This window comes from Sinohyriopsis cumingii, chromosome 6 (genome assembly GCF_028554795.1).
Source record: "Sinohyriopsis cumingii isolate HCF-2022 chromosome 6, ASM2855479v2, whole genome shotgun sequence".
In the NCBI taxonomy this organism is placed as follows: Eukaryota; Metazoa; Mollusca; class Bivalvia; order Unionida; family Unionidae; genus Sinohyriopsis; species Sinohyriopsis cumingii.
The window spans coordinates 80,560,600-80,698,842 of NC_142966.1; the positions used below are offsets into that span (position 1 = coordinate 80,560,600).

General features: G+C 36.2%; 2 protein-coding genes across 4 annotated transcripts; one reads left to right on the plus strand and one right to left on the minus strand.

Annotated features, from left to right (window-relative positions):
- The first annotated feature begins 647 nt into the window (after positions 1 to 647).
- Positions 648 to 13,712, plus strand: LOC149797313 (BLOC-1-related complex subunit 5-like). Its single transcript, XM_089962037.1, has 4 exons — positions 648 to 726; positions 5,362 to 5,515; positions 5,892 to 6,241; positions 11,118 to 13,712. The coding sequence occupies exons 2-4, from the start codon at positions 5,398 to 5,400 to the stop codon at positions 11,340 to 11,342; spliced, it is 693 nt and encodes a 230-aa protein (XP_089818163.1). The 5' UTR covers positions 648 to 726; positions 5,362 to 5,397; the 3' UTR covers positions 11,343 to 13,712.
- Positions 13,713 to 14,092: 380 nt separating this feature from the next.
- LOC149797314 (cryptochrome-1-like) lies at positions 14,093 to 96,474 on the minus strand. Of its 3 annotated transcripts, none has more exons than XM_089962036.1 (12): positions 96,393 to 96,474; positions 90,721 to 90,890; positions 82,835 to 82,974; positions 79,977 to 80,119; positions 69,787 to 69,962; positions 69,183 to 69,289; positions 57,484 to 57,624; positions 51,929 to 52,099; positions 50,399 to 50,539; positions 42,194 to 42,351; positions 27,615 to 27,814; positions 14,093 to 23,173 (listed from the first exon to the last, which is right to left on the minus strand). In XM_089962036.1, exons 2-12 carry the CDS (start codon positions 90,878 to 90,880, stop codon positions 23,052 to 23,054), a joined length of 1,659 nt encoding a protein of 552 aa, XP_089818162.1. In that variant the 5' UTR covers positions 90,881 to 90,890; positions 96,393 to 96,474; the 3' UTR covers positions 14,093 to 23,051. The 3 variants fall into 3 exon arrangements, with proteins under 3 accessions (XP_089818162.1, XP_089818161.1, XP_089818160.1); XM_089962035.1 differs by lacking the exon at positions 96,393 to 96,474 and adding an exon at positions 95,836 to 96,211; XM_089962034.1 differs by lacking the exon at positions 96,393 to 96,474 and adding an exon at positions 93,950 to 95,182.
- Positions 96,475 to 138,243: the final 41,769 nt, after the last annotated feature.

The window sequence follows — 138,243 nt, forward strand, 5'->3', positions numbered from 1 at the left end:
TGTATATGTTTGTATGTATGTGTGTGTGTGTGTGTGTGCATACATGCATGCATGTGTACGTGCATGTGTGTGTATGTATGTATGTATGCATCATATAGGTTATATATATATATATATATATATATATATATATATATATATATATATATATATATATATATATATATATATATATATATATATATATATATCATACATGTCTGATAAGTTTTGAATTTCACCCCTTCTGAGAATTAAGAACTGAACCCAGTTCCATGGGTTATGTCACACAAAATCATCTTTCCTGCAAATACCATTACATCTCTTTGCAGGTGTGACATTAAACTTTAATCAGAAACATGTATAGCATGTACTATAGATGCACATTTTTTAATACTACATTCATACGCTTAAGAACTAACGTTTTTTGCTATAAGGGAAGGGAATTCCCAACAAGTATTTAACTCTGGTGTCAAATATGAATATCTGATTCCAAATATACTTTTACAATATCTCCTCATGATCACAATGATGATGGTAGTGGTTAATAATAACGATGATAATAATAATAATAATAATGATAATGCAATGTATTTGTTCCCGCTTTTTTTCTAAACCGTGAAACAATGGGGATATGCTGTACATTTGTTTTCATTTGTCATACCTATAAAATCGGCGTAATTAAGACGCTTATTAGTTTATGGAAGCTGTATTTAGGAAATAACCTGCATAATTTTAACGTATCTGGTAAATTTTGCTTCAGTTTTAAATAGTAGTAACCGTTATTATCATGAGAATATGTATAAAACAAACAAACAAAACGAAATGCTAACATGAGTAAGGAGAAAAGTAATAACGTGTTTAATATTATGTGTGACATCCCAGGAACTGTACTTTACATTTTCGACAGTCTGTGGAAACCTGTTGTCGAATGTTTTACAGAAAACCTGCAGTAGTGCGTAATGGATAATTCATTAACCGATTTGTTGTTGTCGTTGTTCTGCTTAGTTTTTGTTAATGTTTTGGGATCGTCTGGCGCGAACGCAAATCTTTTAGAGTGCAGGGCACCCTAGATGCAAAATACGGACATCTTTAATTAGTTTAGTGGATCAGTGGTGGTCATCAGGCCTTCTAATCTTGGGCAGGGGAAGAAGTTCCATCCCAGTATGATTGTATTCTTTTAACTAAAGTATCAAAATAATTTTGTTAGTTTGCTAATATCATGTAACCACTCACTTTATGTGCCTTCGTTACAACAGTCCATTGATAGGATTGCAAATTTATGGTTTATTTATTTGTCTATGTACTTGTAGTAATTTTAGGCATTGGTTAAATAGTATCTGCTTCACTGCTTTTTTCCATATTTTCACAAAATCGAGTCAAGTCAGAAACAACATTTGACTTTACAATGCTTCTCACGAATTCCACAACATAGCATTGGCCCATATGTTTCTAACCTACATAGTTACATTTTAAATTTAACTGTCAAATAACATAATACCTCGGCTTTGCTTTCTATGAATTGTATATAATTCTGCTTATACTTGCCCAAAGATTTATGAAAACAGACAATCTAATAAACTGGTGCTTCCCAGACACAGAGATGTCCGCCATTAATATCATATTATTTCACCATTACTGGTTCATTTACAGTTACAAGCTAAGAGGCAGTTGAAGTATCCAGATCACCAATTCTGTTCTTAAAACACAAATTGCTATTTACTTATTAAAGTTTCAAGACACAAGTTTGTATGATTTTATCATCAAAGGATTACATGCAGAAATCTGGCCATGATAGTTGCTAACTTACTTGGGAAACGGTCAGTGGTCAGTCAGCTATCATAACACATGCCTGTGAATGTGCAAGAGTTTGTTTGTCAGTGTAGTTGATATTAAAAAAACTAGGCCTAGCTACTGATGGCTTGATGAATACATTTTGCTACAACACAACACTAGAACCCAGCTAAGGCGAGGGGGCACCTCAGAAAGTTTGGTTGTCCAGTGTAGCTCTAAAACAATCACACGGTAAAGTCGTTCTCACCTTCCTAACAGAAGAAGGTGAGGTTTACATTTTTTAGGTGACTTAGTCACCCACTTCGCCTGGTAGTGTGACCCCTGCCCACTATAGCATGCACCATTATAACATGAAATTGGATATAGCATGGTTGTGGCGTGGTTCCTTCAATATCATATGCATGTATTTTTCTTGTAAAGGAAACAGTATTATTCCTTTTTAAAAGTACAAAATATAACCTGTAGAAAGTTTAATGTCATTGTGAGGAATAGATCAAATACGATTCTAATATAAGATGACAATGTCATGGCTACTGAAATTTTGTATGCATGTATTTTTCTCATACACGAACAAATATTTTTGTCTTCTTAAAAGTATGAAAAATAATGTGTAAAAAGTTTATTCATGGATCATGCTGTGGTCATCAGTGATGAAAGGACAAGATAACCCTGGTCAGTTAAGTAATCTGTTTCTTTATATCTGACCACTGTTCTCTTTTAATGGCATCTATAATAATTAGCTGTAAATTAAAGCACCATGGTTAAAGTTTTCCATGATCATTAAACAGGCCTGTTTGATGGTCATACAGGTTACAGGCATAGATGGCGTATCATGTTGTCAAGAAAAGTCACTATTTCTCTCTCTTGTTTTTGTTTATAAAATTCAGAGGGACTCTGCTTTTAGTATGACATGTAATTTTTAGTAGGTATGTGCTTCATACTTGTTCATGCCTATTTTTACATGTCATAAATGTGTGCCTATCTAAAATGTAGAAATAGTATATTCTCAGCCTCATCAGGTACAGTTATGAGTAGTACTGTTCTGTTTTTGTTGCTTTTAATAGCATTTTTATTCTTGGCTATGGGTAGTACTGTTTTTGTTGCTTTTAATGGCATTATTATTATTGCTATAGGTAGTACTGTTTTTGTTTTTGTAGCTTTTAACATTTTTATTATTGGCTGTGGGAAGTACTATTTTTGTTTTTTGGTTGCATTTCGCAGCATTATGATTTTGTTGCTTTTAACAACATTTTTATTATTGGCTATGGGTAGTACTATTTTTGGTTTTGTTGCATTTAGCAGCATTTTTATTATTGGCTGTGGGGGTACTGGTTTTTTAATTGCTTTTAATGGCATTTTTATTATTGGCTATGGGTAGTACTGTTTTTGTTTTTGTTGCTTTTAATGGCATTTTTATTATTGGCTGTGGGTTATACAGGGTGCTTTCAGAGAAGAAATGTTTTGTAATATTTGAGGATAATAAAGTAAAACATTAAAATATAGTCTGAAAATGATTATGAAGATAAATATGATGTAAAAAACATGAAGGCTATCCAGGTCTGAGGTCTGGGACCAGGTCATTTTATCTGCTGAGTCTGTAGCCAGTTGTAACAATTTCAGTAAACACTGCATATATCCAGTGTATTTTAAACATGACATTCTAATGGCTTAGACCTGCAAAGTTCTGATAATTTGGTGGCAGTTGGGCAGCTTGTACACTCACAGGTTGAATGAATGTGCACTATTAGAAGAGTTTCCAAGTAGAGTACTTGACTCTATCAGTGACAGTTTCCAAGTAGAGTACTTGACTCTATATGCGGTAGTTTACACATAGAGTACTTGATTCTATCTGCAGTAGATCAGTAGAATCTACAGTTTGAGGACCAACCACAATAAGTCCAGGACTTGTCACTAACCAGGGACCCACTGGTCAAGGACAAGTGAGTCCTATCCCTTTTATGAATCACTGGTTATGATGAGAATTGGCACTTATCTACATATAAAAATGGCAGTGCACAATAATAAATATTGGATTGGCTAAATTTATTTTAATGCCACTTTTACACTGATAAAGTTTAACAGTGCTTCACACATTACACACACAGCTAATACTGACTTTTTAAAGTTCATTTTTATATGTATTTTTACATTATTATGGATATGGAAATGGTCAATTCAGTGTACTTTTCCTTTAAGATAAATTTATTTGCAACAATTCCATTTGTTAATAAAAGACATATTAATATTTACCAGCAGTTCAGTAGTTGGATCTGCAGGCAGTCCAAGAGTAATACCATACCATAATCTCACCCTGCCTCACATTAACAGAATGTCCTAGACTGAATATTTATTTTATGTGACTAAAACCATACAGAACAAGTATAAGCAACTTGAGTTATTAAGAAATATTTATGGACATAAAGCCCTTTCTTGAAATGGGTTGTACTATTCTCAGCTGTCTACTGGAGTTACTCATTTTGAGTAAAGGCAAAATACTTGTTAGCAGTATTCCTTCATTAGAATGCTGTCCAGTATACAGTATCCAACCTTATAGTGAGACTACCTTATTTTGAAGTACACGATATACTACCCTCATTATAATGTTTTCCATGGGAATCATAGTACATTATACAACCTTATTGTGAGACAACCTTATGGTGAAGTACATGATTCAGTACCCTTATAATGTTTTCCATGGGAATCATAGTACATTATACAACCTTATTGTGAGACAACCTAATGGTGAAGTACATGATTCAGTACCCTCATAATGTTTTCCATGAGAACAATACTACAGTATACAACCTTACAGTGAGACTACCTAATAATGAAGTACATGATACACTACCCTCATTATGATGTTGTCCATTGGAACCATACTACATTATACAACCTTACTGTGAGACAACCGTATGGTGAAGTACATGATACACTACACTCATTATAATGTTTTCCATGGGAACCATACTACAGTATACAACCTTACAGTGAGACTACCTAATAATGAAGTACATGATACATTACCCTCATTATAATGATGACCATGGGAATCATAGTACAGTATACAACCTTACAGTGAGACTACCTAATAATGAAGTACATGGTACATTACCCTCATTATAATGATGACCATGGGGATCATAGTACAGTATACAACCTTACAGTGAGACTACCTAATAATGAAGTATGTGATACATTACCCTCATTATGATGATGACCATGGGAATCATAGTACAGTATACAACCTTACACTGAGACTACCTAATAATGAAGTACATGGCACAGTACCCTCATTATAATGGTGACTATTGGGAACCATACAGTATTCTATCTTATATGATCATATATGCCTAATAACAGGAACTGTGTTGTAGTGCTATATAAACTTAATACAATCAAACAGTTATATATATATATATATATATATATATATATATATATATATATATATATATATATATATATATGATTGTTCAGATAAATTATAAAGGAACACATTTTAGATGATATTCCATTAATAATTACTGCATTAAAGGCTCAAAGACGTTTTATTTATTGCGACTGTTGCAGTTCATTTTTTTTCTTCAGGTTACTCCTATTATGATGATGAGGCAAGGTAAATAAATGGGGTCTGACCAGAGCACCCCACTCCCAGCTGGGGCTCCAGGAAGCAGTATCCGTTCTCAGAGAGATGAGGATATCCCCTATACATCATTTTCCATTAGTAAACCCATAAATGGAGGTAAGAATAGAATCCAGTAATGTTGTATGTCATATAAATTCATAGGCATAATATTTTATATATTGGCAAATTAACTCACTTTTTCATTCACTTCAGTACTTAATGGCTTCAGCTTTAGATGTAGCTGTTCAGTTTTTGTTTTAAGTTTTGGATACTCATGTAATGTACATGAGAGTATCGGTTGTATGTGAAACTTGATATTTTGAACCCTAATTGTACAGCGTGACTTGGATTGAGTTAGTAAATGTGATGATTAGTTGATTAAAACCATGTTGTTCACATTTGCTTAAATATGGTTTTGAACATTTTAGCCATACAGTACAAGTTTAAATTTTGTAAAAATTTATGCTTTTCTTTGTTGCTTTTATTTGTACAGATTCCCCTCGTTTATCTCCACGCAGTCTGCCAAACAAACAGCAGGCAAGCCTTAGGGATGGATCTACTAAGGAGGTCACACCAAAACACAACATTGTCATTGTGGCAGATGGACAGACAGGCATTAAGGACCCAGATCCAGAGCTAACAAAACTTAATACCATCCCTGTCTTCTACCCAGTTCTGAGAGGATCACTAAATGTTCCTTTAAGCTCTCGTGATCTGGAGTCACTGGACAAGCTCAACCATCAACAGGTCCTTCAGCTATGTCTGCGATATCAAGAACACCTTAGACAGTTAGCAGAAGCTGTGACGTTTGACCAGAATGCTCTCTGTATTCGTCTGAAGGAGGTAATTTCAAGCATGAACTGTTTGTCACAGAGTACAGGTGACACTCGGACAAGTTTGTCATGATATGAATATTAAGATACAAGTTTAAATTTCAAACTATGTAAAAGATGTTGTTGTTGTTGTGGGGTTTAACGCCATTTTTCAGCACATGATAGGCTATACATGGCGGCCAGTATTAATGGTGGAGGAAGAACCCAGTAAAACCCTGGAAAGAACCACCGACCCATGAGAATGTAAAAGATAATCAAGTTTGGATCTGGCCCATTCTGAATCATACAGTTTCCTTCAATATCAGACATTAATGTTAGGAAGATGCTCTGCTAACTCTTGAATCCAGCAGTTGCAGAAAGAACAAAATTTGTCTTACCCATCTATATTCCATATAGATTAAGGGAAGAAACTTTCCCAACCCCATCCCTTATCTCCACTTGGAACCACTACTTGCCTGTGGTTGTTTACCCTTGTTTTTTTTATAATTTTGTTGAAATACATCATATCAAGTATCTTACACAGAATCTAAGCTAATGTTGTGGATTTTTACACAGTTCATTGCCAGAGTAAAATATTGGGTGTAAAGGTAGTTAATATATGTTACAACCATTATTTTGGGAAAGTTGTTGACAGTTATTTGAAATTCTCTGTTTTAGGTATTTTTCTTCTGGTTTTGTGTCCCAACAGAGTATTTTTTTATGATCATTGTTGGTTATTTTCATTCAAACTGCTGATATTCATTCATTTATTTATTAATTAGCCTTGCCATCTATGCAGGTGAATGCTTTCCATTTGTTATTTACCAAACATTTTGTGTCACTTTTGTCATTAAGATGTGTAAAAGGTTTAAGGAAAAGAGGACATGTGTCTGACATGTCCTGTGAGTACAAAATGATCACCTAAAAATACATGCAATACAGTCAGAGAGTGCCTTGTCCATGATACCTTGATAGGGGCTGTAGAGGAAAGAAATACAGCAAGTCCAGGGAGTAAGACTAAAATACTAGGTGTTACAATTCTATGGTCTTATACAAGGTAACAAAAAGAAATGAAATCAACACGTTTATTAAGATCATCAAATAAATTTATTTCTCCAAGTTACACATTGAAAATTTAAGAGGAACTTTCAGTTTTGTGAACTTAATCCCAAATAATCCAAAATGTTTTATCACAAGTCCAAAAGTATAGTGTTCCTAGTGAATTCCAATTTTTAATGTGCTTATGTGCCAACAGTCTTGATGTATGACAAAGATATTATCCAGAATGTCTTTGAATGAATACACAATAATCCCAAAATAGTGATTTTGTCCAAAATGTCAGTGAGCACTTTGTAATTCCAATGAATAATTTAAATAAATGATTCCTCACAAATTATGTCTGAACACAACAGTAAATAATTTCACAGACCGAACTTAAAGGAGGAATGAAATAATTTTATTTAGCTCAACCTTATATAAAAGCCGAAGACATAATAAAATGACCAGGAAGTAAGTCAAAATTTGCTTCCAGAATTTTCTAAGGTTGTGAATAAGGCTAGACCTTGAACTCAACTTTAACAAATAATATATTCAGATAAGCCATAACTAGTTTACCCTCAAGCACGGACAAATGTCAAGCACACAAATTATATTCAATATACATAACACAAGTTTACATCCAAAGTTGTCGTCACTGGCCATTGATGTAGAGAACACTTTGATTGTCCCTCCATCATCCTAAGTGATATGAACAATGCACACAATGGCCCTTACATTGAGTTAGCTACAGATGGAAGCAAAAGAGGTTGATGAGTTGCCACCCTCACTTTTTTCACAGAATTGTTGGGGTTGCATTGTGGCTAGTACAAGAGGCGATGACAGTTGCTGGCCTAAGGTGAACTAAGGTGAATTTGTTGTCCTCCATCCCACTTATTTCTCCATTGACAAATTGGAGCTGAATGTATTCACTACCTTCTCATGGGGTGATGGTTCTTTCCGGATTTTCCTGGTTTCTTCCCCTCCCCATTAATACTGGCCACCATGTATAGCCCATTGTGTGCTGAAAAATGGCGTTAAACCACACAACAACAATCATTCACTACCTCTGACATGTATATCCACTGCATACATGTACCTTGCCCCAGCAGTGATTGATAAATATTCTTGCAAACAAACTCTGCTCTGTGCCATAGAAGATATATCTGCATGCCTTTTAAGTGCTTGAGACCTCTTGGATGGATACATTCACTCTGTATGATCATGTTACAGATGATATAATTCATCAACAGTGAACGGTAAAAGAAGATTCAGCCAATCAAAATAGAGCTTACAACTGATGCAATTGTTGGCAGTGATAAAAATGGCTTTTGCTATTGATTCAGAATCATAATTTTCAGAGGATGAGATTGATAATATTTATGTAGAAAGTGTTGGCAGTGACATTGAATTGTCATCTTTGTTCAGTCTGTCAGAACTGAGATAGAAGCAGATGATGAAAACAGGGCAATGTGGATAAGAGAGCCATGTGCTCTGCGTATCACAGAGTTCACTGAAAGCATTTTTCCTTCTTTCATTTTGGATAAGAATAAAAAGAGATACGATTCTTATTTAAATATTTTTCCCTGGTATTAAATGAATGATTTTGCTGAGATTGACAGTTATGGAGAAAACAGAATGAAAGAGAAGGAGAAGAAGAAAAGAGGCATCATGAGGCATCCATAAAGTGCAGGCAGTGATATGTTCGTCTTTTTGTAAAGCAAAACTGCTTTTACAAATATTACCAAAGCATCATTAGAACTAGTAGAACATAATGACCAATTAAACATTTGTAATAATTATGTACACAAATCAGACATGTAACGTTTTGTATAAAATAATGACAAATTATTGTGTTTCATATCACGTGTTCTATGTTCAATTCATGGAGGTTTTTTGTCAGTCTAGTGGAAGTCAGTGGGATAAATGAAACACACAGACTAAAAGTAGTTATAGCATTTAAATATGCATAATTTTAGTATATATGAGGAAATAACATAAAACAACTGGCCCATATCCCTTAATCTTCTACTAAAAGTTATTATATGGCTGTAACAACATCAGGCGCTGGTAGTTAGCCCCCAAATCAGCTGCAGTAGTGACTACAGATAGGGAGAGCAGTGAGTCACTACATCAGCACTAGTAGTTAAAGAATTAAAGAGAATTAAAGCACTCGGAGTTAAGCTGTAATGTATACCGACCAGCTACATCTCTTGGTATGCACACCCATGTTGTGATTTAGCTAGCCAATCCACCAGTTTCACATGGACAAACTAGGCTGTTGCCGAACCAGCTGTACAGCAAAGACCAATGCAAGCCATCCAGCCAAGAGCTGAGTCGACTGACAAGCAAACAGCTGATCCATCCATCCAGGTGATATCGGAACAGTCTGGTCTACACAGTTACCAGATTTTCATAGTGACATGACAAACTGTGGCACTTGCTCATTTGCCAATGCAACCACCATCTCAAATCTGTATGGCTTATCATTTGGGGAGATATCTAATAATACATAGGGATGATAGCAGGGCCTCACCCCTGCCCCCAAGATGTTGACAGAATGCCCAACATGGAGATAACATTGACAACCCACTGTAAACCAATCCTACAGTGGAACATACAGTCTGAAAGCAGCTATGTAGGAAATGTAGAATTCTATCAATTTCTGAATGCCCAGGCCTGTTGGCTGCAAGATCTCTATTTTCAGAAAGTTGAATGATAGTGATGCTAGATCCAGCATTGACAATGTTGTGACTGTGTTCCAAATGAGCTTTGAGGTGGCATGAAAAATATTGGTATCGACAATGTATAACATATTAATCATAGCAGTATTCTTTACTAATGTCGGAAGCTCATTGGTAACCACATTTGAATGGGTCCTGTACCAGTGTGTGCTGGAAGTTGACTTTCTGAAAAGAATGCTTTTGCATTCTTCAGGTTGCACATTTTTTTCTAACTGATGATTGGAAAAATTTCCTTTATTTTCAACAAATGTGGAGGTAGATGGAAGAAGTGAATTATCTTATCTTCCAATCTACCAATACCTTTAATTTATATGCCTGGCTCGCAGTGTGAAAAAAATGATTATTTAATTATTACTTTTTATTTTATACTTAAGTGTGAAATATAGACTTATTGGCAAAATAATTTTCATATCTTATTCATTCATATGTTTTCACATGCGAAAAATATACCCCGTTATTTTCACGTGAAAATATAGGATTTCCCATCATGCCATGCAACACTTCATTGTTTGTGCCTATAAAAGTTGTACCTGCAACAACAAAAATGAGTACTTTGTGAGCTAGAACAAAAATAATAGAAACTCCCTTACATTTTAGATATGGAAATTAATCCTTGAGAAAGTAATCAGACCAGATGCCTTACGCGTATCTCTGAAGTTATTTCCCCTTGCTTCCTTGACAGCAAAAGCAAACCCACAGTGTTGCATTGCTGAATCAAACTTGCAATGTTTTCAAATGAGTAAAATATTATACAAAATGACAAAAATGTAAATTACTGTGACAGATTAGGTCAACTCAATCCTACCGCTTTCTTAAGTCACATATATTAATATGATCATGCTATGAAAGTGAGGTGAATTTACTAAAAGGGGGTTACCATATTGTGCCAAAGAGTGTGTTTACTCTTCTAAACTTCAATTCTGGAGCAAGTTTAGTATATTATAAAAAGACAATTTACTTTTTCCATGTTAATACCGGATATATTTCATCTTGCAGTACCAAAAACTCATGGCTTTCCACTTTTTCAAATGTTTTTGGTACCACACGATGAAATATATCCAATATTACCATAGTTAAAGGAAATATTCTCTATATATTCAGTTGTTCATTATTCGTTACCTTTTGCAGATTGATTGTGCAATACATATGCTGATGAACTTGATGACAGACAGACAGAAGAAGTATGCCAAGTATGCTGAACAATTTCAGCGAGCTTCGGAAACGGTTTCTGTCTTAAACAGAGTCAAGGACACTATTGATGACATTATTCCTAAAATGGACAGATTGAATCACATGCTGCCACCAGAAGAACAGCTAGAACCATTTCTAATAAAGGAGGGATCTAACAGATAGACGTTTATATATATGTTTATATATATATATATATATATATATATATATATATTTTTTTTTTTCTTTCTTCTTCATATAATGGGCTTATATTTGTTTGATGAATGATTTCAGTGGCTATCAGATACATTTCAGTTTTCCTTGTGTAAATTCTGTATATGTGACACGTTATATTGTATTTTCATTTTTATTTTGTATTTTAATGCATGGTACTCATAATGATGTTGAACTTAATTATTGAATTTCAGTGAATGTAAACATGGCAGGGAAAAGAAAACTCAATGTAATGTACAACTCAATCCAAAAAATGTACAGTGCAGAAATGTTCTTTTTCCCCAAAAGGACAGAATAGTAATGACAGAGAACAATAATTTAACATATGGTAAAAATATAATCTTCATCCAACTAGAGAGGTTTCAGATCTTCATTGACAAAAAATGTACAGTGCAAAAACGTTTTATTTCTTCGAAAGGACAGAATAGTAATGACAGAAAAATCTTCATCCAACTAGAGAAGTTTCAAATCTTTATTGAAGGATACATGTGGTAAGTGCATTAAAACAAAAGTGAAAGTCCTTGATCAGGTTTTTTAAAAATATATTAATGTTAACATTAAATTATTAGTTAATTGTACGTTGTTTATTGGTACCATTCACTTCTTATATACTGTTTTCAGGGGCTATAGGTTTTAAAAAAATATCCAAAAATGAGTTTGAGATTTCTTCAGTTCCTGTTAAATTATGTTCGAAGACTTGGTTATGCAGCAGTCAGTTTCACTTCTGATACAATAGGATATTCCATCATAATTATTACAAAGAGTTTGAAGACCTTTTTAGACTAAATATGGGTGGCAGTGAGGGTAATCGAGGATATTTCAAGTGTGCTCAGCTGACCAATGCTATTAAAAAAATTTGATGGGTGCTGAAATGTTTGGGCCTTTTCATCCTTTCATCCACACACCTGCCTGCCTCTCATTCATTCCTAGAATAGCTGTAAGATTGCACAGATATTTTCCAGTTATTACACAGCATGAAGATATATTCCAATTATTAGAAAGCATGAAGATATATTTCTTTATTACACAGCAGGAAGATATATTCCAATTACTACGCAGCCTAACAGTATATTGCGATTATTACTCAACAGGAAGATTTATTCCAGTTATCTCACAGCATGAAGATATCTCCAAAATATTTTCACAGCAGGAAGAAATATTCCATTATTTTACAACATGATGTATTCAAATTATTACACAGCATGTTTCCTTACTATATCAATAATGAGCCTAGATTTGCACTTAAAATCAGTTTCTTCTAGCAGTGAAAACAGTTTCTATAAATGTTACTCATGACTGACCTATCCTTCTATTAGGCAGTGAATGAGTTAGGTATAAAATGTTAATCATGATTGACCTATCCCATCATTTATTTAGGTAGTGAATGAATTTGTTATATTACTGTTTTACCTGTGGTCATGAAGATATATGAAGAGCAAGGGTTATTGTTGATATTTTTGTTTACATCGTGGAATTCTATTTTTCAGTACATCTTGGAAATACTTTTGCATTTCTGTGGATCTGAATCTGCATCTACTGGATTCAAAGCTAACTACATTAGACTTGTACTTTGAACCACTTTATCAAAGATATTTGCATGTTGAAGGACAGACATTATGGACATGTTCTCTCCTATCTGCATCAATATACTGTCCTTGGAAATGTATAAGTGTACAAGATTCCACTGAGGTTTTATTTATAAGCCAGAGTATAAAAAGGTCATGGTCAAAGTTAGCAGGAAAGGACATCATTTATTACAGAATGTACCAAATTTGTTCAGCTAGTGGTAATCCGACCTTGAAGACTTTTTATTAGAAAAGTAACCAAATAAAGGTATCAGAGAGCTGCAAGGTTTTAAGTTGACCGATTCAGTTATAAAGACCTCTTGAGAGACCATCCTATCTGACAACAAATAATTGCAGCTAAATTCAGGTGGTTTTTAACAGAGATTGTGTTGCCATGTAACAGTCATACTGGTGCATTATAAGTCTAGTCCTAAATGGCAGGTTGTTGTCCATAGCTGTGGTCTCTCAAACCAATTTTTACTGCATTGATTGACATTGTGTATAGCTGGACTTTCATCCAGATGAATAGATGGTCCATTGACTTGTAAAGTATACAGAAGAAAAACATCTCAACTTGGTGTAGTACTTTTCCCTTGCTATTTTATTTTTGATGGTTCTAAAATGTAATGAATGTTCTAATTTGATGTTTTACTTTTTACTTTTCAGCTATTATTTATAAATCTCAATTATTTATTATTTTAAATTGTTGACTCCCGATTAACGTTTCAGTGCTAATAAAATCCATCAGATTATAGTTATCATGTTTGTATTTTATATGGATTTCATAGGAGGTTGACTTTGCATTTACAACTCTAAATATCAAATTTTGCTGTACTATATCACAAGTCTGCTAAACAAGTTTTATACAGAAAGCGGCATATCACCTTCAGACTGAGTTATGATATACTAACACTGAATACAGCTTGCAAAACCTGTATGTTAATATATACTACACTATCTAACAAATCCTCAACTTTGATTACCCTTATGCACTAAATCAGCATCTAATTATAATCTCAACATCTAACATGGTATGGACAAAACAGATTGCCAAGTCTTTGAAAATTCTTCAGTCAAAGGAACTAATGTAATTCAACCCCCAAAATGTAAGAAGAAATGAAAGCAAAACCAAAATGAAAATTTTCTCATTTATTGCACAAAAAAACATTAACAACAAATAACAGATAACAATATATTGAATAATTGTCCACAAAATGAGATATGTGTAAACGGTAAAATATTCTGGAAATATTTGTTGTAGATAATATCATTTTTCAAAATTGTATAAAAATAATGCAGATAGGATGGTGATTTGTTTACTGATAAATTACATTTTTGAAGCTTGACTTTTAGAATTTTAATAACACTCTCGTAACCAAAAGATCATGAATTAATGTTCCAAATGTAGTAGTAGAGTAAAACTTGGCAGAACACATAAATTTGTTGACACGTTTGATGATCTTTCAGGTTCAATATGCATGTATAACTATTCAAGCTCCAGCTCATAATATCATGTACAGCCTTTAAAAACCTAAAAAAATAACTATGATGAAAAACTTATTCATATATAACTAGGCAGTATTAAAATTTAGTTTCAAAGAATAACCATTACTAAACCAATACAAGGAATAAGTGGTAAAAAAACCCACAACAATTTGGCTAAATAAGGCTGTGAAGCCTAAAGAAACCATGGAAACCAGACAAGTATCGCAAATGATGAATTAGATCCACTGTGCATAAACTAAAAATGTGTTTTGAAGTTATATACATATGTTTGTATCAATTTTAGTGCCATCTTTTACTGAATCTATCAAGTATGCCTTCAGCTTGAGAAAATACCAAAGATTGGATTGATGTAAGAATAGAGAAAAAAATAAACAGAAATATTTTGTGGTATTCCCTCTATATATGACATGTATAAAGAAGCTAAAATGAACATGAAAGAGTATAAGGAAAAACCAGGAATGGAATAGCTAAAAAGCACAAGCTTAGAAAACTGTAATATGGAGAGGAAAAAATAAGTTTTATAGCAGCTGAAGATAAAAAGTTGTTTATCACATAAAGAAAATTCTAATACCTAGGTTAATTAAGGCTGCAATATTTTACTTTTTTTTAAATCAAGCAATAACTGTTTGATGCAACCAAACATTATTGTTTCTGCACCTTGTAATCAATTGGTCAAACTTCAATTACTGAAATATCAATCACTCTTTAGTGGAAGGATTAGTGCTCAGTCACAGATTACAAAATCTTCTACTGGTATTGACATTATAAGAATCAAAACCACCAAAATTTCCAACAACATTTGTGCCCACAGTACTTTCAGTTTCTAAGCTGTAACAATCTATTAAATAACCATCATAATGGCACATGCTTTTTGCTGTATGACAATTTCATTGAAAAATAAACCCAAGGTCAAGCTGTTCAATGACTATATCAACCACACATAGATAATATCTATATGATACAATTTAATAAAGGTTAAAAAAAATACAAAGAAGCGTGTTAGCTTCAAATGTTTAACAAAGATCATATTTCAAGCTGACAACAATTGATTAAGCCTAACTGAATTATATGAATTCTTTAAAAATACATATATTATAACAATCTTGCTGGTATCTCCGGATCAAAAGCCACAACTAATCAAAAGATGTTTTTCGATTTATGTGTCAAAATTTGGATTTATATGCCTTTATTCTCCACAACTTTCATTTCCTGAACACATAATCACTGTTACCTCACTATCGGTGTCTACTAGAAATTATACCATAACAAATATTTGTATAATTAATGTATGACTGTATATCACTCAAACTATAACACATCAATCCCTAATGACCACTGAACAATACTATCATTGTCAGAGGTTTGAGCACAACACAACTTACAGGCACCGGCCATTTGTCAGATTTGAAGGCCTAATGTCCATCATGAACCTCATTTCATGTACAAATTCAAATCATAACTGGAATGTTTTGAACCATTTTTCAAATCTAGGTCCATAAAAACTAGGTTCACAACAAATGTATTTGAGTATGAAAAATGGTTCTCGAGTTGTACTGATGATAAGAAAAATTACATGTAAAATTATAAAGTTGATTGACAAGGGCCATAACTCTGTTCTAAATGCTGTAGATAAGACACAACCAATAAAAAAGGCACATCTAGGTGTAAGAGATGGCATTCTTACCAAATTCCATGTTAAATTGTTCTTGAGCTATGATGACTGCAAGCAATAATACAAGTTTCAATATGAGTACAAGATCTTTTTTTGTCAAGAGAAAATAGCATCAGAATATATTAAAGGGTTCTTGACCTATGCTGACTGCAAACAAACAGCACACGTCAAGATGTTAAGCTAACTATCGAGGGTCTTATCTCTATTCTAAACGAAGTTGAGAAAAAAATTAAAAGGAAAATTTAGGTCCATGAGACAATGTACATGCCAAATTGCATCTGACTATGGTGCATGAACTATGCTAGTTATATGGATTGGATATTGTGGAGATATCACAACTGGACCTTAAAAGACAAAACAATTAAAAAGTCACATCTTATGTAATAGTTATTTCCCTTAGCAAGTGTCATCAAATTATGTGCAAGGGTTGCCCATGGTACTATTATTGGGATAAACTTAGCTTTTCTTCACTGTAGCTAATAATTTCTGCCATTATACAACTATTTAAATTAGAGTGTAATAACACCCCAAATATGAAAAGAATCCATGAAGGGGCTAAGGACATCCAAAGTATGAAAAGAATCAATAATGGGTTTTAGGCATCCCAAGTATCAAAGGAATCCATGAAGGGGTTAAGGTCATCCCAAGAAAGATGGAATCCATCAAGGAGTTTAAGGACATCCCAAGTATGAATGGAATCCAAGAAGTTAAGAAAATTTCAAAAATTATAAACCTTTACAAAACTGCTGACAACAGCATTATAGGTGTGTTTCATTTTCTTTAGGGGTGGGAGGCAGGCAGTCTATGGCTTGTAAACACTTTGTTGGGTAATTATGCAGAGGCAAGTAGAGCCATGTGCCTTGCTTGCCCAAGGACACACCACAGCAGCCCAACTGTAAGAAAAGTTGCCATCATGTCCCATTTTTCACTATTATGGGATTGACAATTAATAAATTAATTTTATTAATTAAAGGATTATGGATTAGCAAATTGGAATGCACAGATGTTGCTTCTGAAATTCGTTGTATGATTGTCAGCCCTAATTAAAAGTAACTGGCACATGTACCAACTTTTCTTTTGACTAAACTAGTGACATCATGCACAATTAAATGAAAACTGTTTCCAATTAAACAGATGGTCTGTAAATAAGACCTTAAAATATTACATTATTCAACTGAGAAAAATATACAATTACCAATAGTGACTCTTCTAAACAACTAGTTGCCAAAGACAACATTTAAATAAATTACACAAGCACAGAATACGTATAAACATATTGCACAAGAAAAAATAATTTCCCCAAGTATAAATGTGACAAAAATGCTACAGCACACTTCAAAACGTACACTGCACCAAAAGTAACCAAAGAAATTATTACAACTACAAACTCCAGAAACAACAGACAATGAATATATTACAACACCTGTCCAATGCTATTTTGCTACTACATGCAGAAAGTAGATTCACCATTTTCTACTTATGTCAGAGCATCTGCCTCTGCTATACATCCCACTATACTGTATAATATTCAGGTGTTATAGGTAAAGTCTGGCCCATGCTACACTCTGTTGTAGAATGTTAGGGTAGGTTGAGTTGCAAACCAACAGAGCAGTTACTGTACACCCCAATTGGTGCCTCTGGTGTTGAGTGTATTTTGAGCCACATGCCCTCACCTTTTCAGTGTAAACGAAGTGCAAGAAAAAACATTGAAGTATACTCAGTAACACTGTACAGCAGCACAAGTATAACATGGTTAATTACTTTTGAGTGCACTAAATAACCTACCTAAAGGTCATTGAAAAATCTACCTGACACAACACAGAATAATTTTTTTTCAATATGATACAACTTTTGTAGGCAATTCATAATGTTTAGAGTGAAAGTCAGGCCCTCAAAGTTATACAACATAATTTTAAATTATGTTGGAGCCCCTGAAATTAAAAATTTTAAACTTCAAATCTGAAGCACTGTTCAAACACACGACAGTCACTACATAAACAGATTTACTACAGTTATCAAGGTAAATAATTATTAACAATAACAAGACACAAATTAAAAGTTTCTGACTGCCTACAAATCATATGCTCCCACTTCATAACTGCAACTTTCACAGCCAATTTTTCTTTCAGGCAACATCGTCTGGGTTGTATTGAAAAGAGTATTTATGTTTCACTGGTTCTAAAATATATTCCAAGAAATTATTTTTCTTTCCTTATCATAAATATGTTGCTGATTACAACACCTTTACCTTGTATTCATACTTTCTTTTATACCTAGTAAAGTAAAAAGGTCATGTGAAAAACAACACACAATGCAAAAGCTGGAATCATATCTTCTTCTCTGGTTACTAAGAAAACAACTTTTGACACTTTATTGTAAAAGTTATGCCAACATAGTGTTTTTGCCTCAATTACTGCATGATAAATTGTACTTAACATGAAATAACATAATCTTTATTCCAAAAAAATTAATTTGTTTTGGTCTAAACCCATTATGGCACATAAGCACATTAATGGCTATATGGTGCCAACTAAAGGTTAATGTTTGAAAATGCAAAAAATAAACCCCAGGAAGATAAACTCTCCCAAATAAATGCAAATGTAAAGTACAAGATGAAATAAAAAATGTAAACTCTTTTAAATTCTGTAAAAGGTATATAAAACAAGCAGTAAAGATAACACAAGTGAAATCTTTAAAACACGATTTGTTACCAAACTGCATTTCCTTAAAAAGTTGAGGAGTTAATAGGGTGGTACATCCTCAAACAGTTTCATCAAACAGTTTACATCAAAATACTTCTGCTTCACAGGCTGGGAAATTGACACACTCCATAGGAATGTGTGCCATTGTCTCTGGAGAGTGGCAAGGTATGACTTCAGTCTATGTTCACCTTTCATGAGGCATGAATGAGTCAAGCATGCATGTCTGATGCAACACTTCCGTTTCTGTGATTTGTCCTATATGTAGGATACTAAAACCTCTAGACAACAACAACCAAAAAGCCAGGATAAAAACATTCAAAAATACTTCTAAAATTCGATGAAATTTCAGATATTTCTAACAAAAAACAATTTGTGGCAGTGAAACCCTACATAAATTGTTAAAATTCTGACACCAATTGGACCTAATGACTCTTCCAGTGACATCGAGAATTACAAATATTTATATTGTTTGGGCAAATATTGTCATTTGTGTATTAGAATGGAGATAAGTCTTATGTATAAAAAAAATTGAGTGAATGATATATATTACCTCAGTAAATTATGTTTCTCCTAGAATAATTACCTAATAAAAATAACATTAGGAATACAGACCCCTACCTCTTGAATCCAGCCACCCCACCCCACCCCAAAAAAATGTAAAAATTCATCTTTTTCATCTACATATCATAAAGACAAGAGGAGGAAACTCTTACCAATTACAGCTGCTGGTGACCACAAATCAACAAACAATTTACAGGTTTGAAGTCAAGCTGCACAACATTTGCAGGAAGGTGTTGCAGAGTTTTATATTTATGTGATTGGATAAGTATTCTCCGAACATAATTTACTACAAAATTGTGCTTTCTCTGTTGAATACATTCCCCACTCGCATCAATGTTAGGAGGATATATGAGGTGGAAATGCCTAGTATCCAACCTCTATCACAAGCATTCTTTGAGGGAATATTGACTGGATTCCCTACACAAAGGATAACCTGCTCTACAAATATGACAGCAGCACAAGCAATGGTCATGTAACCCATGATGACCATACATGGATAAGAATTCATCTTACCAATACTAATTCAGGGTGAATCTAGTGCTAAAAGATCTGTAATAAGGATGCTGTACTAACATCAACTGGGCTTCGTGGTCATTTGGGCTGCAACAACTGGACCCACCAGATTAAATTCTTGTCCCTGCAAAGCTAAATCACCAAAAAAAACCCTCAAGAATGATGACTGCAAGCCATTCAAAGGATCTGTTACGTATTGAACCAAAATGTTCCATTGTAATGCAAGTCCTGCAGAGATCACTGAAATCTTCATAAGGCATGTTTGATGCTTTGAGACTTCAGAATATTAACCACTTCAGCCATGGTAATAGGGCTGGAAGGGTTATACTCTCTTTCTGGGCCTTTACTGGAAGAAAGAGATATCATGCACAACAACTCTTCTCTGTGCACTTCTGGTAATGCTGAACTGAATAATTTGTTTTAACCAGAAATTCAACTGAATTAAAACTGGTGTTTTAGGAAGTATATGGTCTCTTATCTCTTTGGTGATGATCATCTCTGTGTTGAAGTGGAGACTGTTTTGGCATGAATGCCAGTACAGGCAGCAAGGCAACCTGGAGAGGCAGTTTCTGTACTGCCTGTCTCTGCAACATCTCTATTCTACTGATAAATAGTAAAGACAACCCGAATAAAGAGGTATAGCACAGAGAGTTAAGGAATGATGTAGTCCTAAGTGACGATGAGCAAAGATAGGCTTCTCATCTCAATAAATCTAAGTTAGCTGAAGCCATCTGGGCATCAGCTGAAATGTGCACAGCTCTGTTGATGACCTTGGGAATTTTAGCTGTCGACTCCCATGTTTGACTCTTATCTGATGTTTTGGCAGTTGAAAAATGGCTAGCAATGCTAAATCTAACATAAAAAGATGTTGCTAGAAGGTTATGCATGAGCTTACAGGTGGTATGGAAAACAGCCAGATTTACCTAATACCAGAAACTCGGTGATAAATGTGTCCAAATATGTTTGATACCAGTATAACAAAAACATTAATGGTAGCCAACCTTAAGAAAAGAATACCTTGGAAATGATTGGATCACAGATCTAATCTGATAGACAGTTTGATATTTTTGCAGGTAGAATCTGTAAAAGGAAGGATAGCAGTTCATCTTTGTCTTGCAAGTCTAGTGAAGCTTTCACTTTATAGTCTGGATTGCAGTCAGCAGTGGCATTCATTCAGAAGTCAGCAAAAGATGTCAGATTTTCGCAAGAGCCACTTTAAAGCTGAACTCAGTCCATTCTAATGTGGAATGTGAGTATGCTAAAATATTACGGCCATCTGGTCACTCACTGTGGGTGTTGTCCTCATCTGGCACTACCTCCATGTCCACAAAGAACATTCCCGGGGGCATGGATGACACAATGCTATTGTCTTTACGTAGGTCATGATATCTTTCTGGTGGTTAAGCTGTATACAAATGACTTGCCAGTTGAATCAGTGCTATGCTTGTCTTACAGGTATGGATGGCCAGAGAAGGTGCTATACAGTTGGCTCAATTGCCATCTGGAGAGTATGCAGAGCTGCAGACTGGTCTGTCAGCAGGACTGCCTACAGCTATCATGTAGAATGAGCAGCAAATTAGATAGATTGGTCAGACATATCCCTATATGGTTCCACATACCATGGAACTGTTGACCAGTACTTGGCATGGCTCACCAGTGACAGATCCAGTGTTGCCTACTCCTTCCAATGAAATATAGTAACAATGGGCAAGAAATATAGTAACAATGGGCAAGAAATATAGTAACAATGGGCAAGAAATATAGTAAGCTGGCTGTTTTAAATAGTTCAATTGTAAACAATTTCTCTTCAATTGCAAAACAGTCCTTCAAGGGGATCCAATGGTCCCAGAGACAATTCAAACACTTGTCTAGTGGTAACCAAAAAGTACATACATGTTTTAACATTTTGTAATTTTCTTTGCTGTGAAATTCTTGAGAGAATTTTAGGGAATCTTTCCTAATAAACTTTTTTTCTAAGTAGTGAAAAATGAAGATCCTCTACTTTGGCATTAAGTTTGGCAGAAGCCTTTTCTGCTGCCAGGTGAATCAAATGACATGGGCAACCGAAGCAATACAATTCTGGCTGTTTATGAAAGAAATATCCATAGACTCCTTTGTTTTTTCCAAACCATCACATTAGCACTGTCACATGCAAGTGAAATTATATTATTATTAGAAACAGACATTTTCATTCCAAAATCAATTTATATATATTTTCTCTAGTGGCCTTCTCTTCACAGATAGGAACAGAAAGTATCCTAGAAATAACTTGCTCTTCCTTATCGTCTAAATATCTTACCACAACTGGATACTGCTGGAAGTCCAAGTCACTACTTCCCTCTGTGGCAACAGAAAAGACTTTGCATTTGATATTGTCAACAATGTTTCCTTCTTTATTAAATAAAGTTCATTTCCAAGTGCTAATGTTTTACTCCTTACACAGCTGTGTTTGGTAGCTATTTTAGAGTCGGGGAACATTTCAAAAAACAACTTTCTCACATGATCTGCCACAATTATTTACAGATTATGCTCCACAATAAATTCACTAAAGAGTATTTCTGTATTCATAATGGCAACATATAAGTCACAGAATTCCTTCTGGGATCAAAGAACGACATTTTTGTGACGAACTCTACAAAGTCTTGTGGCATTGAGATGACAGTATCCATAGTAACCTTAAAAATGCTAAAGATCTAGTTGATGGGAGGCAACCTAACACTAGTATGGGTAGGTACTGGGTAATAGTTTCTTCTTATCTCTGGAATGGTATATAGACAGAAAACTTAGTTTTTTCATCTCTTCATAGAGGCTGGATTTGGGAGCTAAAAAAGTTTAGTTTCCTAACATTAATGTAATTGGGGAATGCAGTTAAAGGAGAAATAAGGCAGTTATGTCCTAAATTAGGCAGCCAAGTATGACATTCTTAATAAAGTCTACATTCTATTGTCAGTGTCTTCTTGGCACAGGTAGCATCTCCATGCTTTAACTGTATCTTCAAAGAAAAGGTACCATCTCATTTTATACATCAAAATTTTGTCAAACATATTTAGTCTAAAACATTAAAAATGTATCCTCCAAGATAAGTCCCCATCTTATGCTGTGTAGCAATGTATCATCTGGGACCGGATTCCATGATATTTCAGTCAGAATCATGGTCTAACTCGATCATGCAGGCCTTCTCTTTTCCAGTGTGATAATTGGGAATCCATGTGTATGTGCTAACTTCGTCTGGGTTTGATGGTGCACAGTGTGGTGATATTTCTGTATTATAGGAAAATAAATAATAATAATAATAATGATGATAATAATAATAATAATTATAATAATGATAACAGCAAGTATTTCATAAAACATGGTATCCCACCTGTGAACAGTAATTATGATAATGCCGGTAAAACAATTGGTCCCTTCTTCATAAAATTTGACCCAGAATTTCGAATAATAAAATGTTACTCCACTCTTAAAAATATTAAACCGTTTTTCCTAGTAAAACGTTTCTTTAAGACTACTTACCCAATCATATTACCTTAGGAGAACTACTGTTAATTCAGCCCTCCCAGCTTCTACTTATAGCTAAAAGGAGCAAATAGTTGTATGTTGACTTAGACGGTGGTCAGGCAGAGTGATCTGCCCTTAGGTATAAGGACTGGCAGCAAAATAAAGGAACCTGTTAGTTACTTCTGGAGTGGAAGGCATGCTCTCTATGGATGTAACTGCAGGGAGGCTGGGAGCGTATATGGCAGGAAGCCTGTTCTTGGTGATATAAGAGGATGCCGCCCTGAGTAAGACTGATCTGTCTTGTCCAAATTGCATGTAAGTCAGGTCTGCTGATAGGGCATACATTTGCTAATTCTGTCCACCATCACTAATGCCATGATGAAACTGGTCTTGCAGGAAATGTGCACCATATGAGAGTGGTTTAAAAAGTGTCTTATTCAACCAGGTTAACACCCAAGATAGGTTCTGCTTTGATCACAGGGCTAACGTATTTGGCCATGTATACTCAAAAATGGAGAGAAGGTCAGATAAGTCCTTGTTTTGTCTGATATCCTCTTGTCCATGGTAACCAAAAGTGTCAGCAATCATAAATCAGTAACCTTTATTGTAATCGGTGTGAACTGTCTTCTTTCAAAGAGCAGAAGTTAGCTATTTACAGTATCAATGTCTGGAAAGGTAAGATGTATTTGTTTGTGCACCACTGGGTTAAAACATACAATTGCTTTTGAATGCTTTCAAATTGGAAGACCTTCTTCCTACAGCAATTCTCTCCATGGCTGGTTGTGAGAATTGTTTATTTCTGAGTGCCTGTTTAGTATGACCCAGATGTGCAGGTTCAGTAGCTCTGCGTAGGAATGAAACAACTGCTGTCATGGTTGCTTGAATATACAAGGAAAATCTGAATTTTTTAAGGAGTTTCCATTGGGAGATTGATGAGGTCATTGATCCACACCTTCTCCCATCTGAGTGGTGCAAATAGGATAAGGAATACTCTGATTCTCTTGGTTTTTGTATCACTTTAGAATCAGCGGTGTTGGAGGGTAGGCATATACATCCAGGCCATTCCAATCTATCGATACAGAGCACTGATTGCCTAGGATTTTTTGTCTGGGACTGAAGATACAAAGTTTGTAAGTCTGGTATTTCACCTTGTTGCAAACAGGCCCACCAAGACTTGGTCCCATTGGGTACATATCTGACTGAAAACTAAGGACTGCTAGTACGTTAGGCATCCTGAGATATGGTGAACTTGTACGTGGATTTGTTGTTGAAAATACCACTTTAGAAAGTCCCACACTAGGAAACAAGGGTCTGTGGACTCGGCTCCTCTTTGTAATTTGAAATAAGTCACCACTGTAGATTTGATGGACAGAATGAGAACTCCCTTGCCATTTCAATATTCTTGCACCAGTGACAGGTTTTCACAATGGCCATAATCTCCAGAATATTGATATCAAGAGGTCATTCCTGGGAAGACCATGCACTGCTGACTTCTCAAAAAGGATGGCAGTAGGTGGGCTTCCCAGCCTTCTGTACTTGCATTGGTACAGACTGTAGTCTCAGGCTGTTGTACTTGCAGAGGAATACCTGCCATGAGCCAAGTTAGGATGCCCCAATTCTGCAGATGGTGCCTCAGTTGTGTGCAGGTAGGGAGAGGTTGGTCAGGTGGGCAAACTTTTGGCCTCCATTGGACCAGAAAAATCGTTTGCAATGGTCACATAAAAAGGTGACCTAGGACCATGGCCTCATTGGGCAAGTCAAGTAGGCAAAGGAATTCCCATGATGACAGAAATCCTCAAAATTACCAAAGCCAACATGATTGACAATATCACTGTCGACTGCTGAGGTTACCAAATGAAATACTGATTTATGGCCAAGGTAGAACCACCGACAAACTGATGATGAAGGCAAGTCAGAATGTCCGTAACTCTCCCAGACTGCAGAAGAAACTGAAGTTGGGCTCTTCCATTTCATCGTAAGATCAACAGATGCTGAGGCTCTAGTTCAGGTTGTTGATGGAGTGGGGGGAGGAGGGCAGAATTCTGGGATTCAAAGGTGGGAAATGTCCTCAATAGAGACTTGGAAGGCCAAATCTTTCCCCAACATCAGATAATCTAGAATTGATGTCATTACTTGAGAATAAGCAACTTCCTGGTTGTGTGAGATAAGGCTAAGGTCATATGTAAAGCTTGAGACTTAACTGGCAAAGAGTGATGAGGTCTGTCGCCTGCTAAACTCGTAGAAGACCATGAATCAGAAACTGTGACTTCTAGACAGTCACTGAGTAAAGAGTCTCTTCTCATGACAGAGTGTAGAGAGAGTGACATCCATTGAAATGTGAGGAACTAATCTTGGCATTCAGCTGAATGAGTGTCAAGGTGGCATGTGTGTTAGACTGGTCCCAGTACAAGTCCGCATAAGTTGGGTTTGATGTTCTGGCCTTTCATGATCTCTGAAGGAGGCACACCAATAATGCCAAGCCCTGTGGTGGTGAATTGGGTGCTAGAGTTTTGGAGCATGTCTATGTCAGGCGTTTCATGACAAAAGAGTAGGGTTGACATATCTCCCTTGTCTGCCAGAAATTCCCACACTGAGGAAAGGTCAACATGCAGACTGGTTATATCTTCATCCTTTGCTGTACATTTCTGCACTTTAGTTCTAATCTGTAAGACAAATAGATCAAAATGTATGAAACTGTAGTCCTGCACCTGTCTTTAGAATGCATTGTTGATACAGACATAAATCTTTTCAAACTTTACCCAGAAGTTGATAACACAGAGTCGAATAAAGCAAAGGTAAAATATAATGACAATAGCACCTGTAGGGATGAGAAGTATAAACCTGTTGGCCTGCACCTGTGTTGTTTGAATACGGAGTGGGCGCAGAGAGATAGCAAATGATGGTTACTTGGAAAATAGTGATAGCAGATGATCTTAATTACAATATTACCTGTAGGTAGAATCATTAAAGCAATGTGTTTCAAGGCTAAATATGCTATGGTAAAGGAAACTCACCTGTACGTACCAGTAAGGACAGAATTATACAGATATAAATAGTTTCTTAAAGGCATAAAGACAAGCACGCATATAAATATTGTAGCCCAAACCAATCATCTGAAGTTGCATATGTTACCTATGCAAGAGACTAAATGTTCTTTAAATATAATCAAATCCTTACGCAGGTAAACATCACTCAAGTGTTGCCTACATAATCATGCATGAGCAAGATGTGACTGCGTAAACTGTGAATAGAAAGCTTCCCTGTACTTGTCCAACCAGAATGGAAGCAATAAAGAAATGTGCACAAGTGTCTAGATTTCACACAAAAACCACCACCAAAAAGGGAACTGAGGACTATTATAAATATTTGGAAAGTAAGTGCAATAATATCCATTATGAGGCAATTTATATGACAATAATGTGTTTCTTGGCATGAGTGGAAGTTGTAACTGACAGATTAATTTATTTTGCCACCAATTCTTATACCAAGGGGAAATCACTCTGACCATTATCTAGGTCAGCAGACAATTTTTTAGCTCCCTTCAGCTAAAAGTAGTATCTGGGAGGGCTGGATATGCGAGGTAGTAATAGTTCTCCTAAGGTATTATGATAATGTATTTAAAGAAGAAATGTGTGTGTGTGTGTGTGTGTGTGTGTGTGTGTGTGTGTGCGATAAGGATTTTTAAAAAAAATTCAGTCATATCACTACAATATCTGCATTGTGGCATTTTATTGTGATGTCAAGCACTGAGGCATCGTGCTGCAGACATGTATCATGATGTCCCACCAGTCACATTATCCTGACACCAGGCCAACCAGTCCTAACACTAACCTCTTAATGCTAAGTAACTAGCAAGACACCTGTTAGTACCATTTTTATAAGTCTTTGGTATGACTCAGCAGGGGTTGGAACCTGCAACCTCCCACATCGAAGGTGGACACTCTAACCACTAGGGTGTTAAAAAAGAAATGTATATGCCCAACTATTCTGGACAACAAAATATTATTACAGAGCAATTAAAATTTCATGCACCTAACCTTACTAAAACAAAAAAAAAGATTTTTCATGAGAATTTTCACTAAATTTTACATGGCAGGCTGGTGTGACAACATCATATTTTGTTAACACCCCCCATGCAACAATGCTTTTCAGGACAAATGAAAATTCTGATACATTTTTTCATAACTTTCTTCAGTAATTTTACCTGGATCCAATCGTTTGAGATTATTTTTTACTTCTTCCATCATCTTCTTGCAGTAGGCCGAGGCTTTTGTGTGCTCAACCATAGGTTCTGGATAATCCTTGCCAATTATACAGCTGGCTTTTTCCTGCACTTCCCGGGGAGCTTTCCATGGCTCAAATAGATACCTCAAAGGCATATCCTTAAGTACAGGCAGATATCTCCTATAAAGATTTGTCAAAAAACAGCACAAGTTAAAGCAAAATCATAAATGTCAACTGGATATTTTACAGCGTGCCAATGTGAAATCTGCACTTTAATTTTATAAAATAAGCATTATAAATATTATCCATAACAAAACTGGTGACACCTGGCAGTGGCATGGTGTGGTAATGGGCATGGGTTATAGTCCTTTGTCTGTGAGATAGACGGAAAAGACAATTTATTTTTTATTTTTAGCAGGACTGGATTTGGAAGCTACTAGGCTAATATCGAATGTTAAAATAATCAGGGAAGATATTTTAAGGTAAAATTACCATACAGCATGTACAATATTTGTAATACCATTCAAGTTCCAAGTCAAATGAGTATTCAATCAGTTCACATTACAATTCATGTTTAACTGCTCTGTTAGCCTAGTGGTTAGAGCATCCGCCTTGGATGTGGCAGGCAGTGAGTTCAAACCCCGATCAAGTCATTCCAATGACTTATGAAAATGGTACTAGCAGCTGCCTTGCTTGGTGCTCAGCATTAAGAGGTTAGAGTTAGGACTGATCGGCCTGGTGTCAAGATAAGGTGACTGGATGGGATGTCATGCTACATGTCTGCAGCATGATGCCCCAGTGCTGTGCATCACTATAAACTGTCACACTGCAGACATCATAGTAATATGACTGAATTTTTTTTAAAGCTATGTTAAAAATCCCTAAACACACACACACACACCTAATTCATGCTTAATTGAAAAATCTGACATCTGGTTAGTCAGTGATTTGACGTAAGTCAATTAAGCATAAGAATTTTGAGCCGAGTCTGGGTTTGATGTGTCCTTTTATGCAATGCCTGAAATAATAGAACTCTTGAACCTGAGTTTTAGTTTGATATTTATGATCAACCGATCAGACGAAACTATAATTTTGAAACACCTTTTAATGGCTGATAATAAAGCTCAGACCTGGTTCAGAAATAATAAAGTTCTTGTGCTAAAGATTTTGTTTCAGCCAATCACAAATATCGTTAATTTTTTTAAAGTTGTTTCTGATGGGCTGCTAGTGGAAACTTGATCCAAAATTCAAGCTCTGTTTTATGACCTCTAGGTCTGGTCCTTAATTTATAAATTTTAAAATCTAGGAATGAAAAAGTACTCTCAACCTTTGAATAACTCTTAAATTATTGGTGATCCAAGAAAGACCATGGTATTACATTTAATTGGTCCCAAAGTCTGATCATTTCTGACTTTTGTCAGAACATTAATTTGTTACTGTATATTACATCCTTGCAACACTAATGTGCTAACTGGAAAGTCTGAGTTTGTGACCCCCTACATGTTGTCAATAACAGCATCTACATGATGATTTCACAGTTAGTGCCACCCTACATAATGTCAATAAAAGCATCTATATGGTGATGACATTGTTAGTGACACCCTACATGATGTCAAAAGTAGCATCTACATGGTGATGTCACAGTTAGTGACACCCTACATACTGTCAATAAATGCATCTTCATGGCAATGTTATAGTGCCAATAAAAGCATCTACATGGTGATGTCACAGTTGGTACCACCCTATATTCTGTCAATAAAAGCATCTACATGGTGATGGCATTGTTAGTGCCACCCTTCATGTCAATACTAGCATCTACATGGTGATTTCACAGTTAGTGCCAACCTACATAATGTCAATAAAAGCATCTATATGGTGATGACATTGTTAGTGACACCCTACATGATGTCAATAGTAGCATCTACATGATGATGTCACAGTTAGTGACACCCTACATACTGTCAATAAATGCATCTTCATGGCAATGTTATAGTGCCAATAAAAGCATCTACATGGTGATGTCACAGTTGGTATCACCCTACATTCTGTCAATAAAAGCATCTACACGGTGATGGCATTGTTAGTGCCACCCTTCATGTCAATAGTAGCATCTACATGGTGATTTCACAGTTAGTGCCACCCTACATAATGTCAATAAAAGCATCTATATGGTGATGACATTGTTAGTAACACCCTACATGATGTCAATATTAGCATCTATATGGTGATGCCACAGTTAGTGACACCCTACATGATGTCAATAGTAGCATCTATATGGTGATGTCACAGTTAGTGACACCCTACATGATGTCAATAGTAGCATCTACATGGCGATGTCACAGTTAGTGACACCTACATACTGTCAATAAAAGCATCTACATGGTGTTGTCACAGTTAGTGACACCCTACATACTGTCAATAAAAGCATCTACATGGTGATGGCATTGTAAGTGACACCCTACATGATGTCAACAGTAGCATCTACATGGTGATGGCATTGTAAGTGACACCCTACATGATGTCAATAGTAGCATCTATATGGTGATGTCACAGTTAGTGACACCCTACATACTGTCAATAAAAGCATATACATGGTGATGTCACAGTTAGTGACACCCTACATGATGTCAATAGTAGCATCTACATAGTGATATCACAGTTAATGACACCCTACATGATGTCAATAGTAGCATCTACATAGTGATGTCAAAGTTACTGACACACTACATACTGTCAATAAATGCATCTTCATGGCAATGTTATAGTGCCAATAAAAGCATCTACATGGTGATATCACAGTTAGTGTCACCCTACATACTGTCAATAAAAGCATCTACATGGTGATGGCATTGTTACTGACACCTGACATGCTGTCAATAGTAGCATCTACATGGTGATGTTACAGTTAGTGACACCTGACATGATGTCAACAGTAGCATCTACATGTTTTTTTGTAGAAAAATTGGGAAATCTGAATTTCTTTCACATTCTGCTGCATCAAAATGAATATCAAGCAAGAATTTTGTTTTAGGCAACACCCTCATGATAATATACCTAAGAGCACAACGAGAGGCATGACCCATGGACAGTAATACTACAGTAAGGGCACAACCAGAGGCATGACCCATGGGCAGTAATACTACAGTAAGGGCACAACCAGACGCATGACCCATGGACAGTAATGCTACAGTAAGGGCACAACCAGAGGCATGACCCATGGGCAGTAATACTACAGTAAGGGCACAACCAGAGGCATGACCCATGGATAGTAATGCTACAGTAAGGGCACAACCAGAGGCATGACCCATGGACAGTAATGCTACAGTAAGGGCACAACCAGAGGCATGACCCATGGACAGTAATGCTACAGTAAGGGCACAACCAGAGGCATGACCCATGGACAGTAATGCTACAGTAAGGGCACAACCAGAGGCATGACCCATGGACAGTAATACTACAGTAAGGGCACAACCAAAGGCATGACCCATGGACAGTAATGCTACAGTAAGGGCACAACCAGAGGCATGACCCATGGACAGTAATGCTACAGTAAGGGCACAACCAGAGGCATGACCCATGGACAGTAATACTACAGTAAGGGCACAACCAGAGGCATGACCCATGGACAGTAATGCTACAGTAAGGGCACAACCAGAGGCATGACCCATGGATAGTAATGCTATAGTAAGGGCACAACCAGAGGCATGACCCATGGACAGTAATACTACAGTAAGGGCACAACCAAAGGCATGACCCATGGACAGTAATACTACAGTAAGTAAAGGCACAACCAGAGGCATGACCCATGCACAGTAATGCTACAGTAAGGGCACAACCAGAGGCATGACCCATGGACAGTAATGCTACAGTAAGGGCACAACCAGAGGCATGACCCATGGACAGTAATGCTACAGTAAGGGCACAACCAGAGGCATGACCCATGGACAGTAATACTACAGTAAGGGCACAACCAGAGGCATGACCCATGGATAGTAATGCTACAGTAAGGGCACAACCAGAGGCATGACCCATGGACAGTAATACTACAGTAAGGGCACAACCAAAGGCATGACCCATGGACAGTAATACTACAGTAAGTAAAGGCACAACCAGAGGCATGACCCATGGACAGTAATACTACAGTAAGGGCACAACCAGAGGCATGACCCATGGACAGTAATGCTACAGTAAGGGCACAACCAGAGGCATGACCCATGGACAGTAATGCTACAGTAAGGGCACAACCAGAGGCATGACCCATGGACAGTAATGCTACAGTAAGGGCACAACCAGAGGCATGACCCATGGACAGTAATGCTACAGTAAGGGTACAACCAGAGGCATGACCCATGGACAGTAATGCTACAGTAAGGGCACAACCAAAGGCATGACCCATGGACAGTAATACTACAGTAAGTAAAGGCACAACCAGAGGCATGACCCATGGATAGTAATGCTACAGTAAGGGCACAACCAGAGGCATGACCCATGGATAGTAATGCTACAGTAAGTAAGGAAGTACATACAACATTGTTGTATAATCATAACAAGATAAAGAAAACCTTAACCAAGCAAAACAATCATACTCTTTGATGCAATGACCCCATCCAAATACATAAACCACAAGCAGGAGTGGTAAAAGGTGACAGTTAAGTATACGTAAGATAAGGAGACACACAAGCACAGCATTAATGTGTCAGACACATGATTGAAAGGGTGGGGGGGGTGAAACCTTATCATCAGATCATCCCAGGTCAGCCACAATGGTCAGTCCTTGGGTATGGTAATTTACTCCTACTGCCTTAGCACTAAATCATCTACATGTTTTGCTGTGCTTCAAATGCCAAACCAAACCATATATGTGCACTGATCTGCAAAATCCTAGTGAAATAATAATAATAATAATAATAATAATGGTGGAATATAATGTGGACTCAATAGAAGATGATCTTGTTACAGTACATATACAATATTTATAGATGTTGAGACTGCAAATGTGAATTATCATCAAGATGAATTCTCATCGGCTTTAGGTACTGATATTCAAATATCACAACTCAAATGGAACCATATATTAAGTTAGCAGTTTATTTGGGTCTGACCACTTAATTTTCAGCTTTCCAGCAGTGACAGTTTGTTTTCTTTAACATCAAAATACTATTTTTTTCAACAAATATATTGGATATTTTTGCAACAAGTCAGAGAAAGAATAATTTGTTCAAGCTATTTGACAGCCAGAATTTGTTTCCTAAAACAATCCAAGGTATACCCCCATCACCACCACAAAGAAAATTAAATCATGGGTTTCTAAGGTTTTGATTGTATCCCCTAATTGTTTTGACTGACAAGGTTCTTTGCCTTCTGTAATCCAAAGCTCATGTGTACAAAATGATCATGTCATTATGAATGAAGGCACTAGCCCATTTATAATAATGGACACTATCAATGAAGGCATTAGCCCAGTTATAATAATGGACACTATCAATGAAGGTACTAACTCACTTATAATAATGGACACTATCAATGAAGGCACTAGCCACTTATAATAATGAACACTATCAATGAAGGCACTAGCCCACTTATAATAATGGACACTATCAATAAAGGCACTAGCCCACTTATAATAATGGACACTATCAATGAAGGCACTAGCCCACTTATAATAATGGACACTATCAATGAAGGCACCAACTCACTAATAATAAAAGACAATATCAATGAAGGCACTAACTCACTTGTAATAATAGACACTATCAATGAAGGCACTAACTCACTAATATTAAAAGACAATATCAATGAAGGCACTAACTCACTTATAATAATGGACACTATCAATGAAGGCACTAACTCACTTATAATAATGGACACTATCAATGAAGGCACTAGCCCACTTATAATAATAGATACTATCAATGAAGGCACTAACTCACTAATAATAAAAGACAATATCAATGAAGGCACTAACTCACTTATAATAATAAACACTATCAATGAAAGCACTAACTCACTTATAATAATAGGCAATATCAATGAAGGCACTAACTCACTTATAATAATGGACACTATCAATAAAGGCACTAGCCCACTTATAATAATGGACACTATAAATGAAGGCACTAGCCACTTATAATAATGGACACTATCAATGAAGGCACTAGCCCACTTATAATAATGGACACTATCAATGAAGGCACTAACTCACTAATAATGAAAGACAATATCAATGAAGGCACTAACTCACTTATAATAATAGACACTATCAATGAAGGCACTAACTCACTAATAATAAAAGACAATATCAATGAAGGCACTAACTCACTTATAATAATGGACACTATCAATGAAGGCACTAGCCCACTTATAATAATAGACACTATCAATGAAGGCACTAACTCACTAATAATAAAAGACAATATCAATGAAGGCACTAACTCACTTATAATAATAAACACTATCAATGAAGGCACTAACTCACTTATAATAATAGGCAATATCAATGAAGGCACTAACTCACTTATAATAATGGACACTATCAATAAAGGCACTAGCCCACTTATAATAATGGGCACTATAAATGAAGGCACTAGCCACTTATAATAATGGACACTATCAATGAAGGCACTAGCCCACTTATAATAATGGACACTATCAATGAAGGCACCAACTCACTAATAATGAAAGACAATATCAATGAAGGCACTAACTCACTTATAATAATAGACACTATTAATGAAGGCACTAACTCACCAATAATAAAAGACACTATCAATGAAGGCACTAACTCACTCATAATAATGGACAATATCAATGAAGGCACTAGCCCACTTATAATAATAGACACTATCAATGAAGGCACTAACTCACTAATAATAAAAGACAATATCAATGAAGGCACTAACTCACTTATAATAATAAACACTATCAATGAAGGCACTAACTCACTTATAATAATAGGCAATATCAATGAAGGCATTAACTCACTTATAATAATGGACACTATCAATAAAGGCACTAGCCCACTTATAATAATGGACACTATAAATGAAGGCACTAGCCATTTATAATAATGGACACTATCAATGAAGGCACTAGCCCACTTATAATAATGGACACTATCAATGAAGGCACTAGCCCACTTATAATAATAGAAACTATCAATGAAGGCACTAACTCACTAATAATAAAAGACACTATCAATGAAGGCACTAACTCACTTATAATAATGGACACTATCAATAAAGGCACTAACTCACTCATAATAATGGACAATATCAATGAAGGCACTAACTCACTCATAATAATGGACACTATCAATGAAGGCACCAACTCACTAATAATGAAAGACAATATCAATGAAGGCACTAACTCACTTATAATAATAGACACTATTAATGAAGGCACTAACTCACCAATAATAAAAGACACTATCAATGAAGGCACTAACTCACTCATAATAATGGACAATATCAATGAAGGCACTAGCCCACTTATAATAATAGACACTATCAATGAAGGCACTAACTCACTAATAATAAAAGACAATATCAATGAAGGCACTAACTCACTTATAATAATAAACACTATCAATGAAGGCACTAACTCACTTATAATAATAGGCAATATCAATGAAGGCATTAACTCACTTATAATAATGGACACTATCAATAAAGGCACTAGCCCACTTATAATAATGGACACTATAAATGAAGGCACTAGCCATTTATAATAATGGACACTATCAATGAAGGCACTAGCCCACTTATAATAATGGACACTATCAATGAAGGCACTAGCCCACTTATAATAATAGAAACTATCAATGAAGGCACTAACTCACTAATAATAAAAGACACTATCAATGAAGGCACTAACTCACTTATAATAATGGACACTATCAATAAAGGCACTAACTCACTCATAATAATGGACAATATCAATGAAGGCACTAACTCACTCATAATAATGGACACTATCAATGAAGGCACTAGCCCACTTATAATAAAAGACAATATCAATGAAGGCACTAACTCACTTATAATAATAGACACTATCAATGAAGGCACTAACTCACTAATAATAAAAGACAATATCAATGAAGGCATTAAGGGCTGTTCCATTTAAACATACATGGTACCCAGGAAAGACAGTTTTTAAACAATATATGCCAGGGTACTTTGATTTCACAGACTTCATATTAAAATGATAAGAAATTCTAAATTGCATCTATGGGTGAGTACCCCATTTTAAAAGTGCCTTCCCTGGGTCCCATTCATGCTTTAATGGAACAGGCCTAACTCACTTATAATAATGGACACTATCAATGAAGGCACTAACTCACTTATAATAATGGACACTATCAATAAAGGCACTAACTGATTGAAATATACTATCTTGTTTTTACTTGTAACAAGATTTGCAAACTGGAAGATATGAAGTACTGTAACTATCTGTCAGCACTTCATCCAGATTAGGACCTTTATGAAGGATGATGGTAAGCATGATAGAAAAAATCTATGCCTGATGATTCAGATGTACTAAAATGGCCAAAGTTATTTTAGTAATTTCAGTTTATGGTATGTATTATTTTTATATGATGGAAAAGATCTATGCCTGATGATTTAGATGTACCAAAATGGCCAAAGTTATTTTAGTAATTTCAGTTTTATAATTTACAGTTTATTGAAATATCACATGCCTTTTATACACACTCTGATTCATACTGGTATTGAAGAGAAAATCTGATACAAAGAATATTCATAAAATTATCAAGCAAAACATAAGTGATGCTTGAAACATATTTTCATTATTGATCTGCTTTACTTTGGCTGCATTTCTTTTCTTTTTATACTATTAATATGTATGCATTAATTCTCAAATACATCAATCTTTTCATTTCAGACTTCCTTTGTAGGAAGAATTAACAATTTTCAATTATAAAACCAATTTCTATGTACCAAAACGTTTAGTACAAACAAATAATTTTGACTTTTATGACTCAACTGTGTAAAAAACAGTTAAAAAGGGAATGGAATATTACATGAAATTCAGTAATCCTAGTTGTTGCTTTTTAGAATCCATGTGGCAGTGGTAATGATCTCTTCCATTATCAGCTGTACTCAAACTGACATGACTTGATTTCCAATAAACATACACAGGATAATTACTTCAAGTCAAGCTTAATTTCTAATAATCTGAATATACCTTTTATACTTTTCTGCTTAACCCGTTAAAAGGCTGATTGTACCTTTTGCCATTTTCATTTGTAAAACATTTCTAAATTATGTCATAAGAAAAAGCATGACCCTGCAGCCATTTGACATGAAAGTCATGGGCAGATTAAAGTGTCTCAGGTACTCCTATAAAATTAGTTTGGTTCACTAACTAATTCCACTTAATCTAATTGGAAATGAAAATCCAGATCCAATCCAAACCCAAACAAAACCAATTTCCAAATCTGACTACAATGTCTGTATTCTTGCATTCTTAAGGGTTAGCCAGGCTGTAAAAATCTTGGTCCCTATGCAAGTGAACTGCACAATCCTTTAGATTCAACTAGACAAGTATTTTAATACAAACTCAGTTTTGTCTCCAATTGTTACGAGTCTATGCTCACAAAGTAAGTAACAGAAAAGGGTGAAAGACAACAATTTATTATAATTTAAAATAATTTATTTCCCTAGAATACAAACTGAAAATGAGAAAAAAGAACTTATGGTATTGCAAATTAAATCCAAAAATAATCCAAGAAATAGAGACACAAGTCCTAGTAATTTAAAGTCCTGAATATAACTCAATACAAGTCCCAAAGAAATCCAAAACCTGAAGGCAATGACATGTCTGTTATAGCTTATAGAGTGTTGATGTGTCAACAGTCTTTTGTTGAATCACAGAAATATAATCCCAGGTTTGAATTCAGTATAGATTCCAGAGAATGTCTTTATCCAAGAATTTTATCAGAACACTTTTGCATTTCCAGAGAAAATAATCACTTGAACTCAATAATTTGAAGAAGAAAAAATATTCAGCCCAACTGGTCACAACATAATACAACTTGAACATGCTAGAATGACCAAGTCCTCACAAACACAAGATTATATAGTTCTCTACTTTGCCTCCGGTCACAATTAGCATTTTCTATAAAAAAGCATTACATAATGGAAAATAACCTTCTAAAGTGATCTTGATATTTACAAAGAAATAACCTGGGTTATATATAATTCACTTAGGAAACTCCAAAACACTGACCCAAATAGACATATTTACCTCTTCTATTAATTTTGATCCTGATATTAAGCCCATACACAGAGAATAATTTAGCTATGTATTAGTTGTTGACAATGAATAAAATTTTTAAAAAATCAACTTGGGTCAAGCAGAAATGAACTCAATTTTGGACAAGGTCAAGTCCAACATACAAGTTACATCACAACAGCATATAACGAAATAAAATAAAACTGACTAACAAATAAAGCAAATTAAATACACATAACACTTCCCCTCATAAAGAAAAAGAAAGACTTATGCAATAAAGCTTTCTTTTTACTATAAGTCAAATATACACGTGGCAAAAAAAATATAAGATGAAATCTTATGAATGACACAAAGTTTACGTGAAACAATATCATTCTATACACATGAAAGTGCACCTGCTATTAAATTGTCTTTTCCCTTGATGTGCCTGATGTCGATATTATATTCCTGTAACATCGAACTCCGCCTTAAAAATCTCTGATTTTTGTTTTTCATCTTGCCAATGCAAGTAAGGGGATTATGATCGCTATACACAATAATAGCAGGAGTTGAATTATTGTAGACTTCAAAGTGTTGTAATTCCAATATCAAAGCCATACATTTCTTCTCAATTGTGGAATAATGTCTTTGGTGCTTATTTAATTTCTTAGAAAAATAGCACACTGTATGATCTACGCCATTTTTATCTTCTAATATCAATATTGCTCCAACCCCAACATCACTAGCATCAAAAGACAGTTCAAATGACTGACTGAAATTTGGAGCTGTAAGAACTGGTGCAATCTTAAGTATTGCCTTAAACTTATCAAAAGCCTCCTTACATTTCTCAGACCAATAAAATTTGGTTTACTTGCTCAATAAATTTGTCAGGGGTTCAGCAATTATGAGAAAATTGGAACAAAATTTCCAATAATATCCAGCCATACCCAAAAATCACATCAGTTGCTTTTTACTGATAGGCACAGCGAATTCAGAGATAGCCTTGACCTTAGCATCTATAGGTTTTACCTGTCCATGTCCCACAATATGTCCTAGAAATGTTACACAAGCATGGCAAACTTCACGTTTAGATAAACTGTCCAATTTGCATCAGTGAGTGTTAAAATTTCCTTTGCCCTTTCCATCAGTGGAAGTTGCAAAATCCTTTCAGAAGGTCAAATTTCGAGACACACTTTGCATTTCCAATTTTATCAATGCAGTCATCGATTCTTGGTAACGGAAATTAATCTGTTTTAGTCACACTGTTCACCTTTCTACAATCAGTACACATGCAGAAAGTTTTATCTGGCTTTAGAGCAAGCATACATGGTAAACTCCAGTCACTTTTACTTGGCTCTATGAAATCATTCTCCAGCAAATACTGAATTTCTTTTTTCAAACATTCCTCTTTGAGAGGGTTCATCCTATACAGGTCTTGTTTCATAATTTCAATGTCATGGTAGATTTTATTTGTGCTTGAGCAACATCTGGAAATAAGTGCTCATATTCAAGCAATAACTGTTTTAGTTATTTTTCTTTTGATGCTGCAAATATGAAAGTCTCTGGACCAGATTATTCATAATTTTCGAATTTCAAAGATTTGTTACTCCAAAATCAATAGAGTCAGATTACATTCCTTCACTTAAATCCTCAGAGTGTGGGACAGGTACAACTAAATTAACTGCATGATTTACCTGGCTATCTCTATCACATACTCGTTTAACACATTTTTATATGGCAATGTTGTTTTTCTTTTCGCCTCTCAGGAGTACTGATGCTATAATTTAAATCACATACTTTCTTTTCAACTGTGTAAGAACTATAATATTTGGCCTGAAGAGGATTTTGTGGTATGGGCAAAAGAGCCAGAACTCTATCACCAGGCTGAAAACTCCTTTCCTTTGTATTTTTATCATACCTTAATTTCATTTTTGACTGAGTGCAGGTTAGTTCTTGCAACCTCACAAGCCTTTAACTACTTATACTTAAAATTAGACACATAATCGAGAAGATTAATTTATTTATCTTCAATAGAAAGAAGTTTCTCTTTTAACAATTTCCATGGTCTATGCACAGTGTGTCCAAAATATAGTTCAAAGTGACTGAATCCTAAAGATTCTTGACTGATTCCCTAACAGCAAAGAATGGTAAATGAATGCCTACATCCCAATCTTGACCCATATCAAAACAATAAGACCAAATCATATTTGTCAATGTCTGATGAAATCTTTTTAAAGCCCCTTGGCTCCCAGGGTGATAGGCAGAAGATTTGAGCTGTTGCATGCCTAATTTGTACATAACTTGCTGTAAAATTCCAGGCATAAAATTTTACCCTTTATCAGATTGAACAGATTTAGGAAGGCAAATTTTGTAAATAACTTTATCAAAGCTTTGACTATTGTTTTAGTTTTAATATTCCTGAAAGGAATTGCCTCTGGGAATCTTGTTGATGCACATATTATGGTCAACAAGTATTGGTTACCTGACTTGGTCTTTGGTAAGGACCAACAAAATCTACCATTATTCTGCTAAATGGTTTGTCAAATGCAGGAATAATTTGCAGATGAGCCTTAGGTATTTTCTAATTGGGTTTTCCTACCAGCTGACAAGTGTGACAAGATCTGCAGTATGTACAAACATCACTTTTAATTTTTAGACACAGATGTGATTCAAGATCTTGTGATAAGTCTTATTAATTCCTAAATGACCAGCCAAAGGAGTTCCATAGGCCAGACTAAGACTGTCCTGTCTACATGATTTTGGAACTGCATCTTGATAGTTCACTGACTACTCGTCACCAGCAGGTACCTCAGGTCGTCTCCAGTTTATCATAAGAATCCCATTTTTAATGAAATAAAAAACAGATACTTCTGTGGCTTCAGTTTCATGGCCCTTTGAAACAAACAGGAGATCTCTGGATCTTTTTCCTCTTTGACGACAAGTGAATGTCATTTGTCACCCTGATTAGAATAAAGAGAATGAGTAGTTAAAAGAGGATCACTGTGATCAATACCCTTTGATTCATCCAAACAAGGAGTGAAAGTGACCTCATCAAAAGCCTGACCAATACATGTGTCAGCAAAAATAATACTTTCCTGATCAACATCATTCTCAAAAGCTTTCTTTGCCATAGCTCCAGTAACTGCACAAGCTGGGTATAAATCAGGGATTTCTCTTTCAATAGGATCAACTTTCTGATCCAAGCAAGGCTTGTCAGTTACAAGTGGATTAACCACAACCTTATATCCAGCTAAGTCATTGCCTAGTAATAAATGAATGCCCTAAATGGGTAAAAAAATACACTGTTCCCACTGGCACAAGTCCTAAGACTATGTCTGATGACAAATATACACAATGGAGAGGAACATTAATAAAGATGCACTCTACTCCTTGAATAAGAACACTCTCATTAGAAGAAAACTTCTCAAAAAAAAGACAAAGTACCTGATAATAAAAGTCTCTGAGAAGCTTATGTGTCCCTTCACATTTTAATTAGAGATAGGACTGGCTGAATCATCCAAGAGTGATATAGAACCTTTCAACATGAATGATTCATAATTCTCCATAATAAAATCAAATTGGGGTTTCAATACAACAACCATGACCCTGACCTCTTCAAAATAAGAGCATCTGGAACAGGTCTATCTTGGTTCTCTTGCTTATCTTTCAATTTGGTGCGATCAGAAATAATGTGTCCTTTCTTCCTGCAATAGGTACATGTAGGAATAGATAAGGACTTCTGATCAATCTTACTTGATTTCTAAAAGTTGTGCCAGATTGAGATTTAGAAGGGCTCATATTAGGCTGAAAAACTTTACCAGAAGACAGCTGAGTGGAAGACTTACTAACAAAAGAAATGTTATGAGCTAAGGAATACTCATCAGCAATACGAGAAGCATTTGCTAAAGTTTCGACCTTATGCTCATCAAGATAAGTCTTAATATCACTATGGACACAGTTCTCGAACTCTTCAAGAAATACGAGTTGTCTTAGATTTTCTTAATCTTGATTAGCTTTCTTGGCTAAGCACCACCTATCAAATAACTGCTCTTTTTCCCTTGCAAATTCAACATGACTTTGTCCAGCTTCTTTTTTAAAATTCTGATTTCTGCCAATAATCAAATAAAATAAAATAAAACTGACTAACAAACAAAGCAAATTAAATATACGTAAAGAACAAAGTATACCTGAAATATTTAATATATTTCTTGCCTGTTTATTCTAAAGTAATGACACATTTATACCAAAAATCAAGACATTTTAAGTTAAAGGAGAACCCACATGATTCAAGAAGCAAACAATAGATCATATTTCTCAAATATACTTCACCTGATATATTCCCCTTTAGGGTCCATCCTCATACCGTACATGACTGGGCAATAACATCTGGGGCACTGAAGTACCTCCTCAAAGGCTGAGCTTGATACCCACATCCAGTTCCCAGCATTGACTGACCAATCAGCATCCAGCAGGTACTTGGAAAACACCTGGAGTGGGACAAGGAATATTGTAAGTAAGTAAGAACTGTGTACTTGTAGAGGCACACCAACCTATCCTTTGAAAGTGATTTTGGAATGTTAGGACCTTTAGCTATGTAAAAATATCAATTTGTCAAAAAGTTAAATGCTCCAATATTTGACAAGTCGATCATCCTAAACGGAACAAATCAAGTATTCATGCAAGATATATGGTATCTGTCATAAAACTTTATTCATAATTTCAAGTACTTACTTTAGAAATTTTACTTGAAATGTAGAAATGCAGTTATTTGAGTGGCTGGAATATTTTTGAGCAATATTTGGAGTATAGTCAAGTTTTAAGATGAAGAAATCTGGATTCCTTGCATATCAAAGAACAAACTTTAAGCATTTAATAATACTGTATGTAAAGTTTCAGATAAAACTAGTCAATGATCCAAATGACACCTGATTGTCAAAACCTTCCACAGTAGTCTTTATCATTGCTGGGCAACATTAGCAATATGACCATTCCCATGATAAAAATACAGCTTCAAGTATGTCCCAATATTCGCTAGCAAGACAAATCATGCCTTGAAGACAATATCACACCATAACATGGTAAGCTGAAAAAATGCGAGGTCTGAAAGGAAAAATCTAAGTCAAAGGGCTGTAAATTATGTTGCTTGTTTTTTTTTTTAACAAAGTGGGAAATCAATGTGAAAAAAGTCATTACACAAAGCCTAAAACAGTACAGAATACAAGTCATGACAAAACACTTGCCAAACACAAGGGACAAGCTCAAATTTGTTTAATGCTTGAACATGAGCATATTAAAAAAAAACTGAGAGCAAGAAAGAAGTCAGCTCAGTTTGTAATGCTTTATGTTCTACAAGTTGTATACTTTACCATTTTGCCACAGTACATATATCAGCACTTTTATTTAACATTTACATGTACTGCATGCTTCATGTACATAAATACCAATAGTTTCATTCATTTATCGATCCTTTATTTTACACGATACACTGTCAAAGTCAGTCACTTCCATCTTGTAATCAATGTCAAGGTCATTCTCACAATTTCTCATGCAGACATGATAATGTGTATATTTAATATTTTAAGCAAGATTTAACAAACAGGAAATAAATATGAATAGTTTAACTATCAGTTACATTTTTATCTTAATATTTGTAAATATACAGGATCTGCTGGCTTTCATGTCCTAATCTTGCCATACCAGTTTGTGACTAGGCTCCAAACTGCACTCAGCTTGCAGACCCTAAGTCCACTTGTCAAACACTTCCAATGCATGTCAGTGATTTCAAGGTGACCAGGTGATGATTGTTAATAATATAACTTTGACAGCTTGAGATTTCTTTGACAGTTGTGCTTGAGATTTCTTTGACAGCTGTGCTTGAAATTAAAAAACACTCATCTATAATAATAAGCCACCTAGATTTCTTTATGTGCATAATTGATGTACCTAAACTCTAGCATCAACAAGCAGTGTTTATCAATTATTCTTTTGTGCAATAAATACAGGAGATATACATTCTAAATGCATAGCAAATAATTAAATGGATAAAACTGTGTTCTCAAATTGTTCACTTGTAAGTATATAGGTCATTATAGAACATCAAGTTTTCATTATTGTTCATGTTGTTCAAGAGATCAACTTGCCAGCATATCTTGGCAAATAAAGGAAGCACTATATTAAAACATTATTAAAACCAAATTAAAGCAGTTCTGTTCTTGGTTATGTTTAATTATTCAGTTTAGGGTCATTTTACCTTAACAAGTCTCCCACACTTAAGTATCTATATATTTCAAAAAGCCTCATCTTTCTATTCATTTATCAACCTTTTCATTGTTATTTTTCTCTGCTCTTCTAATCATATGTAATTTAACCCATCCTGTTTTCCTCATATGTACTATTAAAAATACTTATCTATCTACATATAATGTTACACATACATATCTATTCACACCTATCTAAATATGCTATTACAAATCTGTACATACCATCTACATGCACTAATGTATATACATATTTGTATATATCTACCTACATGTACTGTAACATATACCTATCTGTACATATCTATCTGGGAGCCCTGAGTGGCCGAGTGGTCTAAAGAGCTGACCATTATGGATCACTGCCATCTCACCTCTGTTTGTGTGGGTTCTAGTCTAGGATTCAGCCAATGTGCATATGTAAGAAAGCTTGCCAGTAGCTTCTTGTGGGTCGGTGGGTCTTTCCAGGGTTTTCCTAGGTTCTTCCTCCACCATTTATACTGGCTGTCATGTATAGCATATCTTGTGCTGAAAAATGGCATTAAACCCTACAACACTACCAACAACAACATATCTATCTACATAGACTACTGAGGTCACAGGTTCAAACCCTGGCCGAGTCATACCAAAGACTTTAAAAAAATGGTTTTAACAGCTGCCTCACTAGGCACTCAGCATTAAGAGGTTAGTGTCAGGAATGGTCCGCCTGATGTCAGGATAATGTGTCTGGGTGGGACATCATGCTATATGTCTGCAGCATGATGCCCCAGTGCTAGACATCACTATAAATTGCCACACTGCAGACACTGTAGTGATATGACTTAAAAAATTTAAAGCTATATTAAAAATCCAAAACACACACATACGAACTACTTCATATATACATATATATCTATATGTATTATTATTACATAAAACTTTCTACCTACATGCACTATTACGATAACTTATTTATTGATCTATGGGTTTAATAATCAAGCAAACAAACAAACAAAAATGCAGCAAGCAAAAGTTCCATACTTGCAAAATAAATATTTTATGTCGACAAAACATCCCATATTTAGGAAAATAAGTTTGCTATCTCCTGAATCAAGTATTTTCCTGTCCCTGTCTTATACACAGGGGAAGATACTCTTATCAATGTCCTCCTCATCACTACTGCCAAGTGACACCAGTTTTAAGTTGAGTGCTATATTGAATAGGATGTGGTTGGACAAGTATTCTTGACGAAACATAATATACTAAAAGGTTTGCTTTCACATATGAATGCATTGCCTGAACTCATAAACATTAGGAGAAAAGGTACGTGGAGGGAATGCTGAGCATCCTACCTTGTCCATGGGTACCCTTCCGGGAAATAATGGTTACATTTACTATATAAAGGATAGCCTGATCTCCTAACTTGACAACAACCTGAGCAACAGTCATGTGACACATGACAACTATACCCAGTAAAGAAGAGAATTACTAAAAGCTTCTTACTGATAAATTTGACAGGTGAATCCAGTGAAAGTACCAAACTACTGCCCACAAGGAGATTTTGCTGATGTCAACTGGGTCTGGTGATCATTTAGACAGCAGTAAATAGACCCACCAGATTAAAATAGTCTCCAACCAAAGCTCAGTCTTGGTGATAAAATGCTCTAGAAGGAAGACTGAGCATGCCAGCCAACAGCTACTATTATGTCTTGGATGGAAATGTTATTTCCAAAACAAGACTTGCAGAGACCACTGTAATTTTTTTTTGCTCAGTCATGCTTAAAAGGAGAAATAGCTTCAACCTCATCCAGATACTTATTCTGATCTAAAGTGCACAAGAGAGTGGCTTTGATGGCCAGATTTAGCTACTGCAAGAGTTGTTTTAGGCTGAAAGGCTTTTTATCTTGAATTTTCCACACTTAATATTTGTTCTATGCATTATCTTACTATTCACAATCAGTTTGTAAACTCCCGAAATAATTAAAGTCAGTTGTAAGTGAACTGGTGTTTGAGAATAAATTTCTCTTAAATTATTTGGTCGATTTCAGTGGCTATAAATCACTGGATTTATTTAATATGACACTTTGTAAGCTTACCAGGGTCTCTCACATCAGTATATCAGTGTTAAAACATGACCAAAGGTCAGTTGATTAAACTTTGTTCTCTCCTGATTAGCCATACTGTTGTGATTACCCACCCACCCCCCAATACACACACACAAAACTGCTGCTGTTGTTAGCACCACCAGAACAATTATGAAAGGTTAGGAACTATTTCCTTTATATCAGGCTAAAATTGCCTCTACTTGACTATGTGGTTTCCTTTTGTTAAGTTAGCTGGAACAGTTTAGACAACCTTTTAAGTTTTGTCACAGACAGTATCTGACCACTCTGGTGGCCTAGTGGTTAGAGCATCCATCTTGCATGCAGGATGTCATGGGTTCGATCCATGGCCGAGTCAAACCAAAGACTTACAAAAATGGTACTAACAGCTGCCTCGCTTGGCGCTCAGCATTAGGACTGGTCGGTCTGGTGTCAGGATAATGTGACTGGGTGGGACATCATGGTTCATGTCTGCGGCAGCATGATGCCCCAGTGCTAGACGTTACTATAAACTGCCACACTGTGGACATGGTAGTGATATGACTGAAAAATTGTTAGAGCTATGTTAAAATCCAAATCACACACACATACACACAGAGTAACAAACGTGGTATTTTTGTCATTCACTCCTGACTACAGCCACAACTAGTCACTTTTCTAAAAGAATAATAACATTATTACAAATTTCCTTTATACCACTTTAATAGATAATGTCTAAATATGTGATGTGTACACAACTTTTGGCATTTACTATTTTGAGTCAAATACTTAAGGTCACAGGGGATAGTTTTGTACCTTGGTCCCTGGTACGTTTCTTAACTTAAGGCTTTGGAGTGACTTTTTCACCTATTATTGTTTAATAATTATAGATATGGATATATTTGTGATTAGGCATTTCAGGCTTGTGTTGTTCTTGAAATTGATGTGAGGCATGTACAAGTACAACCCTCCCCCATAGAAACATCACAGTATGTAGACAATGAAATACAATAATCAGCTAGGAAGAAGAGCTAGCCACCCATAGCAGTAGACATGAGGGTTCAGGGCAAGTAGAATACCTCAAAAATGACATGGATGGCAACTATTTTGAATTGCATCAAGCAGTTTAGTACACAATGTTTTGCAGAATTATCATCTAGGAAAAGAGCTTGTGTTTGTACTGTAAGAAATGACTTTCAGACGTGAAATATGCAGGGGTTGAGGTGCATAAACTTTCGCTATGAACTGCTGCCATTGACTTCTCAGGTCAAGTGAATAATCTTATGCTTTGTTTTAATATTGCTATCCAAAAATATGGACCTTTATGACCTTCCTTATTTTAAGATATTTTTTATACCAGGCAGGGATTAAATCTGTGCTTAACAACTTTCCTTGCAACCTAAGGTAGCAGGGTCTAGTTTTGTAAATTGGCCCCTGGCAAATTTTTTAATTTAAGGCTATGGTGTGACTTTTTCAGCTATTATTGTTTACTATTTGAAGATATGGATATATTTGTGAACTGGGTGTTGTGGGCTTGTGTTGTTCTTGAAATTGATGTCAGGCATGTACACATTCCATAGTTATTCTGCAGTATGTTGATAGTTAAATACCAATAGTCGGCTAGGAAGAAGAGATAGCCCTCCATAGCATTAAACACATGAGTCTGGGGCAAGAAGAATAACTCAAAAACATCTTGGATGACAACTATTTTCAATTGCATCAGCCTGTTTTGCAGAACTGTCGTCTAGGAAAAGGGCTTGTGTGTGCACTGTGAGCATCACATAGTGTCAAAAATTACCTTCGGATATGAAAATTGAAGGTAGAAATTTGGGGTTGGAGTGCATAAACTTCTTCTGCTAAAAACTGCCATTGACTTCTCTGGTCAAGTGGATAATATTCTTATGCTTTGTTTTAATACAGGTATCCAAAAATATGGACCTTTTTGACCCCGCTTGTGTATTTTATTTTTTATGATAATTTATACTAGTTTGCTGATTGCGGCTTTAAAACTGTACATAAAAACTGGCCACTGTCCCCTAAATAAAAGCTTAAAATTGGCACCTCTTTGCAATGGTCACATGGAGCTAATGTGAAAAAGTTTCTTCCCTTTGCATATATGATACACAGGCAGGAAAGCGCTTGATTTAGGCTGTAGAAAGCAAGGGTACAGTTATGGATTCCATTGACCCAGATTAATTTGTATGGTCACATATAATGTACCCCACATAAAGTAACCTCACCTATCATAGTACACTCTTATGGCTGCCCTGAACAACAGTATAGTGCAGGACTGCTGGACAATGTACCCTGGTATAAGCTGAGCTCACATGTATCATGATACAATTTTATGACTGTCCTGAACAGCTTTATGATAAAATTGTATGACTGTCCTGTACAGCTTTATAATAAGGGACCCATGTATGTTATGTTTGCTAAAATTAAAAAATGGTCACATTCTAGAAAAGAAAATAACTGTTTTTGTAATAAAAAAATGTCATTAGCTGAGTTAAGGAAATAAAGTTGCATTAAGTGTGACAAAGAATTTATCTAATTTTAAACGCCTTAGGGAAAGTTTTTGTTCTTAGAACGGGGTTTTGGCTTCTGGGCATAATATCCCTAGTAAATAGAATTAAGACTGAAGTGAATTAAAATGCTTTAGGAAATTCCAGAGATCTCATAAGGTACTTGGTGACCTGGAATGAATTTTCATGGTCACATAGTGACATTCTGTGCCAAAAGGCAGACATGTGAACACGATATCTTAGAAACCCTTAATTAGGACAAATAACATCCTGTCAAACTAATAACTGAGTAAAAATAATGTAATAAAATATTCTTAGAAGCTGGTTTTAGTCCTTGCGATGCTATAAACACTATATTATTAAACCCAAACATGTACAGACAGGGCAATAAGCAATGCACATTAAAAACTATTCAATATGCAAACATAGATAGTGTCCCCAATTTCCAATATAACTGGGTATAAATATGCAAACATAGATGACTGAAGACACAGTATAGTGTCCCCAATTTCCAATATAACTGGGTATAAATATGCAAACATAGATGACTGAAGACAGTGTAGTGTCCCCAATTTCCAATGTAACTGGGTATAAATATGCAAACATAGATGACTGAAGACAGTGTAGTGTCCCCAATTTCCAATGTAACTGGGTATAAATATGCAAACATAGATGACTGAAGAAAGTGTAGTGTCCCCAATTTCCAATGTAACTGGGTATAAATATGCAAACATAGATGACTGAAGACAGTGTAGTGTCCCCAATTTCCAATGTAACTGGGTATAAATATGCAAACATAGATGACTGAAGACAGTGTAGTGTCCCCAATTTCCAATGTAACTGGGTATAAATATGCAAACATAGATGACTGAAGAAAGTGTAGTGTCCCCAATTTCCAATGTAACTGGGTATAAATATGCAAACATAGATGACTGAAGACAGTGTAGTGTCCCCAATTTCCAATGTAACTGGGTATAAATATGCAAACATAGATGACTGAAGACAGTGTAGTGTCCCCAATTTCCAATGTAACTGGGTATAAATATGCAAACATAGATGACTGAAGAAAGTGTAGTGTCCCCAATTTCCAATGTAACTGGGTATAAATATGCAAACATAGATGACTGAAGACAGTGTAGTGTCCCCAATTTCCAATGTAACTGGGTATAAATATGCAAACATAGATGACTGAAGACAGTGTAGTGTCCCCAATTTCCAATGTAACTGGGTATAAATATGCAAACATAGATGACTGAAGAAAGTGTAGTGTCCCCAATTTCCAATGTAACTGGGTATAAATATGCAAACATAGATGACTGAAGACAGTGTAGTGTCCCCAATTTCCAATGTAACTGGGTATAAATATGCAAACATAGATGACTGAAGACAGTGTAGTGTCCCCAATTTCCAATGTAACTGGGTATAAATATGCAAACATAGATGACTGAAGACAGTGTAGTGTCCCCAATTTCCAATATAACTGGATATAAATATGCAAAGATGCATAACCATAAAGGCTTGGCTTGATGACTGAGTCATGGTCACCAAAACCAGATTGACAGAAAAAAGTCACCAGGTCTCCAAAATCTTAGGTTCAGAAAAGGTAATGAAAATCAAGCTTGAAATACACTGAGGAAAAAAAAAAAAAAAAAAAAAATATATATATATATACCACTTCTTTGCCTCAGCAGCACAAACCTTTAATCCTTCCTCCCAGTTAATCCAGAGATCTCCACGTGTAAGGAAACAGGAAACTGCATGGCGACAGACATGATGAATCCAGCCCTCAAACAACAACTGTTTCATAATTGCATCAATCCATGGATACCCTGTCTCACCCTACATAATGTACAAAATGAATCAATACATAGATATCCTGTTACTCCCTATATACTGCAAGAAATGAATCAATCCATGGATACCCTATCTCTCCCTGTATAATGTAAGAAATGAGTCAATCCATGGATACCTTGTCTCTCCCTGCATAATGTAAGAAATGAATCAATACATGGATTCCCTGACTCTCCCTGCATAATGTAAGAAATGAATTAATCCATGGATACCCTGTCTCTCCCTGCACAATGTAAGAAATGAATCAATCCATGGATACCCTGTCACTCCCTGCATAATGTAAGAAATGAATCAATCCATGGATACCCTGTCTCTCCCTGTATAATGTAAGAAATGAGTCAATCCATGGATACCTTATCTCTCCCTGCATAATGTAAGAAATAAATGAGTTTGTGGAAAAATCAGATTTTATGGCTTTACAAAAGTTTCTAAGGTATCACCTAAACTTTTACTACTCTCGATTTATTCTCAAAAGCAATCATTTTCTGATCTTGCACAAAATGTCAATTTCATCATGAACTAAAATCTGCCAAGTTTAATGTAAACTAACTTAGTCATTTTCATCAGCAATCTGTGAACTGATAAATAAAGGATCCTTATTCGATGGATCTGTACAAACCACAACAAATCCCAAACTGGTACTCCATGAAAAATAGTGAATTCGCAGTACAGATTTGCAAAAAGGATTCCATACAACCACTGTATTTATCAATCCTAATATTATTTAGAGACAGATTAAGCATAAATTATGGCAGGCTAGAATGATGCTGATAATTATTACATAAAGTGAACAAAGGTGGTTAATACAGAAAATGCCTGGGACATAATTATACAAGATGCAGAATAAAAACACCAAGACTGACAGTATTTCCAAAATATTCAAATTTGTTAATTGATCATTCACAAAAAAAGTTTCATTTCGTTTAAATCTGGAAAAATAACTGTGCACACTTTCCAGTTCAATAACCGGTGTAAATCCTGTGTTTCAATTACATATCTTCCACTATCATCACATGCCTTGAGCATGCATCATTGAGAGAATTAACACCATTATCTAAGCTCAACATTTCATTTAGATTCTGATATGCAGTGGACATCTATATCTTCTCAACTGCTTTAATTATGTTAAAAATACCACAATAAATTTACATGAAATTTCCAGATTATACCATTGTTTTTTCTTCACTATTATCCAAGCATATATAACACTAACACACCTATCCACTTCCAGAGAAACTGCATAACAAAATAAACCATAAGATATTACAATGTCACAGAGACATCACCATCTTTTTAAGACTTGAAAAGGTAGGGGAAGAGGAATTAACATAAAAGCGATTCAGTTTGTAAAATGAACATAAATAGTATTTGGATTACTTTGGTCCATTGCTCCAGGTACTTAGGATTGACACTCCAGGGAATGTTGAGGCAGATAGGATTGCCCTCCATTCTGTCGTACTTCTCATTACCAACTGACATGGTGTAGAAATAATCTCGCCATAAAAGCTGCCCATAGATGGAATGGGGAGGTGTCGTACCAGGATAGACCTAGACAAAAAGAGCACTTCATTTTTGCCTCATTTACACAGATCATTTTCACTGTGTTGAAAACTTACCGTTCTAAATCATTAAAGTTTTTTTCAAATATGGACATTCTAACATTTTTCTTTTTACATCAGATTTGCATTACATGATTAAAAGTAGTTAAACTCACACAAAAAGAATAAAAAATATCAAGTGTAAAGAAGAAATAATAATTTAATTACTCAAAACAGAAGTATTGTTACTTTACCTCAGCTACAATTTCCCACCTATAGAGGATGCCAACTGGAAATGTGCATTTATCCCCACAAGATGAAGTACATGCTTCTTGTTGTCAAAACATAAAACACTATGAACTATGAATAGGGAACATTTAGATGAAACTATTCAAAACTAATTTACTGTTCAGCCTTATATCGACGTGCGTGCATGATACACTAGATTGTGTTGCTTACAAAACTGTTCCAATGTTTCAATTTATTTTCAAAATTCCCGTTAATACAGGTAAAAAGGAATCAACACTGGCTTCCCCATGTCAGTCATCTTTGTATAAAAATAAAAAAAAACGGCACACTTAAAGTAATACAAAGGAACCAAAGTTGGAAACAAGCAATAAATGATAACAATGCAAAGTTAGTTTCTTTCATTTTATTTTCAAATAAGTGTTTTATTTATCTGTTTTACTGTAATGTGCAGTTAGATGTGGGGGCCACAAATTCAACACAAAATTATTTTGTTTCTTAAGTCTTAGAACATATACCTTAATACCTTAATACTTTTATTGCGTCACAATATATAGGTGTTTTTGTTCTAGGGTTTAACGCCATTTTTCAGCACAAGATAGGCTATACATGGCGTCCATTATAACTGGTGGAGGAAGAACCCTGGAAAACTCAGGGAAGAACCACCGACCCATGAGAAGCTACTGGCTGGCTTTCCCACATACCCATGCTAGCTGAGCCTTGGACTCGAACCCATGCAGACAGAGGTGAGATAGCAGTGACCCAGAACGGTGAGCGCTTTAGACCACTCGGGGCCCCCTGTTCAAGGGTTTAACACCTTTTTTCAGCATGAAAGAGGCTATATATGGCGGCCTGTATGAATGGTGGAAAACCCCAGAAAGAACCACTGACCCGTGAGAAGCTACTGGCAAGCTTTCTCACATACCCATTGACCAAACCTGAGACTCAAACCCATGGAGACGGAGTTGAGATGGCAAAGGTCCATAATGGTAAGTGCTTTAGACCACTTGGGGCCCAAAAATAATGTGTGTGTGTGTGTGTGTGTGTCTCTCTCTCTCTATATATATATATATAGAGAGAGAGAGAGAGAGAGAGAGTGTGTGTGTATATGTGTGTGTGTGATTTGGATTTTTAACATAGTTTTTAAAAAATTTCAGTCATATTGCTACGATGTCTGCTGTGTTGTAGTTTATAGTGGTGTCTAGCACTGGGGCATTATGCCGCAGACATGTAGCATGATGTCCCACCCACTCACATTATCATGACACCAGGCCAACCAGTCCTAACATTAATTTCTGAATGCTGAGCACCAAGCAAGGCAGCTGTTAGTACCATTTTTGTAAGTCTTTACTGAATACACCAATCATTGCTCATCTCTGACAGTTATATGGCAAAGCTTTTTCAATATTGGTAGCAAGAAGTATTCGTTTTGAAATCCTAACTTTACATCATTGTTGAATTCTGATATTTATCTTGTAAAATTATATCAACATCGATACTAGAACAATCCTCATTTTTTTAATATACTTTTATTTCCAGCTTTGAAAAGTGAGAAATTATCAAACAAATGAAATAACATTAAAGACATGTTTATGTTGTTGTTGTTGTTGATGTAGGGTTTAACGCCATTTTTCAGCACAAGATAGGCTATACATGGCAGCCAGTATAACTAGTGGAGGAAGAAACCTGGAAAACCCAGGGAAGAACCACCGACCCACGACAAGCTACTGGCAGGCTTTCCCACGTACCCATGCTAGCAGAGCCTTGGACTCGAACCCATGCAGACAGAGGTGAGATGGCAGTGATCCGGAACGGTGAGCTCTTTAGACCACTTGGCCACTCGGGGCCCCTGACATGTTTATGCTTTGTCATTCAATGTTTCCAACATCAATTTATTATGCAACTTTGATTTTGTATGTAACTGCATTGGATGAAAATGCATTTTTTTCAACACTTACGTTCAAGACTGTCTTCCACTAGTTGTATAATAAACCCTTTCTTCCCAGTCTGCATTCGCCTTGTTTGTGTAATGCCGATAATGACAAAAATATATCACATTTAACTGAAAGTCTGTGTGGTCATATAAACTCATTAGATTTCTTATAACAAAACATACCGGAACACCAAGAGAAAGATTTTTAAACAAATGTTACTGTTAACATTCTTGATTGATTAATCTATTATACTAAACATTATTCACTAACGTGGTATTTACTCTCAAACTTGGACTGGGCTGATCTGGTACAAATTTCATGCTGATTCAGTCCAGATTTCTGGCTGATTTGGCTCAACTTACAAGCTCATTTGGACCATGCAAAATATTCAGTTTAATCCAAGATTTAAATGTGACATTTAAATTTGTTTTTAAAGATGATTTTTTTAGTTATGTCCCAAGTACATGAAGACATTCAAATATGCATTGAAGACAAAAAAATCCCATTAGTATGTGCGATAATGGGATTGTTGTATATAATGAAATAACGTAAGACTGTTTATTTTGCATCAGCAATTTTGTAGCAAACACTTGATTGGCTAGGGTTGAATTGAAGGGATAAATGTATGTCATTTCCGTTTTTGGCATGCAGAAACTACTGATTGTTTAAAGAGATTGCCGAATAATTTTTTTCATTTTAAAAAGAGGATTTTTAAGTCTAATTAAACATTTTTTTGGTGTGCATACAAAACAAATGCATTTGATATCACTATAATAATATGTTTGTACAATATATGTGGCCAGTGACCTTTAAAGTACATCCAACAGGAAAAAGTAACCCATATCTACCATCAGACAACATTCTATCATGTCTATTCCACTGGGAACTGTCTCCAACTCCCAAAATGACAATACTGTGAGATAACTGTTTTCCTACATTCCACCAATCAATACCAAGAGGACACCTACATTTCTCCAACAACAAACTATAACACTGTAGAAAAACACCCCACCACACAACAATGTACAAGAACAGTTCTGAAGCGCAAGGGAAATTTTCTCTCAAACCCACCAGACAACTCTGTAGAAGTATAGTTAGTTCCTAAGGGCAAGAGAACTGTTCTCTCACACCCTACCAGAGAACAATGTAGAAGAATAGTTAGTTAGTAATAGTCTGATGTAGTGTTGACCCGAGATCAAAAAAGTGCCAATGCTGATAAATGGAAGAATGTTATCCAAGGTGATAAGTGTTGGGTAGTTATTTTGGGAGATCAGTGTATTTATATCTGAAAAAGGGATAGAAAAGAATGTGGCCCCCCCCCCATGTGTGAATCCACCACCTATGCCAAAATTAGCCTTGATGGTCTAGTGATGTGTAACACAATGTTATTGGGACAATATCAGTCATACATGAAAATATAAATGCACAGAAATATATTCAAACACCAACAATCTATAACCTTTTATTGTGTTACGAGTCTAGGCTCTTACAAAACGTAACAGGAAAAGAGTGAAGACAACAAGCTTTGTAAAATTTAACAAATAATTTATTTCCTTAGAATATCAAGTGAAAAATGGAGAAAAAAAAAGAACTGATGCTTTTACGAATCAAATCCAAAAATAATCCAAGAATTAAAAAATAGAAGTCATAGTAATAAAAAGTCCTGAACGAAACTGAGTTCGAATCCTGATGAAATTCAAAATGGAAGATGATAACGTCTGTTGTAACCTGCAAAGTCCTGTTATGTCAATAGTTTCTTGTTGAATCACAGAAAATATTATTCCAGTTTGAATTCAGTATAAATTTTAATAAATATTTTTATCCAAGAATTTTGTAGGAGCACTCATGTATTTCCAGGGAACAGAATAGCTTGAAATTAAATAAAATAAAATTTCAACTCAAACTGGTCACAACATATGTTTGAAGCCAACTGACAATCCTTTATCTTGAGTTATAAGAATAACTACAAATCAAAATAGATTCCCAGATGGGCATCAAGAGTTCATCTTTCCTGAAGGAATGGAAGTTTGTTACATGATAATCATCACGTCATAAAGGTATGGCCTTGACTTGACTTAATAATTCTTACGCTGAGAAAGAAATCAATATTTTTTTAAAGTTGTTTACCAAAACTATCACTGGTTCTGAATCAAGGTCTGAAACTAGATACAGTGTTTCTATTATTAGGTTCATTAAAAAAAATTCAGGTCAAACAGAACTGAACTCAATTTCTAGACAATGTCAAATTCAGTAAAAAAGTTACATTACAATAAAAGAAAATTTAAAACAAACAAACAAATAATTAATTTAAATATACATAAAAATTGCTATATATTTTTAATATTGAAAATAATAATATAATTATATGGAATTGACAGCACAGTGACTGGATCATTATTAAACTTCAACAAAATCTACAAGATGATTTTCAAGAAGAGCACTATTCTACCTGAGGCCACTGTTACAGGAGGGGCCCTGAGTGGCCGAGTGGTCTAAAGCGCTGTCTGTTACGGATCACTGCCATCTCACTCTATCTGCGTGGTTTCGAGTCTCAGATTCAGCCAATGTGGGTATGTGAGAAAGCTTGCCAGTAGCATCTCATGAGTTGGTGGTTCTTTCCGGGGTTTTCCCGGGTTCTTCCTCCACCATTAATACTGGCCGCCATGTATAGCCTATCCTGTGCTGAAAAATGGCGTAAAACCCTACAACAACAACAACAACTGTTACAGGAGTGTGGAAAACATCAGCAGAATTCATTCAAAAATATGTGCTTATAAATCCCAAGATGATTATCAAGAGTTATTTAAGCAAAGGGATTCATTGCAGAATATTAAGGCCAGTCCCTAACTTTTTACTGAAAGAATGAGGAACTAAAGATACAAGGTGCTTTCTTTATGTGGCATCCATTGTGTTTTTGCAAAAACTTTTCACCTAGTCTACATAAAAATTTTAATATGTCTATCAAATTTAATTTTTGTAATATTTCTAAAATGGCAAAATGTTGTAGTGGCCTAAAAATCTAACCGGATCATCTACCTATCAATACAAATAACCTAGTAAATGTCATAGCGTTAAGTGGGTTTTGTGCAATCTCGCTAGCAAGCTTATTGGGATAGATAGACAGATGAACTGACATCCAGGATCCAATCAAGATGCCCCTACTGAAAGCAGTAGGACAAAAAATTTAAACAAGAGAATAAGCAAAGACTCTTACTTCACTGTACTGATGGTGTAGGCCCCAATAAAAGTTTCGTACAGAGACACAACCAAAGCGAAGATGTGGACTCAGGGTTCTTGGGGTTCCAAGAAGATCAGGGTAGACCTGATTTGGCAAAGCTATACCTTCCTCAAAAGCCTGCAATAAGAATCATAATTTTTAATCATTACTTTTTATATTATAATAAGTTTATAAACACAAGTCTAACTGACATGCTACTGAGGTAAAAGAATTTCCAGGAATTCAAGATAAGACTATTTCTTCCTTTTAACTGTTGAGTGTTGAAACCAGATTTTCAAATTAGCATCTTCAGTACAAATTGGATGTCAGCTTGTCAGTCTTTCAGGGAAAACCCAGGTCATACGTGGACAAGATTTTTAAGACAGTCAACACAGCAACCATATTGGATCAATGACTGACAGCATTGAGGATGAATACTGGGTGAATACTGACAACAAGATTTTTAAGAAAGTAACCATGGCAGCCATATTGTATCTATGACAGCAATGAGAAATGAAAATAAGACTACTGGTAAAAACCACATGTTGATATAGACAAACATTTGGACGAGAAGCATTATTTTTTTCTTCAACATATTACTTTCCATTCATCAGGAGTAGCAATAACAAAATTTTCAAGATGCAGGTTAGTTCAGCACCATTTTCAATTCAGACCAATTGGACATGACATGAAGTCTTCTGGGTGAAAAACACATTTCAATATTATTTTCTGCTCACCATTATGTACTTTTGAGAGAGTGACGTATGTAAGGTGAAGTTGTTTGCATTTAAAACATGCACAATGGAGAGAATGTTGGCATACCTCTATGCTCCATTAATGTAATGTGGATGATATTTCTTTGGATATTGTACTTTTGGAAACTGTACATGATCTCAGCACACTGCTAACTAGAATAACTGCTCCCTTGTGCTAAAAAATCAGCCTGAATTAGTCTAAAGTACACTTTCCATAGCAGCTATTAAAATAGGGAAAATGAATTTTGCCAGACTAGACAATACCACTTCTGAAAGGGCAATGAATAAATTACCAAACATACAAAATGTAAAGAAAGTTATTGGCACTTTTTTATACAATTTATCTCTGAATTTCAGGAAGTGAAAATGACCAAGTGGAGCTAGCACTTTTTTGAAAGGTGCACATCTGGAGTAAGGCCAAGCTGTATATTCTATAACCCATATTACACCCATTAATCATACACCAAAATAAAGGGAATTAAACTTTATTTGAATTATACCTAAGATATTCAAGGTCTTTTTTTAAATAGCCAGTATAACCAGTGAGGAAAGCCAGGGAAATTCTTTTTCTTTAAAATTCTAACCCTATGCAAAATATGAAACTGCAGAGTGCCACCTAAAGCAGAACTGTAATAAAAGTTTCAAGATGGCTGCCATGGAGGTCATATTGGTTGTCAGATTGGGCCAATTTTTATTAAGTCATGCAGCATAAGAAGCCTTTTAGTAAAAACATTATGATGATATGACCATGAATTCAGTAGTGATACCAAGATTTAATGATTGTTCAGTCATATCACTACAATGTCTGCAGTGTGACAGTTTATAGTGACACCTAGCACTGGGGCATCATGTTGCAGACATGTAACATGATGTTCCACCCAGTCATTATCCAGACACCAGGCTGACCAATCCTAACACTAACCTCTTTATGCTGAGTGCCAAGCGAGGCAGCATTTAGTACCATTTTTTAAGTCTTTGGTATGACTCTGCTGGGGATCGAACCCACAACCTCCCACATTCGTGACAGACACTCTAATCATTAGGCCACCGGAGTGGACATTATGATGGGGATTGGGGGTGAGGGAGGTAAACATGGTGGTAAACTAATCCACTGCTAGAATTTATTTAACAACAAAATCACCCACTGATAGAATTTATTTGTGGTATATATATATATATATATATATATATATATATATATATATATATATATATATATATATATATATATATATTACAGGGGTCAGTAAGTGTAAACATACATCTACTGGCCAGTGAATCATAAAAACCACTTTTGTGCTGAGATGTCTCTGTTCAATATCTAACCACTAATTTAGTCATTTGCTTAATTTATTTGGAGGGATCAAATTTATTAATAGTCATGTTTTTTTTGTTATTAATCTGAAGAAGAAAAAAAAATCACATATTTTTGACAAATATTTATAAAGAAAATCATGTCTGTCAGCATGAACTGTACTAAATTATTCAACATACAGGTAAATTTATAAATTATTGGATCTAAAGTACAAAAAAAAAAACATTTCTATTTATGCTTTAATTGTACTGAATCAGCAATATGCAATTCTAAATTAATGCCATGAATAAGATGTTATTATTTGGCCATTGTTATTTATTTTGCACTCATTTACCTTGCTTCAGCATGTCAGGTGATAAAAATAGTAAAATTGAGCTAATTTCCTCTGATGGACCACACAAATCAGTCATAACCAATTAAACCATATCACCTCTGACTATTTAACTATGTATTCAATCATTTTCCTTATTTCTATTTATAGTAACTGTACATGATGTGTTTTGAAGAAAACAGACAGGTTTCTTTAATTTGAAACCTTATCTCACAGATTAATTACAGTCTGATACAAACTTATGTAGCAGACCATTCTATAGTGAAAAAACATGGTGCCAAATATTATAAAGTGAAACAGGGTTTATTGATTCATGAATGATTCTGACTGAAAATGTTAGAGAAAGTGATTTTGTTAAGTTGAAAACATGCTGCATCAGGAAATGGACAAATCAACAGCGCTTTACCAATTTTGAAAGAGGAATTCTACAGTAATATAATACAGCATTTAGAATTTGTGGACTTGAGTTTACAGCCTCTGAGTGAAAGTTAAACATGTGATGTCAATTAATTAAAGTGAATGGTGTGTATCAATAAAATTTTTTTGTGTTTTATATGAAATATTTATATGAAGTTATGCATGGCTCTGAATGCCTTATTTCTTATAGCTGGGAACGGGTCTACATAATACTTCAAAACAGCATTCAATTTAACATCTTTATTTCAAAATATATTATCAAAATGATTTCTTACATCACTGTTAAAATGTTGTGTCCCAATCTTTAACAGGATAAAAACAATAAATTGTCCAAACTTCACTTAAGAAAGCAAATTTTTAGTAAATTATGTTTCTCCGAGAATACTTACCTGATCACATTAATGTTGGGATATAAGCCTGCTACCTCTCGAATCCAGCCCTACTAAAAGACGAAAATTCGTCTTTTCTGTCTATCTCATATAGACCAAAGGGCAATAACTCTTGCCCCTTACCTCCCCTTGCCACCGCCAGGTGTCACTAGTTTTTTAAGCTGAGCGATATATATTATACGAGGATGCTCGCATAGCGGGGTGGTTGGGAGGGTTTTTAAGTAATGTGATCAGGTAAGTATTCTCGGAGAAACATAATTTACTAAAAATCTGCTTTCTCCTTCAAATACGTTCCCCGATCACATTAACGTTAGGAGAATAGGTAATAGGAGGAGGGAATGCTGAGCATCCCACCTCCACCCTGGGTACCTTCTAGGGAATGATGGCTGGATTCCCCATTTGAAAGATAACCATTTCTACTAATTTCATCAGCAACACAGCCTAGGGTCCCGTGATATGTGACCCCTATATACGGTTAAGAAGATAGTTATTGAAATCTTCTTATCTACGAAATTTCACTGGCGAATCCAGCGAAGCTGATAGGCTGTGCTGATTGTTTTAAATGGGTCTGGTGGTCATCTGGGCTGCCGGCACCAGACCTACCGGATTCAAGGTTTGCCTCTGCGAAGCCAAATCTCTGAGATAAAAACTGGAGAAGGTTGACTCGGCTTGCCAGCCAACAACTTCTATTATATCTCGGATCGAAACATTGCGTTCGAATGCAAGGCTCGCCGAGATTGTTCTAATCTCATGAGCTGTAATCTTCATGAGGCGACTCTGATCTTGTGAGACCTCAGAGCATGCTGAGCGTATAACCCACTTCAGCCATGAAGCAAGGGCTTGAGGGGTGATATAACGTTTACCAGCTTTGACCGGAAGAAAGAGGCGCTTACGTGTGTCCCGACACGCCTCTGTGCATTTTAAATAGTGCTTGATTGCACGAACAGGATCTTGCATGGCTGTTGCTCTTGACTTATCTATGGAAGAGAGCGAGCGAATGACGATTCTTTGATTGCCAATGGATGGTAACCTATTTTTGGCTACAATGCCTGGTTGCGTCAGGAGGACCACCGAACCATCTGATCTGAACTGGAGAAAGTTTGGGTCACTGGAAAGGGCATGTAACTCACTCACCCTGCATGCTGAAGCTAAGGCTATCAAGAAACATGTTTTGTATGATAGCAGCTTTAATGAAGTGTGGACTAAAGGTTCAAATTTGTCCGAATTGAGCCATGTTAAAACCCAGGACGGATTCCATTTCAGAAACAGGGTGCGGGATTTTGGTCGATTGAAATCAAAATTGGCTAAAAGATCTGATAGATCTTTGTTATGCCCAATATCACATCTACCATGATGGTGGAATGTGTCTGATATCATGGAGCAGTAGCCTTTGATAGTAATTGGGGCCAACTGTTTCTCCTCGAAAAGCCAGAGAAAAAAGTCGGCCAGTTGAGGGATTGAGACACTCAAAGGGACGATGTTATCGATATGGCACCAGTCCCTGAAAACACGCCACTTTCCCTCGTAAGCCTTCAGAGTGGAGGGCCTTCTTGCTCTTGAGATTCTCTCCACAATCGAAGGTTTAAATTGTTTGTCTCGCAAGGCTGTCTGGACAAGAGCCAAGCGTGAAGAAGAAGACGGTCCAGGCGGGGTGGAATACCCGTGACCACGGTTGTTTGAGAAGATTTGGGCTGGTTGGAATCTTCCTGGGTAGATCTATCTCTAGATTGAGTAGATCGGTGACCCAGGACTTGTTCCATCTGAGAGGGGCAATCAGAATCATCCGACAGTTCTGACCTCTTAACCTCTGGATTATTTTTGGTACCAAAACCATGAAGATGGGCAACTTGCGATTCCACCTTGTCGCAAAAAGATCGATCATCGGACACCCTCAAAGTGTGAAAATCCGAAGAAAGACTGATTGATGGAGTGACCATTCCATGTGAATGACTTGACCTTTCCTGGATAGAGTGTCGGCCAAGACATTGAGTCTGCCGGGAATGTGTCTGATTTGTACGTTGATGTGGAGGTTGTCGCACCAATGTAGAAACTGCCAGATCAGAATGCACAGGTCTGGTGATTTGGTGCTCCCTTGTTTGAGGAGGTAAGTCACCACCACAGAGTTGTCTGACATAATGAGGACAGTTTTTCCTGAGAGTTGATCCTTCCAGAAATGAAAGGCATTGATGACAGCCCTCATTTCTAGAAGGTTGATGTGGAGAGGCCTCTCCCCTGGCTCCCAGGTGCCGCTGACTGTAGCAAAGTCTGGCAACAGGTGGGCACCCCCAACTGTAGGTACTGGCATCAGTACATACCGTTATCTCTGCTTAGGGCATCTCCAGAGGAATCCCCTTGGACAGCCAACCGGGGTTGTGCCACTGACGCAGGAATGATCGTATCTCGGGCATGATCATTATTGTTTGATTGAGGGGACTTGAAAAAAGGGGCGCCATTGTGCCAGTAATGTCATTTGTAAGGGACACATAAAAAGACAGCCAAGCAGGATTAAGTCCGCCGCTGCATTGAATAATCCAAGGAGTTGCAAGAATTCTCTCGTTGAAATCCACGTCCTGTTGGAAACGGACTTGACAAGTTCGACGATCCGGATTACGCGAGCGCGAGGAAGCCGTACCAGATTCAGATCGGTGAGAAACTCCATACCTAGATGGACAAAACACTGGGATGGACGGAGATCGGACTTTTTCCAGTTCACGAGAAAGCCTAGATGATGTAAAAGTGCTAAAAGATTGTTTCTGCCTTTTGAGCAGAATAGAACTTACCATATGTTTCTGGAGGATGTCGTCCAAGTACACTGCCATCCCTGTAGATGAAGTCGAGTGGAACAGGGTGACAATGCAATCCATAACCTTGGTAAAAGCCCAAGGGCTGATGTTGAGGCCAAAGGGTAGGACCTGGAACTGATAAACTGCATCGCGGTAAGTGAATCGGAGAAATTTCCGTGATGCGGGGTGGATAGGGACATGAAAATATGCATCAGTCATATCTAGACTGATGGCATACTTGTCCTGCCGGATGGAAAGACGGATTGATCTCGCCATTTCCATCTTGAATTTCGGTGGTAAAATGTATTGGTTGAGGCGACACAGGTCGATGATTGGCCTCAACTTGCCGTTTGCCTTCTGGATAAGAAACAGCCTGGAATAAAACCCCGGCGATTGCTGTTTTTTCACAATCTCCACCGCCCGTTTTTCTATGAGCAACCTCCTCCTGTTATAGAAAGGTATCCTTCTCCCGATCAGATGGCACGTCCGTGAAGAGGGGAGAGGAGGACAGGGGAGGGGGTTGGATAAATGAAATCTGAAGCCCCTCCGAAATGACCTGGATCACCCAATCGTTCTGAGGAAAAAAGGTGGTCCAGTGGTCCTGAAATTGCAGGAGGCAGCCGCCCACAGGTAGGCTGTCCGCGGGTGGTGGGGAGGGTATGTCAACTTTTAGAGTTAGGAGGCTTGAAGACAAAGAAACCTTGTTTCTTACCACCTCTGTATGGTTGCCTCCTAGCTTGATTAGACTGTTGTCTCCTGGCATTGGGTTGGGATCTATACTGTACATTTGATTGTAAGGATCCCTTGTCCCTGGTCCGCCAATCATCCCTCCGCTGTGGCAGGGGATTTTTTCTAAACGCCTGCAAGGGTTGGGCGGCGAGTTGGAGGGGCAGTTCCTGAGCTGCCTGCTTCTGAACTTCTTCAATTTTTCCTCCAAAGAGTAAAGGCGACCCAAACGGAGTCATCCATAAAGCAAGAGTATGATGGGGCCTGAGCGACGTGGACCACAGACATGCATCATGTCGTTATCAGGTCTAAGTTGGCAGAAGCAGTCAATGCATTAGCCATGGAATGGTGAGCTGCCCTGTTAATAACTCTAGCAATCCGGGCCCTCGCTTCCCAAGCGTGGTTATTGATTTTTCTGCGAGTCGGAAAATGGCTAATGAAGCCAAGTCTAACATTGAAGACGTAGTGGCTACGTTCCGGACTAGCTTTGACGTGGCATGGAACACATTTTTGTTGACTTTGTAAAACAGTGGAGCGAACATGTGAACTGTTGCCATATTTTTGTCCAGGGCTGGAAGATCCATACTGAAGGCATCTGAATGAGTTTTGTACCAGTGACACGAGAACGTCGCTGGTACTTGGCTTTCTGAAAAGAACGCCTTAGCATTCCCCAGATCACCTATTCGTCCTGATAGACGATCATTGATCTCCTTAATTTTTGCCAAATGGGGAATGAGCCGGAAGGACGGCATCTCTTCCTCCCTGTCAAGATCTACAGATGCCTTAACTTTGTAGTCTTGAGTGGCGGTAGGAGGTGGAGGACATTCTGAAGTTGCCAACACCCTATAAATTTCTTCCACTGCCACCTTGAAGCCAAACTCAGTCCGTTCCATGGTTGGATCTGTGTACGGCTGATTTGCAGGAGTTTCGTCACCCTCACTGTGTGCTGAGTCGTGTTCTGGAATAGCTTGCATTTCTGGATAGAACATACCAGGTGGCATAGATGACGCGATTCCGTCATCCTTGACACTGTCACTAACTCTCCCTTGTGGATAAGCTGTGAACATATGGACGGCTGGCCCTGCCAGCTGGTTTGTCTGGCTTGTGGTCGGCCTGAATGTTGGCAACGGTCCTGTTATCACCAGTACTGGCTGCTCCAATGGCCTGGCTGGATGGACAGATTTCTCACTAAAATCTCCGCCACAGTATTGGTATGTTGCTGGCGGTACAGCTTGACGGACAGATTTATCACTAAGATCCCTGTAAATCATATTTAGTCAGACCGTTTTAGCAATAGGGTCCCCATGCTGGGACAGCTTGATGGCCGGTGACATAGAGGTTGTATAATAAAATGGATCCAATGGATCCGGTAAAAACCCCATGCGTCCTGACTTACAGGCCCAAAGGCCATGCTCGGACATGCGGGGGGACTTACACCCACTGGGCAGCCTAAAATTGGGGGAACATTCCCCCAAATAGTCAGAAAAAACTGTGGAAGTGAGCGAGGGAAATAAGGGTAATATCTGGCTTGATGTCAATAGCTGTGTCATCGTTTCCTGGACCAAATGGCGCATCTGTTCAAAGGTGGACTGTTGTACTCTGTCAACATTATTTTCCTCCATTGCTGCTGATGTTACTGTAGCTGACGGTTGCAAACGATGAACTTTAGGTGGAGGGGGGACCCCAACATCCCCCACAAGACTCGCAATGGAGGCTGTCTTCGGATGTATACTGAGGACATCAATGCTATCTTTCTTCGACTTATTCCGTTTATCCCTCCCTTTTGCTGCCTTCTGGACTACATCAGCCCACATTTGCTCTGTCCAAGTATTACACACGCTGCATGGTATAGATGATGTACACTTGGTACATACAATACAAGAGTCATGGTTGTCTTCTTTTGCTTTTAACTTTTTGCATTTCATGCATCTGGTTGACATTTCTACTGAAACAACACAAGAAAACAAAACAAAGCACAAATTAGCAATTCAGCATGTTATTAATTCGCTAATAACCACAACCGTTACTAACTGAGTAAGCGAAATTAGTCAGTGTCGCATTAACTCTTAATTGACAACACGAGTTCAGCGATAGCGTGTGTAACATGGTCTTCAGTAGACGAAATCCATAAGGGTGACAAAGTCACTCAATTTTGAAAAAATCGTTAAAATAATGTATACAACCTGTAGAAGAATGATTGTCCAACACAATAAATCCAAATTTAACTTTGGATGGTCCAATTTAACGCTAAGATGGCTTGGATTGTTTGGAGGTATAGAGTATGTGTTATCAGTACAAGCGAAGCTCAAAAACTAGTGACACCTCGCGGTGGCAAGGGGAGGTAAGGGGCAAGAGTTATTGCCCTTTGGTCTATATGCGATAGACAGAAAAGATGAATTTTCGTCTTTTAGTAGGGCTGGATTCGAGAGGTAGCAGGCTTATATCCCAACGTTAATGTGATCGGGGAACGTATTTGAAGGAGAAATTCAAGTTTGTCAAGAATGTGCATGACCACATGTAATTTGAGACCCAGTCAAGTTAACCAACAAACTTAGAACTCAATATATTGTTCGTGACAACTCCATTTGAAATGAAGCTAACAACAAGCAATGGTGACCCTAACCCTTGTATCTACATCCACATTTGTCATCTTACATTTCACAAATACATGGACATATACCTAGATCGCAGCAACATGATCAAGGCAGCAAATGTGATTTTAAAAACTTAATGCTCACTGACCATTTTCATTTCGGACTAACCAGGCAACAAAAGAGCCGAAGTATTTTAGTGAAAACTCATGTAGATATGACTGTCCATTCAGGGAGAGTAGTGAAAACAAAATTTTCAAAATGGCTGCTGTGTTGACCATCAGATAAGTATTCTTTTCAGTTGCGACTAACTAGATGTTAGTCTTCTGGTGAATGCCCATATCAATATGACTATGGGACTAACTAGATGTTATAAGAAGTCTTCTGGTGAATGCCCATATCAATATGACTATCTGACTAACTAGATGTTATAAGAAGTCCTCTGGTGAAAGCCCATATCAATATGGCTATCGGACTAACTAGATGTTATAAGAAGTCTTCTGGTGAAAGCCCATATCAATATGGTTATCTGTTCAGAAGTGTTGCGATAACAAGGTTTCCAGGATGGCCACTATGGTGGACATAAACAACAGATTGGCATAATTTTCATTTAGGACAAACTAGACACAATAAGGAGTCTTTTAGTGACAGCAGTGTGCTAATGTGACTATCCATTCTGGTGGAGTCACAAAAACAAGATTTTCAAGATGGTCACCGTGGCAGCTATACTGGAACATCAAATCAACTCCATTTTTAAACAGGTCCAACTAGACATTATAAAAAGTCTTTCAGAGAAAACCCATTGTTCAAACTGTTTTTGAATGAAGGTGATACTTCCAAGGCCTTGAGCACTGCCTTCATTTCCAAAAGGGTGAAATGAAGGGTTCTCCCTTTTTGTGTCCAATTGCCAATGACATCTCAAAATATGGTAGCAAGTGAGCCACACAAATCTGATAAGCTTGTATCTGAGCAGATTATAGCCTGTACTTGTGTGGCTTCCACCAGAATTTCAAATGTTAGCTATTCTTTGCTCTACCATTGAGTTAGGAAGTGTCTGATTTGAGATCTTTATCTACTGATCTAACTGACAAGATATTGGTCATCACTAAGAGAGGTGAGCCATCTGCAAAGAGTGCATGTAGAGGTGACCCAGATTCATGAGATCCATGCAAAGAGTGCATGTAGAGGTGACCCAGATTCATGAGATCCATGCAGAGAGTGCATGTAGAGGTGGCCCAGATTCATGAGATCCATGCAAAAAGTGCATGTAGAGGTGGCCCAGATTCATGAGATCCATGCAGAGAGTGCATATAGAGGTGGCCCAGATTCATGAGATCCATGCAGAGAGTGCATGTAGGTGGCCCAGATTCATGAGATCCATGCAGAGAGTGCATGTAGAGGTGGCCCAGATTCATGAGATCAATGCAAAGAATGCATGTAGAGGTGGCCCAGATTCACGAGATCCATGCAAAAAGTGCATGTAGAGGTGGCCCAGATTCATGAGATCCATGCAAAGAGTGCATGTAGAGGTGGCCCAGATTCACGAGATCCATGCAAAGAGTGCATGTAGAGGTGGCCCAGATTCACAAGATCCATGCAAAGAGTGCATGTAGAGGTGGCCCAGATTCATGAGTTCCATGGCCATATGGGAGAAGATGAGGAGTTGAAGGAACTCCTTGTCATGATAAATATTTTGAAAGGAGCTGTCTCCAAAATATTTTTGGGCTACACTCTCCCAAGTTATCATAATTACTCGTAGAGATTTAAAATTGCATCATCATCACCCTTCCTTTGCTTTGGTCAGTTGTTTAAATGTAACGCTAGAAATCGTCACCATCCATTTATTATCTGCTGCTTTTGTCTCATGAATAACTGTTCAAATGATGAGATGTAGGCTGAGTAGTTACATAAATAAAAGTGATTATGACAAATGAAAAGCTGATATGTACACTATGCAACTATTATTTGATTTTAATATCCTAACATTTACTGATCCAGATTAGAGATCTTTTCGAAGCACTTCTAAGTCTCTCTAAAACACATACACACACAATACTATGTATCTACGCCTGCTTTAGTCATAATTTTCATTTTGTAGCATTAAAATACATGTTGTAAAGCACAGTGAATCTCTCATAATCTACATTGTTTCTGCATAACAAAACCACATGGAGTTTGCAAGAAAAAGAATCTTCCTTGTGTGTGTGTGTATATATATATATATATATATATATATATATATATCTGTGTGTGTGTGTGTGTGTGAGTAGTACCAAAAAAATCTCACAAAGCCCTGTCCACTATACAAATAATACACTTCAAATAAAATCCTTTGGTTTTGCATCACTGAATGCATTACATATGATTAAATACAGTATCAAAGGCTGACCTTTCTCTCCACCTTAATTCGTAATCCAAGAAGTTCTTGTCCCTTTGTCTCCCCACCAACCCAATCATGGACTCTCTGCAGCTGCTCCTGGCAGTCAGGCTTGATGCCTAAATTATCAGTTAATAAAACCATACATATAGAAATTGTGCAGCTAATACATAAAGTGCGATTTCTGATCCTACATTTTCATATCTGTATATTTTCTACATTTAACTGCATATACTTTCAAAATTACAAAAACTTCCTTGCCTGGCAACCTGAGGCAAATTAGATATTTTCATGGCCAAGTAAAATGTATGCTAACTGCAAAGAACTGAAAACATGGTGTTAAAAGTTTGATTCAGGAGAAATTTTGTATACAAATTTCTGATTTATAAAGTTTTGTCTAAGATCCTTTTCAAAAATAATTCAAAAATTCAAACAAATACCCCAAAAGCACAATTGTGTATAGAATGATCTATACATTTGAAAATTATTTAATCTCAGGTCACAATCATCCACAAGACAAAGAAACTGTATCACTATTCAAAAGGTTTCAGCAATGATCAAGTGCATGGTTTTGTCATGGAATTGTTTATAAACAATACAGCTTATGTCAGCTTACCAAGGTCTTGTGGAGAAGGAATGCCATACAGATCAGCATGATTGTGCTGAATTGGAATTTTGATTTTACTGAAATCAGGGACAACAAGCGGCTTTTCTGGTGGTCCAAGAACTGAAGTCACTTGTTTAAATATTTCATATGTCAAAGGGGGGCATCCTCTATTTTCTTCTATAATTCTGCAAAAAAAAACAAGCAGTTATAAATACATTTTAAATCAATTATTCATGGCTGCTATTGCAACTACAACTGTGACATCTTACTTCCATCATAGTTTTGTGTAGTGGCCAAATTTTAAAGAGCATCTCAAACATCTAGCAGCCCATATTGACTGCTGCATGGATTAAAGTCTAACTGCTCGAGTCAGACTGTACTTACTCTGACACCTTTTCCTCCTGTTAACAAGTTCTGACACAAGCATATAACTATGTTTTCAAGACCTGTAAAATGTGACGGTAACTATGCAATACCAATGTTGGTTAAGTAGGGCTAAGAAGAAATGCACAGTAATGTTCATGAAAGTGGTAATTTTCATTTCATTGAAAAACCTACCCCTGCTTTATGGGGGCCCTGAATGGCCTATAGCACTCACTGTTACGGATCACTGCCATCTCAGTGCTGTCTGCGTGCATTCAAGTCTCGGGCTTGGCCAATGTGGGTATGTGAGAAAGCTTGCCAGTAGTGTTTCATTGGTCAGTGGTTCTTTCCAGGGTTTTATTTGTTTCATTTAAGAAACCTACCCCTACTTTAAGTCACTTTAGCATTCCTCAGCCACCATCACATTTCAATCAACTCAGGAAGTATGGATTTAATCTGTGCAACAGTGTCAATCAATATGAAGTGCTAGTGTACGAGATATTCTTGAAAATATGCCTCATTTACAACTAACAAGACATCACATGAAGTATTCTGGTAGAAACTCCATGCTGACATAACTTCCTATTGTGGATGATGAACTATAACAAGACTTTCATGATGGACACCATGGGGGCCATATTGGATAACAGACCAGCAACATTTCCATTTATGACCAACAAGACATCATAAGAAGTCTTTTGGTGAAAGCATGATAATGATATGGCCAGCCATCCTGGAGAAGTAGTGATAAGAATTTGGTGATGGCCCATGTCAAAGGCATATTAAAAGTCAGATCATCACCATTTTCATTTCAGACCAACTAGACATCATAAGAAGTCTTTTGGTGAAAGCATGATGCTGATATTGCCAGCCAACTTGGAGAAGTAGTGATAAGAATTTGGTGATGGCCCATGTCAAAGACATATTAGAAGTCAGATCATCACCATTTTCATTTCAGACCAACTAGACATCATAAGAAGTCTTTTAGTGAAAACCCCAGGATTTTAAGACCATTCACTCAGAGGTAGTGATAAAATGATTTTCAAGATGGCCACATATAAGATATCATATCAGGACCATTTAGGAACAAACATACATCATTTCATTCAAGTGATTCTTCTCTAGAAATACAAAGTGCTAAAATATAACATATTTGGAAATAGATACTTGGATCTATAGTGAAATTTCAAAAAAGGATATATTCTTGAATTATATTATTATGATTTAACAAAAAGACTTGGCATACCATCATGATACAGGCCACTACAGGCACATCAAAACTTTCAGCATTGGATTATTTGTTTTGGAATATCACCCAAGTTTATTAAAAATTTTAAATATTAGATTTGTGTTAGAAATTCTAGGATTATTTGGGATTTAATTTGCAATACTGTAACTTCTCTTCATATTTTTCACTTTCTATTCTAAGGAAATAAATTATTTATTGAATATTACAAGACGCGTTCATTCTCACCCTTTTCTATTACTTATTTTCAGCCCATAGAGTCATAATATGGTGATTTGGCCATGTTCATATGACCATCAATTCAGAAGAATTAGCAATAAGATTTTCAAGATGGCCACTGTGGTGACCATATAGGCTGACAAAATGGCACCATTTCAATTTAGGACGATCCTAATATTATACGAAGTCTTCTGTTGAAAACCCCATGGCAATATTACTTTTGTTCAGGTGGAATAGCTAGAAAAAAAATTAAAGATGGCCACAGTTGGGGGCCATATTGGATATAATTTTCATTCAGAACCAACTAGATACCAAAATAGGTCTTTTAGTAAAAACCCCATTCTGATATGACCATACAACCATCATAGACATTAGATTGGCACCAGTTTCATTTAACTTATGAAGGCTTCTGGCAAAACCTCATTTCAATACAACTTTCCATTCAAAATGAGTGGCAAAGTAGCAATGACTTTTCAAGATAACTGCTGTTGTGGCCATACTGAACGTAAGATCTGCACTAATTTCATTCAAGACCAACTAGACATCATCAGAAGTCTTTCAATGAAAACCCAATTTGTTATGACAACCCATTCTGGAAAATCTGCTTCACGATGACCATTGTGGTTGCCATTATGGATGTCAGATTAACACCATTTTTACTTGGGATCAACTAGACAGCATATGTGGCCTTTTACTGAAAACACCCATGTTGGTATGGTCACCCATTTGGGAGGAGCAGAAATACCAAGATTGCCAAGATAGCAGCTGTTGTGCCATATTTTCATTTGGGACTAGCTATACAACGGGATGAGTATGTGCCAAGTTTCATGACAATATTCCAAGCACTATAGGAGGAAAAGCAATAATAAAATTGTGCTAGTACAATGATTTGTCTGATGGTGACCAGCAATCCACTGAAAACTGCAAAAGTCGTTGCATTCACAAAATTCTGTCACACAATGCAACCAAAGATTTGTTAATGTGTACATCTTTAGAAGATGATCAAAACATGCACTTAGTTTCACAGAAATCCATAAACAAAACTGCTGTTTTTGTTGTGGGTTTAATGCCATTTTCAGCAGATGATAGGCTATACAAAGGGTTAGAAGTGAAATTAAATTAAAACATTTGAGGTTTATTTGGGTTTTTTTCTCAAGGTTTTAACATTTTTGAGGTTAAGGGCTGTTCCAGTAAAAAAATATACCTCCCGGGGTGAAGGCACTTTCAAATTCAACCAACCCACAACAGAAGCAATTTTAAAAAAAATTATGATCCAACATCAGATCTGTTTTAATCAAAAAACACTGCCCCCTACAGAAGCATATTTTTTAAACATAATTTCTGGCTATGGGTTAGTGGGCAGTAGAAGCCATTTTAATATTGGGTTGGGGACAGAAGTGATTTAAATGACAGCTGGCTGGCAGTAATCTACTGAATTCTTATAGATCATATAATCTACTGCATATTTGTATTTGTATTCATTCATTATAATCAATCTTTTGTCCTTTTGTTTCTTTGTCTGTCAGCATAGTATGTCTCTGATACTGTGAAATCACCAATTTTCATGGTGGCTTATTATTTGTAATGTCATTGATCAGTCACTTAATACCTACTAATTTAACATCCATGAATACAGATTTTATAATAGATATTTCTATTCTAATACTGAAATTATGAATTTGTATCCTTCATAAACTGTACGTTTACTAAAGTGATCACTATGTCTTGCTATTTTTCTTTGTTCTCAGACACACTGCTTTTGATTAGAATAATAGTCAAATCTTGTATTGTTTTAAATGTGTGGTCAGATTCTATGATTCCTTGTTAAACTTATAATACTACATGATTTGTTAGAAGAAAAAACATTGATGTCTGTGGAAGTGATGTTGCATTACTTCTGTCTACTTTTACACTATATCATTTCTTGTAAGAACATCTTTTTCAGTTACCAATGTCTTATTTTTACGCCTTGTTGCAAGACTAATATAAAGTTATAAAAAAATATTGCAAGTCAAACATTTTTTATATCATAAGTTAGATTTTTAAAAATGGATGAAAGTCAAGGAATCATTTTCCCCAGAGTACTCAAAATCAATGTCATTGCAGTTAACTGTATTGTCAACAGCATCATCATCATCACTGATGGCCTAGCAGTAAATTCTGCACTTTCAATCCAGTTGTCACAGGTTCTATCTCCCATTTCTAGTCTTTCATATGAGACTTGTACCTATGGCCTGAGAGGGGCTTTCATGGCAGAGTGGTATAAGATGCTTGTCTTGTGATAAACATCTGAGGGACTCCATGGCAGTGGTACAAAATGCTTGTCATGTGATTACTTGCCTCCAATGTGTAAATCAGAATGTTGCCAGTTATTTGTGGAAGGTCAGTGGTTCTACATAAGTGGTGTTTGTGTCTCAAAAGGACTTGGATTTTCTTCGGCAGTAAAACTGGCTGCCATATATAGATTCTCTTCATCTGAAAATGGTGTAAAGGCCATAATGATCTAACAAAACCTGAGATCTCATGTCTAAATAACTTCAGCTGTTGGAGATAAATGTCAAATCAACAGTTGCTCCATGTGCCCAAGTGTACTAAGGTTCTTGCTTTTACATCACTTGCACATCTCACAGAGTGAATTTGCATCACTGATCAACCAATTTAGGTTGGTGGTCTTTTGGGGTTCTTCCTCCACCTAATATACTGTTAAAAAATTTATTTTAAAAAATCAAACTAAATCAACCAACTAATCAACTGTGGCAACAGCAGCAAAGGTAATAGTCAATCATTTTTGCCACAGCTGTATGAGTTTATAACTTTTGATAAGTAATTTTTGTAGACCTTTGAATATCGTCAATTATGCTTTTCTGACAGTTACCTAAAAGTCAGTTGGTACAAATGGATTTTTCATGGCAAGCATATGAGATGGAAAAGTCGAGCAATCCTGCAACACACACTGCCAAAAAGTTTAAATTTCAGCTCACTTAAATTTTCTCGAACAATGTTCACTGTTCCAACTAGAACTGTTATAACTTATTCAAGCTATATTCACCAATATCTGGAGATATGCATCTGTAATAAATATTTGTAACAAAGTATGAGAATGCATCAATGTTTTTCAATGATGCATTTGAATTGAGCAACAACCACAATCAACAAACCAAGAAATAAAATTATTCACATCTCTCAGGCATAAGTACTGTATAATCATAATCTGCCAAAAGATTTTTAAATTTTTAAATTTGCCAAATATTTTTCCAACCATACTGATTCAGTGGACATATCACCACAATGGACAGAAACAGACCAGAAGGTTAAAATCGAGTTGATACATCTTTTAAGTAGCTAAATTTGTATTGGTTTAGTTAACTGTACACCCTTTATTGTCTTCTTTTTGATGAAATTTCTTACTGAAGCTGAGAAAATAATGTTGCACACATAAAAAATGAGGCACACTTCTACTCATTATTGTTTTTATTATACTTCTCCATTCCAGCCTGTTCTTATGATCTTGTCCCCCCACATACTGTTTGTCTTGTTTATGATATATCTCTAAATTTCTCACTTACTTTTCCTACTACTATGCAAATGTTCTGTGAACATGCATATCAGTGTGAAATGCAACAGGGAGACTAAATCCAAGATTGAAAACCTCTACATTTCCGGATGTATTCTGCTTGGATTCCATATTTCTGCACAAAATTCATGAGTTCAGGACACTTTGTACTAATTCAGTTCCCACTGTAAACCTGTGCAAACACCATGATATTAAAATTCAGTAACTTAAAATTTCGAGTGCTCATGATCAAATTTGTATCAGTATAGACAGCTTTTGTGAAAAGAAAACCACAACAGCCGCACCATTTTCTGGACCTATACAAATTTGAAATGTGTGCTTTCAATACTGCACCAAAGAGTCAGCTGCTGATTTCAGTAACGAGTCGTCCAAACTCAGGTTGTAAAGGGACGGAAATTATGTTAATAAAACAATATCCCTCACTTTTTTCAGTTACAAGTAGGACAAACTCTCAAAAGATTGCCTTTACTAAAATCTTACTTTCATTATCAACCAATCTGGGACAGTCAAACCCATATATAATCCATTTTCTCTTCACTGATTTATTGTATGGTTCTCGTTCTTTCACATCTGTAGTAATGCGAGTCCTTTAACAACTCTCAATGGTTGTAAGACTTTTTCGACCATGCTGACTGAACACACTGTAAGATAATGTTCAAGTAACAGAAATACCATGGGATAATCAGAAACCAATAAAATCAATTAGTCAAGTTATCTCCCCTGCAGGGATGCTGCCAGGATTTCAGGATTTACTCTAAGTTTTGTGTGTCTGTGATCTCCAATGAGGAATTGGTGGCAGAAGGAATAGCCATTGTTACTCGAAGAGATGTCATCTCTAGTTGTATAGCAATTATTACTGTGATGTTATTGGGCATGGTCACGTGGTTGTGATGGGGTCTTGGTTTCGAGGACAGAAAGACCATAGGCTTACTCCATATTTGACAGCTAATTACAATGCTGTCAAAAGAGTTTAAAAAAATTCTAACAATTCAGTTGGATTCAGATACTTGATTCATAGTCACTGAACAGGTTCTAAAACTGATGTGTTTATTTTGGAGCTATGTTCCTCCATCACATTCAAGATTTGGATATACCAAAGGTGAAATCAGTATAGTTGCTACCTAAACTACTATCGTGGCTACTTCAAATGTTATTTACTGTGAGACTTTAATGCAAGAACTCGTAGCTTCAGTGATTTTTGTGTTAAAGAAATTAATTTCTTCTCAAACAACTCAATTTGGTACATATTACATTGTTTTTAATGATACTGTGAGAATTCTTGATGTGCAAAAATTGCACAAGAAATGAACATCAGATCAGAAAATTACTACCACTAGGAAAATACTGATAGAAATATACAGAAATAATGATATTATTATTTAAGTAGAATACGTGGTGACAATAAGAGCGCTAGTTCTCTACAGACATCTTGTACAACTATTCCGTTGTTTCTAACAATACTGTAATATGGCAATAATTTCTGTCGATTTTTTACTTTAGTCCCTTGCTAATTAATAGTTTTAGATTTTACAACACTAAGCACATTTTACCTTTTGACAATAACACATCATTACAAATATTTGGATTGCAAGAAAATAAAAGTTACAATTTTATTAAAAGCACTGGTACCAGTAAGACTAAAGGAGATGGTAAAAAAAAGAATCAGGATGAACAGATTAGTAGTGTAGTAAAGGATCCATATATCAGAATGACATCAAGTATTGTTTCATCAATTTCATCATTAGTTAATGACACTGCTTAAAAAATGCAGTGTACTAGATAATAGACTTTTTTGGTTATCCAGTTTGTAATACAAATACGAATGATGGCTTGGAACCAAGTACCAAAAGGTCTGCAGAAAAATACCACCATGATCAAAATATACAAAGGAAGAACCGAACACAAACAGGACAAATTTTATCCATCATGCTTTGAGTTTACACAAATCAGTCTCTTATGTTTAATGTCATTTAATTTTTGCACATAGAGAGCATGTACATCATTTGGTCATACATCTGCATGATATAAAAGTTTGTCTCTTTATTCTTTTGTTGCCATAGCGGTTCTGCCAACTAGAGATCTACACACACTTAATTATGTTGTATGGGGATTCTCTGATGTTCCCTATGATCACTAATCTGTTAATTGTTTCTGAATTTAATATGATCCTCCTCCTCTGTGTATAAATATTATTCTGTGCTGTGAACTCCTTTCATTGCCAGCTTTCAGAACCGCATATGCATAACTAGCATGAACAAGTTACTGTTCTTTATGGTTGTGCAATTTTCAACATCTCACAGGTATGGCCCCAAGGATATTCTCTCTTAGATATCTCTGTTCCAAAACGAAAAGTTTTGAACCAGAGGTCTCGTTAGGATTTTAAAACTAAGAGTCCATAGCTCCCATTTTGGTAAAAAGTCCTACCAGCAGAAGTTGCAGTCCCCTCCCAGAAAACTATGTAAATTATAAGAAATAATGGTTGCCATAGAGTTTAATTTCTACGCTCTTTATAACACTGACATAGCTCTTGTTTGTCCTTCAGAGTGAGTCTGAATTTTTTCGATCCAAGGAAGGTCTTATTCAAAGCACTAAGCTAGGCATCACACACTTTCTTACACTTGGCTACTGTCCCTTCCAAACTATCAACTTTAGCACTCTCCTGAATCTCATTACAACCTTTGTCAGTTTGCCGTTGAACCCCAAAATACTCATTCAAGTCTAAGTCTCAACATGTCATGATTCTGAGGTCACGAGCACTGCTTATTCTGCTACACTCGGAAATGAACACAATAAAGAAAGCTAAAGTTGTTTATTTGCTGTACCGTTATAAATGACTACATGTACATCTCTGGGTCTTTCTGCCTCTGAATTCAAGCACTGTAAATATCAGTAGACTTTCCCACGCAGCTGCCAGTCAAAGCCTTTGATCTTGCTGCTTAGCTATTGCAGAATGTTCTTTTGATGTACTCTTATAATGGTGACGACGTGGGGGGGGGGGCTTTCAGCCACTAAATTCTGTCACTGTAAATATCAGCACAGCTAACTGATCAACACATTTTCCCACTATGCAGGTGACTGAAGCAGGACTGGCAAGTCTTTGAATTTTACCGCCCACCTAAATTAAAAAAAAATTGGCATTAAATACTCCTGATTATAAGCGTTTCACTAACACAAACTCTGCCAAAAATTAACTTCCTTGAATCAGTGCTTTGCTACCTCTTATGCCAGATTTTTCTCTTCCATAATGCTGTATTAGGGTTTTAAGTCCAATATTCCCATAGTCTGCTTGTTCTGACATGGGTATCTTGAACAAATATAACCGGCATAATGTCCATCCAACACGTACATCGGACTCGTACTCGATATCAATTCTGGGCTCAAAATCACACACTGGTATTTCCAGTGGCATTTTCCCAATGTACAACAGACCGATATACATGAAATTCATTGTCCTCATAGCTATCACCAGCCAGTATCTGCCGACTGAAAACATCGTCTGAAGACAAACCATGTTGTGATTCAGCCATTTTGGATTCCTGTGTGGCCCTTATTCGAAACACGCATTTGTAAAACTTCCATGATGAAACTAAGGCTAAAACTACCATAAAATGCTTTTTCTCAGGGCCAATTGAACCAATCAAATTTAGTTTAACAGCCATTTATGTTGAACTGAAGTATCCAGATATCTGGATGTTGCATCAAGCGCTCTGAAACAGCAGTGGCAGCGCGAATTACGTTGCAAAATGTACTTTTAAATTTAAAAGTTTAATAAAAATTGCATACTGCGCAAAGCACATTTTTTTAATATCCACGACACTGACATAATTTGCTGAATGCGCATCACTGCTTTAAAAGTATGTGAATTCGTACACATTACGTGCACTTGCGTGTACTGGCATCATTATGGGACCCAATGTTTTATTCACTTTAGACAGCTAGGAGGGGGTTAGATGTGATTTTAAATATATATTCGTTTTTTTTTTCTTTCTGACGACCCCACCAGCGATTTCTCATTTTGTTAACACAACCCACAACAAAAGTGATTTTCCTAACCAACTTTCCACTGTCAGAATCAAAACAGTTTGAAACACAACCTCCAATCTCCTACAGAAGTTTTTTTGAAGTGCCATCCCCATGGGGGATATATGTTTTACTGGAACAGCCCTAAGGACAAAAAGCATTTAAAAGATCATCTCCATGGTGAGCAATACAATTATTGAAAATCTGACATGTATGCTCTGACTTTGTTTCTAAATAAAATGAAAATACATAATTAAATTTATTTTGTATCTCTTGTGAGCTTTCTCAACTGCTAGGGTAGCCTAATGAACAACTGTCCAAAAGAAATTTCTGGTGAGGTCAAGGTTAAAACCATCCATCATTTTTTAAAAGTTTTCTGGCTTTTTTTTTAAAGGTTTTCTTCATTATTTTAGGCTAGGCTATTTTTTAAATAGGTTTATATGGTCAAAATAAATTATAGGTTTTTCAAGGTTTTTGAGGTCCACTTCTAACCTTATATACCTGACTGCCAGGATAATTGGTGGAGGAAGAACCTGAGAAAACCCCAGTAAGAACCACCAACACATGAGTAGCTACTCAGTACTGCCATGCTTTCTCACATAACTACATTGGATAGCACAAGACTCTGGAACTAGTTACAACGAGATTCCGTCATACACTACTGAATCTACAAAACACAATAAGGGCAAAAACTCTATAGAAAATTGTGAGAATAAAGTGATTTGATGCTAAATTTTTAATTCTGGAGCTTGGAGATTTGTCTGAAAACCTGCTTACTGTTTTGGGTCCCAAAGTGTGTGAGAGACACATTCAATACATGTTACACCCTTCTCATAGCATAACTGTTTGATTTCATTGTCACGGGCCTTCCAGATTGGCTCTGGATCTTGCTCAAATGTTAGCTTTGTCACACCCCACTCCTGAAACAAAGAGATATAAGATGAGTGGATTGTGCTGTATCACCGGCTAACAATTCTATGATATACATCTCTGCATCTGACCTGTAAAAGTTAGGTGCCATTTCTGCTCAGAAATAAATTCTAATGTCACGCTACATCTTAACTCTGACTTGTGTAAGTTAGGGGCCATCACTGCTCAGATTGTAATACTGTCACACATTACCTAAACACTGACTGGTACTAAATGGGTGTCATTGCTACTTAAAACACCATACCTATCTCACACCATATCTAAATTCTGACCTGTCAATGTTAGGTGTCACTTCAACTCAGAAAGTAACACCTATGTCACACAATACCCAAAAGCTCCATAAATTAAACTCAGTAAATTTTCCCCTTCAGTGTTAAAACTGTGTAAATATTTTTCATGTTATCACTTTGTGTTTTCTATACTACTTTAACATTTTTCATTCATAATAGGTTCCTTTATTTTAGTTTGTTTGTTTTCTTTAGTTTAGACCATTTTATTATTCAAGACAAGTAAATTCAACAACCAGCATGCTGTTAACAATCATCTGCCAACAATGGCATCAAAGAGATTTATAAAACACACAAATGATTAAATTTTTGCCAAAAGAGTAATGTTTATGAGGTAATACATTAACTGCATTTTAGTTTACCAGGATGAAGAAATGTTATGACCATCCAGAACCTTGCCTTTGATTCAGGACATATTGGCTTCAAGATGGATATAACACCCTTATACCTCCTGTAATCTAAAATATAACTAATACTGTCCAATGTGAAGGTTGGCAATGATCACAATCAGCTTACCAATTATCCCAGTGATGATCACCATCAGCTTACCAATTATCCCAGTGATGATCACCATCAGCTTACTAATTATCCCAGTGATGATCACCATCAGCTTACTAATTATCCCAGTGATGATCACCATCAGCTTACTAATTATACCAGTAATGATCACCATCAGCTTACTAATTATCCCAGTGATGATCACCATCAGCTTACTTATTATCCTAGTGATGATCACCATCAGCTTACTAATTATCCCAGTGATGATCACAATTGGCTTACTAATTATCCCAGTGATGATCACAATCGGCTTACTAATTATCCCAGTGATGATCACCATCAGCTTACTAACTATCCCAGGTGATGATCACCATCAGCTTAGGTGTCACTCTACTTTATTGTATTTTACATAGGGTTAGAATTTTAAAGAAAAAGAATTTCCCCGGCTTTCCTCACTGGTTATACTGGCTATTTAAAAAAGACCTTGTATATCTTAGGTATAATTCAAAGAACCTTTATTTAAATTCCATTTATTTTGGTGTATGATTGATGGGTGTAATATGGGTTATAGAGTATACAGCTTGGTTTTACTCCAAATATGCACCTTTCAAAAAGTGCTAGCTCGACTTGGTCATTTTCACTTCCTGAAATTCAGAGATAAATTGTATAAAAAAAGAGCTGATAACTTTTTTACATTTTATATATTTGGTAATTCATTCACTGCACTTTCAGATGCTGATATTGTCTAGTCTGGCAAAATTCATTTTCCCTATTTTAGTAGCTGCTATGGGTAATGTACTTTAGTCTAATTCAGGCTAACTTTTTTTGCACAAGCGAGCAGTCATTTTAGTTAGCAGTGTGCTTAGATCATGTACAATTTCCAAAGAAATGTCAGCCACATTACATTAAAGTAGCACAGAGGTATGCCAACATTCTCTCCACTGTGCGTGTTTTAAATGCAAACAACTCCACCTTACATATGGGGGCCCCAAATGGCCGAGTGGTCTAAAGCACTTTCCATTAAGGATCACTACCATCTCACCTCTGTCTGCGTGGGTTCAAGTCTTGGAGTCAGCTAATGTGGGTATGTGAGAAAGCTTGCCAGTACCTTCTTGTGGGTCGGTGATTCTTTCTGGGTTCTTCCTCCACTATTAATACTGGCCGCCATGTATAGCCTATTGTGTGCTGAAAAATGGCGTTAAATCCTACAGCAACAACAACCACCTTATATATGTCACTCTCTCTAAAGTACATATTAACTGGTGAGCACCCACTTACTAATTATCCCAGTGATGATCACCATCAGCTTACCAATTATCCCAGTGATGATCACCATCAACTTACCAATTATCCCAGTGATGATCACCATCAGCTTACCAATTATCCCAGTGATGATCACCATCAACTTACCAATTATCCCAGTGATGATCACCATCAGCTTACCAATTATCCCAGTGATGATCACCATCAGCTTACTAATTATCCCAGTGATGATCACCATCAGCTTACTAATATTTGACAGTGATGGTCACTACCAGTCTACTAATTATCACAGTAATGCTCTCAAAATCACTGTTTATTAAAGATATACAGGTGAAAGGTATTAAATTAGAATTTAATACTTGATTAAATTAGAATTTAATACTTGGGATAGGGGAGTCAATAGTGCATTGAAAAGATACACAAATTCTGCTGTGATGTGCAGTCACATAAAAATTGGTTGTCATGAACCAAAAACTAAAATAAAATGAAATAAAATAAGTTGCAATCATACAAGAAAACCTAATCAATTAAATGTGAACCATGAACGTACATGCATCATATGGGGTAGCAGTAAACTGAGGATTTCTGTAGTGAAGGAACAGTGTATTTCATAGAATGCAGAGAGATACATGATAAAGATGAATGTGGAAAGCAGACCTCGAAAAGTCGGGTAAAAATTGCTTTGGGCTTTCCATGAAAAACAAAAAGTCGTCCACCAAATTTCTTGAAGCTTTCATCCAGATCATGCAGACACTCTAGAAGAAATCTCATCCTGTTGTATGCTGCTGTATTGGTTCCTGCAGAGAAATGAAACTTAACATCAAATTTAACTTATTGGCCCAGCCATGTGATCATAAAACTGAGAACAAGAACTGAACTCATTTTTCAAAACTTCAAATGAACAGGAATACAGGTTTAATGGTCCTATATATCGACAATAAAGACACAGCCAACTCTGGTGAGCATTGAACACTATGTCACAATAACATTAACCCATTAATGCTTAAACCAAAATGTCCATGTCTTGCCTGCATCAAAAACGTTATAAATTATTTTACCAAGACAATGGTGTAGAACACCTGTTATCATTTAGAAACCAATGTTCCTTTTTTGCAACACTGTACATTTGAAATTTAATCTGTCTAACATCTCTGAATTTTTTTCGATGGTAAAGAATGAGTTATTTACAGAAATATTTCCCCTTGTGACTATAATAAGACAATCTAAAATGTCTCCTTTATGTTGATATACATGCACAGTATGTTATAGGTGGCTTTACATGCTGATGGGTTATAATAACTGACAGAATTGGTGGGATGGAGGCATATTTCAAACCAAGTGAGTTTAGTCACCTGGTGTTAATCTGCAGAAGATGAGTTGGTGTCAATGGCATTTCTTTTTTAAATGACAGAAATAAGTGTATATGCATGCTATAACTTTCCATATGAATTCTAAATTTAACAAAATAAAACGTTAAACAACTAATAATTATTCATGACTGCTAAAGATTAAAGAAACTTGTAGAGGGTAAGGATTGTTTTGTATCAATTCTTCACCTCTTGTATTGATATGGGCATTGATATGATTAAAGTATTGATGCATTAATTCATAGATTAATCATTTCACCCCTAGAAAATGATTTGTAAAAATCTACTGGGTGCCAATGTAATATTGGAACTCTATGAGTTCTGAAATTCGATGAATAACCCTATATTACTAAAAAACTGAACGAAAACAATTTATTGGAGATTAATTTCTGGACCACTCCAGCAGCCTAATGGATATAACATCTGCCTGCAGGTTTGAACCCTGGCCGAGTCATATCAAAGACATAAAAATAGTATTAACATCTGTCTCATTAGGCGTTCAGCATTATAAGATTGGTGTTAGGACTGGTCAGCCTGGTGTCAGGATAATGTGCCTGGATGGGACATCATGCTACATGTCTGCAGCATACTGCCTCAGTTCCAGACAACACTATAAACTGCCACACTGCAGACATCATAATGATATGACTTAAAAATTGTTAAAGCTACATTAAAAATCCAAATCACGCACACACACTAATTTCAGTGAATTTTTTATAAAAAATTAAAGTCTAATACATGTAACTTAAATGTGTCATATGGAAATGCTTCACAGTTGAAAGAAATATACCAGATTGAAAATAGTTCTCCCTTTTAAGGTATGATTTGGTCACCAACTATATACAGATAACATATTTGAAAAAGGTTTCTTGAGCTGGAAAGATATGAAAATGTTATAGTTTCCACAAACAATTTTTGTGAACAAAAAATAAATATCATCATCATATTGCAAGAAACCCAAATTATTTCCTCATATTTGATGCAAAATTCAAAATAAGAAAAAAGAAAACTCCCTCAAACAGCTAGAAATATGTTCATCAGACAAAGATTTCCCTGCCTCCATTTGCTTGAAAGACTGATAAAATTAGAAAACAAAATACCATTCATAATGGAAAAAGTGGCATAACTCTAAAGCACATATTCTCCAAAAATGTTTATAACAAATCAGGGCAAAAAGTCAGAAGCAGCGAGACTACATGTAATCACACATACAAGAATGATTTTAAATGCACATAATAGGTACATTTAAGGGGCACAAATAGAGAACAGTTGGTGGTATATTACACACCTACAATATGTTTAACAGCTCTCTATGTTGGCACTAGCAGGACATGGTTGACTCTGGATATTTTTGACCAGCCCGTCTCAATTACCTATATGCTTGGTCAACGAATGCAATCTTGAATTTAATAAAATGGAAGGAAACCAATATTTTCATATTAGACTTAACATGACCATGACCTGTGACATTTTAACCCCATAATCTTTAGGTTTCTTTAATATTTTAAGCTAATGTCATCCAAAAAGATTGTTCTAGGAAGTTGTTAAAGAACAAACATTATTCAGGAAAACTATGACCATTAACAATTAATTCCAAATGTTATAGATCTTCCCCATACCTCAAATGCAAACTTTCCACAACCTTTGGTCAATGTACACGTGTTAAAATTAAAGTCATCACAAGAACTTTCTCCTTGCAGTCCTTGTGACCCTGACTTTCTGAATCCAACATTAATAGGCTTCATTCTTACCTAAATCCATCTACAAACAATGGGTTAAGATATATGGTTGATAAGTCAAGTTTTTTGTGCAGCAACCACTTATCTTTTTTCAGTCACACTGAACTTGACCCTATGATATAAAACCAATGTTATTCTACATAACCATCTTTCTTCTTTTAGTCGTAGTGATCTGACCCTTTAACCCCAAAATTGTTAGGCTATTTCCTTAACCCCAAAGCATGAAATTTGGCTAAACCAAGTCTGTCATGTAGAACTGATGTTATTGCACAGAAGACATAATAGTTATTTGCATCACAGTAACAGTCACATTGACCCTTAATTAAGGCTAATGTCTAAACCAGGTAGAACTAAAGTTATTGTACATTTTTAGTTCTTTGTGTCTCATTCACTTTGACTCCCAACCTTGATAGGTTTCTTCCTTACTAAACCTGCATGACATCCACAAAGTTTAGTAGATGGTGGAGAAATTAACTTATTGTGTGGAAACCAGTTCTCTTCCTTTAATAACAGTGACCTTGACCCTATCCTTTGACTTTTTGATTCAATATCAATATAGTTCTTCTTACCCCAAGTTCTAGCTAGCCACAACATCTGATAACTGAAAATTATTCTACGGAAATTATGGTTCTTCTTACATTAAAAGTGACCATGACATTTTTGACCCAAAAGATCAACTGGGTTCTTGCAGGACAGCCACATAACATTGTAACTTTATACTGCTGACATCTTGAGCCATTGTTTGCTGGGATATAACATTTCCGTCTTGAGCTCTAGGTCACAGACTTCTGAATAAAATGTATGTTATGACCATTCCAATGGCAGCTGGGTCCGAATGTTTCAAGAAGTCAGCCCATGCATGCCAGAACTTATCATTCTGTGCAGCACTTTGTAACAATAACCAATATATTTTTCTTTTAGATCCCACTGCTTCATTTCTCACTTTTGCCTAAATTTTCATCCCCACTATTCTGTATTCTAGTTATGAATCACCTGAGATTGAGCCATCCTGATCAGAGCAAAAACAGTTGGGTCCAAAGGTCAAAACACTCCCTCTGACGGAGCTTTTAGCCCCTGTGTGTGGAAACCATTTTTCTTCTTTCAGTCACTGCAACCTTAGTCTTTGACCATTTCACCCAAAATATAAAATGATTTTCCTTGCTCCAAGTGCAAGACATCCACAAAGTTTGGTAACTTTAAATGTAGAAAATCTGAGTTATTATACAGGAACAATTTTTTTCTTCTTTTAGCCACACTGACCTTCCATACCTCATGTACAAGCCTTCCACAAAGTTTGACAACTGACAGTGATGAAGAACTTTTGCCACTGAACGGAAACCATGACCTTTAAAATTTCAAGGTCAAGTAATTTAGCAGCTAGCCAATCACGAATTAGGTCAGCCTATTTTAACAGTAAAACCCATGACCCAAACTCATATCTCATCAACATCTATGCAATGTGTTTAATACAATGACACCATCTTAAAGCAAAAGCACAACTATAAAGAAAATTATTATTCAGTATGTTATTTCCTATATTACCCTTACAATCTCTAATCATGAATATTAACACACATATAAAAGAATATTAGTACCATTCCACAACTATGTATCAACCATTGATATTAGTATCATTCCACAGCCATGTATCAACCATTGACATTAATATTGTTCTATAGCCATGTATCAACCATAGATATTGGTACCATTCCACAGCCATATAGAATGGTACCATTGATATTAGTACCATTATATAGCCATGTATCAGCTACTGATATTAGTACCATTCCAGTCATGTAGCAACCACTGATATTACTACTATTCCAGAGCTATGTATCAACCAGTGATATTAGTATCATTCCATATCCATGTATCAAACATGGATATTAGTACCATTCCACAACCACTGATAGTACCTTTCCACAACGATGTGCCAATCACTGATATTAGTACCATTCTATATCCATGTATCAAACCAGTGTTATTAGTATCTTTCCACAGCCATGCATCAACCATTGATATTAGTACCATTTCGGGGCCCTAAGTGGCTGAGTGGTCTAAAGCGCTCACCATTACAGATCATTGCCGTCTCACCTCTGTATGCTTGGGTTCGAGTCTCATGTTTGGCCAATGTGGGTATGTGAGAAGGCTTACCAGTAGCTTTACATGGGTCGGTGGTTCTTTCTGGGGTTTTCCTTCACCATTAATACTGGCCGCCATTTATAGCCAATGTTGTGCAGAAAAATGGCATTAAACCCTATAAAAACATCAACAACAGTACCATTATACTGCCATGTATCAACTGCTGACATTAGCAGCATTTTGATGTAATGTTTTGGCTAAAACCAAACTGCTTATCATGGGAAAGTATGTGGTCATAAAACAATGTGTTTGTTTTGTTTGGTACATCAACACATAAAGGCGATGTGCCAAGGCAACTAGAGTAAAGTGCCTTACCCTAAGACACACCATAACAGATAATCTGGTTTAATATGGGCAAGATTAAAACCTAAAACCTATAGGTTGTAAGACCATTACACTAACCATTAAACCTCAAAGAACTCAACACAAATCTCAAAAGATAAAAAAAATACACATATCTATCTGAATTTAGAATGAAAGAACCCAAATCAAAATTGGAAAAATCATGAAATTCTAACTTTATCTAAATCTATTCATATTTGCATGACTGCAGACAACAATCCATGAGAAACTGACCTAAAGGCAATGGTTAACTTAAATTTCAGTTGTGAAATATAGGAAACAACATTTCTGGCAAAATAGTGGTGTACTTATTAAAACCCATCCACACACACTCCTGTATGACACTGCAGCCAGCAATGGCAGAAGAAATGACAAAAACTGAAAACGTAACCAAAGTCACTAAGGTGCAAATGGAAATCACAGTAACCTGATTTTAGTAAGATGGTGCTGCGTTCACTCCCCATGACCCATCTAGAAACAAAGTTTCACAACTGTTATCAACAATGCGCAATTAAACTATATGCAAAACTTACTCAAAGTACATTAAATGGACAGACAATCCAACATTATATAACCCCTCTAAATTTCTGGCTGAGCAAAAATATTCAACAATAGGCCTTATGTAATCTATGCATTGCTACAAATAAACTTTCATAATACATCTATTACAGTGCTAATTTTTTGCTATTCTGTGAGATGAAAAAAGCACCCCCAATCCAAGGGTTCGGCCCCCTGGGCCCCAGGCCACAAAAGCATTTTACACTCATAAAAATCTGCTCCTGGTGCAACTTATGATCATAAAATAAGCCAAAATAATCATCTGAAAAACTAATAAACTTACCAAAAATGTTCAACTTTACTTCATGTGCATGTCAGTGTTCACATTGTAATTAATCACAATAACTTGTCAATTTCTGCAGCAAATATATTATACTTCTCTCTTTTCATAACAAATCTGTAAAATAAACACCCAAATACATCAACAACATACAAATAATTACATATATCCATTTGTCTTTTTCTCAAATGGACACAATCTGTTGATATGCCAGTTGAGCTCTTTTTGCGGCTTGGGCAAAGATTTCTTTAGCCTTCCTTTTTGTCACCACTGACTTTTTTTGGCTCAATGTGCAATCATTTCTTTTCCTGTTCAGTGAGAGCTTTTTCCCTTTCAAGCTGGTGCTTGTATTGGTGACATGCAGTGCACATATATTCTGACAGAGGGCTACATATGTTCTCTCATGCAAGATATCTTTCTTCTTATAGTAATTAAATGCACTTTTTCCAGATGCCTTCCGAGCTTCGATTTTTCTATGTGCAGTTTCTTTTGTAGGTGCTGTTCCAAACTCTTCCAACCACAACTACCATAATTCAGATCTTTCTGCATAGGTCACAAAATGACAGTCCTCTAGCATTCAGTCTTCTTATAAACTGACCAACTAAACTTTTCACTCCAGCCATTCCCATTTCCATATGTTTTTTTTAAAAACCTTTATCTAAACTTTTCATGTTATGCTCTCTCTCAACAATTCGGGACACCATGTTTTGCAAGCATGCTTTCCATTGCCTTCAGTTTCCATTACACGTAGAGTCATTGGATGAATTTTAACCGTTGACCAATCAAAATACTGTTCACGAGAGTCGTGTGCTAGCTAATATATGGAAGAAATAATTTACAAGGGTCATTGTGGAATGGGAATAGACCATTTTTTAAAAACTGGATCAGAGATGATGTAAAAACAGATTATATCAAAAAAAAATCTGATTCCAGTCAGGATAAAAGTGAATTCCACTTTAAAATGGAGCAAAATCATGTCTGCAAATACCGAATGGTTTGCAAAGACTTTCAAACAAATCTTCTAACAGAGAATCTCAACAATGAAGATGATGATGATAGTGTTGCTGACATAGTGTTTTCCACATGAAAAGTGATACCTATCATTGCAGATACCAGCATGTGACATCAGTTTAGATAGCTCTGGTAGTAGAGTGCCTGACAGGTTTTGAAAGATCCAGGTTCAAAACAGATTGATGATGATCTTAGTTGATCTATATTCAGAATTTCAGCCTTTATTGTTACCATTCTTTCATGAACATGTAAAAGTTATGCTAGTTCACGTGTACCTTTGCATAAAGTATCATTGAACAAGAGTAACTCATGAACACGTGGATCAACATAAACGAAACAGCTATTACTGACTAGCTGAAATGTTAACTGGGAGAATGGGATTTGGCCTAAAAAATGAATAAAGCAAAATCTACATCCAATCTGTGAATAAACAAGGATTAAAGAGATGCTAGGCATGATTTGCAGTAAGTACTGTAGATCATAGTACAGCCTGGTCTTCTGGGTAAACTCGAACTGGCCAATGGATTATGAAGTCTTTATTTACCTTTATTCAAATAATAACAAAAGCAATCACAGTAGTTTATAAGAGTTTATTAAGTGTTGGGACACTGACAATGTATTTTTTGCACACACATACATGTCTTAGGTCACAGAAAAATTTTTTTTTGTCATGTCCCAAGATTTACAGCTATTATGATAGACAACAATAAAATCTTAGACCTTAGCCCATAGATAAGCTGACCCCCTTTATTCTTTACTTTTTCAGAAATTATTTCGCATATACAGAAGTATATATGGTAGTCTTGAATTCACCATAATGCTATTACTACGTATGTACTAAATAAAATCAAAAAGCAATTTTAATTCCTATCTCTTTATGACTCCAGTTTTATTGCAAAATAAACAGGATTAAATCCAATTTCATACACTTTGATTCGGGGGTAGTAAAAAAATAATTATTTGTAAAATTATGTTACTTTCATAATAATCAACATTAAATGGAAAGAATACATAAAATAAAGACTACTTAAAGGTTTTATAGACTGATGATGTAGGTAAAGTCAAAATGTATTGTAAATTACAGATAAGATAATAAATCACAACCTGCCACTTCTCCATCAAAAATAAATACAGGATACAGTTCTGCACAACCACTAATAGCCGCATGTAGAGATGGGTTGTCATGGATACGAAGACCATGGCGGTACCAATGGATGGCTACCTGTCCTGGTGGGCTTGATATGACAGTCCCAGTTGGTGGCATTTTTTAATCTCTAAAAACAAAAATACTATTAAAGTCACAACGGTTTCATATATTTTACACAACGTTTTCATATATTTTACACCCTGAACACAAGAAAAATGTTTATCATTCCATCACAGAAAGGATCTTCCTTCCATTTCCTGAACAATGAAATTTGCAGAAATAATTTTGTTAATTTTCCTAATATATCTACAATAAGAAGTTTAAGAAGTTTAATCTTAGACTGTTTCATATTTAATAAAGCGATAAACGATAACTACACTACATGCAAACAGGTGTCTTCATGACAGGTGACAGGTTCTTTATGTAATCAAATGTCAACAAAAAGAAATGCAAACTATTAACAGAATATTTTAAAGTCAGAAGCTGGCTGTGCCACACTAAAAGAAGGTTTTCATTTGATATTTTGCCATTATATTACTTTATTGCTTTGTCAGTAATAGGAAGGGTCCACTGAATTATCTACCCCAATTTAGTTTCTCCGTACAAATTGTTTCATTTCTCAAGTACAGTATGTGGCCCCGAGTGGCAGAGTGGTCTAAAGGGCTCTCCGTTATGGATCACTGCCAGCTCACCTGTCTGCGTGTGTTTGAGTCTTGGATTCGGCCAATGTGGGTATGTGAGAAAGCTTGCCAGTAGCTTCTCGTGGGTAGGTGGTTCCTTCCGTTTTTTTGGGGGGTTCTTCCTTAATACTGGCCGCCATGTATAGCCTATCGTGTGCTGAAAAATGGCATTAAACCCTACAACAACAAGTTCAATATTACTTGATCATTGATATACTCTGTTGAAATAAGCTTACAAATACATATGAAATAGTTGTAATGACGGTCAAACAGTTGTGTTCGATTTCATGAAAATAAATATGGTGTATAGAAAAGTTTACATTAGTTCTTCAGATGGCTGACAAAAAACATGACATAACACTTTAATTCTCTGCCCTAATAAAAACTAAAGCCATAAACATGTGTTTTGCCACTATCAAAGGTAAGTGAATATATTCATTTTCAGGAAATTAAGTAAGGCTGTTTTCTGAAAACTGGAAAATAAAAGAATTTTTCAGAAGTGCATACCCATATTCATTTCATGTAGAGAAATCACACCATGAAGCATGATACAGATAGTTCAGACTTCTTTTTTTTATTCTTGGATGCATCTGCATTGAAAAAATACAGCTTGGTGTTTTTGCACACAAAAAAAGCCACAACAAACGTATTTCAGCTTTCATGTCCTATACCTACCTAGTCCTAAAACGTACTACGTATTACATATTTTTGTTTCGGTAGCATCAAATATGAGATATGTCTTACAATGAAAGACTAATACCTACCATGATACCTTGTAATAAATACTATGGCATAGACCTGCAATGCAAGACATCGACACATAAATACATAAATATCATGGTTGATAACTAGTCCTACATGTAAGACCTTGACGCTGGTATTTATGTTTTGGGTGTCAGGGTCTTACTGCCTAACTTACAGTGCTGTGTAGTGCGTTTTAATGTCAACTAACATCGTAACAAAAGTCACATTTTCATAAATATCTCACACAACTGGCAACTAAAATAACGGCATTTTTCTACAATGTAAACTTACCCTGATGTCTTTTCTCTAATAAATTAAAATTCTCACATTAAAAATGGACCTGTTTTCAAGTTCTGTTGGCCTAGATTTCAGTTGGCTGGAAAGTGATGAAAGCCAGGAATGCCGAAATCGGAATAAGTTGAAATATTATTTTTTAACGAAACGAATACAAATATACAATACCTGTTGGAACTGTAAAGCAATATTTCATTTTATTCATGAAACATATCCGCCACATGAACCTACTTGAACTTACTTCGGCATACCGCGACTACCGTCCCATTGCAACAAATTCAAATGTATGTCCACGGAACATGAAAATGTGTCCATCTGCTAGTTTCATATTTTCATTCTGCCAGGATAAAGACAACACAGTAAATATATTAATTACACATAAATTAGTGGAAGAGTGTCGATATATGCTGCTAAATGTGTGTAATATTCCTGAAACTTTGACTACTTGTCAAAAACATCGGAACACGCTATACAAGCCCGTTATTTGGATAGTAAGACATAGACTAAAACAAAACCAACATGTGCTATGTCTTACATTGTTGGACTAGGTTGATGACTTACATTCTAGGACTATTTCTGGTGCCTCTAATCAACCTTGACAGAGCCACCACCACCATCACAACATTGATCGTTGAATTTGTTCTGCTGGGGCAAAAAAAACATTAATCATCGACATACGAAAAAAAGAACACAGTAAGTATTAGTCCTACATGTAAGACATAGCACATGTTGATATTGTTTAGGTGCTATGTCTTACTATCCAAATAATGGCCTTGTATAGATGCCAGTTTAATGAGTAATCAAAGTTTCAGGAACATCAAACACACTTGGCAGCCGATATCGACACTCTTCCACTAATTTATGTGTAATTAATATACTTACTGTGTTGTCTTTATCTTGGCGGAATGAAAATATGATACTAGCAAATGGATGCATTTTCACGTTCCGTTGACATACATTTGAATTTGTTGCAATGCGACAGTAGTCAAAGTATGCCGAAGTAAGTTCAAGTAGGAACATGTTGGGAATGTTTCTTGAATGAAACGAACCATTGCTTACAGTTCCAATAGGAATAATATATTTTTATTCGTTTTGTTAAAGAATAATATTTCAACTTAACCCGATTTTGGCATTCACGGCTTTCATCGCTTTCCAGCCAAATGAAATCTAGGACAACGAAACTTGAAAATAGGTCCATTACTTTTGTGAGAATTTGAATTTATTAGAGAAATGACATCAGAGTAAGTAAACTCTGACTAAAACATTATGACTTTACTTTGTAGAAAAGCGTCGTTAATTTAGTTGTCAGTTGTTTGAAATATATCTGATAATTTAACTTTCGTAACGATGTTAGTTGACATCAAAACACGCTACAAAGCGTCGTTAGTTAGGCTGTAAGACCCTGACGCCCACAACATAAATATCAGCGTCAGGTCTTACATGTAGGACTAAGTGAGTAGCGACTTACCTGTTGTTGTTCTTTTGCATAAAATTTAGTCTACCAAAATTGCCTGCATATTGTTAAAACCTATACATTGCACAAATTATCTGACCCTGCAAGACTTCGTTCAGAAAGATTTCCAACTGGTGTTGATGTGGCAGATTGTTAGTACGTTTTAAAATGAAAAAAAAATAAGTAGAACAGTTTATGTTGATGATGTCTTGCCGGGTGATCACAGTCAACACAGACGCTTTTAATGAACCGTTCATGATCGAAAGCCTCTAATAACTACGATCAAACTATGGGAGCAGACTGGCATAACCGGAACGGAGGGGTTACATGTTGATTCATTAATATTGTTGTTGTTTTTCTTCTTTTTTCTTTCTTTCTTTTTCTTATTTCTTTTTTTTTTGAGTTTGTATTCTTTGTTTTCTTTTTTTATCAACACATACTGGTCTGGATACTTTGGCGGAACTCACTCGAGTACACCGTATCATATTAACCTGAAGAGAAGGCTTCAAGGATGAAAAAAACAATGCATACAATTTAGCCATTTTATTCATTAGTATATAAATTCTAACATAATTGCTTCTAGTGAGTCCAAAACATTATCAGCTTGTTGGCGTTTCAAATCAAATGGTAATTTCTTCAGCATCACGGTCGCCATATTTGCTTGGGCTAATCTATATTTTCAAGCAACAGTGTGTTGTTACCTTCTCCGAAAACCTCAATAATTCTGTACATTCAAGCAACAGTGTGACGTCACCGTCTTTGAAAATCTCAATAATTCCGTAAATTTTCGATTTACATCTATTTGAACACATGTATACAAGAGTTCTTAATTCTTTGTTCAATTTGTTTTAGAAATATTAAAACTACGTTGCAAATGTTGGAAGCAGACGACCAGTTTTTACTGAAATATATATTCTAGAAACCAGAAATAGACAGCTAGCAGTATGTCTGCTTTTTTTATAGCGGGAGCTTCCGTTTGCGTAAAATTGCCAATAATTTGACAGTGTTAGGGACCCCTCATCTTCGCTAGCGAAGGTTCCGATATGAAAACCTTATCTCCCAGGCGCATGGAGCAGATATTTCTGTGCTTCGGGTATGTCAAATTCATTGGATGCGGCAACAAGCCACCGCATCCAATCGAAATTAAGCTGTTCAAATCTGAACACTGTTCCTACATGATCTAGACAAGGTGAGCACACAACTTGAAATTGAATGGACGGATACAGGGCCGGCGCCAGACCCGGCCAGACTATCTGGCGCCCTAGGCAAGGTTAGATTCTGTCGCCCCCCCCCCCCCAAAAAAAAAAAATATCAATTTCAATATTTATAAACAATAATTATTTTTTTTTAAAAAAATGCGCCCAATGAAATCAGCGCCCTAGGCGGCTGCCTAGTTTGCCTATATGGTAGCGCCGGCCCTGGACGGATAAATAAGCAATTTTCCAATGCCGGTCCGTGTTGGTACAAAATACATTTCCCTAAAAGACACGTATAACGGCTTCCCTCTGGTACGTATTCATACTTTCGATGTTAAACTTACACAGTATCATTTTTAAGTCAATTACCTCCACAACAATTCCTGCCGATATACAATACACCGCTGTTTCACGCTATTGGTAAGTTGGCATTACAAACCAAGGGAGGCAACTCGTGAAATCTTATTGATGTCTTCAAGATAAAGTACTCAAATATCTGTTTGTTACGCCAAGGTGTAGATCAAGTTATGATATCGGAACCTTGGCTAGCGGAGATGGGGACCCCTTGACGACAATCAGGTTAGAAATTATAAACGAATGAATGAAATGGTTAAGGTTTGTCCATTGTATTTTATATCATAGATGGTTTTCATTTTAAAATCGGTAGAGGGTACAAACAAACGATAGGGTGCGCTAATACTATACCCTGAGTCTCGCTATCTCGGGTTCTTTAGCATAGGTCTTTATATTGGGGTGATACCCTGATGTATCTGCATGAGGACTGATTCTCCAGAGTGTGCCAGATTTATACCCCAGGAGGGGAAACGTCGTATTCCTGACTTCTTATCGCCGCCCGGTCGCCAACTAGATCGTCGACTGGGCAGTCTTCCGGATCGCAAACTGAGTCGTCGACTGGGTCGTCTTCTGGATCACCTACTAGGTCCTCTTCAGCAGGGCAAATGGTGCCTAAGGCGATGATGATGACCCAAAGGGCCAGTATACGAGGTCCCATAAACGGTCTGAAGCCGGGAGATGTTCTTGGGACCCCCAACTACTAGTCCTTCATGTAAGACCTTGACGCTGATATTTATATTGTGTGCGTCAAGGTCTTACAGCCTAACTAAAGGCGCTGTGTAGCGTGTTTTCATGTCGACTAACATGGTTACGAAAGTCACATTTTCAGGAATATTTCACACAACTGACAACTCAAATAACGACGCTTTTCTACAAAGTAAAGTCCTAATGTTTTAGTCAGACTTTACCTCCTCTGATGTCTTTTCCCTAATAAATTCAAATTCTCACAAAAGAAATGGACCTGTTTTCAAGTTTCGTTGTCCTAGATTTCATTTGGCTGGAAAGCGACGAAAGCCGAGAATGCCGAAATCGGGTTAAGTTGAAATATTATTCTTTAACAAAACGAATACAAATATAGTATGCCTATTGAAACTGTAAGCAACGGTTCGTTTCGTTCAAGAAACATATCCCCAACATGTACCTACTTGAACTTACTTGGGCATAACTCGACTACCGTCGCATTGCAACAAATTCAAATGTATGTCAACGGAACGTGAAAATGCGTTTATACGTGAAAATGCGTTTATTTGCTAGTATCATATTTTCATTCAGCCGGGGGGGGGGGGGCCGAGTGGTCTAAAGCGCGTCCGTTACGGATCACTGCGATCTCACCTCTGTCTACGTGGTTTCGAGTCTCGGATTCGGCTAATGTGGGTATGTGAGAAAGCTTGCCAGTAGCTTCTCGTGGGTCGGTTCAACTACATCGGAACACGCTATACAAGGCCTTTATTTGAATAGTAAGACACAGCACTAAAACAAAAACAACATGTGTTATGTCTTACATCGTAGGACTACCCCAACTACCAGCTAGGGGTTTAGGGTAAGTTCCCCAAGCGAGACCCTATACGGAGCCCTGACCGCCGACGGTTTTCATGCAATGTAATGCGATTTGGTGCATTTTCTGGTTTATAAATTCTTTCATTCACACAAGAATATTCAAGCACAATTGTATAGATATGTGTCATTTCCTTATTAGACATATCAGTTTCACATCAAACATATTACACTGGACAACAAATTTTTACAAAAGTCATGTTACTGAAATAAAATTAGTCAATTCTTATCAATTTTTATGTGCTGAACACGAATATGACAGTCAAATTGCAAAATTGGCTCTAGTTTTTTTGTAATCTGCAAGAAATTAATGTTTACATAACGAAATGCATTCCAATAGTAAAAGGTCAACTGTAATAGTCTACCTATAAAAAATCAAGTCATTGACTACATCTTAGATTTCTTCGCCTGTCTCTTGTACAGCTGTTCGGGAGCATCTCTGAGGAGTGTCCAGCAGTAGTCAGCCAGCATTGTAGTGGACCATTTTCTCTGGTATCTTTGTTCCATTGTTGCGATATCTTGATGAAAACGTTCGCCGTGTTCATCACTAACAATACCACAGTTGCTAGGAAAGAAATCCAAATGGGAATGAAGGAAGTGAATCTTTAGAGACATATTGCAGCCAAGTTTCTTATACTTCATCAACATGTCTTCTACTAGTTCCTTATAGTTTTCTGCCCTAACATTTCCGAGGAAGTTTGAAGAAACTAGGCGAAAAGCATTCCATGCTTGTTTCGCGTCACCTTCCAGCAAGTTGTTGAACCGGTCATCTTTGAAAAGCTCTCGAATCTGAGGACCCACAAAAACTCCCTCTTTAATCTTTGCTTCGCTGAGTCGAGGGAATTTTTCATGCAGGTATCGGAATGCTGGCAAAGTCCGGTCAATGGCTTTCACGAAGTTCTTCATCAAACCTAGTTTGATGTGAAGGGGTGGTAGCAAGATTTTCTGAGCCTCAACCAGAGCTGGGTGTTGGATATTCTTCTCTCCAATGGCTACATTCTGCCTGTGAGTCCATTCCTTCCTCATGTAGTGCATTTCCCTTGCTCGGCTATCCCACTCGCATAAGAAACACATGTATTTTGTATATCCTTGCTGCAGTCCCATTAAAAGGGCAACTACCTTCAAATCACCAGAGAGGTGCCAGCTGTACTTGTTATACTCAATGGAATTCAGTAGCTGCCTTAAGTTATCGTATGTCTCTTTCATGTGGACAGCATATGCTACTGGAATAGATGGAAGAATGTTTCCATTGTGCAAAAGCACAGCCTTGAGACTCAGTTTCGAAGAGTCCACAAATAGTCTCCATTCTTGTGGGTCATGAGTGATTTTTAAAGCATTCATGAGGCCCTCAATATCGGAACAGAATATCAGATTACTTTCCTTTCTGAAGAAAGGCTCCAATTGCTGGTGGCGCTTTCGATATGCAGTAATTGTGACATCTTCTTCTAGAAGATTCCATTGTTGGAGTCTTGATCCTAGCAATTCTGCCTTGTTCTTTGATAAGTCCAAATCACGAATCAGGTCATTTAGTTCTTCCTGTGTTATTCTGTGTGGGGTTGATGATGCACCACAGTGAAAATCTGGATCACTGCATGCTGATGGACCAGGAGAAGAACAGGTCGACTCACCTTTGTCTTCGTCAGATGAATCAAGAGAATATTCTGCTGGAGGTTCTGGAATAGGAAGTCCCTCACCATGTGGAACTGGTCTCAATGCAGACGGAATGTTTGGGTAGACTATTCTCGACTTCTTTCGCTTCGTTATTCCGCCGGAAAGAGGAGGAACCAAGCAGAAGTAACAGTCATTTAGGTGGTTGCTTGGCTCTCTCCACACCATTGGGACTGCAAACGGCATTGATGACCTTTTGCAATTCAACCACTGTGAAAGCTGTGTTGTACATGTAGCACAGCATATATGCGGAGCCCAAGGCTTGTCTTGGTCACCAACCTTGCATCCGAAGTAAAGATGATATGCCTTCTTCACTTGAGAATTGATACTTTTCTTCTGGTTGGCAAATGTCACTTCCCCACAAATATAGCAAAAATTGTCCGCGGTATTAACACACTTTCGAGGCATTACTGTTCTTTATTGCACGTAAATGGATAAAATAATAAGTTTTATGTAACAGTAGCTTGAACTGTCTCGCACAACGTCTAAAATATTTTAAATGCTGAACCTATCTGATTGGGCTTTATATAGTACACTGCTTACGTCAGCTTCAGCAGCCGCCTGGCATTAGTATAATAGGCCTACACATGTATAGTACATTGCTGACGTCAACTTACTTCAGCAGCCGCATGGCATTAGTATTGCATTGCATCAGAAAATGATGCAATCAACTGTGGATGATGTGAGCATGATGGTATTATGCAATGTTACATCATTATTCCGGATGTTGCTGCAGTCCTACTGGAGAAATTTACACAGTGAAAGATAGAAAATGAGGTATATGAATATCTTCAAAACGAGAGCCAATACAAATTTTTCACGGTTATATTCGTGTTCGGCACACCAAAATACTACAGATTAGGGCCTTTTCAAGTCAGTAATGATTTCACTGTTGACCAGTGTTACCGATAAGCATGGACAGAAACCATTAATTTTAACAAAATCGACATTTTGGACTGTTTGTTTAAAAAATATAGATATGTATACACAACAACATAAAGACGATACGTTTTCCGAGATTTTAACAATGTGAACCGTTCAGTGATGCCATTGAAGTAAACTTTAAGAGATATATCTCTTTCATGTGACAATACTGCCAGATTAGTTAGCTCTTACTGACTCATAGTCGAGCGAAAGTACGTTTTAACGTGATTTAGCTTTAAGAAGTTACTCTCACAGTTTGCTAACGACACATAAATTGTCACACAGATTTGGAGAGCGAGTGTACTATTTGGAAACGCGTTTGAATAAATAGTAAAACTTACTTTTCAACAAAACAGCGCTCCCGAATTTCGCTGGTTAAAAACCAAAAATAAAATCTAACGCATATTGTTCTACAATTGTAACAGTATACAGATGTGAGAATTTTTGCTGAATCTAATTAACCTTTCACAGAGCATACACGAGTCATATTTATTTGTATTATTATAACACCACTCAAATAAAGTCAAGTCGAGAAACCATATCCTTCAGCAACAATCGCTGTAACGTTGTGAAGTTTGATGTCGTAGATCACTACTCTGTGGTATCGTAGTTTACTTTGTAGTTCGAACTAATAACTGCTCCCCTTTGTAGCTGAAACATTAGATAGGGACTGCACCCGGAGGCGGGGGTGGGGGATGCGCCGCGATCCATCATGGAAGCTTATTGATGTGTACTCAGAACGTGTGTGAATAAATACTGTTTGCGTAACAACTTGAGGCTCCCTCATTTTCATGACATGCTGTCAGATGTGACTCCAAAGGATACATAAACTTTTGTGGAGTGGCCGGATTGGAAAATGCGTTTCGCGCGCTTTAGGATCGCCACCAAACTAAATAAGGAAGACGAGGCAGTTCAAGTAAGTCCACTAATATATGCAATGGGGAAAGAAGCAGGACAAATATTGAAATCGTTTGAATTTGCTAACGACGAAGATGCCGACAAGTACGCCCCAGTTTTGCAGAAATTTGACGATTAATTCGTCCCCAAGAGCAATGTAATCCATGAAAGAGCGTGTTTTCACCAACTTGGTAAAAAACCAGGAGAGTCTGTGGAGAAATTTGTAAGAAAGCTGTATGAAATTGCCGATCATTGTGACTTTGGTACACAAAAGGATGAATCAATAAGGGATCGTCTTGTAAATGGAATTCTGGATAAAGAGGTTTCGGAAAAGTCCATTCAAATAGCGAGAAAGTCAGAACTGGCAAAAAGTCAGATACGCGATCAAAGTCGGACGGTCAAAGATTTGGATGAAATCTCTAAACAGAACAAGGCATCAAGAATTAAACCAGGATCGACAAACCGAAATGGTCAGCGTCAATGGCAAAAACTAAATCAGATCGGTCAAACAACAGCACAACAAACATGTCACAAATGCACCAGGAAGCATGGTAGAGGTGAGAGATGTCCCGCTAAAGAATATGGTTCAGAAGTTGTAACTTTGCCATTGCCTGTCACTCAGAAAGAGTAAATAAGGTCACATTCAATGAAACACCAGCTACAGAGTATGCAGAATACCAAGAAGCATTCTTCCTTGGCTCAGTAACTATGTGCGATGATGATAATGAGGCATGGCGTGTGATTTTGAACAGTTGTGAAGCCTCAGTTCACTTCTAATTAGACACTGGAGCGGACGCAACAGTTATGTCTGAAACAGCATATAACTCTCTTCCAACAAAACCAAAGCTGAAACAATCGGAATCCAAGTTCTGTAACCCTGGAGGGATTCTGGATTCAAAAGGCGAGTTTATGGCACATACTACATATAAGAAAGTATCATACCAGTTTCGGGTATTTGTCATCAAGGGACCTCGTGCCAATAATCTCCTTGGACGTGCAATTGCATATGCAGTCGGTCTTGTGAAAAGAGTTGAAGAGATCAACAAAACAGCCTTTGGGCACTTTGGCCTGTTGAAGTGTGAGCCAGTAAAGATCATTCTCAAGGATGATGCCAGGCCATACAGTATAGCTGCACCCATGCGTGTACCAATTCCATTGTTGCCTAAGGTGAAAGATGAACTGCTCCATATGCAGCAGGAAGGCATCATTGAGGAAGTAACTGAGCCCACAGAATGATGTGCGCCTATGGTATCAGTCACTAAGAAAAATGGCAAAGTCAGAATTTGTGTTCACTTGAAGAAGCTCAACGAGGCTGTCAAACGGGAAAGATATGTGCTCCCTACTCTAAATGATATATCACCAAAGCCGATAGGCTCCACTGTCTTCTCCAAACTTGATGCAGAAAGCGGATATTATCAAAAACCTTTACATCCAGAAAGTGCAAAACTGACAACCTTTATTACACCGCTGGGTCGCTTCTGCTTTAAACGAGTCCCATTTGATATTACGTCGGTTCCAGAAATTTTTCAGAGAAAAATGACCGATATGCTGACTGGCTATGAAGGGGCAGAGGCCATTATGGATGATGTACTCATTTTGGCAGAACCTTAGAGGAGCATGACAGGCGCCAAAATTTGGTATTGGAAAAGCCCAGTAGGAGTGGTCTCAAGCTCAACAAAGAAAAATGTGAATTTAGGAAGAACAAATTTGAATTCTTCGGTCACGTGATTAGCTCAGATGGCATACTCCCCAGTCCAGCAAATGTTTCCGCAGTGAAAGAGCTACCTGCACCATTAAATATCAGTGAACTTCGTCGCACCATGGGCATGATCAACTACCTTGGTAGATTTCTCCCAGACTCGTCTACATTAATGCGACAAATTATGGACCTGCTGAAATCAGACACAGCGTGGCATTGGGGCCCAGAGCAGGATTATGCCTTCACGAGAGTCAGTGAGATGCTGATATCCACACCTGTCTTAGCATTTTATGACCCTGTCAAGTTAACAGTTGTCAGCGCTGATGCCAGCAGTTATGGAATTGGTGGGGCAATATTCCAAAAAAATGGAGAAACTCAAGCCAGTTACCTTTTGTTCAAGAACACTCACCCCTGCAGAGGTTAAATATGCACAGATAGAGAAGGAGTGCCTTGCATGTGTGTGGGCCTGTGAAAAGTGTTCACGATATCTTGTTGGACTGGACTCGTTCAGATTGCATACGGACCACAAACCTTTACTGCCACTGATCAACACACATGATTTAGATAAAGCTCCTTTAAGGTGTCGACGACTGTTGATGCGGTTGAGACGCTTCAAGTCAAAGGCAGTGTATGTAGCTGGGAAGCGTTTGGTAGTTCCAGACACCCTTTCTCGGAGCCCTCTACTGGGCCAGGAAGACACGTACGAAGAGGAAATATAAGTTTGTATAGAGTCAGTGGAGGCATGCAGGCCAATTTCCGATATGAAATTAAAACAAATAAAGGAAGGTTACAAGAGTGACCACCATCTGCAGACTGCAATGACTTTCACCAGAAATGGATGGCCGAAATATTTTTTAGCTGTCCCCTAGATGTACATGTATATTTTGCTGTATGCAGTGAACTCTCAATTTAGAACGAACTATTTCTCTTCAGGGACAAAGTTATCATACATATAGTCTTAAGGCCCGGGATTTTTGATAACATTCACGGAATTCTTGATAACATCAGGGATTAGTCAAATGCCGGGAGAGATCCCAAAGTTGTGTATGGTGGCCTGGAATCGCGAGACAGATCCAAGACAAAATAGAGACATGTGAATATTGTCAGGTTAGGAAGCCAGCACAGAGGAGGGAACCACTGAAGGCAGCCTTTCTACCAGACAGACCATGGTAGAAAATTGCAATCGATATTTGTGAAGCCAAACAATAAAGATACCTGGTAGCTATTGACTACTTTTCACGCTATTTGGAAATTATGCATCTAACAAAAACAACCTCTCAGCATGGAATTGGAAAGTTAAAGAGCACATTTGCACGATGGGGAATCCCGGAAATCGTAGTATCAGACAATGGGACCCAGTTCACTTCCTCAGAATTCAAGGAGTTTGCTGAGAAATACAACTTCAAACAAGTATTTACCAGTCCTCACTAACCACAAGCAAATGGTGAAGCAGAAAGTGGTGTCAAAATAGCGAAGTCCATACTTAAGCAGAATGATGTATTCCTTGCCTTGATGTCCTATAGAGCCACACCGACGGCTGCTACAGCTGCCAGCCCAGCCTAATTTATGATGTGACGCCAGATGAGGACCACCTTGCCCGTTATTGAAAAGCAGTTAAACCACAAGTGGCCCAATCTCAAAATCATCAGGCAGAGAGACCTTAAGACAAAACAAAAATATGAATTATTTTACAACCGGCGCCACACTACACATACTTTGCCAGATATTACTGAGGGAGACAGCGTCAGAATCAAATGGCATGGAAATGATAACAAGTGGTCAACACCACGCATAATTATTCAAGCCGACAAAGGCCGAAGAAGCTACTTGGTAAAAACTCCACAAACGACATACATGCGCAATCGAATCCATGTACAGCGGATGCAAAACCATGAGAATCTACTTCCAGTCAAGACAAATACGTCTACAGATATTGCAACAAAGTCCCTAAAGTGTCCTGTCAGGACTCATTTGGAGTCCAGCACAAATTCTCTCAATAACATGGAGCCCGTGCCACTATCGGATGATTCTACCACCCAGCGTGACCCAATGCAGCCAACCCCCAGCAAGCCAGCTGTACCCAATAGGCCCAACAGTCCGAACACTCCAGTGCGGACGTTAAGTGGTAGAGTCGTCCGAAAACCGGCCAAATTCAGTGATATTGTCTAAGAAAGTGACTTTTATAAATGTGCCAACGGGTTGTGTAGTATTCGATTTCTGAATTAGTGCAATAAAATTGGACTTTTAGGTTTCTATAGTATTAGAATCAGGACTATCATGTGCACGTTTACAGTAACCTATTATATAAATCAATTCCGTTAAATTCTTTCAGTGGACAGTTCAGATAGAAAGACAGTAAATTCATTACTTACTTATTTAATGTTTTCATATTGGCGGAATTGAATCTTTTTTTTTTCTTATTTACTCATAAGCAAACTCTTATGTTCGGATAATCTTAAAAGAGGGGAGATGGGTGGTATGGTAGTTTACTTGGTAGTTCTAACTAATAACTGATCCCCTTTGTAGCTGCAACATTAGATAGGGACTGCTTCCGGAGGCAGGGGGGCGCCGCGATCCATCATGGAAGCTTATTGATGTGTACTCGAAACGTGTGTGAATAAATAATGTTTGTGTAACAACTTAAGACTCCCTCATTTTCATGACAACTACCTAACGCAATACAAACACGATTCGAACCAAATCACGACTGACAAAAATTCAAATGCCGATATATATAAAAAAATCGGCTTATCTGTAAATTAACATCTGGAGGCGTTTATAAATATATTTATAATCACCCATAAACCTTTACATAAATCTAACTACTATTGGTTGTTTGACGAAGTTCAAGAGTTTAACTGATTTATACCCAGGCGATAGTATTGATCGAAGTATAGATCCCTCTCACTCGCAGTGATGTGTAAGAGGATTAGTGGGATGTTGAGGGTGAGGTGAAGATAGATAGAGTAGCAGGAAACCAGGTTAGGCTCTTCTACAACCGTGGCCGTTTTATTGCTTGAAGTCGATATGGTACGCGAAGAAAAGCTGCAATGGTAAGAATTTTGAGCTGCAGATGTTTCTGAGCATCTTCAGTTGATTAGTCCTAGTGTGACTAGATGCTAAGGTCAGATATAGACGAAAACAGATGACTATCATTGAATATTTTCAGTGCTAGTAATTTGCAGAACACTAAATTATACAGTCTGAATTCAGGGAACAAAAATCAGCATACATTGCTTTGAACAAAAATTATTATATTTAATTTTACGACGTCCACAAAATTAGAAGACTATAGGTGTATGATGATGTGTGAACTTTGCATCCTCAATGGGTAGTAAATAAAACATGACCCGACACCCACGTTCCTTGGTGTGACTCTGGACAGATCACTAAAATAATAGAATAAAATATAAACAAACAGGCACACATATAATTATATTGTTATAAAGGATATACAATATATCAATATAAAAAACAAATATGCAACTTTATATAGTGTATTGGCATTAGGCCGTTAGGATACAACTTATCTAACTTACGAATCCATTAAGTTTATTTTATGAGTCTATTCATGTCACCGTGCACAATATATATTGGCATGAAAGAAACATCAGGTAGAGAGTGATTATTGGTGTTGAAGTGTGTTGAAATATTAGAGAAAAACTGAAGATATCTATAAAAAAAAATTTTTTATATGAAAGCGATGATTATTCATTCTCTTAGAAATTTCTTGAAGTGTTTGTCCAACATATTACATGCTACATAGTTTTACAGTTATCAAATAAGTCACATCTGTTGATATGAAGTCAGTGTTATCACGTAGAGAAAATACCTCTTTTGTATTAGTGCTACTGAAAAAAGTACTTTTTCTTATGTTTACACATTGAAAGCACCGATGTCTGTTACATTTAGATGACGAAAAGTGTCTTTTTTATTTTCTTTCTGTTTAGTTCTAATTAGAAACTCTTGCAAATTCTTGGGTCTTCTATAAGCGAGAATTAGTTTAGTTTTCTAAGGTGATTTTACGCTTGTGTATTTTGTTTGGAATACGGCATACATTCAGTTACTTTGTTTCTTGTAGTGTATTTTGTTAATATAATCAAGCATTAGGTAGAATAAGAAAATGAGCATATAATAAAAAGGTTACTGCATTTGTATGGGAAAGTATGAACTCGTTTTGTCGGATGGATATATTTCACTCCCAAGGTCGTGCAGTATTCCATCCGAAAATGTGATGTGTGATGTGATTTGGATTTGTAACGTAGCTTTAACAATTTTTCAGTCATATTGCTACGATGTCTGCAATGTGGCAGACTATAGTGATGTCTAGCACTGAGGCATCGTGCCGCAGATATGTTGCATGATGTCCCACCCAGTCACATTATTCTGACACCAGGCCGACCAGTCCTAACACTAACCTCTTAATGTTGTAATGCTGAGCGCCAAGCGAGGTAGCTGTTAGTACCAGTTTTGTAAGTCTTTGGTATGACTCAGTCGGGGATCGAACCCACGACTTCCCGCATCCGAGGCGGACGCTCTAACCACTAGGCCACCGGAGCGGTCCATCTGAAGAAAAAAACTCGTTCGTATGGTCCCATACAAATGCAGTAACATATATATATATATATATATATATATATATATATATATATATATATATATATATATATATATATATATATATATATAATTGTTATGACGATGCATATCATTTATGACGTTACATAATGGCGTAATTGTTATTTTTAAATAGAAGACGTCATCCGTTTTCTTTCAAAACATTTCGTGCCTGAAGAACCATAAATGCGAAACTAGTTGCACAAAGTTTGTGCTGTTTTAAAAAAATCCCAATTATGAAATTTTTAACAACATAATGGTCTCAAGCTATGATCCGCCGAGAGTAATGACGTCTATGTAATATCAAACACCAAAACTATCTGAAAAACAAATGAAAAGCAGCCTTCACAACAGTTTCTTGAACACATGTGTTGAGGGGGGGATCGTTCCATCAGGTTTACGACTGAAACTGAAACTATGCATAGGAAGTGGAAATGAAAAATTCCAAAATTCTATCGACAGTCTCTTACATAAAGTCTCGCTAAAACAGATGCGAGCGATTAGCAGAAGAACGACAGAAACTTGCACTAAAGGTAGGAAAACAGATGGAAAATGTTAGGGATGAATTGAAGAAGAAACTAGATGGGCAAAGCATTTTCATTTTCGATCAAGAAATATATCAGAAACAGAATCAACAAAAAATAATATACTTCTGAAATAGAATGAAAAACTGAACCATTTATGAAATAGTAAAGAAGAAAAAAGTCAACAAGTTGAAAAAAACAGAGAATACCATATAATCCATAAACAGCTGAAAAAGCAGCAGCAGAAAAGCAGCAAATCATCACAACCATAGAGTAATGAACAGCAAGAAATAAGGTATTTAAAACCCAAAGAAACTACTGCAGTGAACAGTAATACACATATAGCACCTCCCAAGACATAAGTAAACCAAAGAGTCAACATAAATAGGAAATTTATAAATTCAAACAAGAATCAAACATGATGAACAACAGCACACAAAAAATTGACTCCCTAGGGCACAACAAAGAAGACATACGTAGAAGCCGTAAAACGGGAAATCAGAAACGGTGACCATGAGAAAGACACTGACAAACCTGGCAAAGATTTTACAAAGGCTAGTAGAGACGACATCACAAGACAAAAGAATAGAAGGTTCGACATATGCAAAAGTAGAAGAGAGTGGAAACAAGAACAAAAGAGAAGAAAACAAATTAAGAGAGGTAAAGAATCTGTTAAAACTCTCACGTAGAAGATTAACTGATAATGACTATAAACTGTAGTGTTAGGCAAAAGGCTAAATGTTTGTCCCAAACAAAAATGTCACAATAAAATTAAATTAGCTGAAAAAATTTCTAATTTTTCTAGACGCTCAAAATTAAAAGAATATTTTTATGATAAAGCATACAATAATTCAGAGTAAATCGAATTCTTTTCGTTCTAAAAAAGTGGGTTATTTTAATACAATTAAATCACCTTTTACACCACCTAGTGGACGTGATCATATTTAGAAAATTGTATATTGACGCGATCACAAAAGAGATATTAACTGGTAATCATCAAAAGCAATATCATAGTGATATTTCTAAGGACGAAATTAAGTCTTTATATAATCTAATGAAAGAAGACAGTATAGTGATTAAAAAGGCTGACGTATCAAACACTGTTATTATTATGAATCAAAAGAATTATGTTAATGAAGTTGAACGTCAATTAAATGATGAAAAATACTACAAACATATTAAGGAAGATCCGTCAACATAAATTAAATCAAACATTTCAATATGCATTAATGAGATCGGTAAAAATAACAATTCCGTATATGAGGAATTTGATACTTTCCCTCTTAACATACCTACACCTCAATTCTACATATTACCCAAAACTCATTCAAATCCTGACCATAATTTACCTTTAAATTATCCAGGACGACCCATTATATCAGGTTGTAATCCATATTCTGAAAACCTATACAAATTTATTGACAGTGTTTTACAACCGTTAATGAAACCACTTCCTTCATACATTAAAGATATTACTGATTTCATTCAAAAGTTGAAGTCTATTCCACAGCTATCTGATAAATCAATCCTGGTATCATTAGAGGTAACATCACTATATAACACCATTCTGCATGCAGATGGTATTGAAGCGTGTAAATATTTTCTTAATAACAATCCTAATAACAGCACACTATGTACTGAAGATATTTGTAAAATAATAGAACTTATCTTGGAAAATAATTATATCAATTTAATAATACGAATCACATCCAAATAATGTGTACGGCGATGGGTAGTCCTTGGCCCCTTCATACGCTCCCCTTTTCGTCAGTAAATTAGAAAAAGATTTTCTTCAAAACGAAAAGTTTAAACCATCTGTTTGCTTCAGATTTTTAGATTACATATTTATAATCTGGAACCATTCAACTGAAGAACTGAAAAAATGTATTGATCGCCTAAATCATTTTCACCCGACGATTAAAATTGCTTATACTGTATCTAGTACACATGTTTCACTTTTAGATGTAAATGTAATTTTAAAAAATATTGATAACACTATCTCTACAAATATTCATATCAAGGAAACTAATATCCACCAATATGATAAATATTCTTCATGTCATTCCATGTCATGTAAAATTGGTATACCATATAGCCAGGCCAAAAGGTACAGGACGCATTATTTCAGATGATTGTCAATTAAAAACTTCCTTGCATAAATTACAAACATTTTTCCAAAACTGAAATTATCCTAAACGTACAATTTATTCTCCGCTAAACGAAGCCCGTAATCTTACTCAACACGAGGCTTTAAACACAGCAGAATGTAAGATAGAGAAAAATATAATTCCTTTCACAATATAATATAATTCTTCACTACCTAATATAGGTCTTATAATTAATAAATATTATAGTCTCCTAAATTTATCAAATAAAACCAGCGTAAAATCACTTTAGAAAACTAAACTAATTCTCGCTTATAGAAAACCCAAGAATTTCCAAGATTTTCTAATTAGACCTAAACAGACAGAAGATAAAAAAGACAATTTTCGTCATCTAAATGTAACAGATACAGGTGCTTTCAATGTGGAAACATAAGAGAAAGTACTTTTTTCAGTACCTCTAATACAAAAGCGGGAAAACCCGATATTCATCAAGCGCACATACGATGTAGGGCTACATTGTCTGTGTATAAATGCCTCACCGTAGGACGAAATCGTTACATTACGGAACGTCTTGTCAGTGAGCAGTCTACTTAAGTACTTGCACATCTTCAGCTGTAGATGTATGTGAGTTATTTATTAATTTCTTATGTATATTATCGGTTATACCTATTGCATTACCAGGTTTACTTTTGTATATTTTCTATATAGCTTCGGCTTGCGTAGTATAATGCAAATATTTTCTATTCTTGTATGTGACTTAACAGGAGATCTATATTAGCAATCAAGTTACATTTTATTAAGAAGCGTTAAGTACCATAGGATTCTTATCAGACACAGGTAGGTTCACTTCTGAACCTGTATATTGCTTTGTAATGTTGTGCCGATAACGTAATTTGTATAGCTTACCACAGTGCTGTCCAGCCTGCGGCCCGCGGGCCGCATGCGAACCTCGGGTTGATTTAAATAGCCCGCAAGAGCTTGAGCAGCTATATAGTTGTTGATTTTCAGTTTTCTGTTGAGACCCTCGGCTTCAAGAAAAACATTTTTTAGTGGCCCATGGTGTCAAAAAGATTGGACAGCACTGGCTTACCATATATAACGTCATTATTATCATATATGCCCGTGTCATTTTTAGTACACGGTGTTAGATTTCATTTCTGTTGATCAGAGCTGACCATAGAGATCAGAGCTGACCGCGGCAGCTGTGGACCTGATCCATGGTGATCAGAACTGACCCTGGCAGCTGTGGAGATGATCCATAGGGATTAGGGTTGAGGGGGTACCAGCTCAAGAGCTGACCAAAGAAGTTGACCGTGACGGCTGTGGTGCTGGCCATAGTGACTGTGGAGCTATGGAGCTGGCGACGGAGCTGGTTCAGCGGAGGCCGTGCAGCTGATTGAACAACATGTTGCTGCTTGGGTAGCAGCTGATAAGACGTTGCTGCCCGATTGGTGGGCGCTGATTGCTTGATTGACCCAGTGATTGAACAATGGTCGGTGACTACATGTAATGCTGTCTGCTTGATTTACCAGTTTGACTGGTAGCCAAGTATGCTAGTGACGGAGTGTTTTGTGTTAACTCCATACATGTAATCTTTTAGCTGTGGGCTAATTTTGTGGTTTGTTATACCCAGTGCTTTGGGACTGTAAAGATATTTTGTATGATATATATCCCATTGTTTCATAATTTTACTCTTTGAATAAAATACCTTATTTTACTATGTGAGTAAAGTACATCAATTTTACTATTTGAGTAAAACACATCATTCTTTTCGTCGTATGAAATTACCGTGAATCATTTTTACTATTTGAGTAGAACACATCACTCTCTTCGTCCTGTGAAATTACTGTGAATCATTAACCTTTGTCCTTGTACTGTATAAGGTCATCTATATGTATTCACATTTATGTTACATTGTTAGGTTCGTGCGGATTGTGTTAATTTTGTCCAATATTTGGATCTTATACACACACGTATTAATCATACTTCTTTTTTCATTTGAGTCATTCAGCAGTAAACATTGTATTTTTGTAACCATCAAAAGTGTTCTCTTATAAATCCGAACCCAAACCGGTTATCTTGTTACAACAACCTACTCCGCAAACTGGCTGCTCTCCAAGGGTCGCAAGAGCTCAGACACCAACAGCTGGGTATTGCGCTCCTGTCTGGGCTCTATCATCCCACCCCAAGCCAATTGATGTCCAGCTCAACACAACAGTGCGTATAATCTCTGGAACACTACATCCTACACCTTTACTATGGCTGCCAGTACTCAGCAACGTTCCTCCTCCAAGTCTGCATCGCCAGGAAGCAACCTTAAAAGTGTTGGCTAAGATCTATGCCAGTGGGAAACTTCCACTGTACATGGACATCACCTCACACCCAGCAGTCCGCTTGACTTCGAGACGCCCAATCTGGTTAGGTTCGTTGCCAGAGGATATGACAGCACTTTCGGCATGGAGTATAGAGTGGTTTTCAACAGAAGTTGTAAACCATTCTCTCGTAGCTGAGCCATCTATCTGCTCTCCTGGCTTCAACCCTCCACGTCATTTGTGAACCACGCTGCACCGCTTTCGGACAGGACAGGGTCGTTGTGCAGTCAACCTTATCCGATGGGGCAAGGCCACTGACTCTTCCTGTTGATGTAGAGCTCCATGTGACACGTTGTGAACAACTGTCCACTAATGAAGTTCCACAGTGGACTGCAGGCTCTGCACAGTGCTAATGATGACGCTGTTAAATGACTGAGCAAGCACTGCTCACAATAATATACTAATGTGTGATATTGTATCGAACAAAATTATAAATTGTACTGACCCCATTTTCAATTTTAGTACATATGTTTAACTTAGTACAATCAGTATATAGAACAACACACATTACATAGACAAATTGTACATAAACCGGCATTAACATACTGTAATGATTTATATTGTGATTTTAACTGTTAGCTGGCTTTGTAGCACCATCTAGCGTCTTAGTTGTGGCTCACTTGATTCAGCCTGTTGGGTACATATACGAGCAACTGGGGTTTAATGGTGATGTGGGATGTGCCATGTAATGTGAAGAATTCCCCTGCGAAATGTAAGGGCAAGGAAACCAGATCGCTAGATAAATGTCAAGCGAGAGGGGAGTTCCAGCCAACGTTCAAGCAAACAAGAGCGAGGGAACTGATTAACCACCTCTTATGGAGGGAGTACGAGCCTTAGCTTAAGCAAACAAGGGTGTGTGCTTTGGGGATTTTTAACGTAGCTTTAACAATTTAGTTCAGTCTTATCGCTACAATGTCTGCAGTGTGGTAGTTTATAGTGATGTATAGCACTGTGGCATCATGCCGCAGACATGTAGCATCATGTCCTACCCAGTCTTATCCTGACACCAGACCGACCAGTCATAACACCAACCTCTTAATGCGGAGCGCTAAGCGAGGCAGCTGTTAGTACCATTTTATAAGTCTTTAGTATGGCTGGACCGGGGTTCGAACCCGTGACTTCCCACATTCGAGGCGGGCGCTGTAGCCACTAGCAAGGAAAAAACTAACACAATAGACCAGAACAAAGAATAAAAATAGCCTAGACAAAATTCACTCCAAATTAAATAATAATAAGAAGAAGAACGAGAACAAGAACAAGAAGAACAACAAGAACAAGAAGAATTATGGTTCGTCACATGCAGTAATAGGTAACTTCTGATTTGGTTTCCCTACCATTTGACAAGTGTGACAAGATCTACAATATTTAAAAACAGTACTATTAATTTTCGGACAATATAACTGATTAAAAGCTTGCGATAAGTCTTAGATTCCAAGATGACCAGCCAAGGGTTTTTCATGGGTAAGACTAAGAATTTCTTACCGATTTGACATTGGAACGATTTAACAGCTCACTAACAACTCGTCACAAGTGGGTGCTTTGCTTGGTCTCCAGTTTCCCAAACTTAGAAACGGTGACTAGTCTGGCTTCAGTTTCACTAATAGCCCTCTGAATCAAAAAGGAGATCTCGGGGTGTTTGTTCCTGTTCTACATATCATGATTGTCTTATGTCACCTTGATTAGAATAGAGAAAACTCGTAGTCAGAAAAGCATCTCTGTGATCAACATCAACTGACTGATCATTAACATGATTAATAGTTACCTTATCAAAAGCCTAACCAATAAATGTGTCGGCTAAAGAAAGAATTTTCAAATCAACATCATTCTCAAGAGCTCTTTTTTTTCCTCCATTGCTCTGGTAACTTAAAGAAAGGAATATAAATCAGCGATTGCACATTCAACTGGATCAACGTTTTGATCTAATTGAGGTTTGTCAGTTACAAGTAGATTAACCATGAAACCTTTCGTGTTAGGTCCTTACAAAGTAGTCATTAAATACCTTCAGCAAAGTGAGTCACTGTTCCGACAGCCACAAGTCTAAGTCGGATCTCAGATTGATATTATTGAGAGGAACATTAACAAAACCGCACCATACTACCTGAATGAGAACACCTTCCCTTGAAAAAGACTTCTTGGACAAAGGCAAAGTAACAAAATATAAAAGACTGTGAAACTCCAGTACCCGTTAATATTTTAATAGAGATAGGTTTGGTAGAATCACTAGTAGGTGATATAGAATCGTTCGACGTAAATGGTTCATAATTCTCCCTAATATAATCCGTTTTGAGTTTGCTTGATCAAAACGATGTATTGCTTTCAATACAAGACCGTGACTTTGACCTCTTTGAGATACGAGCGTTTGGGACAGCTGTTTTCATTTTGTTGCTTATTATTTAACCTGTAGGAATCAAATAGTTCCTTTTTCCTTGCAAATTCGACTTGTGTTTTATCTGGTTTCTTTTCTACAGTCCCCAAACAGTTATCGATATGCCTAAGGTATCAACGCATAACCCCACTTCAAGATATATTCCTTAATCACATCATAATCAGCACTGTGTTGTACCGACTTGTGAAGTGTACACTTAACGATCTTTGCCAGTAAGATCATTTTGTAATAATCAATTCCAAAGCTCTCTTGGCCAGTTCAGATTTTTAAGCAATGTTCGCAAAGTGGGGGAAGTATTTATCTACTGACAATAACCAAAATGTTCTGGCTATATCAAAACTTGAACTTGTATATATATGGGGTGTCCTCGGCCTACCAGTTATAATTATTTAAATATATACTGCGTTTCCCATCCTTCTCTCTGCATTTGCATTTCCTTCTATTTTTCTACTTTTTTGTGCATCTGTAGTATCTCCTTTTCTTCTTTCTTCATTGTATTTCTCTCGATTGATCGATCAATGGACTAAACGCTACTTTGGTATTATTGAGGATTCATTAAAATATATTCTGGATTATATCATTGTGATACATCAAAATTTTCAAGAGTATTTGCTATTTAGGACCTTTTTGGATTTAATTTACAATGCTGTAAGTGTAGTTTTTTTTCACATTGTTAGGAAGGGAAATAATTATTTGTTGATTTTATGAAACTTGATCTGGAATGTTAGAGTGTCATGTTGCGGAGAAAATTTGCCGATGCTTCATGCTTCATGTATATACCTATCTTCTTATAGTAATTCGTAGTTAAGAGGGCCTTGGATAATGTCAACGCGTATTATGTAAAATTACGACTATAGACCCGATTCTGAACACAAAGAAACTGCATGTCTGTTGCTTAACCATTACGCAACGGCCCGTCCGCGGTAAGTTCAAAGGGAATTATAACACCAGGCCGACAAGGTAGAGACTCCCATGTTTGTTTTGCAATCAGTCAGTGACGTCATGTCCGACTTGGAGCAATCTCGGGCTTTGGGAGACCGGAAACCCTTGAGTAACAAGTAAGTTCTAAATTACCCCAGGGCAGTTTTCAAAGAGACCAGACCGTATACAATCAAAACAGAGATTCAAATCTAGGGCGGAGTTCCAATAAGCAACCGCTTATGTTCGGACTAAATCCATTTTTCGATCAGTACATGTATGACCCTCGCCAGGGGTAGATCATAGAGAAGTTGAGAGGCATTAAACTGTACTCCGAGTTGTGCGCTCGTTCAAAGACGCAAAGGAATTCTAGTGAAATTCTAGGTTTGGATTTGCGAACAAAGGCTTCATGAGGGAGCTTTCTGGGTGGGTGTGAGAGTCGACATCTGAGAATCGGAGAGAGGGAAGAAACGTGGAGAGCAAGTGGTAGGCATCTATTGTGATGTCAGCAATTTGCTGGAGGTGCATTGCCGGAAGAAGCAAGTGTCGGAAGGACGGATCCGGAAGTGTAAGGAGAGCACGTAGTCAAGGGTACCGGAAGTACCAAAGTGAAACAAGAGGCGGATAGGGATTGACAGATGAGTAACAGAAACAATACTGAAAGGAAACACTCTCAAATAAGACCTTTCATTTCATATGTAGAAATAGTAATTGGCAACTGTGAATAGGTCATTGTATTTGTTCGAAAGAAATTGCGATTGAGAAATTTGTCGATGAAATTATTGAATATCTTTGACATATTTTGTTAAATTGTTATGCATTTCACCTTGAATTATGTATACACCTAGACCGTCGGCATTGCTGACTGTGGCCTCAGAGCTATTTATATTTTAAGTGTCCACCTTCTCCGGTATTAAAAGTAATACCGTAGGAGGCACGTGACAGGGTCATTTCTAACTGAACTTTTCTATCGAATTGAAAGCAAATTTGTTTTACAAAAATATTCCGAACTCAAAAAGCTCTTATGTTTACAAATGACCATTATCATTAAGTACAATATGCAATCCTGGACAAAAGTTAACCGCACAATAAAGATATGTATAATACTGCAGATATGTAAAACAATTGTGTTAAATACCTTTCTCTCCAGGGCAGTAACATAGATAGTCGCGGAATCACAGAGCATCTATGAGCAATCAATTATCATTGTTATCGGAAACGACAACATCATAAAGTATTATCAATACTAGTTCACATTAATATATGCAATGTACCAGGTAATTGTGCTTAAATGACCCCTCTGTGTCAAATATATGTGGGCATCAAGGTCATCCTATAAATCCTTCATTTAAAACTTTCTATACATTTTTATTCTTTAGACAGAATGGACTGGCCTACTATGATAATTAAAAATGTTCATAAAATGGATAACATCTCTTCAGTATTTTAATTGTTCACATCTTTATTAAATTGCTGCAGATTAACTTTATTTCAGTCGGTGCATGTAGCTGATCACATGTTCTTTTGCTTGCAAAACCTGGTCCATTTGCAGAGTAACCTCCTGAAATGGTAAATGACAGACATATGTCGTACAGAAATTAGAGTTATCTTCCATTATTCAATATTTTTTTACTCTCAAGTTATTAATAGTTCTCTTATTCATGCTAACATAAAAATTCCCACTTCATTTCAACCAGATGTACTTTATTTATTTCATAATTGTAGGTTATGATAATAACATAGCAGCTTAAACATTAATTAGGACCCAGTCCACTCAAAAAATGAGTGTTGTTGTTCATGCATCTTGCAAGCATGTTGTTGAAGAATTGTTTTGTTCACGTTAAAAATTTGATAAAAAAAATATACAAGCCACTGGACCTTTTTCTTGCATGAACCAAGCATTAATAAATGTGCTGATGTCCCAATAGTCTTGAATGTCCTGGTGTACCACAATCATACAGTCCAAAATGTCTTGTAATGAATTCTGAATTATTGCAAATTTGCAAACAGTCAACTGTCATTTTATAATTCCAACAAATATCTGAACTAACAATTCCCGTCAAATTATATTTAATCACAACTGCAAAATCTGATAATAGATTCCTAAACACTGATATGAAACAGAAATTAATAATTGTTTACCAAACCTCTATATGTACATACGCCCACTTGACCAACGACACGTTATATTTCCTATGCAAAATTCCACTAACTATTGAACTCATATTCTAATAAACATCTTGTTTACTACTTAAAATTCTGACAAAACGGCAGGTAGGCAAAAATAAAACTCAGAATTTAAGTTAATTATACAGAACAGTATTAAAAGTCTTTCATCTCAGTTTTATTAAAACTCAAGACGAGCAACAGTCTAGTTATGGAATCTGAATTTAGCGCTGATTGCTTTTATTTGGTTAATTTGTAAAGCAAAAGACAAATACAAATGGGTACTTGTTTTTTTTTAAACGTTTGGGTGTTTATATATATATATATATATATATATATATATATATATATATATATATATATATATATATATATATATATATATATATATATATATATATATATATATATATATATATATATATATATATATATGGTTTGCCAATCACTTTTATTTGTTTAACCCACTTTATACCTTTATTTAATATTTCTTAAAACTATTTTTATATTTTATTTAAAGTAGCATACAGTTTTTGGAGTCAATATTCATTTTAAGCATGTATAAATAGTAAAACATTATTTTTTACAAGTTTACATCAATCTATGTGTGTGTGTGTGTGTGTGTGTGTGTGTGTGTGTGTGTATGTGTGTGTGTGATTGGATTTGTATTTTTAACGTAACTTTAACAATTTTTCAATCATATCGCTACGATGTCTGCAGTGTGGCGTTTTATAGCTACATGTAGCATGATGTCCCACCCAATCACATTATCCTGACACCAGGCCGACCAGTCCTAACACTAACCTCTTATTGCTGAGCGCCAAGCGAGGCAGCCGTAAGTACCATTTTTGAAGTCTTTGGTATGACTCGGTCGGGGATCGAACCCACGACCTCCCGCATCCGTCAATCTATTTCTACTGAATTTTAACATGACCACATGATGACAACATCGATACGCTTTCCTTTCGGCTAGTGTAGCGGTGTGTGGATGGTTTTGATAGACGGATTGTACCTTCTTGCAAGGTGTCCGCTTAATTCAGTTCTCGTTATCTAAGAGATGATCGCTCTCGGTGTTATTGCCCGGATAGAGTAAATATTAAAATAAAGTGTGAAATGTATAAATGGAATAATAGAGATCTGAGCAGATATATAGAACAGAATGACACGAGCACCCATAGATGAAACAAACAACAATTTAATCAATTATATAAACAACTGTGATAATACATTACCTGAGGAAGATAAACTTCTTTTTAAATAAATTTTTCACCGAATTTCAAACACAAATATATTTATATAAATATCCGATCTGTTTTAAATAATAGAATTGGTTCATCATATAAACCAGTGAACAGTCGAAGTCATTGCCTTGTACAACTTCATAACCTGCTTATTCCAGTCCACTCCAACTTAACTGTGGTTGTTCTTCTAGGTCCTTTCGCTTTTCCCTTTTCCATAAACAAACCTAGTTTCATATGATAAATGTACTTCCTGACGGCTATTCCATCCTGACTCCCATTAACATCACATGAGACATAACAGTTCGATTCTCGTCTCAATTACACAAAAGAATGAATGAAATGCATCAAATGATTTAACTACGTTATTTTCAGCGAATACACATATTCGAGTCTTTAGCAATAAATGAAATCATCTAAGATAGGTGAATTCAAACGAATTCTCGTAACTCATATCAACTAAAGTAATGCATAAAATTCTTAGATTCCTATAACAATCAAGACGACGAATTCAAACAATTCGTCAAACTTTTATAAAGAAGATCAGTGTATAGATGAACTCAACACACTTATACTCATATCAAGAAAATTGATCTACGGATTTAAACAAATATATTCGTGCAAATATAGGCAATTAAATTCAAGCAAATCATTATTTTGGTATCAACGAATTACATGAGATTGACGCAAATACCTTGTGCTTTCAAGCTTTGTTCGCTTCGACCGCCAGAATTGTGCATGTTGACTTTCCCGACATCCGGTCCCTTTGACAAATGTTTTACGAGAGAATTTCTTCCAGATTCAATCTCGGAGTCCCTTATATTTTCACTCTTGCTGGAAAAATGTAGACTGACTAGATTTTCGATGGACCAAGAAATTTCGTGTGGGAAACATGCCCCTTATTTAGCGTAACCAATCAGGACTAAATCTTTATACCGCCTTTTATAACTAGGCGCCAAAATTGCGCTCAGCTTAACTTATAGATTTCCAAACCTGGATCTGGAACAACTTAACTCTGACGGTTCCGATATAAAATCGAAGTTCACCTTCCCTTTTCTAGTCGTTTAACGGTTTAAAAAACCAAGGCTTATTTAAGAATCACTTCCTCTCCCGACAGAGACATTAGAAATCATTGCAGTATAGCGATTTAACAAGCACTTGTCCCCATAAATCTAATTAATAGTTCTTAGGCCCAAGGTAAAGTACTCTTCATAGAACGACAGAAAATTGTATCCTTACAGCTAGTGATTTTGAGAGTAATTCAGAAAAAAATGGGTAGACCCACAAAGTGGTGCTGACAGTCCAAATCACTTATCGTTTGATCAACAGAACCGCCAACAGAACGTCATATGCCAAGGCATCTGGATTCAGAACAAGTGAAACGAAGGCATGCATCTTATGTTTGCAACGAGATCTATCATCGAACGAGCTCAGTGAGTTAAATCTTAAGTAAAGATTGACGCATGTAGACAACATTCAATAAAAAGTGTATGGCATGAATTGTGGTGATTTGCTAACAGTCGTTTGATGTATCACAATAAAATAGTACAAAATGTCCTTGTCTGAATTCACTAAAATTCTAAATTACTGCTTGAATTCAAAAATATTATTGAGCACTTTGTAATTCCGGTGACTAATACTTTAAATTAATAAGTACAACAAAATCAAATATTTAACACAACAATAAGACTGATTCGCGTAGATTGTACTTCAAGAGTGAATAATTTTTCAAGTAAACAAGATTATATACCCCTCTACTTGACCTATGTCGCAATTCCTGAAAATGCTCAAAATAATTTTTGTTCTAGACGTTTTTAAGATCAGAATCAAGTGTGTATATTTAACTCAGACTGAAGTAAACATGTTTACTTCTAATAATGAATATTTAATCTACAATGATCGAGAAATATTAGCTATGTATCATGTTGCTTACAAAATAAATGTTACTGTCAGATACACCATTAAGTTGATTTTGGACAAGGTCAAGTGCAAAATGCAGATTTACATGGCATGTAATTATTAGGAAAAGCCAAAAAAACAATAATTCAAAATAAATATACATAACACTTTAAACAGCAAATTGTCCAGGACATTTGATAATCCTGCTAAAATGTATTAAAGAGAATTTAAGCTCTTCTGAGGCAAAACATGTTTGCTGTCAGATGCATAGCGTGAGTCTCAAAAATATTTTACTTTTTTTTATTTTATTTTATTTCTCAATGATAGTTAAAATTAGGCAAAATTTGCTGAGCGTATTAGTGGGACTGATGATAGTGAATCTGCAACACATTGTCTCAGGACAACGTGAAGTACTAAACAGCAGCACATTTTGAAACAACACAAACAGCAAGATCCCTCTGATTTCATACTATACTACCTATCTAGAATTGCATATGCTAATCTCCCAAGTCCAGCTGACTTTCCATGTCAGAGGCATGAGAATAGACAGATGATGCCAGTTTCATTTGAAAGGAGGCTTACGTCAGATGAAGTTCGAAACCTGACGCATTTATTATGTATAGACGCAGTATAACTCAAACCAGTATTGTTAGTGCTTGTCTACTGGTCTTCCGTGTACAGACAATTGTGAATGATGTGCAGTGTTCAAAAGACATTACTGACACCAATGAAGACAATCTTGTGCGAGTGTGACTATTTCCATAGCTCATATTCTGTACCCCTACTATTTCTATCATAAAAGGGAATATCAGTTATATCGGAAACTTGCGTACGATGAACTCAAATTAATTGTCACTACGTTCCATGTATTAGGATAAAAGAAATTCAAAATTTTGCGCATGCCTAGTCCAGTAGAATTATATATTTTTTTATCAGGTGTAGATTTCCAATATGATCAAATGTTTACACTTAAAAAGTATTGAAGGACTAGTAAATTTCATTGTCTCGTAAAAGGACAAATAACACATCGATGTACGATAAATGTCACGTGATTATAAACTTTTCCAAAGTCAGCTTATCGTTATTAATGTAGTTGATCGTAATAGACTCTTTGTTACCTGCTAGTCTTTGTTCTACTATAGGTATCGATAACTATGTGATTTATGGACCTTTTCGTCAGCTGCCGCAGGCCTAAACAGTCTAGCGTTTTTTATATCGAGATGAAAAGGGGAATAAACAATGTACTCTCACTGTTTCCTTCAAGAGTTAATTCTCTATATAAAATCGCGTACAGTAGCTTACAATCTTGTAGGGCTCATTCATTATTCATGTATCTAAAAGAGTGAAATAAGTTTCATTATATCTCTAAGAAGTGATACCAAACAATGCTGCATTATAAATAAATATTAGAAAAATATAAAAAAGTGTGAAATAAATATGTGCATGACATACAAGATACCAATTCTTAATGTTACTAAATTAACATGGGCATAACAAATAATATTTAAAACCATTCGCATGAAAATAGATGGGATTTTTAAATAAGAGTAATTAATGACGTCTCCACGATATCACAAGAAAGATATAAGTTTATGCATTTTGGAAGACGTATTACCCGGTAATGTCAATATTTAGAGAAGTACCAGAAATAAATCTGTCAGTTTATAAATGTTAGAAAAAAATTCCAGTAAAGTAAATGTTTAAACAAGAAGAATAAGTGTTGTAGTAAATTTGATTGTGCTATTAGTATTGGCTGCAGTGATGTGAATAGTAGTGAGATTAGATAAATAAAGATACTGTATGGCACCAGTATTAATGATAGTAGTAGTAGTACTAGAAGTAATAGTAGTAATTGTTATTGTTGATTTTGCTTTTTATGGTGATGTTGGCAATTGAAAATCAAGAGCAATCGGAAATATACATTTGAACCTGGAAGTAGGTAGAAAATTAATCTGTGCAGAAGAATACAAGTCTGAGATATTTTACTGTATATCATACTCATTTTGAATATCGTTTCGTAAATTTGGCTCTCATTTATTACTCATTCGACTACATATTCGTGAAGTTTGCTTGTATGTTGTACTAATTCAAATACAAATTCGTCAAGTTTCCCTGTATGTTATACTCATTCTAATACAAATTCGTCACGTTTACCTGTATGTTATACTCATTCCAAGACAAATTCGTCACGTTTTCATGTATTTTATACTCATTCCAATACAACTTCGTCAAGATTCCCTGTATGCTATACTCATTCCAATACAAATTCGTCATGTTTCCCTTTATGTTATATTCATTCGAATAGAAATTCGTGAAGTATCCCTGTATGTTATACTCATTCCAATACAAATTTGCGAACTTTGCCTGTATGTTATACTCATTCGAATACAAATTCGTCAAGTTTCCCTGTATGTTATACTCATCCCAATACAAAGTCGTGAAGCTTGCTTGGATGTTATACTCATTTCAATATAAATTCGTCAAATTTCCCTGAATGTTATACTCATTCGAATACAAAAATTAGTGAAGTTTGCCTGAATGTTATAATCATTCCAATAAAAATTGGTGAACTTTGCCTGTATGTTATACTTATTCGGATACAAATTCGTCAAGTTTCCTTATCTGTTATACTCATTCGAATGCAAATTCCTCAAGTTTCCCTGCATGTTATACTCATTCCAATACAAATTCGTCACGTTTCCCTGTATGTTATGTTCATTCGACTGTATGTTATACTAATTCGAATACAAATTCGTGAAGTTTGCCTATATGATATACTCATTCCAGTACAAATTGGTGAAGTTTGCCTGTATGTTATACTCATTCGAATACAAATTCGTGAAGTTTGCCTGTATGTTACACTCATTCCAATACAAATTCGTGAAGTTTTCGTATATGTTATACTCATTCCAATAGAAAATCGTAAAGTTTCCCTGTATGTTATACTCATTCGAATACAAAATCGTGAAATTTGCTTGGTTTTTATACTCATTCCAATACAAATTCCTCAGGTTTCCCTGTATGTTATAGTCATTCAATAAAAATTGGTCAACTTTGCCTGTATGTTATACTCATTCGAATACAAATTCGTCAATTTATCTGTATGTTATACTCATTCCAATACAAATTCGTGAAGTTTGCCTGTATGGTATACGCATTCCAACACAAATTCGTGAAGTTTGCCTGTATGTTATACTCATTCTAATACAAATTCGTGAAGTTTGCCTGTATGTTATACTCATTCCAAAGGAAATTCGTGAAGTTTCCATGTCTGTCATACTCATTCGAATATAAATTCGTCAAGTTTTCCAGTGTGTTATACTCATTCGAATACAGATTGGTGAAGTTTGTATGTTATACTCATTCGAATACAAATTCGTGAAGATTTTATGTCCATTATGATCTTCAGAATACAAAAATTAGTGAAGGTTGCCCGTATATGATGCTGACATAAATTAGTGAATTCCATAGGTTTGACTAAGTTTCATGGTGATATTTTTTATATTTTGTAATTATGAATCACACGATTAAAAAGGTTTACCTCTGACATGCGACGATGAAAAAGTAAAGAAGAAGTGCATAGTAGTCCACGATCTTCTCATTTATTTTCCACGTGTAAATAACGTTTTCGTCTTTGGCTTGCCCCAGGACATAAAAGCTGTATCCTTTTGGTGCACAGCTGCTTAATAAATTATTCGTTATAGCAATGAACTCACTGTAACCTATTCAGATTTGTAAATTACGTGTTTTATGCTAAAAATAAACGTTGTTATGCAAATAAATAAAAAATAATCTCATAGTCGACTGACTGACATTTGTTCCTCTTTAACGGAGACTACAATAGGTTCATCAACATCACAATGATCCGTTATCTTGAAGAAACCAAAAATAATCCAACTACAAATCAAAAGAAAAGTGATGTGTCAACTAATACATTTATAAAATGTAACATAGAATTGAATGCGACAATATAAATAGGTCAATATAAATTAATAAAACTAACATGTCATTGTACTGGCCATTTTCCTGACGCTCGTAATGATTGAAAGATTTCAAGTACACGCAGAATCCATTGCTAAATGATTTATCTTACCTTTAAGATAGTAAAGACGAACATTTTGCCCCTAATATTTTGAAAATACATTTTAAGATCACCGCTATAATTATTACTATTGTAAGTGAATAATTCGTAGTGACAATAGTACGTTAATGGTATATATGTGGGAAATCAGGAGAAAAATGACAAATATTTCAAATATATATAGAATGGATTAATTTGTAATGCAAAATTGTCCAAAACTAATACATATTTAACAAGACGCAACTCTTAAAACAAGTATATATGAAATATTAAAGTGACTCTAAGAAGAAAAATTGACTTGTTCCTCGTAATGCATGCATATATGTATTGGTGTGTGTGTGTGTGTGTGTGTTTATACATGCAAACATCGGTCTATATGTAGGTCTTTCTGTGTTGCACGTACTTGATTGAAGGCATACATGCACTTGATTGAACTCATATATCTATTTATTTTTAAATATATGTTTTAATTCATGTGTGTATGTCTTAATATGGAGGTATGCATGTATATATATATATATATATATATATATATATATATATATATATATATATATATATATATATATATATATATATATATATATATTCAACACACGTCACTCAGGATGGATAATGGTTACATTACAGGTAGTATCGTAAAATCAGTTAAAAAGTGCATCAACAAGACCATGAAAATTCAATTGCTGACACATATGGATTAAAATTTATCAAATTCCGGCATATGTACAGATACAATTAAGAGTGAAACAAATTTAACTTTGTTTCACAAAAAATCATGTATAAAAATACAACTTGGTAACGATACGTGGATGTTTTAGAAATAACTTTTAGGAAAGAAGCAATGACAAAATGAATAAGACAACGTAATTCTAATCATACACACAGTCGTAAGAAACTCGCCCTGTATAAAACAAGAAATGAGGCGATATTTGGCAAACACTACTTTTTAAAACATACTTAAGGACAAATATAGGGAAAGGGGCCTTTACCATGATTCACGGGACCGACAAAATCACAGACTCTTTTAAGAGAGATAGTTGATTTATAAACATAATACACCAAACATGTTCACTACTGTGCTAAGACATTTTGGATGTCAGATGGACTTTATACTTGTACAGGAATGCTATACCACCTGCCATCAACAAATTAACCAGTTCCATAAATTATCATTCACAGATAACAAACAGCCATCCCTGCTCCTGCTTCTACGGAATGTCTCCACCAAAATAGCGTTTTCCTGAGTGAATAAACGAACCCTGTCTCTCAACTCTACAAATGCATCGATGGATGGGTGGGCATATGGATGTATGCATATGTGTATGTATATGCAGATATTTAAATTTATTTTTATTGTATTGTCTGTCCCTGAAGGACAACAAAATTTGATTCTACCCTAATGGCTCTACTCTACAGTTATAGTGAACCGAATGTACGCATTTATACTGTCGACCAGTCATAACACTAACCTCTTTATGCTGAGCGCCAAGCGAGGCATCTGCAAGTACCATTGTTTTATAAGTCTTTGATCTGACTCGGTCGGGGTTCCAACCCGCGACCTCCAGCATCCGAGGCCGTCGCTTTAACCACAAGGCTACCCGACTTTGCAGTAGGCACAAAAGCGAGAAATTTGGCATACCTCAATGGTATTTCCATATACTGTGAATGAAATTTCTTTGGATGTGGAAATCACGTAGTATAGCTTCACCAATGGGCTCGAGAAATGATTGTGAACAGGTCCAAAGTAGCAGCTAACTTTATCAGTTATTAAAATAGAATTAATGAATTCTGCCAGAGTAGTCAATAAATGCTTCTGAAAGTGAAATAAATTAATTATAAAACATACAATCGAAAAAGTAAGCGGCTTCTTCGTTTGTTGGTTGTTTTTATATTTTATTTTTACGTTCAGTTTCATATTGAAGCCTAATATGTAAAAAGTTGGGCTAGTAATCATTTTAATGTACAGATCTAAAGTAAGGCCAAGTTATACAACGTCCAATTCAAATTACACACATCAATCATACGCGAAAAAAGGGAATTAAAAGTTCTTTTAACAGCTAAGATATACCAAGTCTTTTTTATATGGCCAGTGCTTTCAATCAGGAGAATCTGGGAAATTATTTTTCCTGAAAATTCAAATGCAAATTACGAAATTGTAGAGCTGAACCAGTCTATCCCAATCAATTGCGAGTTGCCAACAGTTTCTATTCTGAACAGTAATACACATTTCGCTACCTTGGCACGTAATATTATGAGTCTCGAAATACTTAAACAAATTCATGCATAGAAGTATGATTTAGGATCCTCTCAAAATTTCACATCAGTAACTGTTTTTCGTTGTAGAATGCTTTGTGCCGTCATAGAATATTCGCTTTAATGATGGTCATGTGTTAACAGTACACTGCTTTACCTACCGACCCGCTTATCGACAACTTCATCTACCAGCTAAACTTGTGTACATACGTATTTTAGTGCGTACCTAATTACCTACATATTTACCGCCTACCTACCTGCCTACCAAGCAAGCTGCCTATTAACCTACCCATCAAACTGCCAACCTACCAACATGGCACTTAAACGCATTCAGGACTAACCGCAAACAGCAACAATTAGTCAAATTATACTGATGGGAAATCTATCATTTTTACAACACTATTAGATCTTGATACTTTGTCATCTGACTGTGACTGCTTGCTGATCCTCCAAATTCAATGTTGGTGACAGATAAGAGTTGACGCATCCTCTCTCTCTCTCTCTCTCTCTCTCCTCTTTTCAGCCTCATTCGGGTCTTCCACCGTATTTTGGCCGTCTCTGCTATATCCTCTCTGGATAGGGGTACACGAGGAGCTATTTTTATTTTAAATTAAATAAATATGCAACCTAAATATTTCTCACATTTTTACTTCTATGATCAGATATTATCTCCTCTTTCTTTAGATATCGTCATAATTGTCATATCGTAATTCAACAGAAACTAAGGTTAATATGGGTCATTTCGCAGTCTTCTGTTTTCGCAACTATCTTAGCAGAATCTCTCTTTTGCTTTAAAGGTCTGTGTCCTTCAGACTTCCAGACACCAGTCGCTTGGACAATTTTTTAACGAGAAAAAAATGTTTGCTATTTGTCCTCGGAGTCAAGACTTTTTCCTTCCACAGAAAAAAAAAACTTGGACTGACTAATTTTACAATGGAGAATACTTAAAACATTCAATTTTGTCTGGGAAACACGCTTCCCTTGTTTAGCGTAGCCAGTCAGGATTAAATCTATCTAACCGCCGAAAAACCCACTCCTATCCAGGTTTGAGTAACTCCTCTTATTTCCACACTTTCTTAATTAACCGATTTATGGAAAGTCTCATCCTATGACACTTATTTAAAAAAGTACAAAGTTGCAACTGCATCATTTCAACCTTAATAATTTTCGATACGTCCCAAACCAGGGCCATTAAAACAATGTATTCGAGCACGGGTCTTAGCCTTACGACGTTACCTAAACACAATCATCAAGTTAACTGGATGTGTCACGCAGACCGTGCAATGTTCACTAAATTATGTGTTGCCATAACATCTTACAAAATTCACATTGTTGTAAAAAGCTGCCACCAATGTTAAACGTATTGAATTATTCAAGGGAATGACTAATCCCCAGTAGAAAGTCTCTTTAATGGAACTTTGTTAGGGTATTCATTGCATAATGTTCAGCCATCCTGGTTAAAGTTGATCACATTACCATTCTTTTCTTACACTGACGACTTTGACATTTCCTCCGGGCACATCTCCAGTTGTAGCCATGGATTGCGCTTAGTCAAAGTGTTCCATGCATCATCGTGCTCCTCGCCCCAGAAAGTAGGTCACGATGACTAACTATTCTTGCATTAAATACTTTGTTGTATGCAAGTTACCCCCAGAGTGAAACAAATGCCAGATATAGGCGAGCTTGTTTATCTCTCTGACGACTCTTGTTATAGTAAACACAGAAGGTGGAACATTCAAGCATTACTGTGCACGTAAATAACTTCCGGTTTGGAATCGATTGTCTCAACCTAATAATAATGTATATCTTTGGAAGCATGCATGTTTCCAAAAAAAGGTGTTCATTGATTTGAAACAGGACAGGCATTGTGTGTGTATGTTTTGACATTCGCTGCAAATAAAAGTAATGAGTGGCCTAACTCGTGAATGTAGTTACCCAAAATGCAACCTGTCAATCGTTTGCCTTCAGGTTTTCATATCAGAAAACCAAAATCACATACATATTCGTATTTAGGTTATAATTTATATGAAAATGCATGCTCTCTTGCATAATTAAATAACGAATTAGGTGATACACTATATGATCCTGGAAGATAGATGTTGATAGCCTCCTTTTCCCGTCTTTGCCATTTAATTCCCACTCGTCTGCTACTTTTAAGGTCACTGTAATAGCTCATCAAACTTTCTATGAATATCTTATAAAAGTATAATGTAAATATGGATGCATTGTTGCTGTTTTGTCCGCCAAATACAAATATCAACAGTACATCCTTTATTATTATTTTTTTAAAAAGACCAATCGTTTGAAGATAAAGTTTATTTTCGTATAAATTGCTCCTCGTTTTCATCCCTCTTTAGCAATTACCATCTCGGGCACTGATTTGTGTCTTCATCTCATCTTGTCTCAGATGTAACATCGAGAGATATCATTTATTATGCTTCCGGATCACTGTGCACAGATTGAATTGTAAGGTATCTTTTGCAAAGTTGTCAACGGTCTACAAGGAACAATGCACAGAATGAAGCACGAAATTCGTCCATAATGTAACTGTCAGCCATAAGACGCTCAAAGAAACAAAAAAAAAATCCTTATACATGTGATCATTTTCGTAAACAGTCAATTTATTCCCTGTAGAATATCTACATTTTAAGCAAAGAATTTAATCTTTTTAAAACATTACTGAATGCCATAGCATCATTTCATTATTTATTTTGTATTTTGGTTCAAGTCAGTGCATTATATATCTTTGTTCTTCATTCTTAGGACCGAGATTTTCGGAATTTTTTTTTTTTTTTTTGGGGGGGGGGTATAAATACGGAGGAAAGGAAAGTGAAAATATAGTCTTTCTTATTTTATTTAAAAAAGTGTACTCTGATATCCCTATGTGCTCATTTGCTAAAATGAAGGAAAAAAGGAATAAAAGGAAAATCAAATAATATCATTTCAAACTGGGGCCAAATCTGTATACCTTGGGGCCAGTAAGGCTCTTCCAGCATATCCTTCATCACTTGCCTGATTGTTCTGTCATGCATTTAACGAGTGGACGTACTCGATTCAAAACACAACAATAAATCAAAGACATGAGCATCGCGATAATGACTGGTTTCAGTTTGTTTAATACCTCTCTCATTAGAGTTCTTTGATCATATCGACTGCACAGCATTGGGAACGGGATTGTAGCTTGATTGCTTTGAGTACAGATCTTATACACAGTTCATTGTGTGTATATGTCTCAGCAACTTTTTCCCCAGCTCTAAAACAATTTTGGCTTTCTCTCGAGGTGGGGGAAGGGTGGATGAGGGAAAACAACTGACACCCGAAATAATCAGGAGGAAAACTAACGTGATTTTTCCCCTGTATATTCAAGTACATGTACTGACTGATTTTCCATCACGTCCACCCAGGAAAACAATCTAACCTAAAGTCAAATTTCCAGCCGAAAGAAAGCTACTCGAATTTTACATTCACGGTGTGAAAGGTCTCACGTTTCATTTTCCACCATTTAGAATTTAGTTGAACGAGTGTTTTGATGCTACGGAGACAAAAATATAACAATCAATATGAATAACGTATGCGTTGGCTATCGAATCCCTTTTCGACAAGTGTCTGGTACGTACTCGATATTTATCCTGTTATATACTTGATAGTTTTCATGTACGTACATGTGACTATTACGTATTTACTTGATAAATTATACATACGTGTTGCTGTTAAAGAGCTATTTATATGTTCCTGATTTCATTACAAGTCATTAGATCAAAAAGAAAATGTTAGACTTGAATGACACGGTTGAGATAAACTTCAGGCTTGAACTAAGCCATACGGACATTTTTTCAAACCTGGCATATCCCGAACAAGATTATGACAAGAGGTGCGTATTGAAATGCGCGAAACCTCAATCGGTTTCTTAGATTTGCGTTGCTTTTGGAAGATATTTTTTTTACAAATCGGAACAGTTACATGGGTAAAACTGATGCATCTAAAATAGGATAGGATCAGATGATTCCATGGGTCACAGTATCTAACCATATATGCCGGGGGGGGGGGGGGGGCGGGTTAGTTTGATCCCTAAAATATCTCTATTGTTTTCCTTTCTCATTTTGGTGGTGTTACAAGAGCTAGATTTAGGCATTCTTGTGATTGACTTAAAGGTAATTGTTTATTCTTTAGAATATGTGCATTTCTGTGTCGTTTTCTGTATGTATTTTGGCGACAGTACACGGTGTGTAGTGAGGTATTAATGTTGATCCAGAAGTGAAATGTATGACCCATGGCACTTTGCTTAGTTTATAGTCCAGCCTCTCAAAGAAATGACAGATAACCTATCACAAGAACTTCACCGTGAATTCATCTTTGAAGGTGTTTTAGGATTAGTATATGATTTAGTATGATTTGGACACAGTGAAAAGTTCACTACTAAGAAACAAATGGAGAAACTCTATTTTAAAAAATAACTGACTTGAGTCTATACAACCTTGATTTAGCTCCTAGTGATTTTGGCTTAATCCCGTTATCAAATATTTGGTGGGTTTGGGTTGGGGGGGGGGGTATATTTTATTGTTAGCACTGTATGATTTAGGAAAATCGTTAAAAGCCCATTTAACTTTGCAGAACTGTGAAACTTGATAGAGGATTTCTTCCTCAGCGGTCTTTATCACAATGTTGTCCTTCTTGTGACCTTTCATATTTATCTGTCGGTATTCCATTACTGATCATATACAGTGACATTACTTTGGATGGATGGATGGATGGATGGATCTTGGTTTTGTTAACCCGCAACCTAACCCCGCAAAGACATACTATGCTTCCCAGCTAGGAAAAAATGTTTTCGGACGCCTATGATGGCAGCATTCCTTTCAAATTGTTGCCCAAATGTTATTTGCTAAACTATTTGCAAAAAGTTGAAACTTTGCAGTTATTAGGGAAAGCGGGAAGAATGCGAAATTTTCCAAACTCTGGAGGGCGTGTGTTAATAAAGGCGGTTAAATAACCTAAATTCTGATTTTATAAGTAACGACTTGAGATATGTTTGCATCCGAAGTTTCGCGTTTTATAAATGTTTTATCACGCAAAATTAGTCTAGTTTTTGGGATTGGGATTTCGGAGAAAGTTGGAAGTACTTTTTCTCGTAAATGTTTGTTTAGAAGTCTTGAGAAACACGTAACAAAGGTGTAAAGAGAAGATTCTGCTAAATGGGGAAAAAGAGAACATGGTACAGTGTCTTAATTTTTATTTAAAAAAATCTTAGATACGATTCGTAAGACACTTGTTTGAATTGATCTGTTTCTATATCATATATTACATCTAAGGGATTAAAATTAAGTAGCAAGACAAGGTAAACATCAAAAGCATTAAATGTTTCAATTTATAAATTTATTTAAATAAAGTATAAAATCAAACCGTTCAAAAGTATTCCGAATGAAAGTTATAATGTATGTATGTGCTAACGTGCTGGCACCACCGAAGAATCACAGTTTTTAATCCAAATCTTTGTACTATAAGGTAATCCGTGAAAGTAGATTGTCACTAAATTCATTGAAAGTTTCACAAAATCCAAAAGAATAACTTAAATATTCAAGTTTTTGAATTAATTCACATAATCCAATAGGTACTAATTGTTTGAATTAAATATTAACCACTCTGCCGAGTCAAATTAACAAATTAATCCCTATTTCTTCTCAACAGGCATAGACTGAAGAACAGAATACGTGATGTGTGTATTCTCATTATATCGTCTCAATATATGCAACAAATCAACATAATCTGAGTCACTAAACAACTAAATCAGACTATTTTTAAATAACTCAGTCATGTTATGACCTTTTTAAACTAATTGAACCGATAAACAATTAGTACGTGCATAATAGCTCTACAGGGCAAGTGCACTCCTTTTTTTCCCGTGATGTTTACCTGTCTTCCATTCAAATTAATGCGTGTCGTTTTTTTGTACCGAAATAGTTGACGACTTGACCTTAGCGATCGGCCTAGGTTTATGAATGAGATTCTTACAACGCAGTATTTATGCCAGTGAATTGTTAGTTCGTAAATAACGTAGATAAGACAAGAATGGCATTTTGTTTAATTTATTTGTATAACTTATATGTAATTCTCTTAACCTCCGAATCGGTCGTATTAGCCTTGAAGCGGTAATGGGAAAATACGGCTATTTGTTGTCGACCGTATGTGTACAGGAATCCGACATTAGATTATGATCAGTAGCTTACAGGCGAAATCAGACTATGCTATTTGATACATTTGTAATGGTAACTGCATCTATCAGATGAATACATTTTGTTTCTCGACTATGTAATGTCTTTTGAAGAGGTGTATGTAAACAAATTACAATATGGAATGCAAGATCGTGACCTGAAACCATGCTATCAGTTAGCACATGTTTGTAATACGATACGGCTAATTCTTAAGTGGACGAGAGATGGAATGTTTGTTCGTTCCATGAAGTTATGTAGAGTGCAATATTAGGCTGCTGCATTTATTTTCTTGATCAGCAGGAAATTAGCTCCCACGGCAGAACGCCAGAACTTTCACGTCAGAACGTCGGAACGTCGGATAGAAAGATTTGACATTGAATAGTAAGGACCCCTGGCGGATTGAAGAATCCACGCCTGAACTAAGAGTGAAGACCAGAGAGAACATAGTGTTGCTGTACATTTATAGTCCAACCGACAAGCTACGTTGATTCTGTAGGGTGGCGAACAACCAGATCAGGTTAAGCAGACATAATAGACAATTAAGTTTTAAACTTCACTCGATTTGTGATCAAAAGTTGATGTATGTAAGCAAACGGAACTGCTAGTTTAATTTTTTTTCAATTTTGTATTGTTACGAGTATATGCTCTTACAAAAAGTAACATAAACAAGTGAAGACAACAAGCTTTGTAAAATTTAACAAATAATTATTTCTCTAAAATATCAAATGGAAAATGAAAACAAAAAGAACTTACGGTTTTACGAATCAAATTAAAAAATAATCCAAGAATTAAAACATAAAAGTCCTAGTAATAAAGACTCCTGAATGAAACTGAGTTCGAGTCCTGATGAAATCCAAAATGGAAGACGATGACGTCTGTTGTAACCCGCGAAGTGTTGTTGTGTCAACAGTTTCCTGCTGAATCACAGAAAATATTATTCAGTTTTGAATTCAGTATAACTTCCAATAAATGTTTTTATCCAAGAATTTTGTAGGAGCACATATATATTTCCAGGGAAAATAATCACTTGAAATTCAATAAAATAAAATTTCAACTCAAACTGTCCCCAACATATATTTGGAGCCCGACCGACACTCCTTCATCAGGACATGAGTTATAAGACTAACTACAACGCAAAACAGATTCCTGGATGGGCTTCAGGAGTTCATCTTTCCAGAAGGAATGGAAGTTTTTTACATGATAGTTACACGTCGTCGAGGTACGGCCTTGACTCAACTGAATAATGCTTACTCTGGGAAAGAATTTAAAGAAACGTTGTTTACCAAAACTATCACTGGTTCTGAATCAAGGTCAGAAACTAGATAGTGTTTCTATTATTAGGTGTTTATCAATAACAGTCAGGTCAAACAGAACTGAACTGAATTTCTGGACAATGTCAAATCTAGTAAATAAAGTTACATTACAATAGCATGTAATGGAATTAAAAACATTAAAACTAACAAACAAACAATTCAATTAAATCAAATATACATAACAGTATTACAATAGAAGTGTATTTTACAATTGGTCTTGACAAAGTTAGTCTTGTTCATCTAATTGATTAAATTCTTGTATTCTATATACGGGAGTTCGTGTTTTACCATTATATATCTCTGCTCAGATCTCTACTTATTCCACCCATCAATCTCATATTGTTAATATTCACCCGATCCGGGCTATAACATCCATGTCGATCATTCCTTAGACATCTTTCTCGTCTTGGCCGGTTAAAAATTGTAAGTGCCAATTAAAACTTTACAACTTGCTAGTTTCTGGGCAGGGTCGATGAAGACTAGCCAAGGTTATAAAAATATCTATACCTGATTTACATACTTGTTTCAGTCTAGAACATGGTGCCATGGAAACGACTTCGTTTGATTTTTTTTCAGATACCTGTAATAAGCTTGATACTAAAATGGGTGTATATTTTGAACATATGATCTTGTAGTTTGACACTAAGCCCTTGATTTCTTGATGGTATTTGTATTTACAATGACGCTTTTCAGTAATTTAGGAGCCAGTTTGACATGAAGAAAGATTTGTTTTTAATGAGTACACGTCTTCGTAGAGAAGTTTAGAGACAGCAAATGTGAAACTGTTTGTGAATTTTCATCTGGTCAGGCAATGCTACAGTTGCCCCGGGTCACCTGTATTTCAAGTGTGAATCATTATTGATACATTTTATGCCAAAGAGAAGATACCAGCATACATTTCTATAAGGATGTAATTACTTTTCACAATAAAAATGTTGCAAACTTACAATCGAAATGAGCATTTTAAGTGATTGAAGGTGGCACTAGAAAAACGTCTCCAACGCAAACTAAAGAGATTATTCACGTAGACAAATATGATGTTTCACAACAATTTCTTGACTATATGACCTATTTTGAATACTGTCCATAATTAGAACGAATAGAGAAAGGGTTGTGCTTGACCGCTTGCTTAAGGAAGGACGCCTTCCAATCTTTCTACCAAATTTTTCGTCATGGTTAGCATGGCAAGCTTGCGCTTAACCTGCTTGTTGGGAAGCTTTTCATAAGTTCACTTCGAAAAGTGTTGGGTACCGCGCGACGTCGGTAATGGTTTTGTGTGGTTTTAACATGCACAGTTAAAAGATTCAACTTGTAAAGGTCTGGGTTTTTTTTAGGAATCTCTGAAAGACTGTTCATAGTACGCGAAAATCAGTTATAAGCATTGATAGATAGACTATCCCAATGTCATATTCGGAACTGTGTTGTTTGTGTTTTGGAATAAGTGCAACTGCATATTATTGATTGTCGAGATGTCATCTAGTGTTAGTTTTTTTTTAAAGACTTATCATTTTATATGTCTTTATTCTTCAACCATCTCGCCGGATGGTTGTCAACCAAAACATACTTGTTTGGAAAGTATTACTATGATTACGTCTAAGTCTCTTTAAAAGAAAGATGTTCCAAATGGTGTACATATAAGGTGTCAAAATAGATGACATCACTAAGCCTGTGACATCATCAACGTATAAACGTGTCACATTCTAAATGAGGACATCTCATCTTCAATTACGTACTGGTAAATTTTGTAACGTTGGGTTGTTTTGTATATAATTAAACATATTACGTTTTTATGAGAGCGAGAGAGAGAAAGATAAACAGAGAGAGAGAGAGAGAGAGAGAGAGAGAGAGAGAGGGAGGGACTGGCCATAAGATTATTAGTATTATCTATCACTCTGCTTCTTCGTTGGTCAATTAGTCTTTCATTGATTCAGACAGAGATACAGACACTGTAACTGATCAAGCAACACAGTGAATGTGGGGTTAGGGATTCATATATGTTAACATTTAAATTATCTATATTTAGAACCTTATTTTACAGGTTGATAGAGAACCAAATAAAGCCACAATGTATCTGTTTTACAAAACATCTTCGTCAAAGTGATTACTGATATATTTGGTCTATGTGAAACATTTTTAGAAAATTATGTAGATGCTTACTAAGTTACTTGTTGAAGGTTGAAGTTTGGAGAGAAAATATTATATTATATGGTAATGGGATAGTTGTTTCTATTTCCAGCCATTTAAAATGCAGCCAAAGATTAGATTTTAGAACTGATACTGTAGAACCTATATGGATAGATATTTCCCTGTCGAAGTAAAAGCTCTTTACTCAGCTTACGGCCACCAACAGCTACCCTTCACACCCACCCCGGAAATCGCCTCCACTGGAACTCGCCACTCTATCGAATCCTAATACAAAGTGTAGCGTAATAGGAAATTTCCACTTACGTGTTTTAAATCAAAGTCATGAAAGCATTTTCTCTTATAACCTCACCAAACGTACCAATAAACCAACAAGGATAAAGGAGTCAATATCTACTTTGATACACCACTCATAGTCCATCTCCGAAATCATTATACGCTGCTTAGCTCTGAGTGATCATTATTTATTACGAACAGTCCTCAGCGTTGGAGAAAGCATCATTTGTAATCACACTATCCAGTCAATGTGTAAAAAGACTGGTCTGACTGGTTATTATCCTTGATTAATAAACATGTTAAACAATTATCCAAGAATGTTCGGTGACACACACAAACACGTGTATGGTACACCGATGTTATAAAAATACCTAGTAAACTGCGCGACTTCTATCACCAATATAAAGATTGGCAGAATTATAAAGCTCATCTGTCCCACATGAAATTACTATCATTAATTATAAAGCTCATCTGTCCCACATGAAATTACTATCATTAATTATAAAGCTCATCTGTCCCACATGAAATTACTATCATTAATTATAAAGCTCATCTGTCCCACATGAAATTACTATCATTAATTATAAAGCTCATCTGTCCCACATGAAATTACTATCATTAATTATAAAGCTCATCTGTCCCACATGAAATTACTATCATTAATTATAAAGCTCATCTGTCCCACATGAAATTACTATCATTAATTATAAAGCTCATCTGTCCTACATGAAATTACTATCATTAATTATAAAGCTCATCTGTCCCACATGAAATTACTATCATTAATAACTGAATCTGTACATAATTAATAGGGAATTTAAAATAGGATTATTCATTTGTGTGTAGATATTAACAACCGCGTGAATTTAAAAAAATATTTCCACCCCAAGCGACTTTTCCTGCTTGTTTTGTTTTGTAGCAGGACGATTTCCTTCTTATATTCAATTTGTCATAACTAGAGTCTCTGTCTGTCATATGGATCATGGCATTCTGCTCAGTTTCGTTGCCAAAAAGCTTTATGACCGTAAGGGACTAACGATTTCTCACTATTCTATTCAGTGAATCTCAAGAAACTACTGTATTCCCTGACGCCTTGAAGCAACCCAGAGCTTTCCAATTCATAAAGGCATATCCAAGAATGGCCCATCAAATTATATACCTATTTTTAGCATACCCGTCATTTGCAAAAAAATCGATGAAAACATGTCTACCCATCCATTTCACTATCTCAATGAATATAATTTTCTGCCAAAGGATACCCTATATGGTCAGCTGGTCACTGGCACCAAAAGAGTCGGCCGCCCCTCACTCCATTTCAAGGATGTGTGCAAGAGGGGCATGAAGGCATGCGACATTTCACCCGACGGCTGGGAAGTGCAGGCTGAGGACCGAGGCACCTGAAGACAGACGGTCCGCACGGGTATTGCATTCGCTGATGTGAGGAGAGGCCAGCTGGTTGCAGAGAAACGTGATAGAAAGAAGATTGTGGCAGCAAACCCAACAATTCGGACTTCC

Coding starts and splice junctions, on each gene's coding strand:
- LOC149797314 (XM_089962036.1), bottom strand. CDS start 90,880: ATGCCACCAACTGGGACTGTCATATCAAGCCCACCAGGACAGGTAGCC. Junction 52,100..57,483: donor TACACCATCAGTACAGTGAA/GTAAGAGTCTTT, acceptor CTTTTTGTCTAG/GTCTATCCTGGTACGACACC. Junction 27,815..42,193: donor CCTAAAGGGGAATATATCAG/GTGAAGTATATT, acceptor AAATCTTTATAG/GAGATATCTGCCTGTACTTA.
- LOC149797313 (XM_089962037.1), top strand. CDS start 5,398: ATGGGGTCTGACCAGAGCACCCCACTCCCAGCTGGGGCTCCAGGAAGC. Junction 5,516..5,891: donor TAGTAAACCCATAAATGGAG/GTAAGAATAGAA, acceptor TTATTTGTACAG/ATTCCCCTCGTTTATCTCCA. Junction 6,242..11,117: donor TCTGTATTCGTCTGAAGGAG/GTAATTTCAAGC, acceptor TACCTTTTGCAG/ATTGATTGTGCAATACATAT.